This window comes from Macrotis lagotis, chromosome 4 (assembly GCF_037893015.1).
Source record: "Macrotis lagotis isolate mMagLag1 chromosome 4, bilby.v1.9.chrom.fasta, whole genome shotgun sequence".
In the NCBI taxonomy this organism is placed as follows: Eukaryota; Metazoa; Chordata; class Mammalia; order Peramelemorphia; family Peramelidae; genus Macrotis; species Macrotis lagotis.
Genome location: NC_133661.1, coordinates 24,730,911 through 24,875,089, shown reverse-complemented (window position 1 = coordinate 24,875,089; position 144,179 = coordinate 24,730,911). Strand labels below are relative to the sequence as shown.

General features: G+C 40.8%; 1 protein-coding gene, 1 long non-coding RNA gene and 1 pseudogene across 2 annotated transcripts; 1 reads left to right on the top strand and 2 right to left on the bottom strand.

Moving 5' to 3' along the window:
- Window positions 1-812: 812 nt before the first annotated feature.
- LOC141522998 (small ribosomal subunit protein uS14-like) lies at window positions 813-975 on the top strand (annotated as a pseudogene).
- Window positions 976-15,234: 14,259 nt separating this feature from the next.
- LOC141522997 (uncharacterized) lies at window positions 15,235-31,650 on the bottom strand. The gene is made up of 3 exons (XR_012478296.1): window positions 31,009-31,650; window positions 15,562-15,664; window positions 15,235-15,453 (listed from the first exon to the last, which is right to left on the bottom strand). It is a non-coding gene; the product is annotated as an uncharacterized LOC141522997 (long non-coding RNA).
- Window positions 31,651-47,444: 15,794 nt separating this feature from the next.
- Window positions 47,445-138,339, bottom strand: LOC141522616 (solute carrier family 22 member 15-like). Its single transcript, XM_074236162.1, is given in 14 exon segments — window positions 47,445-49,270; window positions 50,766-50,928; window positions 57,459-57,620; window positions 59,704-59,776; window positions 73,617-73,698; window positions 83,404-83,489; window positions 86,865-86,999; window positions 95,904-96,125; window positions 103,980-104,109; window positions 108,346-108,488; window positions 108,490-108,502; window positions 119,472-119,604; window positions 130,053-130,199; window positions 138,214-138,339. Coding segments are annotated over 12 exon segments (1,431 nt in total). The 3' UTR covers window positions 47,445-49,270; window positions 50,766-50,928; window positions 57,459-57,479.
- Window positions 138,340-144,179: the final 5,840 nt, after the last annotated feature.

Here is a 144,179-nt window from a genome sequence, read left to right as displayed (position 1 = left end):
GCAGAGTCATTCATTCCCAGGGCTTCCTTCTGAATTATCCTCTTCTAACCATTTACTATTCTCTGTTCCATATCCAGATAATATGAAATTGAGTCCCACCTTCACTTTGTCCTAACCTTCTTGTCAACACCCCATGATGTTTCCTATGAAATTGGCTTCTTCTAGGAAATTTCTTCAAGGGTCAGGAGGAAAAACCATAAGAAACTTGAGATCTCTGAGCAGAATCTGCCTGGTCCACACTGGTAATGATGCCGAGAAAAGTATGGATCGATATTTTACAACTTTGACTGAGAACTCTACTCAAGATTCAAATCAACCTCTAAAGTTGACTGGTTAAGAAAAATGTTTCACTGCAGCATGGAAGGATTTGCATGAACTGATGCTGAGTGAGATGAGCAGAACCAGAAAAACATTGGGTGCAGCAGCATGGGGTGATGATCAACCTTAATGGACTCGCTCATTCCATCAGTGCAATAATCAGGACAATTTTAGGCTATCTGTGATAGAGAATACCATCTGTGTCCAGAGAATGTGGAGTTTGAACAAACACCAAAGACTATTACCTTCAATTTTGGGGGGGAAAGTTATCTTATGCAATTTTGCTATTTCTTATACTTTATTTTTCTTCCTTAAGGATATGATTTCTCTCTCATCACATTCAACTTAGATCAATGTATATCAGGCAAACAATGTAAAGGCTAACAGACTGCCTTATGTGGGGGGGGGGAGCAAGAATGGGGGGAAATTTGTAAAACTAAAAATAAATAAAATCTTTGTTAAAAAATGTTTCACTGGTCTTTGCTAGTGGCGCCATGGATCACCAACAGCTCTACTGGAGCCACCCTCGTAAATTCAGCCAAGGGTCTTGGTCGTGCCACGAACCGCCACGGCCTGATCTGCAAATATGGCCTGAACATGTGCCGCCAGTGCCTCCAGCAGTATGCGAAAAACATCAGCTTCATCAAGTTGGACTAAATTGTATTTATGGACCTCCACTTCATTAGTTACTCTGACCATCAGTGGCCACCATTGGATTTCAGTCTGTACAACTATTTGATCTACCCACCTGTTGTGCCTGCTATGCTAATTTGTATATATAATTTTAAAAAGGTCATCTCAGTTATGACTAAAGTTTAGTGTGAACTTATTGACCCTTCAACGAATTATGTGAAAATTAAAAATAAGATATTAATCATAAAAAAAATGTTTCACTGGGGCAGCTAGGTGGCACAGTGTGGATAGAGTACTGGCTCAGGAGTCAGGAGTACCTGGGTTCAGATCCGGCCTCAGACACTTAATAATTACCTAGCTGTGTGGCCTTGGGCAAGTCACTTAACCCCATTTGCCTTGCAAAACCCCCCCAAAAAAAATGTTTCACTACTACTTGGAAAGATGAAACCTCTGAATTGAAAAGGACATCAGATCCTACCCTAAACAGGAATCCCCTTTTTGATATCCCTGATAAGTAGGCAATCAGCTTTGAATGAAAGGCATGATGGGTAGTGACTTGTACTGGCAGAATAAGGATGCATCCATCTCCGCCAAGGCCACCCCAGCACACTTTTGGATAGATCTAATTGCTGATATAAGGCGAGAAAGACACAGAGAGACAACACTTACAATGGGGCAGGCACTGTGTTAAGTATCAAGAATGTGAATGCAAGTAAATCAAAGTCTCCTCTCAAAGAACCTTCATTTTAATATAGGAAGACAATACATAAAGGAGGGATAGAAAAAAAGAATTGGGAAGGGTACACATCTAGGGGCAGAGAGATGCAGGAATTGGAAATAAAGTCCTAAGAGTTAGTTAAGGGAAGAGTGAAGGGACCCTGCCCGGATCCCCTTGGGAACTTCAGTCTGGGGGAGAGAGTCTGGGAAAATCAGGGCATGGGGTAGAAGTTTCTCCAGGGTGGGGAAGGAAGTGGAGAAGTACAGAGGGTGAGACCAGCCTAATAACACCAATGAACTATGCCTTACTATATATACTCTATATTGCTCCTCATCTTGTTCAGGGACCTGCACAAGATAAATCTAATTCCTCCTCTACCCAGCTCAAAAAGCTGACATCCTGACAGTGCTATTTGAAAGTACAACAAAGCAAAGGCATGGATTAGCCCCATCTGACCAAGTACCTCTCCCAACTTTTGCTCCCATGAGGTCACTCAGTAGCTCTCATAAAGAAGGCCATTAAGCCATCCAGAATCTGTATGAAGAAATCTAAGAAATTTGAAAAAAAACAGACATCCCAGTTTGACTTGGTAACCCTTCATCTACTCCTGGGCTGACCCTTCCCCTCAAGGTCATTGTCACTGCAGCCCAAGGAGACTGTACCAGAGTGTACCCAGATCCTTTGGTTTTGCTCTGGATCTTGAATGGACGGCCTAGAAGAAGCCGATAGGGCATTCCAAAAGAATGTCATGCAGCCCCAGGACTCCATTAAGTTTTTATTAATAACTTAGCCTCACCTAGATATGACAAAAGGAAAAAATAGTCTTCTGCCCTCAGCGAGCTAACATTCAAATGGGGAAAACAGCATGCAAACAGCTATGTATACACAAGATTCAGATACATGATAAATCGGTAATAAATAACAGAAGAAAGGCACTGGGGAATATAGGCCAACCAATGGCCTGTGCTCAACGGAAAAACAACAGGAAATATCAGAGAAAAGTAAACCCCTCTCACATCCCATTCACCCTCTCTCTCTCCCATCATTACTGACTCCAGAGGTAAAAAGCAAACAGAAAGCTAAAGAAAAATAAAGAAAAGCAAAGTAAGCAGTTTCTCCCTCTGTGACCTCATTAAGGAGTCAGTTCTAGGGTCTAGGTGTTCCCAGAAGATGAACTATTTATTTTTTCCTTAAATCCACACGATTGCTCAAGTTTCACACAAAAATTTATTAAGAATTCCTGGCATTACCAATGCGCTGTTGATGGAGCACTGACCTTGCCCTTTCATGCTGGAAAACAATTTGGTACTGAGCCAGAATAACTAAACTATACCCAGTGGTACTGCTAGAAAGGGGGTAAGGGTGTCAGGAGATAATGCAGTATAGGAATTAGACCTTTACTAGACCCTAAAGAGGACAAAGACAGGGAAAACTCACACAGCTATTAAGTGTCTGAGGCAGAATTTGAACTGAGGTCTTTCCAACTTCCAACTTTCCAATCCAGGACTTTTTACCTGCCATGGAGTTAAGTGACTTGCTCAAGGTCACACAGTTAGGCAATCATTATGTGTCTGAGGTCTGATTTGAATGCAGGTCCTCCTGACTCCAGGGCTGCCCCTAAATATCATACTTTCCTCTTCAGTTATGTCACTTCCTCCATCTAATTCTTTGAACCCTATACAATTCACCACTCACGTTCCCTGGGATGTCTATACATAAAAATTCAAGGGGAAGCCTAGTATCTGACCTTCCCCTCTCCAAAGGTCCTATGCTCACTAAAATAATAATAGTAGATTAATTAACTAAATTAAATTCATTTAAATGAATTTTTTGAAGTAGCAAAGAGCTAAAAAGCAAGTTAGTACCCTTTGAAGGGAGAACTGCTAAATAACTATAAAGCACATGAATGAAATAACATATTACATTTGGGGGGAAGGGACAGAAAAAAATATTTGCATGATAATTTTATTATATATTTAAGAGGAATAGTAAGTGGTATATAATAGACTGGCAATTTCATGTCTGATCATTTTCATTATATTATGTTATGGAAATTCATGTTTATTCCAGAAATTTAAAATAAATTAAATATTTTTAAAGAAAAACTGAATATGAAGCATATAGAAAAACTAGAAAAGTTCATAAGTTGATGGATGTTAAGCACTTATTATTTTCAAGGCACCATGCGAAGTGCTAGAAAGTCCTGTGTCAGTCTATGATTCTAGAATCTTTGGATTTGTGAGTGTGTCCTTTGCACGGGGAGAATGTAAACTCCCTGAGATCAAGGATTTCCATACATAAGTAAATAGAAGGTAATTTGAGAAGGCCATTTAACAAATCAGAGATGATGGCATTGCAGCTGAGCCTTGAAAGAACAGGAGGATTCTAAGAGACAGGGATGAGAAACAAGTCCGGCAGTCCAATGCATTGTTGATGGAGCACTGACCTTGCCCTTTCATGATGGAAAACAATTTGGTATTGAGCCATTGTTTGCAACAATTTGATATTGAGGCAGTCCGGCAATCAGCACAAAGGTACAGAGACTGGAAATGAAATCTCTAGATGGAGGATCACTCAACCAGGTGAACTGAAACACTGAGTGTGCAAAAGTGAGATGGAGGAAAAGGGAGTGGAGTTGCAATTCCTTTGATGTATGTAGAAAATTTCCAGAAAGGAATCTTCTACCTTTACAAGTCCATAGTTTAGGGGTAGCTGGGGGGGGGGCGGTAGAGTACCAGCCCTGGAGTCAGGAGGACCTGAGTTCATATCCAATCTCAGACACATAATAATTGCCTAGCTGTGTGACCTTGGGCAAGTCCCTTAACCCCAATGCCTTAAATTTAAAAAAAAAGTCAGTAGTTTATATTCTTGAGTTGCCTATAGTGCTGAGAGGTTGTGTCTTTCATGAACCTGAACCTGATCTTTCCAAGTATGAGTCCAAATTTTTATTCATTATGCTCTCCTTATCTCAGTACAAAGGGGAACAATGTGAAAGAAGACTGGAAAGTAGGGTTGGAAGCTGATTTTTTTTTTTTATGAAAGGCAATGAGAATCATTCAACGATTTTGAACCAGGGCTGGAAATCATCAAGAAAACAATATTTTGGAAAGACTAATCTGACCAGATTGAGAAGGGTGAAGTGTACAAAATCCTAGAAATAGGAAAATGGGGATATTGAATAATTCAGAAGTGAAGGCAAGTAATACATCCAAACACTGCCAACTTCTTTTAATTCCTGTTTATCATTCTTCTATTTTAATTGGTTCATTAGTCAGACCTGAATATCTGAAAGATAGGAAGCCACAGAATGATGAGGTGGGGGTGGAAAGACTGGAAAACAGTTGGAAAAAGCAATTGAGAAGATATCAATCACCATATGCCTCTTTTTCTCTCCTCTACAAAATCTTTATGAGAACATTCAAAACACATGATGAGGATGTCCTTGATAAAAAATAATATAGAATTCTCACAAAATAATATTCTAGAACTGACCAGATCCAACAATGCCACACAAAACTGAAAGGGGTAGAGAATGCAAGACTCCACTGGGCCTGATGTTTGTGGATTAAGGTTGGGGGTTTTTTGCCTTTAATTTGGTAAACCAAAAGGCTCTCTTGAAGGCCCTCCTCCCACAAAAGGTCTCCTTTAGATAGGGAGACCCTCAGAAAGCTGTCTGAATACCCAGAGGTTGTATCCACATAAGGACTGGAAGCATGTTTCTGGAATGGAGTTTTGGAAAGGAGTGCTAGGAGATAAATGGCAGGGAAAGAAACATGGCAGACGTAGGCTTCCCACTAAAGCTTGTAGATTTTTTGATTTCCCCTCCTGAACTAACTTCAAGATGTTTCATCATTCTTGCTGATCCCTGAATGAATGAATATTTGAATTAATTCATTAAAAACCATTTACTAAGCTAGGCCAGGAACAGAGCTAAATGTTAAGACAAATGCACAAGTGAAACAGTCTTTGGCCTCAAGTTTGTGCTATCCATGGATGAGGAAGAGGAGGAGGAAGAGAATAGTTAACATTTGCATAAAACTTTGTGGTTTGCAAAGTACTGCACATATTTGATCTCCGCAACAACCATGTGAGATAAGTCCTCTTATTATCCCCATTTTACAGATGAGGAAACAGTCTGGAAGGTTAAGTGACTTCCGGATTCATACAACTATCAAGTATCTGAGGCAGAATTTGAATTCAGGTCTTCCTGGTTTGAAACCAGTGCTCTTACCAACTTTACCACTCATGTTCCCATGGGGTATCTAAATGAAGAGACCGACAGAGTTCAAGGGAAGGCTTGGCTTCTTGCTCACCCCTCTCCCAGGGCACCTTTGATTACTGCCGGGGAAGCAGGAGAAAGGCCCACAAGATTGAGTTGTCTTCTCCTCTAAGAATGGGACCGAACTAAAATTAAATGTCTGGCTTCTTCATAAATATTGCTGGCCTCTGGCTTCCTTGGTCACTCTGCCTGAAAGGGGTGTTTATCCTAAACTTACACCTAATTTTTGGAGAGAAGGGACAAGAGTTTCACAAAACAAGAAAACATGAGTGGATTGGAATCTGTCCATTTGGAAATTCTACTGCTAGCAACAAGATTAAAGCTTCCCTAAGAAGCCTTAAAAAATTAACCAAATAGAAGTCAGTTCTCTCTCTCTCTCTCTCTCTCTCTCTCTCTCTCTGTGTGTGTGTGTGTGTATGTGTTTCTCTATCTCTATCTTTGTCTCTGTCTGTCTATCTGTCTCTCTCTCTCTGACTTCCTCTCTCTGTCTTTCCCTCTGTCTCGCATTGTGTGTCACTCTCTTCTCTATCTCTCTGTGTATCTCTCTGATTCTGTTTTTCTCTCTGTCCCTCTCTGTGTGCCTCTCTGTCTCACTCTCTGTGTGTCTCTCTGTGTTTCTGTTTTTCTGTATCTCTCTGTCTCTTTCTCTGTCTCCCTTTTTCTCTGTCTCCTTGTCATTGTCTATCTCTCAGCTTTTCTCTCTCTTCCTCTCCCCCACCCCTCTCATTTTCCAAGGTTTCAACCATGAAGTGCTTGCCTGAGACCAGAAATTGGAACCAAAATTCAATCCAAGGTGGGGCACATCCTGGTTCATAGAGGGGAAGAAGAGTGGAAATGAATGTCAGCTGAGGATTGAGCTTCTCATGACTTATCTCCTCCTAAGTCTAACTGCTGAACTGGGTCTGTTTTACCTGTTCATGTAGAACTGATGTCTTTATTAAGCTAGCACACCTATGCTGACCCTTTGGAGACACAACAAACACATGCTCACGTAACCTTGTTCTCTTAACCTTTGTCCAATTGACCATCTTCAGGTTTTAAAAGTTGACATTGGGCATGACCTTTGAGAGAGACCTGTTGGTCATCTGTTGCCTATTCGAAGGAAAATAGAAGCCTTTCTAGGTTTCTGAGAACCCAGGAATTCTTTTTTTCAAAGTGCCATCTTCTGATTTGCTCTGCTCAGGAAAAGATAGTACAGGCATTTATTTATATATGTATATGTGTGTGTGTGTGTGTGTGTGCATTTGATATTTTTGTATGTATGTTGTATGTATGTATTATGTGTATTTGATACATTATTTCCAAGTCAACTATATATTTTTTCAGGTTTTTTGCAAGGCAATGGGGTTAAGTGACTTGCCCAAGGTCACACAGCTAGGTCATTATTAAGTGTCTGAGGCCCAGTGCTCTATCCACTGCACCACCTAGCCACCCCCTTAAGTCATCTATATTTTTATGTCAATCAACTAACCCATGTTCTAAACAGTATGCAGAATACTGACAAGTAGGCAAACAGACAAAAAGGAATAATTAAACTTCTAGTATATGCTAGATACTGTCTACTGTCTTTGTCTTTTCTGTCTCTCTGTCTCTCTGTCTCTCTCGCTCTCTCTCTGTCTCTCTCTCTCTCTCTCTGTCTCTCTCTCTCTGTAAGATATCAATAAAAACCAAGAGAAAAACAGTTCCTGCTTTCACATAGAGTTTCTATTCTAATGAGAAAACACAGCACACACAAAAGGAAGAAGAAAACAGGGAAATTAAGCCTTACCTTCCTGAACTTAGCCTCAAAAGAGAGATGCCAATTTCTCAGTGGAAAAATTTGATGTGAAAAATACAGAAAAAAATAAGGGAAACATTAAAGACAAATTATAAGCCATTCATTAAAGTTAGACTATTTATTATCTATATGAAAATGTCATCATTGTTCTTTAAACTCTCATCATTACTAAGGAAGCTTGAAAGAAAAGCTGTGACTGAGTTCTATATTATGGATTCTAAAAAATTTGGTAGGAGCAATTATATTATAAAATGGGGCATGAAAGGAAGGACTAATACGGAGGAAGTAGGTGGAGGTGAAGGGTTGTTAATGTAAACTTCTCATTTGAATTCAAAAGGAAGTAATGTGTGTTAAGGGGTCCCATATGGAACTCACTAATGGAAGAAGGCAAGGTCAAGCATGTTCCAGCGTGAGAAGGCAATAGAATCACAGTGGTCAAGGCTGGACAATCTAGAGCAAGTCAGGAAGTGAATGAACCAAGGTAAATCTGCACTACAAAGATGAAAAAGAAACAGTTGTTATCCTTAAAGATCTTAGTTTCTATCGGGGAGAACAAGACGTAGGCACCTAAGTACATACAAAATATCTACAAAGCAAATACAAGATGATTTTCTTTATTTTCCTTTTGAAGTAGTTTTTTTTTTTCCCAATTATATGTAAAACAATTTTAACATTCTTTTTTTAAATTTTGAGTTCCAAATTCTCTCCCCTCTATCACCCCTCCCTCAGATGGCAAATAGTTTGCTGTAGATTATACTTGCAGGTATGCAAAAACCTATTTCTATATTAGTCATGTTGTAAAAGAAAAACACAGAAGGGGCAGCTAGGTTGCACAGTGGTTAGAGTGGCAGAGCAGTGGATAGAGTCAGGAGGGCCTGAGTTCAAATCTAACCTCAGACACTTAATAATGACCTTGCTGTGTGACCTTGGGCAAGTCACTTAACCCCATTGCCTTGCAAAAACCAAAAAGGAAAGAAAAAAGGAAACACAGACAAAAAAAGTCAAGAAAAATAAAGTTTTGTTAAGTATTCTTTGATCTTCATTCAGACTCTATTAGTTTACCTGTAAAGTGACCAAAACGTTTGCTCAATTGCACAATAATTTGATAGATTACAGGGTCAGCAGCCTCAGCCTGGGGTTTTTGAAAGCATTCCCATAGTTCAAGAATCCTAAAGTATTTCTTCTAGGCAGAGGAGGGGAATTTACTAGTTAATTTAATCTCAAAATCTAACTTTCTAGCCTTTCTAACCATTATCTTATGTAATTTTACTATCTCATACTTTATTTTTCCTTCCTTAAGGATATGATTTCTCTCTCATCACATTCAACTGCAATCAATGCATACCATGGAAACAAAACACAGTGGAAAGAATTCTTGAGCAACACTAGCCATGGACTTCACTTTGTCAATAAACCCAAGTTTAAGATTGTGAAGCTTCCCCCTTTTGCCAAAGAAGGGTAATTTCCCAAGTAGAATGCTGGAAGGAACAGAAACAAAGGACTATAGTCACAGCCTGGGGTGGGGGGGGAGAGACAAAAAATTGGGAACAAAAATCAAAGCCACCCCCTTGACACCCCTCCACCATGAGTGTAGGTGTGCATGCATACACATACATAAACACACACAGATTCACAGACACACTATTCCAAGATTGTCAACAATAGAAAAAATGCTAAAAGTAATCAGAAAGAATTCGAATATTGAGGAATGACAATCACAATCACACAAGATTTATTAGCTATCATTTTAAAGAACCAAAAAGCATGGAATGAGATGTTCCAAAAGACAAAGATCTATTATAGTACATTATGCAAACAATGTCTGAGGAGAAGGAAGGAAGACAGCTGCCTACCTAACAGCTCAAAACTACTTGCCTCTCTAGGAAAGTCCAAACAACCAGATAGCACCAGAAGTATATGGACTGTGACTATGCAGAATCTTGTGGGAAGGAAGGATTCCCCAGAGTACTGAGGCACTTACTGCCCTGCATACAACATTAAGTTCAACTTTTTTCAAAAGGATGTCAAAACCATGGGTAACATTCAGTCCAGGAGATACTAGATCCCTTGTGGACAGGGTTCCTACTGAAGAGGGAAATGGTCAGACATTAAATTTTTATTAAGCATCTTAGATATGCCAGATATTATGCTAAGGGCTAGAGATACCAAGAAAGGCAAATCATCCCTGCCCTAAAGGAGCTCACATTCTAATGGGGGAAACAGCATATGAATAACTATAGAAATAGTTATTTACAATAACCATAGAAGATATATATATATATACAAAGTAGATGAAAGTAGATGGAGTAGTAGTAGATGGAGGAGAAACGGGAGAGAAGCTTCCTAGAGGTAGTTTGGGGTTTTTTGTTTGTTTTTTGCTGAGTCTGGAAAGCTAAGGTGAAGGTGAAAAAGGAGAAAGAGAAAAAATGATATTGATTTCCAGGGAACTATTTTGAGTCACTTCTTGTGTTTTCCACATTTGTTTATGGACTCTTTCAAATTCTTTGTTTCCTCTGTGCAAGACAGCCTGACCTGTTCCCAATATCATTTGTTGATCACAACTGGTTATATAAGACCTCCATTATCCACATTTGGGGAAAAAACAAAAACAAAACACCAAGACAGGAATTATATTTAAGATCAAGAAACATTTATTATTAAGCGTCATCTCCTACAAGCTGTTAGATGGTGAGGATACATCATAGGAATTAGTCTTGCCCTCAAGAAACTTATATTCTATTGGGTGATGATTTTCTCAGAGTAAATGGTGGGGGCGGGGAGTAGTGATTCAAAAGAAAACTGACTTTTGGAGGTAGACTTCTAGTTAGATCTGGTCTATGTGAACATAAAACATAAGGGTACTGGTTTAAATATGCATAGAAGTAGGCCCTAAGTGACATACAGAACTGGTAGAAATGATAGTAATCCTTGAAAGATTAGGAACGTATTCATAGAAACATATCATTTAGAGCTGGATGGGACTTTTGAGATTATCTAGTCCAGTTCCATCTTTTTTACAGTAGAAACTGAGACCCAAAAGAAGAAAGTGACTTGCCCAGAATCATACAGGTAATTAGCAGCAGAACTTGGATAAAGAGTTTTGACTTTGAATCCTTCAGAATCCCAAAGATAGGAACTCTTAAAAGAGCATGGACCATGTCCAATTGACTTTTCATAGTGTCCATAACAGCAATTCACAATGGCAGATAGTCAAAACTTGTGGAACACACGAATGTTCTTTTAAAAGTGAATAAGGTGGGGCAGCTAGGTGGTGCAGTGGATAGAGCACCAGCCCTGGAGTCAGGAAAACCTGAGTTCAAATCCGGCCTCAAACACTTAATAATGACCTAGCTGTGTGGCCTTGGGCAAGCCACAACCCCATTTGTCTTGCAAAAACCTAAAAAACAAGTGGATAAGGGAAACCATTATCTTATGTAATTTTACTATCTCATACTTTATTTTTCCTTCCTTAAGGATATGATTTCTCTCTCATCACATTCAACTGCAATCAATGCATACCATGGAAACGAAAAACAGTGGATAAGGAAAAAAACAAATGGTATAATTTTCCCACATTTGTTATCTCTAGGCAATTTGGGTTTCTTCATAGCATAGTCTTGACATTTTTGACCTTAAAGACCACTTAAAACCTCTAAATCTTCTTTAGATTAACTGCTATCTAGTCATAACTACCACATTGGGTGCTTGTAAAGTTGCTTTTTAAATCCACATCTAAGATTTTATTCTTATCCTATTAAATTTCATTTTTTTTTAGATTCAGCCCGACATTTTACACTCTCAAGATCTTTTTAAATCCTGATTCTGTCATCTAAATTGTTCACTATCTGTGACATAATGCCTTTGGGAATAATTACTAGAAGCAGTCTCTATGACTGAACACTGTAGCTTGTTGCCAAATTGCTACAAGGGAATCAGTCCCTATGCATTCTAGATAGAAATCAGAGAGCAGCAGAGAAACCAGGAGTAGAATGGAAAATTTTTTGCTCATAGGACAGGGTTCCAAATTGAAACACATTCTAGAAGTCAAAAGGAAAAACCAGAGAGAGTTTGGGTGAACTGGAGTGTGTCTATCAATACATAATTCACTGTGACTTTCAAAACACCTTGTTTTCCAAAAGTAATGTATTCCATAATATCACAGTTAATTGGCCCTTCTATATCTTGTACCCTGCCTGGGGAAATTCATCCCCTTTCATGTTTTATGAATTAAAATATTATGAACCATCTCCGAGTGAATAATGAAAAATAGTTAATGATGGATTATAGGGGAAGGAAAAACATTGAACTTCCTATTTCTTGGCTTGATCCCTGCATCTTATTGTATCAAGGATCATTCTGTCCTGGAGAAAATGATTTTCCAAATGCAAATACATTATCATATGCATATGCTAAAAACTCCAGCGTTGGTTAATGACTCATAATTAGCTGGGTATTGTAAACCCAAAGTGGTTGGATTACGTTTAATTAGCTTCATTGCAAATGGAACCATCACTAGCCACATGGTGTCTTGTTAAACTGATGAAGAGCACCTGGAATTGCTAATTGTCTCCTCTGACAAGAAATTCACTTGGTTGATGGGTTGTCATCAATAACCTCCCTTCCCTTTCTGGTTTCAAAGTAAGACTCAGATCAGGACCCATAGTTGAGGAAAAGTCGATTTGACTTTCTAAAAGGGTGGGAAGGAGGAGGGACAAACTTCAGTATACATTTTTGGTAGCATGATTACCAGAGAGTTTAATTCATTGGTTCTCTAAGTATCTTCTGTGGGTCGGACACTATTTGAGATGCGGGGGGATACAAAATCATATGTGAAACAGATCTTGCCTTCACAAAGCTTATATTCTACCTGCAGTGCACAAAAGGAAGTAAATATAAAATGATTTGAAGAGGGCATCAACATAGAGGCTATCAGAAAAGTTGGTGCCTGAATAGGAAGGACTCGGGGATTCCAAAAAAATGGAGATGAAGAAAGTGAACATTTGAGATATGGTGAGCAGGAAAAGGCAATTTGTCTGAAATTCAGCATATAAAATGGAATTAAATTAAAAGAAGTCTAGAAATATAGTCTACAGGGGTGGCTAAGTGGCACAGCGAATTGAGCGCTAGCCTTGAGTCAGGAAGACCTGAGTTAAAATCTGACCTCAGACGTATAATACTAATTTAACTGTGTGATCTTGGGCAAGTCACTTAAGCCCACTGCCTTGGAGAGAGAGAGAGAGAGACAGACAGACAGACAGACAGACAGAGACAGAGACAGAAACAGAGACGGAGAGAGACAGAGAAATATTATGGTCAGATGGCAAAAGGCTTTACATGACCAATGGTTATCCACAGGAGACAGTCAAATCAGTAAGCATTTATTAATTACCCATTATGTACCAAATATAATACTAAAGTCTAAATTAGGTTTTTATCCTAGAAGCAATGGCAGACCAGCTTTTTTTTCTCAATCACAGATTTACAGCTGAAAGAGACTTTTGAGATCATCTAGTCCAATCCCTTCATTTTGTGGATGAGGAAACTAAGAATTTAAGAGACTTTACTCACAATCACATGGCCAGAAAGTGGCACCCCTGGCTTCCAGCCCTGTCCTTCTGAACTCCAACATCCCAGATTTTTCACAGCATCTCATCACCTTCCACATATTCCCAAGGAAAATGTTCTGTTTTTCTGATTTACTTAAGTTATTATCCAAAAAGCTGTCACCCCAAAAGGGAGGATGGCAGGAGTTTAAATAAACATTGAAGAGTTGATCAAAGAATAAAATAAATGACTAATGAGACTCCCTCCCTCCCTCAGCCCTCTAGCCCTGAGAGTCAGAGCTTTCCCCTCCTTTGATGAGGCTTCTCCAGACATGATTTTCAGGGCAAAATGAGGCCAAGGCTGTAGCTTCAGTTCTTTTTCCTTTACCATTTGGGAAATCCCAAAAGGAATGTATTAATCAGACTTCTGGTTTGAGGACATGTTAGCCATGGCAGTGATGTCAAACTCAAATTGAAAGAGAGCCCTGTGGGCCACATGTTGACTTAGTAAACCACAAATTAACATTATCTATTTCATATTCTACTTTTATTCATTTTGTTAAATATTTCCCAAAGATATTTTAATCTGGGTCAGGGACCACTCAAGTTTGATACCACTAATCATAGAACGTTCTTTCACTCCAAATCCCTGAAAACCCATGACTCTAAGAGGAGCTGAGCCTCAGAGCATTGCCAATTTTCCACCAATGGCAAACATCATAGTATTATATTTTTGCTCCCAAAGCTTTTGAAATCCTGCTAGCTGATTGGCTAGTTTCTTGATTCTTCCATCCACTAGAAACGTATCTTATGATTTAATTTTGCTGAGAAAAAAAGACTTAGGGAGGATTCTGAGTTTTGATCAATTATAACCTCTCTAGCAAGGTTAGGCACAATAAATCAACATTCATACTGGGGCTACAAATGTGACTTTTCTTTAAAGTCCCCTATCCAAAAACTCTCCATCAGAAAGATACCCTCAGTAAGTGCCTTTTGAGCAAGCTTGATAGCAATGAACAATTTCTAGAATGCTATTTTCTGATGATTTGGGAGGAGAGGTAGACAGAGACAAAGAGAAGCAGAGAAACGGGGGGGGGGGGGGGGGAGAGAGAGAGAGAGAGAGAGAAACCTTGATTTCTGTAGTATTCTCTGTCTTATGGGAGGGTAAATATCACTAAAGTCAGAAGGACTGATTGTAAGGCTATATAAAACTCTGTTGATCTGGGAAATTATAAAAACAGACTAGCTAAAATATAAAGTTTTACAACCATTTGGTGAAAACCTTGAGATAATTTTTTCATAACCTTTTTTCAAACCAATATTCAATTCAATTCAAGAAGGAAAGATGAAGTGTGGTATAATGAATAGCGTATTAGATTTGGAGTCAGGAAGACTTGGGTTCAAATCCAGCCTTATTAGTTGTGTGACTCTGCTAAAAATCATTTAACCCCTGTCTGCCACAGTTTTTTCAGTTGTAAAATGAGGGGGTCAGAATAGTACCTATTTTGAGGTTTATTGTGAAGAGAAAATGAGATAATATTTTTAAGGAACTTAACATAATCCCTGACTCTTAATAATTTTTTAAATTAGGGAGGTTGAAGAAGACAAGAATCAAGGATTACTTTGAAGTTGTAAAACTAAAAAGATGGTGGTACATTCAGCAGAAATTAGGGCCTTGGAGTAACAAAGTGTTTAGGATAAGTCCCATTTTGGGCATGTCAAATTTGAGACGATGATGATGATGATGGAACATCCAGAAGTGAGAGACATCCTATAGGCCATTAGTAGTGGGGTCTCACATTCAGCAGACAAGATATCATTGGGTCTGGAGATTTGGGGGTTATCTCTGCAGAGACAATAATTAAACTAGCAAGAGCTGCTGAATTTCCAGAGATGCCAGTGCTCAGGACTTGAAGACTAAATTAAAGTTCCTTTGTCTTTAAATATAAATCAGTGAAATATTTTTGATCTTGGGAAGAAGGAAATGAAAGGAAAGGGAGGAGAAGTCACAAGGTCAGAAGGGATGGATGCATAGAAGTGAGGGACAAGAAGGAAAGCCAAAAAAATCTGAGACAAGCAAGACAGGTTCTGAAATCACACGATGGATTTATTATATACCTAAAAATACAAGCAGACTCCAAATGACAGAGATGTAAAACTTCATGTTCAGTTTTCTCCTTTTGTCCTACAACAAAAGAAATGGAAATACTCATTTTATTTGGTGTTTGTGGAATTACAGAATAAAATTTTTATAGAACCTGGAGACATTAGCAAGTAGAGGATATGACCAAACCTTGTCTATGTCTTATCCCTTGTTTCTCTTGTCTCAACTAGACTGGAAGCTCCTTGAGGGTGGGACAACATTCTTAAAATTCCATTTAGTTTTATCTGGTGCCCTAAGGAGAAAAGGATAGGATAAGAGACTTTGCAGCTGAAGGGACCTCAGAGGTCATATAGTCTATTCCCCTCATTTTATAGAATAAAATTAATGGCCCAGAGCAACTCATATAGCTATTAAGTCATGGGTCAGCATCAGTCAGTTTAAAGCTTTGTAGTTCTCAAGCCAAAAACAAGTAGAAGGAAGGAAGGAAGGAAGGAAGGAAGGAAGGAAGGAAGGAAGGAAGGAAGGAAGGAAGGAAGGAAGGAAGGAAGGAAGGAAGGAAGGAAGGAAGGAAGACCGTCTATAGTTGATATTCTGGTTCTTTAACCACATGGTTAGGAAAAGTCTTTTAGATTTACTGGGTAGCAGGAACTGGGGGTTCCTTTAGAAGACCTCAGCTCCATCATTTTCTCTTTGGTTTCATGCTCATTATCCATTCCCCTCTTGGCTTAGCTCCTCCATTTACTGGAATCTAGTGAATGACCATGCTGCCAGAAAAGAAGCCTTGGGCCTCCACCTGATGAGGATAAGCCTAAACCCTTGGTCTCTATGCTCCCTCTCTTCCGTCCAGTATCCCAGCATCACTGGCAAACCTGCAAAGCAGTATTTCAGTATCTGGAATTTGCAGTTTGATAAATAAAATCCCTGAGAAGTAGTTTCCAGGAAACAAATAAGCAATGTTTTAATAAGGCTAGCTAATAATCAGTCAATAAATGGATGATCAGTAGTTTTGGTAAACAAAGTCACCAAAGAGAGATTCTGAAATGCCTTAAATCAGATGTGTATTTTTTGAAGGGAACTCCTCTGATAAATGAAACTCAACCCTGATAGCTGGGCATTTAAAGAGGAGGGGGGCTAAACCGCTTTAGCTCCTGCCTTTGAGAACATGGCTTGATCATGAGACTCAAAAACCTCCAGAAATCTGTCCAGGGAAAGTCATTTCTATCTAGGTTTCTCTAGCTAGTTTTCTCCTTTGATGAACTGTGTCATCCTAAACTCTACAGAGGAGGGGCAGCTATATGGCATAGTGGATAGAGCCCAGGCCATGGAGTTAGGAAGACCTGAGTTCAAATCTGACCTCAGATACTTTATACTTACTAGCTGTGTGACTTTGGGCAAGTCATTTAACCTCATTGCCTTGTAAAAACAAAGACAAAAATAAACTCTATGGGGGGAGACCAAGGACAGGTTAAGAGTGTGCCCAGACTAGATTCTCTTTATATTCTAAATAGAAATTAGGGTGGCATACTCCCTCACCTATTTCAGGACTTTGAGGTTAGGAGATTACTGTTACACACTTCTAAAATGTTTAACCTTTTCAGGAGCAGGATCTTAACCAAAATAAGAAAAAAGGATGGCTCACCTATTAATTGGATAATAGTCATTTCTCTCAACAGCCAGCTTAGTAGCTATACTTCAGTACCTTCAGGATCCAGCCTAGGAATAGCTTAGATAGGGACTCATCCTTCAGCCATGCCACATTTGGCTGTAAAGTTGAAGGAATGAGGATATATGGGAACAGAGCAAAGAGTTAACGCATTTTCCACAAAGACTAAGATAAGACAAGGAAGAGTATTCTCCAGAAATTTGTGATCCCTATATCTAAATATCCCTTTTAAAAAACTAATTGATGTGAAATTGTTCAGTGGAATTGGGGTGCTATTTATTGGTACCTAACAGTGGAGAAAGTACAATGCTGACAAGCGGACATTAGAGAAGAAACACCCCCCAACCCCCTTGGAAGTACCCTAGAAGCTTGAGGAAGGACTCACCCTAGAGAGAGGCTACTGGCTGCACTTGCTAGCTAATTTCTAAACTACTAGGGAAATGCAAATATCATATGTGTGTAACATGTGGATTATATGTGTAACAAATGTTTGGCTTTTATATTAGTAACATTTTTTAATTGCAGAAACTTTTGGAATTATTTTTAATTTTTTCACTTATAGAATTCTGGCAATGGTTGCCTTGACCTGGTTACATCTGTTTCACATTCATGCGTTCATTTCATTTTTTAATATTTTGTTGATTCCTTTTGTCTTTATGTCACTCATTCCCGATACCCTCTCCCCTTCTAACTGCATTCTGTCTTGTGAAAAAGAAAAACAAAAAAGCAAAAACTTCCAATACAGTGATTACACCCGACAAGGAATGTAAACTCCTCTCCTAGCACTTCTCTGCATGGAGGTGGATCATCTGTTCTCCAGAATCTTGCACAAAATCTAAAAAAAAAACCAAACAACTAAGTGGTCTGCATCATCTTCATTCCTTTGGAACTGTGCTTTATTGTTGCACTGATCATGGTTTTAAAGTCTTTCAAAGTTGTTTTTCTCTATAATATTGATATCAATGTATAAATTGTTCTAGTTCTGCTCATTTCACTCTGAATCAGTACAGGATTATCTTCCCTATTTTCTCCAAAGTTATCTATTTCATCATTAAAGTCTAATGTCTTCCCTGAGTTAATTATTTACTATCTTGTGGATAGCGTGTTTGTGTATATTCATGGTCATGTTATCTCCTCCATTAGACTGGAGCTCCTTGAGGGCAGGGATTGTCTTATCTCTCTTTTTTGTATTCTCTGTACTTAGGGCAATGTACAACACATAGTGGATGCTTAATAATGTTTATGACTGATTCTTATGGCACAATATTATTCCACTACATTTAGCCATTCCTCAATAAATGAACATTGTTTCCTTTTTTTTTTTTTGATTACTTCAAAAAGAGCTGATATAAAACTTTTTATATATGGAGATCTCTTCTCCCTTTCTTTGATCTCATTGGTGAATGGGCCTAGCCTTGGTACTGTTGGGTCAAAAGACATTGATATCTCATAGTTTCGAATTGCCTTCTAGAATGTTTGAACATTATGTTTGAATATACCTCAGTTATCCAGGGTACCAAAAATCTCTCCCAACTTTGTGGCACCCACAAACTCATATAAGACTTTATCTAAGTCATTAAGAAAATGGAATATTTTTGAGTCAAGGGCAGATCCCCAAAACATCTAAGTCAACATTTTCCCACTAATAACTACTCTGGGAATGACCATTCAACAAGTTCTGAATTCATTGAATTATATTATTGTTTAACCCTCCTTTCTCCAGCTTTTCCACAAGAAGAGTAAGCCCCAATTTGTCACAATTAGGGGTAAAATCTAAGGAAATTTTATCTATAGCAATCTAGGAAATGAGGTTCATCTAACATACCTTGAGGTCCCTAGTCCCTTTTCTAGTTTTATAAAAAGCTACAGAATAGAGACTGCATCCCTGTAAGGATACATCCTGGAATTTTGCTAGAATCAAAGTCAAGCTCACGGACCTATTGTTTCCTTTTGTGGAAAATCATCATATGCATTTCTGGTCCACCAAACCTTCAAGACCATAATTTTTGAATATCACTAAAAGTGATTCAGTAATCACATCTGCTAGCTTTTTTAGCTCCTGAAGTTGGGGTTCATCGGGTCCAGGTGATCTGTTGTTCATCAAAGACAGCTCTTGCTAGCTATCTGCCTGTGAGTTGACTTGTGGTGATCAGCTGTTGAAGAGTTAAACACCCCAAAGGGCAGGTAGGTGATGCAATGGATAGAGTGCCAGACCTGGAGTCAGGAAGATTCATCTTTCTACATGCAAATTTGGCCTCACACACTTTCTTAGCTGTGTAACCCTGGGTAAATCTCTTTAACCCTGTCTGCCTCAGTTTCCTTGTCTGTAGAAGGAAATTGAAAAACCACTCTGCTATCTGCCAAGAAAACTCCAAATGGGTGAAGAACCAGACATGCCTGAAAGACAGAGTAAGAACAGCACCACTAGCAGGAGTCCAAATTAAATCAACAGAAGGAATTTGTTTCCCAGGATCTTCCAATTTAAAAGAAAAGCCGATGTACTTTGGCTGAAGGGTCACTTGTGTTGGAAGGCAATCCCTATGCCTTCTGAGTAAATAAGCAAGACCAATTTGATTGGGGGTTGGGGGGGCATTTCCTCAAGGGGTAACTTTCCAAGTGAACTGCTGCTAACTCATCGGATAGAAAACCTGAGAGGTTTTCCTTACAGGCTCTGGTTTCAATGATCTTGTCACAGATGCCAAGGTTATTTGCCTCTGAGCTCCCTGGGAAGGAAATGTGAGTGGCAACACCATCTGGTTGGAGATGACAGTGTGAAAAGTTCTTAACTTTTTCTTCTGTTTCTTCACTTGGGAAGTTGTGAGATATCAGAACAGAAGGCCAGGGTTGGGAAGGTCAGCTGCAGCTTCCCCTGGTGAAAAAGGGAGGCTCAGAAGACGCACTTCTGTTTCGTTTCTTATTCCAGGAGATCAACCGTCTCTGTGGGTAGCAGAGTAGACGTGAGGACCAGGCTGTGGGGATTGAATAGACTGAGAGATTTAGCAAGTCAGAGTATTTGAGGCAACATATGTATGCATGTTGAAATCGTCTGGTATGAGGGTGGAAGGAAAAACTTCAAGTCATCCACTGAACTCCCTATGGAAGAAAGGAAAATGACCTTTTGGGGGGCCAGTAGCCAGTTAGTGTGATCAATTTGGTGTGGTGGAAGAGCTGGCTGCCTTGATCGCCCCTACTAATGAGCTAGTGATGAACACAAGTGAGGAAGAATGGCAGTTGGATACAGCCCAGACAATGAACAGCAATGCAAATAGTCAGAGAAAGGAGGGGACATTTCCCCACCCATTAAAACTGCAAGATCCTTGAGAAGTCTTTCTTTACATCACAGTTCCTGTGCTAAAGCATTAATAAATGCTTGCTATTGTGACCAAATAGCTTAGAAAGCTGGTTCCAGTACCTGAGATTCCCACAAACACATGCACATTCATCCAGACAAATCCCCCAGAAGTATTCGTAGCTGTTTTATTGCATAGACACCCTTGCTCCCTTCCTGGAAGGGAAATAGCAAATGATTGACCAAAACAACTGAACCTTATCTTTCCTAAAACTTCCATTGGGAGCAGTCAATGAAACCTTGGCAGCACCTAGAACCATATCTATCTATGGTTGGATGGCAACCAGAGTCTAGGAGAAGACAAGGCTATCTGAATAGTAAGATAATATTATAATGTTATATAATATATAAAAATATAAAATACTATTATAATGTTATATTATAATATTATAATTACTTTGATTGAGACTAAGCAAAAACTAGAAAGACAGGATGTCTATAAGTGTGGATGGTCAACTCATTCCAAAATAATGCAACTAAGCTCAGTGAACTATAGCAGGGCAAGGAGGAGGTAAGTGCAGTTGGTGAAGATTCAGAGCTAATGCAATTGGGCAAATCCACACTAATATCTCCTAGTCTGCTGAGACAGATTAAGCCACCATGGAGAGAGGGAACTGAGAGATTATTAGATTGTGAGCTTCTCAATTAGGCTGCAAATTCCTTGAGGGCAGGTACTGGTTTTTATCTCTTTTTCTTAGGACTTAGCATAGAGCCTGTAACATAGTAGGCATTTAATAAATATTTATTGATTGAGATTGTTTTTAAAAAGTCATCCAAACCCCAATAACTACAGTTCATTTGTCTCTTCTCTTACACTGGCCCCTCAATGGGGTAGGGTGTATAATCACAAGGGTGAGTATAGGACTTCACGGGGCAAATTACTTTTGATAAAAGGGATTAGGGGAGTGGTTGGCAGTGCCACCTTCTGTTTAAACAGTTGTATACATCCTTGATATATGTTGTCTTTTAGGTCACTTCTTCAAGCCCTCTTCATTTATTGAATTATACCATTAAGACGCAAAGCACCTAGACTATGTTATCTCCCCATGCTTCTGTTATCATTGGGTCATAATTTAATGTGATGCTTTCCATCTTTAGAGGATTGATAAAAGACTGAACAGTTGGGAATCTTCTTATAAAATTTTCAGTGGAGATATATCTGCCCTGCTGTCCAATGCCCTTGATACAAGGACTCATTTGATAAATTATTTTCTGAATTTAGTTACAGGAATTAGTTTTCTTCCACAGATAGCCCAGTATGCTTTTTCTTTTCTTTTTTTAAGACAAGTTACACTGTACATCCCAGCATATTCCTCTTAAGTTTGGAGTCAATTTAGTGACCAATGACAGGAATTAGCTCATCTCAAGGGCCTGCCAACTTGTACTCCCCTTGCTCATGGCAGCAAGTTTGTTCTGTTTTTATTCTTGTTGTATTTTACATTTATTTTTCTTTTTATGAGATACTCCAAAGGGCAATAGAGAGGTGCATGGTAAGCATAAGTACACTGCTGCATAGTCTAACCAATCATTTTCTTGAAAGAAGTAGTTCAAAGAAGATTATGGAGGAAATAGATGATGCTAAAAAGGAAATGGATTGGTCAGTAATGAGGTGCTGCACCTCACCTCAGGTGCCACACTGGCACCTGCAAAGAGTTCAAAGGCCTAGAGGACAACCTCTAGCAAATTGAGGAAATATTTCTAGAGAATTTCCAATTTAGTATGAACAAAAATCATCAAAGATAAGAATGGGTTTCAATATACAGGATTAGAACTAGCATCCACATCAATAAGATCATGAATCAATTGAAATAAGTCATCTCAAATATTTTTAGATAAAGAAGGAGGAAGGAAGGGAGGGAGGGAGGAAAAAAAGGATGAGGAAGGGAGGAAGGAAGGAAGGAAGGAAGGAAGGAAGGAAGGAAGGAAGGAAGGAAGGAAGGAAGGGAGGAAGGAAGGAAGGGAGGGAGGAAGGAAAGAAAGGATGAGGAAGGGAGGAAGGAAGGAAGGAAGGAAAGAAGGAAGGAAGGAAGGAAGGGAGGAAGGAAGGGAGGGAGGGGGAAGGGAGGAAGGAAGGAAAGGAGAGATGGAAGGAGATAAGGATATGGAGTAGTTTTGTTTTTAAAACTTCTAGAATTAACATATGAAATATAAGAAAAAGTGCACAAATAAAATTGAGTTTATATACTAAGGGAACACTGGATTTATAATTCACAATTGAATCTCCAGAGGGTAGCTGCCACCTTGTTAAAATCACTATATCAGGAAGCAATTTGGGGGAATGCTTGATTCCACCCTCCCCTTTTTTTTTTCCAGTTGGCAATTTGGAATCTTCCAAGAATGTAAGTGAAGCAACTAGGTGGAGCAGTGGATAGTTTTCTGAGTCTGAATTCAAGCAGACTAGAGTTCAAATCCAGTCCTAGACAGTTATTAGCTAATGTGACCATTTCACCTAACCTCTGTCTACCTCAGTTTCCTCCCTGTAAAATGAGACTCACGATAGTATCTATATCTCAGACTCATTAAGAGGATCAAATGATATAATATTTATGAAGTGTTGAGCCTAGTGCTTGGCCCAGAGTAGACACTTCATAAGTTTGTTGCATCTAAGCAAGAGAGCAAGTGGCTGGTTATCGCATTCTGAATAAACATATCATTTCATAGAGGAGCTAGCAAGCACATGAGCTCTTAAGGTGATTCCCAGCACAGTTCAGACATACTAAGCCATCAAAAACAACTTCTATAAATGAAGAGACTAATTCCGAACAATGAAGGGCAGCTTATATAGTGGTTAAAGAGCCAGTCTGGAAGTCTGGGAAAACTAAATCCAATTCAGGCTCCTAACACATGCTGACTGTAACCATGAAAAAGTGATTTAACCTCTCAGTGTCCCAGGCAGCTCTCTAAAAGGATGTTACAGAAGAGATGTCAATCTACGGGAGGGAATTGCTCTTACAGAAGTTCCCCCACCCTGACTAAATCATGGATTTAAACACCCACAAAATCTCTACTGTAAATGTAAAGATAAAAGTCACATATTAGATAATATAATATGATATGATATGATATGATATGATATAATATAATATAATATAAATAGAATATAATATAATATAATATAATATAATATAATATAATATAATATAAATACAATACAATACAATACAATACAATATAATATAATATAATATAATAATAAATTAAATAATATACATTCTTTTAAACAAGATGGAATGATATTAAATCTCCTAACCGCAGAGTGGATCGTACTGCAAAGCCACACAGAAGTTTCCATTACAAGCAGAAAGAGAAAAAAGGTGAGAGACAAAAGGACAGAGACAGAGACACAGAGGAAAAAAAAGAGACAAACAGAAGAAAGACAAAATAAGAAAGAGAGGGGGACAAAAGAAAGGTGGAGAGTCTAAGAATCTGTCCATCAAGGGGGAGAGAGAGAAAGACAGAGAGACAGAGAGAGACAGAGAGACAGAGAGAGAGAGAGAGAATTGACCCTTAGAAAACTGTGTATTTTAAAAGCCCTTCCGAGCCCTAGTCAAGTCCAGCTGACTCTAAGGTCTTTGTCCATCCCCCAGTTAGATGGCACCATGAATAGAGTGTCTGGTCTGGAGTCAGGAAGACTCATCAAATCCAGCCTCAGTCGCTTACTAGCTGTGTGATCCTAGACAAGTCATTTAATCCTTTTCCCCCTAGTATCCTCACCTATAAAATGAGCTGGAAAAGGAAATGGTAGACCAGTATCTATGACAAGAAAACTCCAAACGGGATCCCAAAGAACTGGACATGATTGAAAAACCTGAACAACACTGGAAGGCAAACTACATCTTCTATCTTCTAAACTCAGTAACAGATCAGAGGGGTGGCGAAGGCACCCTTGTCCCTTTTAAGGATTAATCAAATTTTGAATCTGGGCAGTCCTGACCTATTAACAGAAGCATCCTCCTAAAGCTAGTCATTTGTTGAGACTGACTTCCTCGAGATTTATCAAAGTAGTTCTATGAAAGAGGTCCTGCAAGCATTTGCAAATGATAAACTGGGGGCAGCTAGGTGGTACAGTGGATTGAGCCCCAGCCCTGGAGTCAGGAGGACCTGTGTTCAAATCCAGCCTCAGACACTTCATAATTGCCTAGCTGTGTGACCTTGGGCAAGCCACTTAACCCATTGCCCTAAATAATGTTTTTTAAAAAATACATATTTGTTATTTAAAAAAGGAAATGATAAACTGGAGAGAACTTCTTGAAGAAAGGGACTATCTTTGGGTTTTTGCTTTCATATCCTTAGTACACATAGTGCTTGGTACATAGTAAGGGCTTAATAAATGCTTTTTATCCATTCATTTTCTTTAAGAAGGAAAGTCAGAAGCACTGAATAGAGTATATATATATATATATATATATATATATATATATATATATATATGTATATATATATATATATACATATATATATATATATATATATATATGGCCTTAGGTATGTCACTTAACCCCATTGCCTTGCAAGAAACAAAAAAAAAAGAAATAAAATAAAATGCTACAAAAAAGGTCTCATATATAAATATATTCATAGAAGAACTTGGTGTTATTGACAAAAAAATTAAAAATAAAGTGGGATCCTGGTGGGGAATAACTAGATTATGGCATGTGAATAAATACAATATTATCATCAGCAAGAAATGACAAATTTTGTTTTGTTTTTTTTTTAACAAGGCAATGGGGTTAAGTGACTGGCCCAAGACCACACAGCTAGGTAATTAATAAGTGTCTGAGGCTGGATTGGAAATGACAAATATTGATAATTAATGAGAAAGCAGTTTTTAAGTGCTTACTACATTCCAAGCCTGGGTTAGATGTAGAGATATCAAAAAAAAAAAAAAAAAAGACAGTTCCTGCCCTCAAGGAGCTTTCACTCTACCATAAACAACCAATATAAGGTAGTGCTGTATATCAGGAGGGTTATTTTGGTTTGGAAGGTTACAAGGATAGTGAAAGGAGTCATAAGGGAATAAATTATCGCCTTCTTTCTAATAGTGGTAACAGTATTAATTGTTGTGAGACCATAGGAGATGACTGAGGTATAAAGTGGGATATAGACAGGGTCACCAAGATAGAGCGAGCTAAACTTCACTAATAGATCGTAATAATGATATTTCTCTCAATATTTTCAATTTTCAAAGTACTTGTCTCCCAATCACTCTCTGAAGTAGACAATGTAGCTATTATTATCCCATTTTACAAATGAGGAAACTGAGTCTCAGAAAGATGATGCGATTTATCCTTGCTCTCCTAGTTTATGGCAGGAATATGATTTGAATTTAAATTTTTCTAACTCCAAATCAAGTGTTTTTTTCTCTATTCACACAAACAGCTTCTCAGGACACCCATATAGAATCAAATAAAAAAAAAATTTACCCATTAGATACATGTCCAAAAAGATGAAGGCACTTCATTATTTTCCTACAGAGAAACACAAAATTTCCTCATTTAAGAGGAGAAACACTAGAAAGGACTCAGCCCTAAAAGAACTAAGTCAGTTCAAATCAAATTAACAGAATTATATTTTAGATGACTTTGAAAAACACCCTGAAGACAATAAAAATGCTGATTATGCACTTACTGGGATGACCATGGGATACAAGAGTTCTTTCTTCATTAACAAAGGACAACATATTGCAATCTTTTTTAAAATAAATTTATATTGATATCTTTTGAGGATTCACATCATCAAATTTTTCTCACATTCTCTTTCCTCCTCCCATCCCAAGGAGACAAATTATATTTTATAAATAAAATAAATAAGAGAAAATTGTCAGTAGAACCAATCAACACATTGGATATGCAATGTTCTACACTCATGGACCTCCATCTCTACCAAGGAGTAGAGACTCTCTTCTTGGAGTCATGTTTATTCTTGATCATTTTGAAATATTCCCTTTTGATTGTTTAATATATATTGTTCTAATCATTTTGTATATTGTTTTCTTGCCTCTACTCACTTTATTCAGCATTGGATCACATAAATCTTTCCATGTTTATCTATATTCCTCATATTTTATGACAGTAATATTCCATTACATTCAATTTGTTTAGCCAAATCACAGGACATCTTCATTGTTTCAGTTCCTTGCTGTATCAAAATTTACCAGCAGAAAAAAAATCTGGTGTATTTGGGGACTCTCTTCTTATGAGTGACTACCTTGGGGGTTAAATCTAGGAATAGAATCTCTGTGTCAAAAGGTAGGGACATTTTAGTCACTTTACTTGCCCAATACCAAATGACTTTACAAAACGACTACACTGGAAAAAAATAGTAAAGCCTGAAGGAAGGAAACCAGGAGAAAAAGCCCCCCCCCCCACTAAAATAAAGGCCCCTTCCCTCCTCTGGCTGGTGAGGCACCCCTTGATCCCTACCCCTCTTTCCTATGCTTTTCCGTTTTGCTTAGGAAGAAAAAAAGAGAGAGAGAAGTCTTGGACAGGATCTGGGATTAGACTGAAAAACCCAGTTCTCAAACCCATTTCCTGAGGCAGGGCAACTCCACACCTCCTTTGCTCCCCAGTACCCAACTGGCCTCAACAACACCTTCAAGAAGAGTAGTAATAAGATAAAATAGATAAGATTACAAAGGAAGTCAATTGTACAGAAATAATTATTAAAGCAGTTTTTAAAAACAAGCTAGTGGACTCCATATTAAGAACCCTCCATTCAACAAATGAGGAAATTGAGGCTTTGAAAGGCTAAATCACCTGTCCAAGCTGGGAGAATGGACATATAGTCCATCTGTCATGGAACCTGTGTTCAAATCCTTTCTAGTTTGGTATAGGAACTCTCTGAGTCTGAGGTCTGCGATGTCAGAGGTGGGATTTGAACTGAGAGTCTATAACTTTGGAACCAGCACCTTTCCACTGAGATCCCGTCTCTTCTCTTCTCTGGAACATCACTCATTTCTAAATGGAAGGCCATAGATATTCTCATATTAACTTTTTGTATGCAGGCTCTATTTTCAAGCCCTCTAAATATTCATTCTGAATCACCATGGATTCTGTGACTATAGAGGAGAGTGGAAAGAATATTAGATTTGGAAAAACAAACCTTAGATTTAAATCCCTTCTCTATTCCTTACTGGCTGTGTGGTCTTGAGTAACTTACTACATGATTTTGTGATCCTAGGACATCTCTGTGCCTCTGTTTCCTCATCTATAAAATAAAGAGGGAAGAAGGTAAAAGGATCTCTATGTACCCTGCAAGCTCTCATTTTTAAGGACAATGGAAATGATTGCATCCAAAAATGATGTAGGTACAACTTACCAGTTGTAAAGTATGAACAATTACCCCCAAATAAAACACACAGCGATATTTATTTGACTTAGTATATAGAGCCTTCAACCTACAATCCCCAACTTCAGCTCAAATCCTGCCCTAGTTACAAACTGTGTAACCCTAAATAAGTCACTTGATTTCTGCTTAGAAAACTGAAAACTAGATAGTGATCAACATCTCACACCATACACCGAGATAAAGTCAAAACCAGAACACGATTTAGACGTAAAGGGTGATATTATAAGCAAATTAGGGGAACGTGGAGTATTCTCCTAACAGATTTACAGATAATGGAAAAATTGATGACAAAAAAAGAGAGAACATTACAGGATGCAAAATGGATCATTTCAATTACATCAAATTTAAAAGATTTTACACCAACAAAACCAATGAAGCCAAGACTAGAAGGAAAACAGAAAAGGAGGAGGAAACGTTTATAGCAAGTTTCCCTGGAAAAACCTCATTTCTCAAATATATAGAAATCTGGGTTAAATTTATAAGAATACAAGTTATTCATTCTCCAGTTGATAAATGATCAAAAGACAGAAACAGATAAGTTTTCAGAAGAAGAAATCAAATTTATCTGAAGTCACATAAAAAAATGCTCTAAATCATCATTGATTAGAGAAATTCAAATTAAAACAAAGTGGAGGTACATTCCCCACACCTATCAGACTGATTAATATGACAGAAAAGGGAAGTAACATATGTTGAAGGGAAGACGGAAAAATTGGAACACAGATACCCTGTTGGTTGAACTGTGAACTGATCTAAGCATTCTTGAGAACTATTTGAAACTGCACCCAAAGAGCTAAAAAAAACTATTGTATATCATTTGAACCAGCAATACCACAACTAGAAATGTACCCCAAAGCAATTTTTAAAAATATAACAAAAAAAAGGAAAGGGCTTATTAAAAAGGTTTATTTAACTTTTTCAGGGTTTTTTGGTTCAAAAATTTTTATTTTTGTTCAAAAATTTTTATAGCAGTTCTTTTTGTGATGGCAAAGAATTAGACATTGAGGACATGCCCATCAAATGGGGAATTGGTTGAACGAAGTGACTGAATATTATTAAGAGCTAAAAGAAATGATAAGCAGGATGATTTCAGAAAAACCTAGGAAGACTTACATGAACGAATGCAAAGTGAAATGAGCAGAAGTAGGTGAACAATGTACACAGTAAGTGGACAAGTGATCTATGAGGATCAACTGTGAATGACTTAGTTTGTCTCAGCAATGCAGTGATCCAAGACAATTCTGAAGGACTTATAAAGAAAAATACTATTCACCTCCAGAGAAAGAACTGATGGTGTCTGTATACAGATTGAAGCATTTTTTTTAACTTTATTATTCTTGTGGGTTTTGGTTTGTTTTGTTTTGTTTGATCAGCATTTTCTTTTGCAATATGGCCAATATGGAAATGTTTTGCATGACAACACATATACAATCTATATCAAGTCATTCACCTTTCAGGGAGAGGAGAGGGAAGAAAATTTGGAACTCACAAATTTTAAAAACAAATGTTAAAAAATTTTGTTCACATAGAATTGAGAAAAATAAAATTAAGATATAATATCAAAAAGTCACAATCTCCTTCAGCCTCAGTTTCCTCATCAGCAAAATGTACTGCTTTGTGGTAAGAATTAAGTGAAATAACATTAAAATGTTTATAATCCTTAGAATTCTAAATAAATGCCAGCAATTATCATTATTGTGTCTCAAGTCTAAAATCCTTTATTTTTTTTAATGACTCACATGTATTTTTAAGTCTATACTTGTACTTTTCCTCCAAGGAAAATATGGGCAGGTGTAGCTGGCAGAAAACTGCTAAATGAATACATTTTCAGTCTCTTTTGTTCTTCTTTTGCTCTCAGCCTGTTAATCACCAAAATGTATTCGAGACAAGCTCTCAACCCAATTGAGAAACATTTCATTTTCCATGTAGTGTTTTATCCTTTGGGAAAACCTGGCTTCCATCTTATTCAGCCTGGAGACAATGGTATTGTTGAATATTTGAAACAGTAACAAAAAAATAACCCTGAAAAGTTCAATCAACCTTTTTAATAAACTCATTGCTCCTAACAGAGCTTGTTCAGTGATGTCCAGCCTGGGTAGGGTAGGGGGTGATTTTTTATGTGGGTAGGAGAGAGGATGCTCAGGGTCATTGAATCATACTATAATTGACTGAGAAACAGAAGGATCCTGAGAGGTCCCTTTATGGAGTAATCAGTAAGAAGCCATTTATTAAGCATCTGCTATGTCTAGGTACTGTTCTAAGTTCTGGAAATATAGAAAAAAGCATAAACAGCCCTGACCTACAGGAGCTTACATTCGAAGACAATATGTAAGAAGAGTACATCTCACATTTGGAACAAGGAGGAGAGAGGGGGACTCACAATTAGGAAAGGCTTCTTGTAAAAGACAGAATTGAGTGGAGATTGACTGGAAGGAAACCAAGACTCCTAGCAAGGGGGACCGCAACTTCAAAAAAATGGAATGTCCTATACAAAAGTTCTGGGTTCAAATTCCACGAGGAACTAGCTCTTTTTTTGCCTTACAGACATAGATCTTAACAAAGTGCCCTAGCATGCAGAAGGTGCTTAATAAAGACTTATTTTGGTACATAAATACTATGGAATAATACTGTTCTATGAGCAATTATAAAGGATCAGCCTCTAGAGCAGCATGAATTGACTTACAGGATCTGATGCTGAGTAAAGGGAGCAGCAGCACCAAGAGAATAATGTACACATTAACAATAACATTGTGCCGTGTGGCCTTGGGCAAGCCACTTAACCCCATTGCCTTGAAAAATCTAAAACACAAAACACAAAAACCAATAACATTGTGAGAGGATCAGCTTTAATGGCAGCGGCTCCTCTCAGCAGTACAGAGAACCTGGACAGCTGTATTCTACCAGCTATGGCCAATATTATCTCCATCCAGAGGACGAAAACCAAAACAAACCAAAGCAAAACAATAACAAAAATACCATTCAGAATCTGATGAACACTTTATAAAATATATTTCTGTATCTCTTTCCCTTAATTTCCCATTTTGAAACTAATTTGCAAACATTTAGCAAATATATACATATATATATATTATATATATATGTACAATATAACCTGACTTTGCCACTGAGTTGGAAGGGAGGGTGGAAGGAAATTTTGTAACTTAAAAATACACATGTACATATGATTGAAAAAATAAATAGAAATTTAAAAAATAAATAAACTCCATGGGAACACCAATCAATCAATCAACAAATAAATAAATAAAGACTTATTTACCTGAATCTTGTTGGTGTGATTTGTCCTTCAGTCTTGAAGAGAACCTTGACATTGGGAAGGTGATGTCATGACTGGCAAGGGAATGGGATTTAAGGGAGGCAGGGCTGGGCAGAATCAGTCTCTTCTGGAGTCATCTGGATCCAGTGGCCAGATCAGATCAGGTGCTGAGTGAAGTGAGTAGAACTGGAGAACATTGTTTATAGTAACAGCCACATTGGGAGATAATCAACCAGGGACACACTTGGCTCTTCTCACCAATGCAGTGATCAAAGACAGTTCTAAAAGACTTGTGATGGAAAATGTCATCTACATCCAGAGAAAAAACTATGGAGTTTGAATGCAGATCCAAGCAGACTATCTTCGCTTTTTAATTTTTTTTGTTTTTTTCTTCTTTCTTGTGGTTTTCCCTTTTGTTCTGATTCTTCTTTCACAATATGACTAATATGGAGATATGATTGAGAAGATTATACATATACAACCTATATCAGATGGATTGGGGAGAGAAGAGGGAAGGGAGAAAAATCTGGAACTCAAAATCTTACAAAAATTAATGTTAAAAACTATCTTTACATGTAATTTTAAAAATAAAATATAAAAAATTTAACCTTCTGCTATGTTTTTTCTTTTTTCTCATAGTCCCCCCCATTTAATTCTAGTTATTTTTTCACAACATGAGATATGGAAATATGTTAAAGATGATTATAAATGCAGAACCTATATCAGATTGTTTGCTTCCATGGGAAAGGGGGAGGGAAAGAAGGCAAGGGAGAGTGGTAGAAAAATGTGGAACTTAAAAACTTGTAAAAGGATGAATGTTGAAAGCACCTTTGTATACAATTGAAAAATTAATTAATTTTAATTATAAAGAATCCCCTTCCAAAACATTTTTAATTAAAAGATGAAAAAAAAAAAGACTGGAGAGGGTCTCAGATTCACTGGGAGACCTTAGTCTTTAAAAAACCGGTCTTTACCATTACCGGAGCCTAGGAGATCATGGATTACTAGAGTAATGATGAAACATGAGTAGGATTTCAACAGGCAAAGGGTGAGAAATTGGGCAAGAAGGGAGTATTCTGGATAGAGGAACCAAGATGTGGAGGCAGGAGACTAGAGTGTTTTTCTCCAATGGCAAGACGCCCAGTCTGGCAGGAGTATCAGACACAGAGAGCTGGGGGAGATCAAATTTAACCCAACACCAACCACACTGTTTTGCCAAACCAGAGTTTTTCCAAAAGACAATTCATGACCCACTTCGAACCAGAGCCAAATGTAAACATTTCCTAAAACTGTTGAACTGTAACAACACAGGATCCAAACAGTCTCTAAATCAAAGATGAGATTTCATGGAGTTTTTAGCTTCCTACCACAGACAAGAGGATTACAAGGCAGTCAGGTCATAGTCATAGCTGAGGCTGCCAACTTTCTCCTTTGGGTCTTTGACCTGCCTCTCCATTTGCCCTCTTTCATTGCTCTGGGGTTTTCTGTCTGCCCAGTGGGAGAGCTAGGCTCCCCAGAGCTTCAGTTCCACCCTTGTCTTCGATTCCTGAGGAACAATTCTATTTTTGGCTCCAGTATAAGGGGTTCTCCCTTTCAGGGGGAGGTTGAAGCTTTTTAGTCTCCAGAGTTCAACTATGAATTCGGTATGGAACAGGAAGTTGGATTCCACCCAGAAAAGAATAAAGACTCATATCCTGATTATAACCAGGGGAGAGGCCAGTCTCCAAAAACTCTACTGAGATACATACAAAATGACTGCTCGAGAGTTTGTTTATATTCCATTACCACCACCACTGTCCCCATGTAAACAACCTGATCAACACCAAATGGATTCTTTTCTTTCAAGTGGTTTCTCTCTCTCCCAGATTCCTGTGACATTTGCTGACTCCCCACTACACTACTCAGATGCTTAGGCAAAGGGGAAGACATCAACTGTCTCTCAAACTCTTCCAGGGTCTGCAGAAAAGGAAAAGAGGTCCAAACAGGAGGAAGTCCTATCCCAGATGCTCCATTACCAAGGAAGCTAAGGCACTATGGAGCCAGATCTGGTGGGAAGAACTCGGAGTTGGAGCAGAGAATGAAAGAAACCCTTGAGTTTATCATGTACAGTTCCATCATCAATTAAAAATATCATCATGGCCAATAGAAAACAGTCAAAGGATATCTGTGCCTCTGAAGTAGAGGCAGTATGTGAGGGACCCCTCCATTAGGTAATCCCAAGGAGAGGCTACACAAAGAATGTTTTATTGCAAAGCAAAGACTGGCAAGGGGAGGGAAGATAGGTTGGCATTGCCCACAGAAAGAAGGTCATTAGTCCCCTAGAGAGCGCTCCTCCAACATCAGAAGAGGAAGCACTGCTAGGTCTGAAGAGATTATGAAAAAGGGTAAAAACTTCACTTGTACAAAAATATTCATAGCAGCTCTGTGGTGGCAAAGAATTGGAAATCAAGTGATTGTCCATCACTTGGGGAATGGCTGAACAAACTGTGGTATATGTATGTCATGGACTATTGTTCGATTAGAAACCAGGAGGGATGGGAATTCAGAGAAGTCTGGAAGGATTTGTGTGAACTGAGGCTGAGCGAGATGAGCAGAACCAGAAAAACACTGTACACCCTAACAGCGTAGGGGTGATGATCAACCCTGATGGATTTGCTCATTCCATCAGTGCAACAACCAGGGACAATTTTGGGAGTATCTGTGATGGAGAATACCATCTGTATCCAGAGAAAGAATTGTGGAGTTTGAATAAAGATCAAAAAACTATTACCTTTAATTTAGGGAAAAAACTGTTATTAAGTAATTTTGCTATCCCTTATACTTTATTTTCCTTCCTTCCATGTATAGCATGGAAACAATGGAAAGCCTAACAGACTGCCTTCTGTGGGGGGTGGGGGAAGGAAGCGAGATGGGGGGGGATTGTAAAATTCAAAATTAATTAATTAATTTTAAAAAAAAAGAAGAGGAAGCTACAAATATGGAACCTCAAGGCTGGGAAAGGGAACAGCAAGACCCAAGGTGAGGGATATATAGGGACAGACAGTTAAAGACTCCCCATACTGAGGGCATACCCTACACTTATTTTGGTGAGTGGGATAAAGTTCTCCCCAAGTCTTTCCCTGATCCCCCAGTTATAACTCTGAATAATACTATAAAATTTAGAAGTGAAAGGAATCTTAAAGATCCAGCCCCCCCCATTTTTCAAACAAGACAACTGAGGTACATCCCTGATGCTTAAAGAAAAAAAATGCATTAGAACATATTTAAGAAAAATCATTGAAACAATCGACTAACAATTTCTGCCTTTTGAGCTTCTATGATTCATGTTTACAACATTTGAACCTGCCTCAACAGATTCAGAAAAGTTCCATGCCTCGGTCCCAAATGGAGCTTCTTTGGAGCTGTGAGAGAAATGAGTATATCAAGAGACCGCCTTAGCCTGGAGCTCCTGCAGGTTGTGGACATGGTGATGGTTTCGCTACAGGACATGAGGCTTCCTTAAACCATGCAACCAAGAAAAAAGATAAATCAGCAGAGACACAGAGAGAGAGACAGAGAGAGAGAGAGAAAGAGACAGAGACAGACAGAGACAGACAGAGAGACAGAGACAGAGAGAGGGAGAGACAGAGAGAGACAGAGACAGAGAGAGGAAGAAAGAGGGAAATCCTTCAAGGTTTCCTAGCACTCATTTTCTTCCTTTAGAAAGGGAGACAGGAAAATATAAACGATAACATCTGCAAAGGAGAATGAACTAAATATTGCTTTTGGTGTCAGAGGTAGTAATTCTTAATACTCCCTGTGCCACTCACTCCTTGATAAAACACGTACTCTCCCTGGCCTCAGTTTCCTCATCTGTAAATGATGGAGTTGTCTAGATAATTTCTAGGCTCCACAGTCCAAGGGGCAAACAAGCACCACAAATGGTACTTAAGGACAATCCATTTTCCTTCTGGTGGGAAGACTATTCCAAAGGGAGGAGAAAGAATGAGTAAGGTCTGGAGAAGGAAGCACTACTAGTATTCTAATAGAACCATCAATAAAGAACTCACCTGGAAGACTGAAAGACCTGAGTTCAAGCCTTGCCTCTGACACATACTGACTGTGTGACCCTACCCAAGTCACTAAACCTGTCCATTCCCTGGGCAACTCTCCATTACTACAAGTTACAGAACAGTTGCTAATCTGCATCAGCTCAGGGAGTTTCCTGGGTCTACGTCAAAGAAATTACCAACCAGATCAGCCCTCCCCTCCCCTGAAAACATTAACAACAAAATTCTTGCTTACTTGGGGCTAGGCTCAGTTATTTCTGGACTAGAAGTGCTGTCAACACATTCTAAATCTGGAAGGCTGGGTCAAACCCTCTGTTTCCCAGGCCTACTTAGAGCTCTGCTAAGAACTCTTACAATGCTGAATTCTAAAAGGATTAAATACAGGAACCCCCTCTCTTAAAGTCATGACTTTTCATATTGCAGATTGAAATCATCTTAGTACTGTATTAAGTACCTGGGATGGAAAGAAAGAGATAGAGAGATAGAGACAGGGAGAGAGAGAGAGAGAGAGAGAGAGAGAGAGAGAGAGAGAGAGAGAGAGAGAGAAGGAAGGATGAATGGATGGATGAAACAAAAAAAGAAAAAGGAAGGAAGGAAGGAAGGAAGGAAGGAAGGAAGGAAGGAAGGAAGGAAGGAAGGAAGGAAGGAAGGAAAGAAGGAAGGAAGGAAAAAAGTCCAAGAAATCTGCATTTTATACTATTTCACTTGATTTCATCACCTCCCATGAATTCAATTAATATCTCTAGGTCCATGATTCTCAGATCTATATATCCAGCCCTAAACTCTTAACCTCCAGCCTCATATTTCCAACTCTCTACTGGACATCTCCAAATGGACATGCCAAAGATACCTCAAACTTAACATGGAACATCTCTTTCACTCACCCAGGCTTGCCTTATCCTCAGCTCCTCTCTCTCTCTAGATATCATCTCTTGACTTCCCTTATCCAGGATGTTACCATGCCCTGTCCATTTTACCTTGTAACATCTCTAGAATATGTTTCCTTTTCCAGACTCTGCCCCCATCCTGGTTCAGGCCTTTATCACCCCTTCCTGAACTGTTGCTGTAACCTATTGGTTGTCTGGCCTCCCAAAAATCTCCCCCCCACTAGAGTCCATCCCTTATTATTCAGCTCTCAAAGTGACCTTTCTAAATTCCAATTTGACCACGTGTCTCCTTACTACCCCTTTCAATAAACTCTAAAAGCTTCCCACTGACACTGTGATATAAAATCTGACATTCAAAACCCTTCATGGCCTGTCCCCTGGCACTTAGTCACCTTTCCAGTCTTCTTATGCCTCCTCCACCCCCACATACTCTTTGACCCAGTGGTGCTAGTCTCTTTGTTGTCCTTGGCATATGAAGTCTGGGCACTTCAGCTGGTTATTCCCCAAGACTAGACATTCTCACTCCTCACCTCTCCTGCCTTCCTTGATTTCCTTTAAGTCCCAACTGAACATTGCACTTGATGAAACCTTTCCCAATTTCCATTAATGCTCTACTGATTTTCTCCAATTCATCTTTTATATAATTTGTGCATATTCGTTTGCAGGTAGCTGCTATCATTAAGCGCCTCAAGGACAGGGACTCTCTTTTGACTTTCTTTATATTCCCAACAATTAGCATCCTTAAATGTTTATTGACTAACTGATTAATGGAGTGGCAACCTAAATAAATCAGGGCACACAAGAGAACTACAGAGTGGATGGAAAGCAATTGTAAAAGGGATATCACCAGCATCTGGGGGAACCAGAGTATTAACTCCTATCAAATGGTGGCAATTGGGTTGAATTTTGAAATGAAATGAAATCCAAAAGTAGGAGGTTGGAAAAAACAACATTTTTGGAATAGCGAGTGAACCAGCATGATTGGATCATAGAGTCTATGGAGCAGAGAGCAATGCGAAAAGGTTGGAAAGGGACAAGGAGGCCAGGTTGAGAAGAATTTGAAGTGACAAACAAAAGATTTCATATTTGATCATGGAGGTACTAGGGAGCGATTGGAGTTTATTGAACAGGGGGAGTGGCATGCTTTAGGAACATCATTTTAGCAACTTTGACTGGAAGATAGATTAGACTTGGGATCGGAAGACCAATTGGGACATTGAAAAGTTCGAAGCAAGAGGAAAGAGCCAGAACAAGGATGGTAAAAGAAGAGAATGGAAGTTTCTGGATGATGTTAAAGAGAAAGACATGACAAGATCTGGCAACTGATTGAACTCCCATGGAGTGAGTGGGAGAGAAGAGTAAGGAGACTTATGAATCTGGAAGACTAGAAGGAGTCCTTAGCCATTAGAGGGCATCTTCCTAGGAATAGAGAAGTGAGAAGAGGGGAGGTTTTAGGGAAAAGATAATAGATTCTTTTTGGCCGTAATGAGTTCAAGATGCTTAGAGGACATCCAGTTCAAGATGGTCAAAAGAGAGATGGTGGTAAAGGTCCAGTATAAAGTTTTTAAAAAATGTACTTGGACTGAAGTACAGACTGAACAGAAGAGGGAGCAAGAAATTCACAGAAGCAGAAAAGAGAGGAGAAAATGTGTTCAGAATATCCACTGCTGTTTTTCCCTTCAGCACATTTTATAGCATGGCACAGTCCAGGGGTCAGCTCTGCAGACAAATCCACCTCACTGCCTTTTTTGTAACATCACTTATGAGCTAGGAATGGTTTTGTGCCTTTTTAAAGACAACCTTATAAAGTCCAAAGAGTTCTGGATCTCACCACAGAGGATTTATGTTCAAAGCCTGGTCCTGCCTTTGACTAGCTTTGTGACCTGGGCCTCAGTTTCCTTTTCTGTAAAATTAGGGCACTGGACTGGATGATCTCTGAGGTTCTAAATCCTTTGACTCATGTCAGTACATTTCCCAACAGTGTTGACTGATGATCTCCATTCAAGGTGGAGAGAAAATCAATCAATACAAATGCAATGCAAGTCCAGACACCTAAAATGGAGGAACTACATGGAAGATGCTGGGAGACCACACCATCGCAGATAGTCTAGGCATCCACCAAACTCCCATTACAGAAAAATTAAAGAATCTTGGTATTTTAGAGTGACTCTAAAAATAAATTAGGCCCAATCCTTTATTTTTTCCAAGGAGAAAACAGTCCCAGAGAGAAGAAATAATCACCAAAGACCTCACAGCAAGGCCAAGACAAGATCCCATATCTCTCACCTTTCCATCTAGTGTTTTTTGATGACACTGGGATGCCTCCTAGGCCCCTGACACCACTTTCAACCCTACTGACTTTCCTCCCATCCTCAGAAAGACCTCAGCTCAAACCCCACCTCTGATACATACTGGCCACGTGACTCTAGATAATCACTTATTCTTTCTTACAGGTAGCTCTCTAGTCTGTAAGATGCAGGAAAGTTACTCATGTGCACTGAGAGAGGAAATTTATCTCTTAGGAAGCTCCCCATACCACTAAAAGCATAGTTATGAACTAAAAGTCTAGCCTCCTTTAAAAGAATGTGAGGCCTATAGGCATTCCATTTAGTTTATTTTAAAGGAGGATAGACTTTTAGTCCATAACTATGGACTAAAAATACAAAACTGCTGCTCATTTTAGAAGAGGCAAAATCAGGTTAAAATGAGCAGCAGTTTTGTATTTTTAAAAAATCACAAAATTTGGCAGACAGAAGGGGAGAGCATAAAGGAGAAAGTAAAAGTATTACCTATCTACTTTGCCTTGATATTATGTGCAAATAAAAATATATATATGTAAATATATGTAATCTTGCAAGTCTTTTTCTTAGTAAGAATGGTGCATTCATTGGTAGATGTGGTTGCTGTATCTGGCAATTTTACTCAACTGGGCAGGGAGCAGGGAGGGATGACAGGAATGGGCTCAATCTTCAGTGTGGGTCATGGATCACCAATAAAAAATATTTGTAAAAGAATAACTTATAAAAGAAAATGGGAGAGTTAGACTTGTGGATTTCTCAACTTCAGCAACATCTGGACCAGCTGCTCCAATGGGAGCCCATCACCCAGGGCTTTTCACATTTGGCACTGTGTGGAACCTGATAAATGTCCTTTCCTATACATTGTTCCTCTAGTTAGCTGTTTCTCAGACACGACCTTCCACGTTCCATCTTTCGATGCCTGGAATGCATTTTCTCCTCTTAGAAATTTCTTAGGGGGTGGCTAGGTGGTGTACTGGATAAAGCACGGGCCCTGGAGTCAGGAGGACCTGAATTCAAATCCGGTCGCAGACACTTAATAATTACCTAGCTGTGTGGCCTTGGGCAAGCCACTTAACCCCATTTGCCTTACAAAAACCTAAAAAAAAATTTCTTAGAAATCCTAGTGTCTCTCAAAGCAAATACATGAATTTCAAAAGTAATGTTGATATGAGGCTAAAAGGCACCAACAGAGTCCCTCCTTTCATGATTCTTCTAAGATGCTAGTGGATTCTCATCAAAATTACCATGTATTCATTTTATGTATATCTTTACATACTGATGAATGAAAGACCTTTCTGGGGTAATTTTCCAACTCCAATTAGCACTAATAGATTTGGTTCCCAGAAGTCATATGATTACTTCTCCCCTCAGTTATAAGAATTAACCTGATAAGTTGAAGGTTCCCATCCAACGTGCTCTTCAATATCAATCAACCATTTCACAACAATTAGATTTTACAAAAGGACTATTAACTGAAAAGGAAGAACAAAAAATGACCATTACAAGTTATTCCCCCTAAATCAGAGGTTTACTCTCCTCTTGTATACACAAGGTTACTGAAAAGAATAGACGTAAATTTTGAAAGCACATATAGTCAAAGGGAAAACTCATTGTTCTTCTTAGAGTGCTCATGAAATTTTCCCTAAGTATAGCTTTCTGCTGGGTCCCAGAATGCTGAGCTACCTTTTCCAGGGGTGTCTAATTTGTGCTGGATGGGTCTCTCAGCTTCCAAAGTAATGCTATCAGCCATTGCAGTTCTAGGGTCTCTCCTATCAACACCAATGAAAACTCAAGATTTTTCTACATTTCAAAGTTGACAAAGTTATGATGATCTGATAAATGAGGAGGGGAAGGAAGAAGAAAAATTCAATATCCCTCAACCCAAGAAGAATTCCCTCAGTTAGCAATCAATAGTCCTGGTGTTGGAACAGTTGGATAGTCAAATTGGCTTACTGTTTTATCCATAACTCCATGGACTGTATCTGATTCTCTTCAACCAATCACAAAATATTTCCTATGTGTATCACCTGTTTGGAGACAATAATCAAAACCTTCTAAATCTGTCAAACTGATTAAGGAGTTTTTTGCATCTAATTAAATCTCTGATTGGACCTTCTGGATTTACATTAATTGAATTTAGTAGAAACTTCCATCTGTGTTGATAGAAAATAAGATCCTTGAAGGCAATGACTTTTTCATTTGCTCAGCATCTCACATAGTGTCTGGAATATAGTAGGTGCTTAATAAATGGCTGTTGGTTGACTTCTAAGAATGTTTTCATAGGATGGCAATTTCTCGTTGGCTTATTCATTCATTCAAAAACAAAGATAAAAACTAAGCAGTACTCACCCTCAGGAAGCTTACATTCTATTGAGGAGAAACAAACAACATGGAAAGAGGTAAACAAATAGTAATTATATACAAAGGAAATTGGGGAGGCGAAGGGCACTAGTAATTCAGGGAATCAGGAAAAGCTTCATATCAAAGAGGACAGACTAGCTGAAGAAACGTAAGATTTGTAAGGGGTAGAGATTCAAAGAAGGAGGAATTGGTAGGTCAGACATAGAGAACAAATCTTACAGAAAAGCATGGAAACCAAAAATGGAACAGCCATTAGGAAAAGGGAGAAAGGAAGGGAATGAGCATTTAAGTACCTACTATGTTCCAATCACTGAGTAAAGAGTTTTAGAGACAAAAAAAATTAAATTGAGCCCTTGACTTCAAGAGGGTTCCATTCTAATGGAAGGGACATGCAAATAAATAGGAACACATAAAATCTAAGGGAGTATATGGAAAGGAATCCCACTGGGGAAAGCATCAGCAGCTAAGAAACTAGGAAAGATCTCTCGTGAAAGTGGAATGGCAGAGGGAAAGGAAAGTCGGTGTCAAGACATGAAGAAGAAAATAATGTTGTGTATGAAGAAGAGTCAATAGGTCAGAGTGTATGGGGGAGAATTGTGTGTAGGAAGATCTGTGTGTGTGAGGGATGGATAGCAAACCTAGGAAGGTAGGCTGGGGTTTTATGCCATGCTGTGAAGGATTCTTGTTTATTCTTTGATAAGGCAATTGGGGTTAAGTGACTTGCTCGGGATCACACAGCTGGTAAGTGTCTGAGCAGGATTTGAACTCAGGTCCTCCTGACTCCAGGACCAACATTCTATCTACCTAGCTGAATCATGAAAGATTTTAGAGGAATTTGTGTTTTTTCCCCTAAGAGGCAAAAGGAAACACTGGAACATTGGAGCAAGATAGTCACTCACCCAAACCTTTCATTTCTGTCTTCCTTCCTAATTCTAATCATACCCTTAGCTGAGGTCCACTATTACAAGCCATTAACTTCCTTGGTGCAATGTGCTGTGGAGATTTCCTATCCACCAAGGATTATGGACTGTTATGTCTCATTCAGAACCAATTTTCTTAAGATAAATGATCTTTCACATTAAGCTACCTAAGCTGGTGTCCCTGCTTCTCTCCTGCACTCTGGGATATTTGCCAATCTTAAAGAGGAACATTTGATTGTGGTGACAAGGACACAAATAAATGACGTCATTGCCTTCAAAACATAAAGAATTGGATACCAAGATATGCCTCACACCTTCCACTTCGTGACTATGGAGTGAAGGAAAAGAAAATGTCCTTTGATGATTAGTGCAAATGGAAACCTAGACTCAGTCACCTCCCTAGAAGGCAAGGGCAAACCAGGGGATTTTGGATGTCATCTAATGCGATACTTGGGGGCTTTGCAGTTTTCTCATAACAACCCCTGAGGGGGGAGGTCAGTAAAGGCATTATGGTCCCCATTTGAAGATAAGGAAACTGAGGCTCAGAGAGTTAAATGAGTTGGCAAAATGTCACACAGCTAATAAGTTACACAGCCAGGATTCAAGCCCAGGCCAATTTTCCAACTTTCTATGAAAATTTAAATTAGGAATCGAAATAATTACTGCCTTCTTTCAAAGCACAGTTCAGAGACCTTTCCATATGAAGATTTTCTTGATCTCCCCTGCTATTAGAATGCTCACTTTATTAAAATTACTTTGCATAAATCTATAAATACTTGGGGTTTTCTCATCTGACCATATCTTCTCTCTCCCACAGAAAAAGTAAGTTCCTTAAAGAATTACATTCTACTTCCCAAAGGAACTTAGTTAACTAGTTCCTTAAGGAATGTATTATGTGCCTGCACCAGCATAGTCACTTATTAAGTGCCGATTGAAGGATTCATTGTAAGTGTTTGGAATGCAAATGCAAAGATAGGACCGTGCCTGCCCTCGAGGAGTTTATCTTCCATCATAAATGTCAATGTGCACACAGCAGACTCAATAAGTTCAGGAAGGAAGGAAGGGAGGAAGGGAGGGAGGAGGAAGGGAAGGGAAGGGAAGGGAAGGGAAGGGAAGGGAGGGAAGGGAGGGGAGGGGGGAGGGGAGGGGAGGGGGGAGGGGAGGGGGAGGGGAGGGGGGAGGGAAGGGAGGGGGGAGGGGAGGGGGGAAGGGAGGGGAGGGAAGGGAGGGAGGAGAGGGGGGAGGGAAGGGAGGAAGGGAAGGGAAGGGAAGGAGGGAAGGAAGAGGAGAGGGGAGAGGAGAGGGAAGAGGGAGGGGAGAGGAGAGGAGAGGAGAGGAGAGGAGAGGAGAGGAGAGGAAGGAAAGGAAAGGAAAGGAAAGGAAAGGAAAGGAAAGGAAAGGAAAGGAAAGGAAAGGAAAGGAAAGGAAAGGAAAGGAAAGGAAAGGAAAGGGAAGGGAAGGGAAGGGAAGGAAAGGGAGGGGAAGGAAAGGAAAGGGAAGGAAAGGGAAGGAAAGGAAAGGGAAGGAAAGGAAAGGGAAGGAAGGAAGGAAGGGAGGGAGGGAGTGAGGAGAGGAAGGGAGGAGAGGAAGAGAGGAAAGGAGGAAAGGAGGAAGAAAGGAAGTTACAAAACAAATGTGCCATGTGAGGTGGGGAGGAAGATTTTTACTGACCAGGATGGGGTAGATTAGAGAACTAAGTTGAGTCAACCTTTAAAGTCAATAGGCAAGGGACAACCAGGTGGCCCAGTGAATGGAGTCCAGGCCCTGGAGTCAGGAGGACTTGAGTTCAAATCTAACCTCAGACACAATACTTAGTGTATGACCTTGGGCAAGTCACTTAACCACATTGCCTTACAAAAAAATTTTTTTTAGATTTTTTTCAAGGCAATGGGGTTAAGTGGCTTGCCCAAGGCAAAAATTTTTTAAAATAAAGTCAACAGGAAAAGGGAGCTATCTGAGCAAAGACACAGAAGTAGAAGGGTGGATAATGAATCTGAGGGGCAGAAAATAGAAAACTTTGGCTGAAATATAGACTGTATGAAAGAGATTAATATAAATTAAGAGTGGAGAGTTGGGGTGGCACCCGATTATGGAGGACATTGAATACCAAGCAGAGGCTTGGCTTTGTGTCACCTCTCCCTTCAGAGTCATCACCACCAGGATACTAAGAACACTGTGTTCCAAAGCCAAGGACACCAAGGTTTTAAAAGTGCTTCCAAGGCTGAGTCAGGACACACTGAATAGCAGCTGTCAAGAGTGATGGCAGCCTCTGCTTTGCCAAACCAATTATGAAAGAGATTGGCTTCAAATATAATGAAAAGGAACTTAAATCAAGCAAGAAATAGAGCCATGAGGAAACATTCCAAGAAAATAAAGGCTAGATCTGAAGCAAGACGCAGGCAGAGAAGGAGGAGATTGGTGCTAACTGAAAGAAAAGAAGCCAGGCTTCAGAGGCCGTGGAGTCCCAAGAGCACAGAGTTCCAATGGAAAGGGACCAAAGAGACCAGTTTGTCCAACCCCCTCATTTTACAGATGAGGAAACTGAAGCCCAGGGAGGCTGAGCCCAGTGAGACCCAGCATCAGTGAGACCCAACCTTTGAGCTTGGCTCCAACCCAGATCCTTTCTCTCCAACGTCAGTGCTCCTTTCACTAGGGATTGACAGAATGAAGACTAAAACTAGTGGAAAATCACTGTCTGCTCGCCTCCCCAAGGAAGCAACTTGTCCCTGGGGGGAAGGGGGAGACCCTGAATCTTCCCAGCCCAAGCTGTTGTCAACCAGGGAATCTGAGAGCTGTTTACCAACTGGCTGAAGCCCATGAGGCTATTTCAAAACAGGAAAGGGGAAAGTCCAAAGCAAAGCTGGGAAAATGTTTTACAACCAAAGCAGAAGAAAAAAAACACATGTGCACAGACTTCAAAGTGCCCTTCAGTGGGTCTGGCCCACACCCACACCAGACACCAATGAAACCTGAGCTGGCAAAACTCGACTTTATGGTTGGTCCGGTCGCTCTGCGGAATTTGAAACTGTAATCAAACAGCTGAAGCAACACAAAGTAGCACTCACAGTGTGGAGGTTTAAAAGGACTTTGTTTTACTGGCAGAACAAAGAGTAGGGGGTTGTTTGACAAAATCAAGGGAAAATCTGACCTTTGCTATCCTCAATTAAGTGGGGAATGCTAGACATAGGAGCGTGAGACCTAGATTTAGGATCAGGAGACCTGGGTTCAAATCCCCCTCTGCTCCAAGGGAAATCGCCTCATTTTGGCCAAGCCATTCAGTATTTCTAAGCTCCAGTCTCTTCCTCCGACATCAAAATTCCAAGGCATTTTCATTTGACTTATCATAGGATCCCAGCGATGAGACGGAGCTATGCCAGGAGGGGGTTCCTGGAGCTTGGCCTCGTGTCTCTGAAATGTAGAAGATTTCTATTCCATCAGGAGGCAGCAACAATTGAGCATAGCGCCAAGATGCAAGAACACTGAATCCATGTGGGAAGCTACCGGATGCCATATTCTTTGGCCCAGTGGCTGGTGGCCATCTCCCCAAGTGAACTGGTCTTCCAGTAATAGCAACCTGATGTCCTCCGGTCTTTACTTAGAGATCAAGTATCCTGAAGTCACTGTCTCCCCCGCCCCCCAGCACTTTGTGGGGATCTGGATATTCTAATGTCTCCCCTACTCTCACATGAATTCTGGGTCTTTTCCTAGGTTTCCTCCATTTCCAAGTGGAATTTGCCTTATGATTTTGCCCAGTGTCGGTCTGTCTCCTTATGACTCTGCCCAAAGAGACTCTGGGGGATATAAAGAATTATATGGCATTCCCCCAACTCCAAGTTTGCCCTCCCTCCGGGGAGACAAGACATGCATACATGAAATTATAACAAAAGATAAAACCAATCTAAATAAGCCATAAATTGTTTGGTGGAGACTACAGATGTAGCAGATCTTCCATGAAAGGAAAGGCCAGATTAGTTTGATGGAAAAAAACGTGAACTTGGGCTGAGCCCTGAAATAAAAAAAAAATGAAAGATGAAAAGATTTTGAACAGGTAAAATGAATAAGGGAGAGAATCATTCCAGGACATGCTGTCCTACATATGTAGGAATGAATGTCATGTTCATGGGTAATAAGGAAACTGGCACTTATCAAGTAGGGCCCATTCATATCAACTCTTCCTATTACCAACTGGGGGGTCCTCCATTGTTCTAGCGTCTTAGCAAAAGCCAAGTTATAGAAATTATGCGTGATATTTCCAGAATGGAGATGAAGAAACATACTTAGAAAAGTTAATAGACTTGCCCACAGAAACATAGCTAGCAAGAGGCAAGAGACAGATCTACCAACTTCATATTATTTTGCCAGAGGTAGCTCAGCATAATAGATATTGATTTCGATTTGAACTCAGGGAAGTCTGACTATAACCTTGGAAAAGTAGCTAAGACGTAGCCCAACTCCAAGCAGCTAAAAATCAATATATAAGTATTTAATAAATAAGTATTATTCTTAGACTGGATCATTATAAGTTAATGAGTAATTCTTAGAGACGGTTGCTTAAGACTCAGAGGTCAATGGGCTTGCCCAAGATCCTGTCTTAACCCCAGGTAACTCTTGTTATCTTTCTCTGTTGCCTTGCCTGCAAAATAGAAATAATAATGGCACCAAATCTCATAAAATTATTAGGTAGTGTAAGTTTATGATTATAAGAAAAAACGATTTGCAAATCTTAAAGCATTCTAGAATTATCACCTATTATTATTACATTATACTGCTCCAAATAGGTAAGTAGCTCATGCTGCAGAGTTTAACTTTGCATTTTCAAAGAGATGCACCTGAAAAGTTCCATATGGAGCAACTATTTTTATACATAATCTTATTTTTGTTGGGTTTGCACTATAATTTTGGAGATGTGTTTCTTCAAAAAATGTCAGGCCTTGACATTTGGCCTGAAAATGACAAATTGGTCTGAAAATCACATTTGAGATGCCAACTATCCAGCTGAGGAAGCACTTTGCCTTTATCAAGGTAAGTCCCTGTGCATTTAATTCTCCTACAGTGTGGAAATGACCTCTTCAAGAATGGAGCCAGATGGAAAATCAATCCTCATGACCTCTCTCTACACTCAGCTAATCTGTCAAGGATCTGGGACTGTGATGATCTGGGAACTCTTTCCATCAAGTGAGGCTTCTACTACAAAGAAGCTAAAACTTAGATAATACTTAGATAAAAGTAGATATCCATCTACTTAGATAGAAATTAAGAGTTTCTTAAGGTTCAGGTAAGCTAAAGAACTAGTTCAAGATTAGATGGACACGGGGCAGCTAGGTGGCACTGTGGATAGAGCACTGGTCCTCGAGTCAGGAAGACCCGAGTTCAAATCCAGCCTCAGACGTTTAATAATTACCTAGCTGTGTGGCCTTGGGCAAGCCACTTAACCCCATTGCCATAAATAAAAATAGTAAAAAAAAAAAAAAAGATTAGATGGACAGCGTTAGAAGTATGGCAGAAAGATGGGGAGGGAAGGAGGGGAGGGAGGGAGGAAGGGGAGAAGGGGAAAGAAGGAGGGAGGAGGGAAGGGAGAAAACCATTTATTTAGCACCTACCATGTACCAGACCCTGGGCTAAGTATTAAATCTATGCTACTATAATTTTAAGTTGAAATCAAATTGAGTGATGACAATGGTGGAATCTGGAAAGGCTTCAACAAGGAAGTGGCACCTGAAAGGAATCTTTAACATATATACATACATATATATATATATATATATATATATATATATATATATATATGTATGTATATGAAGGAGATGGTTGCAAAGAAACCAGAGATGTAAAAGTGACAAAAAACCAAATTAATAATTTATTCAATTTTATAATGCTTTTGTAAAGTATAATATTATTGTAAAGACAATCCATTCTGAAAGACTTAGGAAGACTGATCACCACAATGACCAACCACAATTCCAGAGGATTCATGAAGAAACATATGGCCCACGTCCAGATAGAGATGATGGAGTTGGAAGAATGAAGCATTTGGGGGGACTTGAACAACCCAAGAATTTGTTTTGCTTGATTGCACATGTGTGTAACAAGATTTATTTTTCTTGTTTTCTCATTGGGGTGAGAGGAAGTACAAGGGAAAGAATGGAGAGCTGAAAATAAAACTGAAGTTTTTTTAAAAGGAGACTACAGTTTTGGAGTTAGAAAGGAGGGAGTGAATATTCAATGTGGGGAACAACTTCTGAGAATGCAAAGAGATGGGAGGTAAAATGTAGAGTTCAATCTACAGATAATAGTCCAATTTGGCTGGAACTTAGAGTACAGGAAGGAAGGAGAGCATTGTCCAATAAGATGAGAAAAATAGTCTGGAGCCAGATTCTGGAGTGGCTTAAAAGCCAGACTGAGGACTTTGTATTTTATCCTGTAGGCAATAAAATTATCACTGATAAATACTTCCTGGTTCCCTTAGAAACAGAGATCCTAAGTACCTTTTACCTTATGGGAGGAATGTCTTAAATACCAATTAACCCAGCAGGGAGGCAGCTTCAGCTGAATCTTTGCACCCCCTCCCATGCTGCCGCAGGCAGTAATCAAAGGCAGAATAAGAAATGCAAAAGTCTGGTTATATAGCCCTGACATGTTTTGCTAAATGAACAAATATGAATCTTTTTTTTTTTAACTAAGAAGGATAGGGGATAGAGATGAGACCCATGGTCCCTAATATAGTGAACTGCTAAATAAAAATGCAGATGGGCACCTTCGTTGCAACTCATAGTCTTAGAAAGGTCCTAGAATATTAGAAGTTAGATGGCTTACCTAGGTTGGCACAATCAGTATTCCTCAAGGACAGGACTTGAACCTAGGTTTTCTGGGCTCCAAATGCAGTATACTATACCATGAATACCTCTCTTCTCTAAATGAAATTGCATTAAACATCATTCAGCCCACACCATTTTTCTATCCCACACACCAGTGTTATTAAAGTGGGGGCTCATTCTTTCTTTTCTTCATTCATTCTGCAATCATTGAATAAATGAGGATTCCTAAAGAATGGAACTTTCTTTGAGGGGTAGGGAACCTACCTGGCACATACTTGATTGACTTTCTTTAAAGTCCATGGTAATCTAATTAGCATGGCACTTGATAGAACAAAACCAATATAAAAAAGTCTTTGGTCATAGCCATGAGGTATTCTGTTCATAAAAGGAAATAAAGAGAGAGTTGGGATTGGGGGAAGGAAGAATTCTTTGGACACACAATGAACCTGATGAGAAGTCTGAGAAGAGCAGTTGGGCAGTCACCCTCCAATGTTAGACCTTTGCATCCCTCTACCTTGGTCTGCTCATCAGATCAGGAGCAAGATTTCATTCTGCTGTTATACCCAACTTCATCTTGGTCTCTGGGTACATGCAATGGAATTCTAATGCCTCAAAAAATAGGGCTGTGCCAAAGTCCTGAACTTGTCTTTCATTAACTCTTTCCATGTGTACCAAGATGGTGGTCATTTTTCATTCTTCATTCGCTAGTTTGCTTCTCCTCTGCTTCAGAGATCCACAAATGTTTTAATTTACTTAATTACAAGTTCCACCCCATCCTGTCCATGGATCTCCAGAGTTCAGTTTCTTTCTCTCCTTGAGTATCACACGATGGCTTCCTGACTTAATTGCAGAAATTCCTTGACCAAAAAAATGTTCCATTGTTGATCAGAGTCACTGTCCTTTCGGAGAATTTCAAAAGATGATTTCCTTTCACTATGAAAAAAAAGGCAAAAAAGACAGGATTAAAATTTCTGAGTTACCCAAGTTTGGATATGTCTTTCTGCTTCTTCCCTTAACTCAACCTCTATGTATCATGTCAGAACAATGAATAAAAATAACAAATTCAAATTACAGTGTCGGTGACTCAGGTTGTATTCACATTTGTCATGTCATTCTCTCTAATCGGTCCTCTTGTCATTTTAGCTACCTCTTTGTAAAACAAAGATTTGCTTTCCTCTGAAGCAGTGATTCTCAAAAGTATATCTCAGAGACCCATGAAGTCAGAATTATTCTCATAATAATAAAATAAGATGTTTTCATTTATAATACAGTAACTATTGATTTAAAAAAATAAACACAGGAACTAAAGTTCTTTGGAAGGATATCCTTAGCAAATTTTAACAGTGTGACAAGTAGTCCTGAGACCAAAAAATTTGAGAACTGCTGCCCTAAGTGATATAAGTTTTGGATAGGAATATCTAGCACAAGAATTTAGACATAAAAGGTCATATATTATAAGCCAATTAGGAGAACAAGAAACAATTTACCTGTTTGAGCTATAGAAAGGGGAGCAGTTTATGGTCAAAGAAGAGATAGAGAACATTATTTAAAAAACTGGATAATTTTAATTACAGTAAATTAAAAAGGTTTTGCACAAACAAAACCATTGCAATCAAGATTAAAAAGAATATAGTAAGTTGGGAAACACTTTTTTTCAACTAGTGTTTCTGACAAAGGATTCATTTCTAAAATATATGGAGAACTGAGGCAAATTTTAAAAAAAGCCATTCCCCAATTGATAAATGATCAAAAGATATGGAAAGGCAATTCTTGGATGAAGAAATCAAAACTATCCATAGTCATATGAAAAATTGCTCTAAATCATTATTGATTAGAGAAATGCAAATGAAAACATCTCTGAAGTGCTACTTCATACTTCTCAGATTGGTCAATATGACCAGAAAGGACAATGTTGGAGGGGATGAGGGAAAGCAGGAACAATAATGTCTTGGAGGTGGAGTTGTGAACTGATCCAACCTTTTTAGAGAGCAATTGGAATCACATCCAAAGGGCAATAAAAATGTGCATACCCTTTTATTCAGTATTACCACTCCTGGGTCTATATTCTGAAAAAGTTGTGAAAAAAGGATAAAAATCCCACATGTTCAAAAATATTCATAGCAGTTCTGTTTGCGATGGCAAAGAATTGGAAATACCCATCAATTGGGGGATGACTGAACAAATTGTATTGTATGTGATGGACTATTTTTGATCTGTAGAAAATCATGAGAGGCGGGATTTCAGAGAAGCTTGGAAAGACTTGCATGAATTGATGTGGAGTGAAATGAGCAGAACCAGAAGAGCATTATTCACACTAAGAACAACATGGGGGTGATGATCAAGGACAATGGACTTGTTCATTTCAGCAGTACAATAATCAAAGACAATTTTTAAATTGTTTTTCAAAGACAAATTTAAAAGGCCATACCAAGAGAAGGAACTGCGGAGTTTAAATGAAGACCACATTTTCAAAAGTTGTTTTATGTATTATGTCATTTTTTTTCTCTCTAATGTTTTCTTTCTTCCGTTTGGATCTGATTCTTCTCTCCCGCTCAGCATGGTTAAATGTTGAGCCTATGTCAGATTATTTTCTATCCGGGAAAGGGGAAGGGAAGGGAGGAAGGGAGAAAAATGTAAAACTCAAAAACCTTGCAAAAGAATTGATTGCTAAAAACTACCATAGCATGTAGTTGGAAAAAACAAATAAATAAAATATATTTTTAAAAATGTTTAAAAGATGTTCTCCATTGAGACAAAAGGAGGGAGATTATGGGGTGGCATGATTACCCTACATGAGTCTGTATATCCTATCTAGGAAGAGTTCTATCTCTAATTTAGACAATGGGGTATTAGTAATAGTGGGAGGAGAATCTAGCTGACAGAAGTCAATGCCCAGTCTTGTGGTGTGGCTGACTGGACTTGGGAGCCAGCCCCCTGAGTCCAGCCTAGATTCTCAGTCCCTGGATAGGGGTGCACTGTGGTACAGGAGTCTGATCCAGAGGAGAGAAGCACCAGTGGCATATGACTGAGTCAGTTCAGGGTGACTATTGTTTACACCAGTCTGGCAAGGGTATTCTCCTGGGGAGTAGCAAATGTCTGGACGTGTCCAGAAGCAGGGTACACATATTCTGGGCAGTACAACTTAAAGAAAGAGGGGACTGAGACTCATATGAGATGTAATGATGGTACCTGGATCCCTTGGAAAGATGCACAAACTGGGGGACTTGTTAAGGGAAATTGATTATGAGCTAGTTTAGACTTGCAAGGAAAGCACAGAAATGGCAATTTGTAAGAAAAATAATTTAAGGAACATCACTAGATACATTAGCTATTCTTGGGGTTGGTCCAATGGCACAAAAATCAGGGATTTATTTTGATCAATTTTGGAGCCAGGAACATCTATCTGAAGACATTTGTATAAAAACTTGCCAGCAGAAGGAGGTACAGCAACTTTGGAAATGTAACATGATTCTATGGCTTATTTAGGAGGGGCCCCTTGGAAATAAGGAGGAATAATATTATTTACTTGTTGGAAACCAGGAAACTATATTCCTGGAAGACCAACCAGCACTAAAGGGACATGATTGGATTTGTAGGACTCCTGCCTGCACCCATTCCAAAGGTCAGGGAGTTGTTATCTAGATTTAAGGGCCTGGATGGGAGTTGAGGCTATAGAACCCCAATTTATGTCCTGATTAGATTCTAAGCCAGAGTGGAAAAATTATCAATTAGACAGCTAGGGACTTGCCTTGCTAGCTGGCTAAGTCATGCAAACAAATCTGTTGATTGGAGAAGAAGGAGTCTGTGGTAAATTGAATCTATCAAGATAGATGTCAACAGGCAAGTAGTGAAAGACATCAGAAAGTTGACATGTGCTCCCGTACACACCTGGAAAATAGCACGGGCCCATGTCTCTGATAATGAGGACATAAAAATCTTGGTAGGAGAAAAAGTCAATAGTTATGTGACTGTGATTCAAGCAAGAAATCACTAATAATAATAAATCACCAAATTCTTAGCATAAAAGAAAAGGGGGAAATTGTGAGGAAAACGTGGGTATTTGGGTTCCACAAGTGTGTCAAGGGAGGATTGTAAGTTTACACTCCAAAGACTGGGCTCTGCCTATATTGTTGCCTATGGGCAGGTACTGAGTTAAGAGAAAAAATTTAGCCTCATTTGATCAAAAACTGTCCCAACTGTTTAAGTTAACCTAGTCTTGACCTTCTCCTTTGCCCATGCTCAAGGACATCTGGCTGTTCTTGCCCATTAGTGTGACGACGGGTGGGTGGCAGGGGAATGTATAGGAACCAATGTGTCAATTAGATTTGTAACCAACCCCAGCCTATGATTGGCATGAGGGGGCAGTGCATAAAAGAGCTTATATTTGGGGATTTCCCTTTCCCTCTCTCCCACCTTGAGAGAGGTGGGCCACTTTGTTAAGATATCTTAATAAAAACTATATATATATACATATATATATATATATGTATATGTATTTGAGTTTTATAAAGAAATTTGTAAATATCTCATTTCATCCTCACAAGAAGCCAAGGGGGTACATGCTAATATTATGCCCATTTTAAAGACAAAGAAACTGAGGAAAAGAAAGATGAAATATCTTGCCAGAGTCACACAGTAAGTGTCTAAGGCCCTGTTGGTGCTGAGGTCTTTCTGTCTCCAATTCAGGTTCAGAACTCTATCCACTGCATCACCCACTGGCTTTTTTTAAAAATTGGTTTTTTGGGGCGGCTAGGTGGCGTAGTGGCCTTGGAGTCAGGAGCACCTGGGTTCAAATCTGGTCTCAGACACTTAATAATTACTTAGCTGTATGGTCTTGAGCAAGCCACTTAACCCCATTTGCCTTGTAAAAAGCTAAAAAAAATTGGTCTTTTTACCTTTGTCTCCAGGTCCTTAGGCAATAGAATACATAGAACTGAGTTATAAATAAGCTCCTTAGAATAGGGATTGCTTCATTCATTGCACACGCAATACAAATATTTATTGATGAACTGAGGTAAGATTTTAGCTAAACATAAACTAGCTAGACAAAATCAATGACTATAACACCTCAAAACTTGAAAAAAAAAATCAGTTACTGGGACAGCTAGGCGGCACAGTAGATTGAGCGCCAGTCTGGGGTCAGGAGGACCTGAGTTCAAATGTGACCTCAGACACATGATGCTAACTGTCTGATCTTGGCCAAAAGTCATTGCCTTCTAAAAACCAAAGTTTTTTTTTTAAAAAAAATCAATTACTTTATTATTTTTGATGTAGGTTCTCCTCCCAATGACCTAGATCAAAATCCTTCTAGGTTTAGGGGCTATGGTCTAAATTCATGCTACTGAGGACATGGTAGGGATGAACTCCTTTGATCTTGGCCAAGCTGTAACTAAAGCAAGTTGTTACCTGAGACACGTATGGCCCTAGGGGCTTGTGTAGCAATCCATAGCCGGCCTTAGAGCTCTCAGCTGTCCTTCCCTTCCTCCCCTTCCCCACATCAGCCCCAGAGATCAAAGGGGAAGAAAATCTAACATTCTTATGAATGGATGATTAAATGGATGGATGGATGGGTGGATGGGTAGATGAGTGGAAAAACGGATGGAGGGATGGATGGGTGGATGGATGATTGGACTTGACAGAGCTTATGTTCTCCTAGCAGTCTGTTTAAGAACCCACTCTCCCTTCCAGGTCATAAGCAGACATAGAAGAAGGAATTTATTGGAGACATGACTCTAACAACCCAGGCAGGCACAACTCCCAGAGGTACTGGGACATCCACTAACCTCATTCACGGTACTTGTCATCTTATGTAGACAAATGCAAGGTTGACAGGAGCGTCTTGAGTTCAATGATATCATCTCATCATTCGATGGTTAAATACATTTCCAATTGTTATGAAAGCCCGCCTCCCGGCTCTCCTGACTACAATCATTTTAGTTCATAGACAAAACATGGGTCACCCGTGACTGGAAGTCCTCAGGTGTTGACAATGCAATGTCAGTCCCTAGATCACAAGCTGCAATCTGGGAGGAATCTAGAGGCATCTTATCCAGATTTTTCATTCTAAAGGTGAGGAAAGAGAGGTTCAGAGAAATTCTTGGCCTTGCAGAAGATCACACAGATGAGGAACAGAACAGGAGGGATCATGGATCCAGAGCCGGGAAGCTCCTCAAAGATATCTCCTCCAACCTCCTTGTTTTCCTGATGGGAAAACTAAGACCCAGGGAGATCAAGAAAGTTGGGATTTGAACCCCTATCTTCTGACTCCAAGGTTCCTCTCCAATGCTGCTTCTCAAATCAGAAAAAAAAAATGTAAACAGCACAGGTCAAATTAATCGGACTTCATTCGATTGGGGGGGGGGTATTCATGGAGGATTCTTGTAACTCAAAAGGGGGGCTCATGTCCTCTATCCGGGCTGTCTGTTATCACTAAAGCCAATTACAATCAGGTTTTTTGGAGATATCATTTCAGTTCTTGGCAGTTTTGCCTGATGAATTTTCTTCAAAACCTCTTTGTCCTGCCAGAAAACCCCCAGTTAATTTGCTCTTGCAGAAGTACATGTAGAAAACATTTGCCACAAGTAAATGTTCCAGATGGTTTCTGACACGTAGTAATAGGACGTATTTTTACATATTAAAAATAAACTCACTTTTAGACTTACCAAGTGCTTTTCTCAAAACAAGATACAAGAACTATAATCATCCCCATTTCACAGATGAGGCCCCAGAGGTTCTGAAGGAACTTTTCTTAAAAGGCTCTAGAATTAGTGGAGGCAAAGCTAGGATGGGAATCCAGGTCTCCAGAGGACAGACCCAGTTCTTTTGCCTTTTTATCATTCAGTCTCCCTCTTTCTAATAAAAAAGATGTGGTTTTAAGAAAGGTTATTTCATGAGCAGAAGGGAAGAACATTATACACATTAGCAGCAACATGGGGTGATCATCATCAACTATGATGGATTTGTTCACTTCAGCAGTGCAGTAATCAAAGATAATTTTAAATGACATGTGATGGAAAATAACAGCCATTTCTCCAGAGAAGGAACCGTGGAGTTTAAATGAAAACCAAAGCTTACTATCTTCAATTTTTAAAAGTTGTCTTATGCATTATATAATTTTTTTCTCTCTAATGGTTTTTCCTCCATTTGGATTTGATTCTTCTTTCACAATATGATCAATTTGAATCTATGCTTAGCATGTTTATTCATGTAGAACCTCTATGAGATTGCCTTCTGTCGGGAGGAGGGGGGAGGGAAAGGAGGGAGGAAGAAAAATGTCAAACTCAAAATCTTGCCAAAAAAAGGACTGGTAAAAACTACTGTTGCATGGAGTTGGAAAAACAAACAAATAAGATATCTCAAATTTAAAAAAGAAAGGTCATTTCACACAAGATAAATTGGGACATGTTTAATCTAATGTTACTTCCAGGAACATGTTCACTGATTAACTATTAATATCAGTTAGATCTTGTAAGGTAGAGAATTCCTCATCCTTGGAGGTGTTTAAGCAAAGACTGGATACTCATTTGTTGGGGGATAGTATAGAAAGGGCTTTTAGTCTGGATTCAGTGGCTTCTGAGATCCCTTCTGACTCTCAGATTCTGGGAGTCAGAATTAATATGGCAGAAAAGGCAACATTATGTAATTGAAACAGCAAAGACCATGGAGTCAAGGGCACTGGGTTCAAATCTTACTTCTGATACTCACAAACTGTGGAATCATGCAAAAAAATCAGTTCACCCTCTAAGCCTTATTCCCTTATCTGTAAAATGGGGCTAGGTACACTTGTCCTATCTATTTCATATAGTTCTTAGGAGGGGAAACAGTTTGTAAACCTTAAAATTTGAAAGAAATGTGAGTTATTGTTATGATTATTATTATCATCTGAGAGGCAGCCAAGTGGAGCAGTCATATTGTGTTGCCCTTAGAGTCTGGAAGACATTCATCCTGCCTCAGACACTTTGTAGCTGAGGGACCTTGAACGCCTTTGAACCTCAATCTCTTCATCTTTTACAATGGGGAAGCTGGACTCAGTGGCCCCTAAGTTTCCTTATAGTCACAAATTGCTATCCCTATGGCCCAATGATCAGAAAGTTCTTTCAGGGAGCCCAAAATGGGCTTGATACTGGGTCCATCAGTGAAAAGGGTGCAAAAAAAATAGGATGCTACAATAAAAACCTAGATCTTTCAGGAGTTTATAACATAATTAAAGATCCAATATTAGCATGCATAGAAGACATAAAGGGCAAAGGCAAGAATGATCCACTTTTTTAAATTGCAGATGGCAGAAGGTTGGGGAGGGGACATAAGTAACACAGTAGATGACAGGATAGGAAAGTGTCCAAAATGATCGTGAAAGATTAGGACATTGGGATAAATAAAAAATTTACTTGGCAGGTATAAATGCAAAGTTACATTTGCGATTCAAAAAAATCAATTTTATAGTGCAATATGGGAAGTGTGAAAAAGATCTGGGGTCTACAAACTCAATATAGGTCAACAGGATCATATGAAAATCCACAAAGCTAATGTGATGGCCAGAAGGAAAAGCAGAAGTGTGGCTCTCAGAAATGAGGAGGATAGTTCCATCATGCAGACCTCAAGCTAAGCATATCCAGGAAATCATATTGGGTTCCAGGAATCCCAGTTGAGGAAAGACACTGGCATGGCAAACATCCAGAGGAGGACAGCCAGGATGGTGGAGGGTCTTAAACTTATGTCTGATAAGAGTTGGTTGAAGGAACTGAGGACATTTAGCCTGAGTAATGGAAGAGTGATTCATTCCTCTGTTGGGACCTCCCAGCTATAGAGCTATGACCCTGTGGCCTGGATTCCAATGTGACCTCTGATGCTGACTAGCTGGGTGACCTTGGGAAAGTCCCTCAAACCTTGGCTTCTTCATCTGTAAAATGAGTCCATTAGGATAGTTATCATGACCCATTATATGAATGACAGCATCATTATCAAAATAATGAACCAATACAGCCCACCCTGAAAAATACAGCTCACTCTCCCATAGAGATAAAATACTTCTCCCCAATAATAATTATATATTCCCTCCCACATCTAGAAAAAAGAAAAGAGAAGGAAAACATTAAAAAAGGAAAGAAAAAAGAAAGCCAACCTTACGATTTCTTTTTAGCTGTTAAGTTTCTGAGGCCTGCAGATCCTGAAGGTTCTCTATTATGGGCCGATTTAGAGTTTCTGGAAGAAGTAGATCCAAGAATCCCGCTGACAGCCCACTGATGCCAAACACCACAAAGGGGACAGATGGGCTGAGAGATTTCTGGAATTGTAAATGTCAGCGGTTGAAATGACCAATTTTTTTTCACACCCTTCAGACTGTTCTCTCAAGACACTCAAGTTCATTTTCAACCTCACTGAGTCATGTACCATAAATAAAAGCAGTCCTCTCAAATGTTCCACAAAATCAATACACAGAAAATTGTATTTTATAAATAAGCTCATATTTCAACCCAAAACCAAACTTTCCTGACATACGAGTACAAGAAAGTACCAACCCCACCCAGCAAAAGAGAATATAAGAGGTCTCACAAGGACCTGAGTTCGAATCAACATGGCCAATGGAGACCTCTATTGCCCCATCAGTAAAATAAGGAAGCTGGCCTAAATTGCCACCGAAATAGATGCTTTCTAGGTCTAAGATTCCATTGACAGACAAAGGATCATAAATAGTTGCCAGTTCCTTAGTACTATAGACTTTGAAAGATACTCTACATACATTATATAATTTGAACCTCACAACCAATCTGTGAGATAGGCATTCATTTCTATATCTTTCAAACGAGGAACCAAAGGGGCAGGAAGCTTGTCCAAGGTCTCACAACTGAGACTATCAGAGGTGGGTTTCAATGCAGGCCTCTCCCAGCTCCAAATCCAACCTTCTTGCAACCTTATCATGAAGGCCACTCCGTCAGAAGGCTGATTTTTATAAGATATTCTTTGGGATTTGGACAGAAGCTTGTCTTGGAGGTGGATGATTCATCTTTTTAAAATGTTCTTTTTTCCAATGAAACATTTTTAAAATATATAAATGAGACCAGCAGAACAGGTAAACAGAACAAAGATAAAAATACCATTTTTAATATACTATATACTTTTTAAAAAATACAAGCTATATGAAACAGAGGTTCACAGTCTGACATGCAATCCTTTTTCTGCACTCTGTACCTGATCTGTTCATGTGTGTTAAAGCTTGTCAAATTCATTATAATAATGAAGACTGTTTTTAAAGTGCTATCTTTCAACATGGGGTGATGATCAACCTTAATAGATTTGCTCATTCCATCAGTACAATAAACAGGGACGATTGTAGAGGACCTGCAAAGCTGGTACTGTAGCCAAAGAAAGAATTGGAAGTTCAGAAAAGACCAAATTCTATTTCCTTCCATTTTTTTAAAAAAGTGTCTCATGTACTACATAAGTTTGCTGTCTCTAATATTTCTTTTCTCCTCAAGGATACAATTTCTCTTGCAATACATTCAATTTGGATCAATGTATACCATGGAAACAATGTAAAGATGATCGGATTGCCTTCTCTGGGGTCTTGGGGGGAGGGAAGGGAGGTGGGAATAGTAAAATTCAAAACCTTACAAAAATGATAGAAATTACTATTGTATATAATTGGAAACTAATAAAATATTTTTTTTAAAGTACTGTCTTTTATAAGACAATAGTCAGAGACTAAACATTGACAGTAATAGCTAGTGTTTGATGCTGGTGACCACCCTGGGAAGTATTCTTGTTATATTATATATACATAGATATCATCATCATCATCATCATCATCATCATTATATTATTATTATAACCATTTTGCCACCAAAGAGGCTGAGATAAAGTGATCTGCTCATGGTCACATAGCTAATAAAATGCAATGAGGCTACATTTGAATTCAGATCTTCCTGACTTTTGGTAACCGTGTTTACCAAACTACTTAAGAAAATATGTGAAGGGGCAGCTAGGTGGTTCAATGAATAGAATACACAGGAAGACCTGTGTTCAAATCCAGCATAAGATATTTGATACTGTGTGACCTTGGGCAGATACTTAACCCCATTGCCACACACACACATACACACACACACACGGTAAGATCTTAAAATCAATTTGTGCAAGAGAACTCATATTCTTCCCATATTTATCTTAAACTTGTAGGGAGTTTCTTGAGGTTCAGAGAAAGGTTAGACACTTTGCTTATGATCACACAGCTAACAAGCACCAGAGACAGAACTGGAACCCATATTTATTCCAAACCCTGAACTGTCTCCCCTAAGACAAGTCATCATCCTTACAAATATCTCAGCTACTCTCTCCAAAATAAAAACAAAAACAAAAATCTAACTTACCATGGCAGGAACAAAGGGAGCCAATATACCACCAAATCTGCAAATCATTGAACAGACCCCCAGGCCAGCATTCCTTTAAAGATAAAATCAGGGAAGTGATGCTAAGTCATAAATAAGACACTCAAAAGGCAATCCCAGAATCTAACATGTTGGCCAGAGATCCAACACAGGGGGGTTAATGTGGAGCAGGGGGTCTTAATCTTTGTTGTATCATGGATCCCCCTTTGGCAGCCTGGTAAAGGCTGTGAACCCTACAGAGAGTTGCCCACATTAATCATTCAAAGAAATGCTTAGAGAACATAAAGATGCATTTTTTTTCCCCATCCAAGTTCATGAACTCCTTGAAATTAATCCATGGATCAGGCCCCCAGAATTAGAACCTCTGATCAAAGGTACTAGAATCCTGGGAATCCAGGGCCATTGGGGGTAGGGAAAGAGGGGACATGGCAACTAGAAAGATCCCAGAATTTTAGAATTAGAGAAACCTCATTTGGCTGAAGAGAAAATTGAACTAAAAAAATTAAGTGACTTCACCTTAATCACAGTTTGTGTAAAGTCAGAATTTGAACTCGGATCTTTTGACACCAACCAATTCCTACCCAATTTTGTTCCTCACTTGCTTATGGGTTGGTTTGTTGGTTTGTTGGAAAAGGGAATAGTGAAAAAGGGTTTGGACTGCTGATTTCATCCACATGGAAATTCTCTCACCTAATAATTGAATTTTAAAGAATAAGTGAATGTCCACACTTCAAAGCTTCAGAGTCTAGAACCCACTGTGGAAATCAGAGCCCCTGGGCTTTCTCCTTTCATCAGTTTCCTCACTGATTCTCATGTGCCTTATACTGTCAGAAGCAGAAAGCATAGTACCTTGGTTAAGTGACTTGCCCAGCCAGTAGGAATCTGAGACTGGATTCGAAGTCAGCCTAACTCCAGATCCACTTCTTTGCTGTTGTTCAGTCTTTCTAGTCATGCCTGCCTCTTGGTGCGCCCATTAAGGGCTTTCTTGGCAAAGATACTGAAGTGGTTTGCCATTTCCATCTCTAATGTACTCTATCCACTGGTATTTTCAAAGTAATATAAGAATTGCTAGTGATTACATAGCTCCTTATGTAGGTTATTCCATTTGGGCCTCACAATAACCCTGCAGGTAGATGGCATTATTATCCTCATCTTACAAATGAAGAAGCTGGGCTAAGGAGAGGTCATTTGCCATGGGTTACAAAGCCTGGAAGAGGCTGAGGATGGATTTGAAAGCCCCCAGTCTCTCCCATGCACCATCTAACAATGGCTCACCCAAGAGCCAGTCTGATGAAGAAGTCCGATTCTCATTGTGGGGAGATAAAAAGATACATGGACATAATCAGCGCTGGCTGTGGTGGCATGAGGAAGAAGGAAGATGGGTAGGATGAAGTTACCTCTCAAAAAATATGGGAGATCTATTCAGAAAAAGATGAAAACTCAGAAAGACCCTACTGGAAGGGGACTGTATGGGTCATTGCCATTAGCATGTAAGCTCTTTGAGGGCAAGGACTGTCCCATTTTGTCTTTCTTTTATGCTCAGTGTAGAGGAAGTAGGAAACATTTAATAAGTGCTTACTGAATTGAATAGCCTCCTTCACCCCATTCTCTAATAAATTTAGTTCATACCCAGAGTCACATTCCTGGTGAAAGATTCATAATGGATTAGGTGAGGGGCAGCTAGGTGGCACAATGGATAGAGCACCGGCCCTGGAGTCAGGAGGACCTGAGTTCAAATCTGGCCTCAGACACTTAAAAATTGTCTAGCTGTGTGACCTTGGGCAAGTCACTAGACCCCATTGCCTTAAATAAATAAATAAATAAAAGTAATGGATTAGGTAAAATTCAAAAGTTTGGGTAATGTCCCTAACCCATTAAGAGTGACAGATGGGAATTCAATTCAATCCAACAAGTATTTGTGAAGAATCTTGTGTTCCAGATACTGTGTTAGATACCAGAAAGACAAAGAAGGACAGCTAGGCGGCACAGTGGATGGAGCACCGGCCCTAGAGTCAGGAGAACCTGAGTTCAAATCCAGCCTCAGACACTTAATAATGACCTAGCTGTGTGGCCTTGGGCAAGTCACTTAACCCCACTGCCATGCAAAAATCAAAAACCAAACAAACAAACAGACCAGAAACACAAAGAAGAAACTTTCTGGTCTTGAGGAGTTTCCTGAAAGACCCTCTGAAATCCTGAGTCCATTTGAAAAAGGATCAGAAAAGGCCTGGGGAGGAGCTGGTCAAAGACAAAGGGACTCCGGGGATGAGAGATGCTCCCACTAAGGCTTTCCAGAAACTATCCTGGAGCACCAGAGACAGAACCCTGGGCTGATGGACCCTGGGTCTGGTTCCATGTGCCAACTTGGCTTTGGTTGGTTTCTTAATTTCTTTATCCAGAGCTTTTCCCTGAGCCTGAAGTGGAACTAAGACCCTGGGTCATAGCGGGAGTAAGCCTGAAACCAAAATAATACCCTTTGTATGGTCAAAGTTGAAAGAGAACCTGGGCCTTTTCATATGGAGCTATGCTCCAAAAATCAATGACACTGCAAAGCTCCAGACAGACACTAGATGGCGACGAGGCCTTGTGGTCTCATTAACCTGCACTTCAGTCCAAGGTCATTGTCAAGGTCTTTTAGCATTCAGGGCCTGTTTAGGCCTCCTGGAGCATTATTCAGATTTTTTTGGTCTCGAGACCCTTTTACATCATAAAAAAAAAAAAGATTGAGAACTGCTCCCAAGAGGTTTTGTTTCTGTGTGTTCTATCTATAGATATTTAACACTATTAGAAATTAAAACTTAGGAGTATCACAAAAATCATTTTGACCTTGGGGATCCCCAATCACACTTTGAGAATTACTTTTCCAGGTCAATTGTTCTCATTTTACAAATGAGGAAAACGGGGTCCTCCTAAGTGGAAATGGCATGCCCAAGGTCAAACGGCCTCTTAGTGGGAGAGCTAGGATTTGAACCCAGACTCAGGAAAGCGAGGTGATGCAATGGATTGGAGTTCGAATTCCATCTCCACCACTTCCTACCTGTGTCTTAGTTTCTTCAGGACTCATTTTGCCTGATTTTCCAAGTCCGATACATACTTTCCAGCTTCGAGCTATGATCCTATGATTTCAGATTTGGATATTTTTTCAAATGATTTTAAAATACACCGTCCAGAGAAAGCTAAGGAATCCTTTTGCTCATGAAATGCCATTGGGGGATGGTTTCTAAATGGTTCAGTGCCCTGCCCAAGATCACAAGTGCCATACATGGACTTGAGATCCTCAGCCTAAGTCCAATGCTTTGTCCTGCAAGCTAGGCTGTTCCAGGTCAGGGTGGGGAGGGCAGAGCGGGACTCCTGGAATCTAGGGCAAACAAACCAGAACCAGGGGAGCCAAGGCCTGAAGGCAACCTTGCTAAATGCTAGAACAATAGGCAAGAATGCTATCTATTATTTCATCTTCTAGCTGCTGGGAAGGGCTGCCATCTGGGAGGTTCTGAGAGTTCAGCCAGACCGGATCCACTACATGTTTCCTGGGGATTCATGATCTTTAACTGGGTTTTTAGGCTTCAGGGAATGGGAGGCAACCAGGGTCACCTCCAGCTATCACAAGTTGTCTCTTGTTGACACTGAGATGGAAAGCTTGTGTTGAGTTCAAAATGGAGGATGAGAACTCCAGTCTAAGGAGAAATCTGGAGGAGATGATGAGGGCTAGGAAGGCCGTCGATAAGCTGGAGAACCTCTGGGAGATGGCAACCAGGATGACCTAGATCTCATCCAGGATATGTCCCAAAGCTGCATATTTCTGCAGATGCACTGGGGCTTGCAGAGGTGCCTGGGTAAGTGGGAGAATGAGCCTATTTTCATGATCGGGCATCTGTTTACGGATATCAACAGCCTAGGATAGATACTATGGTCTTATCCGATCTGATATTTATCCTTTGTCCTCAAAGAGAACCATAACATCAGAGAGGTGATGCCAGAATAAGCACACAAATTGGATTTGAGGGAGGGGGAGCTGTGCTAAGTCACCAGCCTCACTTTCTCCTCCAGCATCACCTGGGTCCAGTGGCCAGATATGCATCAGGACTCTGGATGCGAGGCAATCAGGGATAGGTGACTTGTCCAGGGTCATACACTAATAAGTGTCAAGTGACTGAGGTCAGATTAGAACTCCCATCTTCCGGACTCCAAGGCTGGTGCCCTATCCACTCTACCACTTACCTGGAGAAAAGAAGCCCAAGGCTTGAAATTGCAAACATGTTGGAAGTGATTGTCCCTGATTTTATTTTTTTTTTTTAATTTTACTCAACTACAAGGAAGTGATTATGATGGCATCATGGATCCAATGCTGTCTGCTCAGACAATAGCTCCTTCTCCTAAATGTACAGCTTTTCTCAGCTAAGGATAATTCTATAAAAAAAAATATGAACAGGGCCAAAGAACTTTGAAGATGAGATCAACTGGGAAGAAGAGAGCTCCCACTGTCACAGATGATCAAGGGATTTTGTGAGTTTATAAGGACTGGGCCATGGAAACCAACCTTTTCATTCAATTCCCTGAAAGCCATTTGAGAAGCAGTGGCCCAAGAAGATACCTTGCTATTTCCAGGAAATATCAAAGGACTTTGGGGCTTGTAGGTAGCCTCTACTCAATCAGATGCATCTGAACTCCCTCTCACAAACTGTCCTATGTGCCAGGAACCCCAGTTCTCTCTTGTGTTATAAACTCATAACTATGAACAGGCTGCCACCATGGAGTTTTTTGTTCCCATACTTGGCCCCACCTATACTCTAAAGAATCAATCAGGACAATCTCTTGATCTTGGGATTTGATGAAGGCATGGCTGGGCAAACCAGCCCTTGGGTGGGGAGTATAGAGTGGGGGAGGAGCATAGATGGAGAGAATATTTGTTCTAAGAGTCTGCGAAGAGATAAAAATGACTCAAGAAAAATAGAGGAAGTTCAGGAAAGGTTGGCAGAATACCTGGCACAGATCCTTGGAAGCCTGTGGGTGACTGTGAATTCCCAGAGGGCTGGGTTTGGCTCCTGAGTAAACCTGGAATTAGGGGGATGAGTAAACTGAGAATCATTGGCCACCAGTAGAGATGGGGACTCCTAGTCTGTGTGACAAGCAGGTAATGAGAGCACAACAAGTCCCTAGAACCCTTCCAGTATCTGGGCCAATGACGAAAAAACCTGGATAAACATCACACTTGAGTGGCCCACTTCCAAGTCCACAATAGCACTAACATGGAGAGAGTGTCTGGCTGGAGAAAGGGAAGTTCGCAAGCAGATCTGGAGATTGGAAAATGATTGAGAAAAGGGGAACCAAGAGCCTAAAGCTACAAGGAAGCTTGGAGATCCTCTACTCACGGGCTTCTTAACATTTTTGGAGTGTGTCCTGACCCTCGTTGAAAGTTTGGGGAAATCTATGAACCCTTTCTCAAAATCATATTTTAAATACATGAATTATATTGCAAGGCAATTAACAAAAAAAAATTAAACAAAATCATGAACCCCAGGTTAATAACCCTTGATCTGGTCCAATCTTGTCATTTAATAGATAAGGAAACTGAGACCCAAAGAGAAAAATGACCTGGCCAGGATTCAAATCAAGTCCCATGACTGCAGGTCCAAAGTTCTCCCTGCTGTATCACCTTATTTCTCTTAGTGGGGAATTGTAACTACAGAAGGTGGGAGCAAGAGTTTTTCTTGAGGTGCCAAACCAGCTGAGACCCCATCCACAGGGGTCAGAATAGAATCTATGAAGCCTGTCCTGCTATTCTCCATCTCCTCACCACAAATACAGCAGATTAAAAAACTGAGTTCATAAAATCCTGAAATATAATAGGGGCATTGCCCAATCTGATTGGTAAGACCCTCAACTTGAATTTTAGGGAGACTAACAGTCCCCTGTCAGAACTGAATGATATTATAGACCCTGAAAGGATCCTGGATGACCAGTGGCTTAGCAGGATCCTCAATGACCAGTAGCCAGAGGATCCTGGAGGAGAAAGAGGTTCCTTATTCAACTGTAAAGGAATCAAAGGTCTAATCAACCAGAACCTTAGCTCCTGACTCCACTTCCCAACCAATGCTAATTGGTCATAAAATCCAAACATCTCAGGTCTGGAGGGAATCCTAGAAGCCAACCTCTACCTAACCAGGGATCCCCTCTGCAACACTGACAGCAGCCCACTCTGGAGGGAGAACCTGCTGCCTCTCCAAGCAGTCCACTTCTAGTTGGCAGCAATGCTAGTTAGAAAACTTTGTCCTGACTGAAATTTGCTTATTTGTCCCTTCCATCCTTGGTTCCCTTTGAGAGCACCCAAATTTGAACATTTCCCCATGTCATTGTAAGGCAAGGACAAGAATGTGATTTGAAGTTTAAAAAATCTGGGTTCATACGCCAAAGGACTAGCATCAAAAGATGCTAGGTCTATATCCCAAAGACATCAAAAAAGGGGAGAAGAACCCCTATGTACAAAAGTAGTTCTATCAGCCCTTTTGTGGTGGTAAAGAATTAGAAAGGGAAGGGATGCCTATAAATTGAAGAATGGCAGAACAAGCTGTGGCATATGATGGCAATGGAATATTACTGAGCTGTAAGAAACACAAGCAGGATGATTTCAGAAAAACCTGCAAAGATTAACATGAACTGATACAAAGTGAGTGCACAGAACCAGGAGAGCGTAGGACACAATAACAGCAAGACTTTAATACAGAACAGTGAATCACTTAGCTGTTCTCAGCAATATAAATGATCCAAGACAATCCTACAGAACTATCCCCTCCCAAGGAAAGGACTGATGCTATCTGAATACAGACTGAAGCATGTTGTTGTCTTGTTACTTTCATTCTTTTTTATTCAAAATATACAAAATGACTAATATAGAAATGGATTACACATGTATATCCTCTCTGATTGCTTATTGACTCAGGAAGGGAGAAGGAGAGGAAAGGATAGGATTTGGAACTCTAAACTTTGAAAGAAAATAAATGGTAAAGAATTATTTTAATATGTAATGGCAGTATATATATATATATATATTTATATATATATATATATATATATATATAAAATATATTTTTAAAAGATTGGTGTTCAAAAAAAAAAATATCTGAGTTCATATCCTGCCTCTGGCACTTACTACCTCTAAGACCTTTGGCCCCAAAAGTCATAATCCATAAAATGAAAGGTTTAGACCAGCTGGTCTCTTAGATCCTTGCCAGCTAAGAGCCCTCTTAGGGTGGCAGTCTTTCAAATTATTTAAATAGCTAGCGTGTTTCCTCCAGAATGGAGCAACTGAAGTCGATGTCCTGGCCTCCACCAGGAAGGCTGTCACTGAGAGCAAAACTCCCAAGGATTAAGGTCAAACTTTCATTTCACATGGGTACAAGATGCTTACCTCCCGCCCCCAGCAGAACAGCCCTGGGAACCCTTGCCAATGAGAGCCAGAGTCAGCTCTGTAGCCAGCCAGGCACTGTGTTTAATCAGGGCGTCTCTGCCCTAGCTCAAAGTCTTATCTTCCACACGGTCATATGTGCCGCATGGTGGTGTCCTGGGGCTGTACTTCTGCCAGATGCTGGGGGAGGGACCGCCACAGCGGCCGGTGCCCCCAAGTGCCAGGTAAAGGGGCCTCACCAGGACCTGGACAAGATGATACTGGTGCACTCGATCCTCCGCCCTGGGTGGGACCTGGGCCAGATCCAGGGGGCTGAGTGAACCCTCCCCTACTTGGAGAGCAGAGTGAATGTGAGGCAATCCCAACAGAGACAGAAGCCAGGAATGTGGCGGAACAAGACACCGTTCAGGAGCCAGGCAGACATGGCGAGGAGCTGGAAAGGGCCAGAGGCGGTGTCACCCACGGAAGCCAAACCCAAAATTCCCAAGGAAGTCAGGGAGGGGTGGTGGCGGGATTATACACAGTCTGAGATTCAAGATTCCAGGCTTTGAAAATACCAGGTAACACAAGAGCAACTAAACCAGCCCAAAGGAGTGTGCTGATTCATCTGCCTTCCTCATAGCAGGCTCGAGAACTCCCTAAACCATCATCCCAAGAATCCACAGCACTGGGATAGCTGCCCTCTCTGGTCTCCGTGGGATCTGGCAGCTCATCAGCCATGCCCAGAAGGCACTGTCTCCATTTCCAGCTCCCTCTTCAAAGCCTAGCCCAGCTCCTACCCTCTTCCCTGAATCCTTCCTCTCTCCTCCCAGATTAAAGAGATGTCTGCCCCCTTGTATCCGTTAGAGCTTTTTGTCTGGAGCCCTCCCCCCCTTGCCCTTCCAGCATTACAGCTGGATCACACTCATCGGCATTCATGCCTGTGCGTCTTCCCACCACCAGCAGATTATAACACAGAGACTGTGTTGTCTCTCATCTTTGTGTCTATCCCTAGTCTTCTTCACTGGGACATAGAAGATGCTTAGTGAGATGTGACAGGGGCGGCCTGGCATAATGGGAAAAGAATCCAGACCATGGAATCGGGGATTCAGAAGGGGCCATAGAGGCCTCCCCTTACAGATGAGGAAACTGAAGCAAAAAGACATGAAAAAACTTCTTTAGTTGGGAGGCCCACCAGTAGGAAGTATCCAAGGTGGGATTGGAACCATTAGTACAAAGTCCTGTCTTCTCCATCAGGGTATAAGGCCGACTTGCTAGCCAAGAGACCCTCTCAGGATCTTAACCTCTCAAGATAACATGGTGGGAACAGATCCCAATTTACGAAAAGAGAAGCCACATTCTCCAGCTAATCAATGGTCAAAGGATTTGATATGATAGTTTTCAAAAAAGGAAATCCAAGCTATTAAGAGCCGCATTATTTTTCCAGTGTTTGAAAGAATAAATCATTAAAAATAAATTTAAAAAATCGTAAAAAAGAAAGAAACAATTCAGTACCCTGAGTCAATGCTCTAGAACCAGAGATCACAAAGTGAGACCTGAAGTGAAAATGGAGGCAGTGATAGTTTGATAAATAAACTGACAGTGATTAATGGACATCAGTTTGGGAATTCTAAATAGCTCAGAGAATTCTGCCAGGTTTCTCTGTTCTCCTTTACCTCAAAGCCAAAAATGCCAGTCTCCTAGGTAACCGATTCCTCCAATAAACATCTTTGGGGACTTTTGCCGAAGAGAAAGGACAGTGAGCATAAAGTCAGAAGATATTCCAGGGAGGAGGGGCAGGAGAACAAGGAAGTCAAAAACAAAAAATAACAGCCCAGGATTCACAAGACCAAATACCTAGCCTCTTTGTAAGAGTTAGGATGCTCATTACTAGGGAAAAACTGAAACCTACCCAAAACCCCCAAATCTCTGATATGAACGTCATAGAATATTATTATACAGTAAGAAATAAGGACAATGAGGGTTTGTGAGAAACCTGGGGAAGCTCCCTATGACTTGGTAAATGAGCCCCCAAATTTCAATGTAAGTAAAGACAATGACATCAAGGAAAGATTACTATAAGGAAGCCAAACTGAGCAACTGAATAACCAAGAACGATCCTGAAGAACAGATGGGGAAATATACCTCTCTTCTCTTGAACAAGAGGTGGGGGACTACCAGAGCAGAATGTTTTATACATTCTCAGACACAACCACCATATGGAATAGTTGCTTAATTGTGTGTGTGTGTGTGTGTGTGTATGTGTTTATTAGAGAGGATCCAGTTTTAGGAGTGGAGGAAGGGAAGGGTAAAAACAAAAGCCATCAAAATAAATTATTTTTAATAATATTATACAAGGGATAGGACTAGGGCCCATTCAATTAATAATTTGACAAATTTATTAAATGCTTTTGTTCAAATACCTCACTATTTGTTGACTCAGTTCCCTTATGGGTACATTTTGTATTTACTTATACGTGAATAGGGTGGCACCACAGAGCATAGAGTACCAGATTAGAGTCAAAAAGACTCTTTGTGACGGCTCAAATCTGGCTTCAGGCACTTACTATCTATGTGATCCTGGTCAAGTTATATAATTCTATTTGCCTCAGTTTCCTCATCTATAAAACAAGCTGGAGAACGAAACAGCAAACCACTTCATTATCTTTGCCAAGAAAATCCCAACTAAAAATGAATGAACAAGGACAGCTAGGTGGCGCAATGGAGAAAGCACCAGTCCTGGAGTCAGGAGGACCTGAGTTCAAATCCTGCTTCAGACATTTAACAATGACCTAGCTGTGTGGGGGGAAAGAAATGAATGAGCAACCACCACCACCACCACCTCCTTGAGGGTAGGGATGGTTGAATTTTTATATTTGCATCCCAAAAGTCTAGCACCATGCACTTGGGGCTGATAGGTGCTTGTGAATTATTATTTCCTTAACTGTCTAAAACTCCAAGATAGAGGCTTTTGGTCTTTTTTGGGGGGTCCCAGACCCTTTGAGCAATCTGGGCAAGTTAGGCCCCTTTCTCAGAAAAATGTTTTTAAATATATAAATACATAGAATTACAAAGGATGCCAATTATATTCAAATAGAGTTATCAAACATTTAAATTCACAGATCCCAGATTTGTATTAAAGGAAGAAAATTAAATGAAATTATTTTCCAGCAAATAAACTGCACCTTGGAAGCTAGAAGTCTTTTCTTTTGAGCATTGGTTCCATCCATAAGTCATGACTTATTAGATAAAGACATTTGACCTACATGACTGGGCAGGAGGTGGAGACCAAAATGGGGATCTGGAGGCACTCTGGCATCCATCTGACTTTCTGAATACCTGCTTCCTTTGCTCATGGGGCCTTCCAGGTTGGTTTTCCCAAAGCCTGTGGTTTATTTGAATGGACTCCATTGTTTCATTGGATAATCTTTGAAGGAGAAACCTGTGAACTCCATATAGACTCCTTTTCCCAGGGCTTAGAACAATGATGCCCAAAGCCCTTGCACCGAGCAACTTAGACTGACAATGTATTTGTTCTCACAACACCCCCTTGCAAGGCAGGTAATGCGTAGGCCGCATTATTATAATCATTTTCCAGATAAGGAAACTCCCTTGAAATGGTTTGTTTCCTGGTCACCGGGCTAGGAGAGCACGGAGGCAGAGTCACAACTGCCAGTCTCTTGCTCCTACCACATCAGCTAGCTCCCTTAGTCTTCTGGTTTATCAGCTCACTGGCCCTCCTCCCTCCTCCTCCCATACTTCCCTACCACCTGGCATCCCTGAACGGGAGCCACCAACTGCTGGAGCCAACAGAAGGGGTGGGGGTGGGGGCTGAAGCAATGGATAAAAGTTGCAAAAAGACAGGCTTTGGAAGGAAACACTTTTTAATCCTGCGAACTTTTAAAAATGGAATGGGTTGCCTGGGAAGGACCAGGTTTCTTCTCAGTGGAGATCTGGAAGCCGAGGATGGATAACTTCTCTCGAGGCAGGATGGGGAAGGGATTACTAATCTAGTCATTATTCAGCACTTACTGTTTATATGTAATAAGGTAAGGATTGATTTTAATGACTTCAGAGTTCACTTCCAGCATCAAGATGCTAGGATTACTTTCGAGCATTTTGCCAAAACACAAGACAAATTTGCCATAAAAATCTTGAGGGAAGAATGGGAAGACTGGAGAGTTATATGTAGGGTCAGAAGACCTGGGTTCACATTCAAGCTCTGCTAATCATAGAATCATAGATCTAGGCATTTTATCCAACCTCCTCTTTTTACAGATAAGGAAACTGAGGCCCAGGGAGTTTAAGTGCTTTGCCCAAGGTCATCCAGTTAGGATAATAAAACACAGAGCTAGAGGTGCAAAGGACCTCAGAGGGTATCTTATCCATTTTAGAGATGAGGAAACTGAGGCCCGGGGAAGTTTAAGTGCTTTGCCCAGTTAGGATAATAAATCATAGATCTAGAGATGGAAGAGAGCTCAAAGGGCATCTCATCCATTTTAGAGATGAGGAAACTGGGGCACAGGAAGGATAAGTGATTTGCCCTTGTTTAAACAGGTTTGATATTGTTGAATCACTTCCATCACGTCCAACTCTAAGTGACCTCATTGGGGTTTTCTTGGCAAATATACTGGAGCAGTTTGCCATTTCCTTCTCCAGTTCATTTTAAAGATGAGGAAACTGAGACAAACAGGGTGAAGTGACTTACCCACGGAAACCAGGTTTGAACTGAGGAAGATGAATTTTCCTGGTTTTAAGTCCAGGGCTCAACTTACTGTACCTCTCAGTGTCAGAAGCAGGATTTGAACCCTGATCTAACTAATCAACAAACATTTATTAAGGTGTCTAGCAATGTCACCAGCTATAGCCCATATGCAGGTGACTTCTTGAGTCATCCTTTATTTTCTCATCTGCTGGTAGTGCCCAATGCACAGGGGCTCAATGTGCTTAAAGGCTTTTGTAAACTGCATAGCAGCGTAGAAATGTCTGCCGTGACTTAGCCAGTTGGTCCAGTGGTTAGTGTGCTGGACTGGGATCTGAGCTCCTTTATTAAGACATTAGTTGCATGATGCTGGGCCTCCTTGTCTATCATCTGATGGGGTTGGAGTCTGGTGTCTCTGATCTCTAAATCTAGGATCCTCTCTAAGTTTAGCATGGTTATAGATGGGAGGGAGGGAGGGGAGGGAAGGAGGGAGAAAAATGTAAAACAATGCTGCAGCCTACACCTGTAACTGGAAAAATAAATACATTTTTTAGGAAATAGATCAATCTAGAACCCTTGGATTGTTGTCATTATTAAGACAATGCCAACAATAATTGCAGAATGCTGCTCACTTGGGGAACAGTAATTGCTACCTAAATGGCAGTTATTATTATTACTTTCGTTTTTCAGTTGATTTTTTTCCTTTTTTTCCCTTGATTTTAAGTTTATCTCCCTAAGGTGAAGGATAAGGCTGACCCCTAACCATCCTGAAATCAGGGGGGAAATCCAATTTCTGTTATCCCATATTAAAGCCTGTTTTGGCAAATATATTTAAGTGTTCTGGATGAAGAAGTTCCTTGTTTCCAAAGTCTTACAGCCTATTCATTACCATCATGCATTTCTCCATGGCTCTCGGAAAAATATTCATTTTCAATTTTGAAGAAGCAAAAAAAAAAAAAAGAAATAAGCATTTATTAAACACCTACTACATAAGCGGCACAGTGCTAAGTACTTTATAAATATTATTTCATCTGATTCTCAAACCATTCCTTGGAGGTAAATACTATTATGGTCCCCATTTTACTATTGAGGTAACTGAGGCAGAGAACAGTTAAGTGACTTGTCCAGATTCTAGTCACAAACTCTCTGTTCATTCTACTGTGAAGCTATCTCTTAATTCTTAGGATACAGTAGGGGTCCACATCTCACAGCCATGCTATAATGCCAATCAAATATAGTATTTTTAAAATGAGCCTTTATGAAGGAGAAACCTAGTAAAGAAAGTTATCAGAGGCTTGTCATGTGTCCAGAAGAAGAGATAATATGTGCACACAACATCAGGAGATACCACAAAAGGCTTCCAACACATTGGGCAGATCCCTAGTGGTGAATTCACGGTGGGACACAGTCAAGAGTCAGACTGGAATGGGTTGACATCTGCACTCTTGGAGGGAATATCCACATCAAAGATATCACAGATCAAGAAAAATTACTGAGCACAACATTGAAAAAACAATCTGGGGAAGCTAGGTGGGGTCAGGAGGAACTGAGATACTTAATAATTGCCTAGCTGTGTGACCTTGGGCAAGTCACTTAACTCCATTGCCTTACAAAAAGACCAAAAAAAAATCACAATCCGATTCTCCAAGAGAAGACTACAGGCCATAGATAATGTATCACGCTTATGAACATTATAAATGGCGATCAATCTTTCACATTTAATTATCACACAATAAAATTATGGTACGGTTTTAATATACTAATTATGATATTAAGCATGACTACCTTATTACTGTAGGGTAGAGTTCTTACGTGTAGATGTAGACTGTGTTGAAGGCGGCACTTATGGCCAGCTTTCCACTCAAAGCCAGTAGCATGGGTTTCCAAATCAAACCTATGGCAAGATTAAAGGAAGGATGACTTCGGTCAGGACTGAAATGGGTGGTCCTTTCATTGGAGAGTTCAATTGGGCTGAAGTTCTTATTCTCAGGAGATTAAAAGAAATGACCTAGAGCCAACTTCAATGGCTCCGATTGCTCAACTGTCAGTGAAAGCATCAACCCCTTGGAAATGAGCCAAAGCGACAGATCAGGGCTTGCTTTATTGTTTTGTTGATTGCCTAGTGTTAAGTGGGACCCTAGGCAAGTCACCTAACCTCTCTTTGCCTTAATCCACTCCAGTATCTTTGCCAAGATATCCCCATGGACAGTATGATTCACAGGTCATAAGGAGTGGGATATGAGGGAACGACTGAACCACAGTAACTTCTGGATTCCAGATTCCAAACTCCAAATAGCCACTGTGCCGCCCACATGGCCAGAGTTGAAGCTATTGGAAGGATCGAAGGGCCACAACTGTTACCGCTGTTACCATAGTAATGACTAGTCATGTCTTCTAAAGCTCCACCGCCCGCAGCAGCAGCTGACTCTTACTGAGAACCTTCAAGTTTGCACAGTTCTTTTTTAATCAAAGACTGATAGCGAATCTCTTGGAAGATACAACTATCATTGTTTATTGTGAAACATTGCATCCTCCTTCTTTCTCAATGTCTTTTAATTTATCAATGGATTCATGAGCTCAGTGATGTCACCACTCCTTTCAACAGTACAAATGACGACCCATCTTGCCTCTACTCCTCTCCCAAAGATCTATTCTTAAGGAGATGCCTCAAATGCTACCAGTCTCCCCCCCCCCAATCTTCTTCCATTTTATGGGTATAAGTGATGAATTCAGACTGCCTACCTAGAATCCCTTACTCTTGCCATGTGCCCAGTCCATGTGTTTTCCCACTCATATCTTTCCACCCTGATACCTCCTAGGACACATCTCACATATAGGTCATCATTGACAATACAATGGAGCAGGCCTATGCCCAGCATGTACCTCTTTGTTGCCCTCTCTGTTGGATTCCTTGGAGACCAGGTATTCTAAGATCCTCAATCATACATATCCCGAGACTTGCCATATTTAAAAGACAGCTCTGAATACTGAGGGATGACTTGGGATCCTTGAAAGGGCTGCAGTTGCCTAAATACAGATACTGCAATTCAATGAAATCATTCTATCTAGATTTATTCAGCTCCTGCTATGTGAACAGCCCTGTAATTAGCATTGTAGATGGCATGTTAGAAATAGCCAAGCCAACCCACATCTTACTCTCGATGAGCCTACAATACAATGGGGAAGCCAAGAATTAAACCGTCAACAGTGTTCTAGGGTTTCAGTTCCACCGGATCATAGACTCATTGATTTGAAGCTGGAAGAGATACGGAGGTCATCCATTCCAACCCCTTCACTTCATCAATGAGGAAACTGAAGCTCCAATGGGTAAGATGATTTACCCAAGGTCACACAGATAATGACTGTCAAAGTAGGATTTGAAGCATTGGCTTCAAATCTAGTTTTTTCTTTTCCTTGGAAGCTTCTCAAGTTCATGATATTCTGGGTGAAATGCCACTGGCAATGAGCTTTCAGAGTAGGACACTGTAGGCGGGGTCCCCAAACCCAAAGCCTGAGGATCAAAGCCAAATACATGGAGGGAGATCATATCACATAATTTTCTAGGATTTATGATTTCATAAGTGTGCTAGCTTCTCCCACTTGTACAGATTATAACCTGCTCCACAACTCAGGAGAGGGCTCAATGAATTTCTCTGCTCGAAGATATCCCTTCCCTGGTGGAGTCTTCTATGCACAACAGGGCTAAGGACATAGGGTCTGGATCTATGGTTTCAGGGTGAGGAAATTCCCTCTCCCAATTCAGGGCAGCATTTTCTCTTCAATTTACAGTGGGATTATAAAGTTAAGTGACTTGCCCAGGGTCATACAGCAAGAAAGTGGCAGAGGCAGATCTTGAACCCAGATGTTTCTAGTCCTTAGGCATATGCCATATTTTTTTCAGATCCCCCTCCACCTCCAATCACCAAAATTTATACTCCCAAATTGGGAGAGTTTGGCAGATGTGTAAGCAGATGGGCTCAAGTCTACCCTTGGATCAGAACAAAAAGGTTTCAATCATTGCTCGGAGTTGTGAAGATTTAGGATGTTTCAGTCTGTTGGGTTTGCTTTTTTTTTTAAAAGAGGAAAGAAACAGGGGAAAGTGCAAGCCTCCCTCTGCAAGGTGACATTGCCACAGAGGGTTTCCTTTCCAGTTTCAGTCTTTGTCATTTTGGCCCCAGGGTGAGAAGAAGCCAGCAGCTGCTACAGCCTCCAAAGGGGATGAAGGGACTTTGTTCCTTGGTCAGGCCAGTGGCAGTTACCAGAATTTACTGCTAGCCAAAAGCTCTGGGAAACTTCCCAAGGGAGATGAGAGGGAGACAGATAAGAAGGAAGGGTGGAGATCAGCAGCTGGGCAAGAGTAAATGAGGGAGTGTTGATTCATTCTCCTCTCCTTCTGTCTCAGGCCATGGCAACTAGCCAGTTGCTGCTTGCTACATATTTAATTTAAACCTTTGTCTGCCCTAGCAAATAAATATTGAATGGGTGAAGGACAAACCACATTCTACTTTGTACAGAAGCTGTTTCCTAAGGAAAGCCTTTGCCTCTTGCTGAGAAAAGATCTGATGGCCTTAGATCTCCCAGAAACCCAGCCTCTAGTACAAAGGAGAGGTTTGAAGAGGGTGGGAGGAAGCCTTCAGGGTGGAGAGGAAGAATTAGGAAAATATTTTTCTTGATCGCTTTTTTCCCCGGGGGAAGCCTGAGATGAGCTGGGAAGAGAAATATGTGGGTAAATACTCTTTAAAAACGAAAATGATTTTAAATGAATTTCCTTTAAGTATTAGACACAAGTGGGGCAACTAGTTGGCACAGTGGATAGAGCACTGGTCCTGGAGTCAGGAGGGCCCGAGTTCAAATTCTGTCTCAGACACACGGGATACTTACTAGCTATGTGACCTTGGGCAAGTCACTTAACTCTACTGTCTTGCCAAAAATAAAAAAACCGGAAAGAATTAGATATAGTTGATTATAAAAGATGCCTCAAGGCTCAACAGCTCCAAATTGGAATTTTTAGTACTTGGAAGATGTAATTCTAATCCACAAATCTTTCCTAAACCCAGTTTGGTGTCAGGAGTGCTCTCAAAGAGCTTACATTCTAGTCTACTAATTAGTAAAGACAAAATGTAAACAAAGTTATTTCATTAGCAAGAGGGAATGCTAGTAACTGGGGCAAGAAGGAAAGACAGTGGGTACAAGGTGGCCACGGAGATATCTCCAAGGGATATCCAAATGGGCAGATCAGTCTCATTTACCTAGTGCCTACTCTCTCACCTATGGGTCTTCTGCACAAGAGTAGGCCTTTGTGGGCATTGTTGGAAACACTGAAAGGCTTCAGGTTTATAAGAAGAAGAATATATACCTAGCTTAGGCAATTAAGTGGCACTATAGGACATTGGGGACCAGACCTGGGCTCAGGAAGAGCTGAGTTCAAATCCAATCTTAGTCATTTACTAGCTGTGTGACCCTGGGCAAATCATTTAACCCTATTTGCCTTAGTTTCTTCATCTGTAATATGAGTTGGAGAAGAAAATGGCAATCCACACCACTATCTTTGCCAACAAAACCCCCAAAGAGGTCGTAAAGTGTCTGATGTCACTGAAAATGACTGACTAACAGCAACAAATTTATATAGGACATTCTATGCAACAAGCATGGTGCTAAGCACATCATTTGCTCTTCACAACACCCCTGTGATACAGGTGTTACCATTGTCCCCACTTTACAGCCAAGAAAACGGAGGAAAACAAAAGCTAAGCAACTTGCCCCAGATTACAAAATTCACAAGTCTCTGAGGCTCAATTTGAACTCATGTTTTCTTGGTCCGGTATTTCTGCAAAAAGAAAATTTTTTTTAGAAGTTCAGAAGTTTGTCGCCTTAGTATTAGAGGGCCCAGCTTCCCTCATTCACCTGGGCAGAACCACAAAGGCGCTGTTGCCATTACATCCAAACTTCTTCCCAGTGTACACCAAGAGGTGGAGACAAATCCCAGGATGGCCACCATCTTAGTATTTTGTCTCGGGCTAATTTCAGGTTCCCTCACCTTTAAACTTTAGTGGTGATAATCTTGGGGCAAAGAGTGGGAGGATCAGAAGGACATCCCTCCAAGATGGTGCTAAAGATAGAGTGGTGACCAACAAATAATTTCTTCAACTGAAAAATTAGAAGAATTGGGCTGAAGATCATTAAGGTCCCTTCTGGCTTTAGAAATATGATCTCCTATCATCGGCTTCTTTAAGAATATCCAGTTTCAGGGTGACTAGGTGGTGGAGCGGATAGAGCACCTGCCCTGGAGTCAGGAGGACCTGAGTTCAAATCCAGTCTCAGACACTTAATAATGACCTAGCTGTGTGGCCTTGGGCAAGCCACTTAACCCCATCGCTTTGCTAAAGAAAAAAGAAAAAAAAAACCTAAAAAAAAAAAGAATACCCAGTTTCTGGGGCAGCTAGTGGATAGAGTACCAGTCCTGGAGTCGGGAGGACCTGAGTTCAAATCTGACCTCAGACACTTGCTATTTTACTAGCTATGTGATTTTAGGCAAGCCATTTTACCCCATTGCCTCACAAAAAAAAAGAAAGAAAAAAACCAAGAATACCCAGTCTCTGCTCCAGCTTGTTCTCAAATGACAGTTCTAGCCCCAAACCCTCATTCCAGCCTTGCCTTGTTCAGCATATTTTCTAAGATCAGCCAATCAACAAGCATTTATGAACTCTACTTACCCTAGGTGCAATCTGAGGTGCTGCAAAACAAAACTGAATCAAAACCACTTAGCATCATACCTCAAAAGCGGAAAAGAAGCCTAGTGGTCATCTAATCTTGATTCCCTCATTGTAGAGGCTGACATTCATAGAGCTTCAGAACCTTCCCCAAGGTCCCACAGGTCATAAGTGGCCAAACCAAGATTCACACAAGGCTTCTGACTCCTAGACCAGCACATTTCCCTGTACCTGGGCTGCCCAGCTCTGACGTACAAACACAGACACATCACAAGATTAAGAAAATGGGGGTAGCTAGTGGATAGAGTACTGAGTTCAAATCCACTTAATATTCACTTAGCTGTGTGACCTTGGGTAAGTCACTTAACCCTGTTGTCTTGCAAAAATAAAAAAATAATAAAGATTAAGAAAAATGGAAATTCACTTACATTTAACCAGTAATTAGGTCATGGGTAAAAGAGGGACTTTGTTTTTGTTTTAGAAATTCTTCACACTGTGAAAACAAGTGATTTTCTAACTAAATGTTGTATTTCTTTACTTGAAAGGATGGACCTTGAAAGCAACTTCAAACCTTAAACCGTTTGCTGCCACCTCTGTGGCTATAGGGCTACTTCTTAACTAATGGAACTTTCTCCAGTGCTCAGGATACCCATTTTGCTTCTGTTCCATATCAAAACTTGGGCCGCTTGGAAATGAGGAAACCTCAGAAATGGGAATGACAGGACATACCTTTCAAATCTGCCATTCATTCTAGTCCTTTTTTTGTTTGTTTAAATCCTTCTCATCCTACATTCCTGGGAAGATTTTGAGATTATTCTACAAAAGTGTCTTTTTCTTCTTAGAAAAATCAACACACACACACACACACACACACACACACGCACACACGAACAAGCCGGAGGTCAACCATACAAGGAACAAGCACTGGATCATGGAGGGAAGTGAGTCACGGGGCACCATGCTGAGAACTGAGTCAGTTCCAGGCTGACTCACATCTTTCTGGGCCAAGGAACAATTCCAGTCCTGGTCTGATGGAAAATGACTCACATGTCACCTCGGCGAGGTCTGCACCACAGGCAGGCCACCGAGAATCGGCCCAGCTCCCCGGCCTGCCTGGCAGCTCGGCCCGGCGGCCCGGCCCCGGCTCTCAGCCTCTGCTGGCAGCCGCTGCGGCAGGAGCTTCTCTGATCATGAGGGGGCTTTGATTCAAGTTCAGGCATGGACCATGCACTGAGTCAATCTGTCAGGCGTGAAGCCTGCCTCCAGGAGCTCGCATTTAGAGATCATCTAAGGTTGGCAGGTGAAGAAAATGAGACCAAAGAGGAGATATAACTTCTCCAAGAACTCAATGGTAACCAGGAGCAGAGCTGGGGACTGAACCCAGGTCTATAAATTCATCATTTTTTCACTATTCTAAGACTCGTACCCTTAAACACTCAATATTTAGTTATTTTTTCAGTCATGTTTAATTCTTTGTGACCCTATTTAGGGTTTTCTTGGCAAGGACATGGAGTGGTTTGCCCCTTCCTTCTCCAGACCATTTTATAGATGAGGAAACTGTGTTTAACAGGGTGAAATGACTGAACTAGGATCACACAGCTAGTAAGTATCTGAGGTCAAATTTGAACTGGAGACTGCCTGACTCTAGATCCAGCACTCTAGGCCGTAGCGCCTCCATTCTCATTATAGTGGTGCCGATGAACAAATTGGTTCTGATATTAAATGTACACAATCTGTCGGGTGACCGCACAGTCTTATCTGTAAATAGCACCCACCTTGCAAGGTTGCTATGAGAGTCGGTCGAGATGATGTCTATTAGTCCAGCTCTTCCTTCAAGTCAATCTACAAGTGCTAAATTAATGTCAGTTATTGATCAGCTCCCAGGAGGGCTTTGCTTATGAACAGATACTCAATGAGCTATTTGTTGGCTATCTCTGATCTTTTAAAGGCTTTAATAATGGAACCTCAAAGTCAGTTCTGAGCTATCGTTGCCATGACAACAGAAAATTAGGCTGTTTCAGGAAAGCCATCTACCAAGGCACCTACCCAAAAAGAATCAAAGCTAAAAGAAAAAGATGCCTCACAAACATGAGCAAAAAGCCATAGGTGGCAGGGAATAAGATCGGTTTGTCAATCATGGATCAGGTTCACCTCCAGATTCTACACTGAAGTTACCTTATATGACCTTTGGCAAGTCACTTCTACTCCATTTACTCACCTGGACAATGAGTGAGTTGGACTAATGACAGGATCATAAATTTAGAAGAAGGGACTGAGAGGTTGTCTAGTTCTCTACTTTTATCTTATTGATCAGGAACCAGCAATTAGTGACAAAGGCTGAAGCCTTTTTTCCTTCTACTCCTCTGACTCCAAAAGCAGAATTTCCCTCTCATATACATATGGGTTCCTCTGAAAATGTTGCTCTTGGTAAGACTAATGGGGACTCCAAAAGCATCAGGAACTTCTTAAATGAACACCTCTCAATAAAGTTAGCATTTGAGAATCAGTTTTCTAAAAAGGTGATTCACTCTATTAATTCAACATCATTTATTATGAGTCTATCATATACAATATGGTGCTATAGATAGAGCACCAACTGGAGTTAAGAGGACCTGAATTCAAATTTGATCTCTGATTCTTGACACATAATTGTGTGACCTTGGGCAAGTCACTTATCTCTGAATGCCTCACAACCAGGGCCCTCACCAGTCATCCATATGATTCATATCTAGCCACTGGACCCAGATGGCTCTGGAGGAGAAAGTGAGACAAACTTATCACAGTCCCCCCCTCACTCAAATCCAAATGCTGTGTTTATCATGGCATCACCTCCCTGATGTCATGGTCTTCTTCAAGAATGAAAGGAAAAGAAGGGGGTAGCTAGGTGTTGCAGTGGATAGAGCACCAGCCCTGGAGTCAGGAGTACGTGAGTTCAAGTCCTGCCTCGGACACTTAATAATTACCTAACTGTATGGCTTTGGGTAAGCTACTTAACCCCATTTACCTTGCAAAAGAAGAAGAAGAAGAAGAAGAAGAAGAAGAAGAAGAAGAAGAAGAAGAAGAATGAAAGGAAAGATATCATCATCATCATCGCTAGGCTAGGCACTGAGGAAGATGCAAAGCTTCATAAGACACATAATTCACTCTTCTGCAGATTCCAACATTTTTTCAGTGGACTAAAATACCTCAAAATTCCACATAGGACAGATTATTCACCCTAAAGGTTTATCCAGGACAAGTCTTCTTTTAAATTTCACAGGGATATCATCATTCTTTCACCCACTATCTAGTGGTCCCTTCCTATGAAAGAAAGCCTCTTTTCAAGAACTCAGTACAGCTGGGAAAGAGGGCAGAGACTAGAGTCAGAGCACCTGCTTCTAATTCTCCATCTAACACTTGACCCTGGGCAAGTCACTTCAGCCCTGTGGGCCTCAGTTTTCTTTTCTGAAAAATGAAGGGGGATGGATTAGACAGCCTTTGAGATAAGTTGTATCTGCTTCCGGTTCCATGGTCCTATGATCCTAGCTGGGGGAGATGAGATTAGTCCCAGCAACTGATGTTGCCCCAGAACAGATTCTGATTGGATAAGCACAGAATAGTTGGAAGTGAGCGGATACAAGGGAAAAGGTAGAAGATGGACACAGGAAGAAGCTTGCTCATGGGAAGTCATACCTTGTCAACCTTGAGGAAAGTTCTGCTCTCCCTCCCCACCCAAGGCTAACAGAGAACTCAATCTATAGCCTAGACCAGGCAAGAATATGACTGGAGGGCTCCTTGGAGGGCTCCCTTCTTCCATCCCCCACAGGGTCTAGCTCAGTGGCCACAAGGCAGTCTCTACAAATGTTTATTGTTCTGAAATGAATTGAGATGGGAGAGAGAAAAGAGGAGAAAGAAAGGAATTGGGAAAGTGAGGAAGATAAATGGTGAGAAATTAATTAGGAAGGAGAAGAGGAAGAAATATTTGAAGGCATCGAGTAATAGTTAGTTGCCACACAGGGAACTACAAAGCATAAGGCAAGGAAGGACTAGATTCAAAAAAGAAATGACTACTTAGCTTCTCTTGAATCAGGTAGTGAGATACCATCATTTAATAGAAAATGCCATGAATTTCCATTCAAATATTAATGTGGAAATTAATCTATCAACAAGCATTTATTTATTTTTCTTTGCAAGGCAAATGGGGTTAAGTGGCTAGGTAATTACTAAGTGTCTGAGATCGGATTTGAATTCAGGTCCTCCTGACTCCAGGGCTGGTGCTCTATCCACTGCGCCACCTAGCCGCCCCCAACAAGCATTTATTAAGTGACTACTACATACCCAGGCAAATTATTTGGATTTTTATCTCCCACTTGATTACTCTTATTCACAGCTCTCCTCTGTTAACATGAATGATTAAGAGGTTAATAAAGGGCATAGCTTAGTGGACTGAGTTGGCACCAGAATAAGGAAATCCTGGGTTCAAATCCTGCCTCAGACTTGTATTGTCTGTGTCAACAAATAACTTAATTTCTCAGCATCCCAGCCAGCCTCAGAGATTATCTGTTGCTGATTAGGTGTTAATCTTCATTAGCTGAGAGAATTTCCTCATCAGAATTTTGCTTTATCAATGAAATCAAAGGTCTAATTAAGAAAAAAATAAAGATGAAAAGATTGACCTGTGAATGTAATAAGGACTTAAAAAATGCTTGGTGACTGACCCACTGGTCTGTTTCAAAGGATTATAAAAACACTTATAAATTTTGAAATCATTAAGTCAGTGAATATCACTGATATTTTTTGCCTCTCCCCCGCCATGTTCCTAGATGATTTTTTTTTTGGAATCCTGAGAATTTATTGGAGAAATTCCCTCATAGCTACAGGTTCTGATCCATCTGATCATTTGTACTTACCTGAAGGTTCACTGAAGAACATGGCTAAGATGCAGGCAAATCCTGCAAAAATGAGAAAAGCAGAGGTGGTTTTCCGTCTCCCTGCCCTAGAAGAAAAAGCACACAAGGTCAGACGTGGCAGATGGCACCCTTCACATGGCGGCTGCCTTCATTTCCACAAGTAAATAACATCAGTGAATTCTTGGCCAAGCTTGGTGTGCTTGACTGAGCCAAGGAAAGCCGTCCATCAAGCTCATGGGCTCCTACTGTGTACCACCTGGGCAAGATGCAAATAACTTAGCCCGGCAGAGAATTAAAAATCAAGCCCCGAAAGAATTGGGGAGAGATGCTCACAGCAAATTGGCCAGGGCTTCAACTTCTCAGCTCTCTCGGTAAAATATGAAACCTGCTTCCCAGTAGCTCCTATCAAGTTTAAAATGTCATTATCCAGGGACAAAAAAGAAGGCTGGTGCCATGGAGAACTGGCTTCAGAATAGGAAGATCAGGGCACAGATCTAGTCTGTATCACTTATGTGACCTTGGTCAACTCAATTATGCCTCAGTTTCCTCATCTGTAACATCCTTAACTTGCTTCTCCTTTCATTTCCTCCTCATCAAATCAAGAAACTGAACTAAATGATCTTTGGGATCCTTCTAGTTATAAATTCTCTGAGAACTTTTAAAAGACAATGGGGAGTAGTGGAAAGAGTCTGGAATCTAGAATCTTCTTGGTCCTGTAAAGATCTCAGGGGGTGGGGGTGAGGTCTCACTGCAAAGACCCAGATTGGGATAGGAGGACCTTGGCTTTATCCTGGCCTTTCTACTTCTAGTCTGTTTGCCCTTAAATAAATCCCATGACTCCTTTGGCTCTGGTTTCCTTTGTTTGTAAAAGAAGGGGGTTGGGCTGGAAGAAGAAAGGACAGCCAAAAATCAGGAAAAAGAAGGAAGACAATCTTTTCAAAGATCAGAACGCTTTCACCAAATGGCAATCAGATCTCATTGAGGTTTGGGTCTGAAAACAATGTTTCTTCCCCATCATTTCACCCCGGACAGTTCAAATGCTGTCAGTAGAAAGAGTGGCCAATTTCCAAGAAGCTTAATTTTACTAATTCTCAGAATTAACAAATATACTGTGAGTCTGGCACTTTCAGAACAATCAAGAAAGACTATCCTGGAAACAGTTTATCTTCTATGAGAGAAAAATATAGATGGATCTATAGATATAACCATGTGGATAACCATATAGATAGGTGGAGACATTTCTACTTTTTTTTTCCTATTTGATAATAGGAAGGCAAAACTTACAAATAATGATAATAAACAAAGAGCCTGTCAAATGCTTTATTTCTCTCTAATACCCCAAATTATTATTAAATCTTGTACTGTTACATTAGGAGCAATTCGACTTTTTCTTGCTTCTCACACAAAACTCTCCATCTCCCAGCTCACTACCTATGCCCTTTCAGTCCCCATGCCTGGAATGCCCTCCCTCTCACTGCAATCTCTTTGGACAATCTCTGTTTTTCCTTAAAGTAATGATTTTTCTGTGATACCGCAAAGATTCTTCCAGCTGCTAGTGCTTTCCATGCCCCCCTCCCATTATCCTGTATCTATTTTGCATGTGTTTATTATATGTGTATACATCAAGTTCCCTGGGAGAAAATAAACTCCTTTAGGACTGACTTTCATTTTTTTTTCTTTGTATCCCTATTTCTAGCAGAGGATCTAAAACACCTTAGTGTTGCTTAATAAATATTTACCAAGCCATCAGCATCTAGAAAAAGAACTATGAAGTCTGAATGCAGAGCCAAACATATTATTGTCACTTTGGGAGATTTTTTGGTGCTTTCTCCCTTTTGTTCTGTTTTTTTTCCTCCCCCACAACATGACCAAACTAGACATATGCCATAACATGATTGTGCACATATAACCTATATCAGATTGTTTGATGTCTTAGGGAAAAGTGAGGGAAGGAAGGGAGGAGAAATTTTTACAAAAATGAATGTTGAAAACTATCTCTACTGTAATTGAAAAAAATTAAAACACTAGTAAGGAAAAATAAATACTTTTTGGTTGACTAATACTTAATAAAGTATCCAAGGATCTGCAAACCTCTCAGCAAGTTCAGTGATCAAGGACAATCTTGAGAGACCTGTTGAAGAAAATGCCATCCACATTTAGGGGGAAAAAAAGATATAAAAAACTATGGAGTCTGAGAATGCAGAGCCAAACATACTATATTCACTCTTCCAAATCTGTTGTATGTGCTTTTCTTTCTTTCTAATGATTTCCCCCTTCGTTCTAGTTCTTCTTTCACAACCTGTCTAATATGGAAATATGTTGAAGACTGAAGATGTATAACTGACATCAGAGTGTTCCCTGCCATGGGGAGGGGGAGGGAAGGGAGGGTGGCAGAAAAATGTGGAACTCAAAAGTTTGCAAAAGGATAAATGTTGAAACTACCTTTGCGTGTAATTGGGAAGAAAGAAAATAACAAAGAAAAAAAAAGATCTGCAAAGTCCTGCACGTACAATTATTGAATTCAAGTCCCACAACCACACTGCGAGTGTTGTAGTTATGATCACCCTTTTAGAGATGAGGTACATGAGCCTGAGAGGGCGTGAGTGATTTGACGAAGGTCCCATAGTATCTAATTGAAGTTCACAGAGAATTGCAGAGAATAAGAGTCCGAAGGCCTGTAGAAGATTCTCTATTCTGACACTTAAAACTTTGGCAAAAACCACTTGATGAAAGAAGATTGAATTTGGAGGACCTGGTTTAAATCTGGACCTTTTTTCACTCATTACCTGTGAGACCTTGGACAAGTCATGTGATTCATACAGTGTCTTCATCTCTAAAATGGAGAGATTGGACTAGATGCTGTTTTCTACCTCCAAATTTGAACTCCTGGAGACTTTCCCTAAATCTACTGCCAACCACAAGCTCACTTCATTTCACTACTTACTATCATAAGAACTTGTTAGCTCTAAGTCTTGTATATAAAAAGCTTTGCAAATGACTCATTTTCTAAGTGGGCTAACTCTTTTAGAGTCTTCCAGGCCTCCATATGCACAAGTAAGTTTGTAATATTCTCTTTTTTGGTCAAAATCAAGTTAGTTTACTGTCGATTGACGTGTCTTACATGAAGTCTTCCCTGATTCTTCCAGTTGTTAATGAACTCTCAGCCTTTTCAAACTCCTTATCTGTGGACGAGGTGATTTTCTCCCTCTTAGAATGGCATCCATGGGCAAGGTGTCTGTGACTTTGTATTCTCTATATTTCAGTACCTTCCCTGCATGCACATAGTAGGTCTTTGTTCTATGTGTCTTGAGACAAACCAATTTAAAGCTTCCTGGGAACTGGGGAATGGGTTACTTTGGAATAGTAAAATGCTCCAAGGTTCTCCAAAAGAAGGGGATTACAAACAATTTTGCATTTTGTTAAACTATGAGAGGAAATCAGTGACTCAAAATAATACATACCAGGGCTTCTCGATGAAGCACAGAGGGCATGCTGGGACTTCCACCAGACCATACAAAGCTATATTCAGGTACATATTTCCTTTGAGCTCACCAGCATTCAAAGTAAGGCCATAGTATACCAGGCTACACACAAACCTGAAAACATCCATTAATTTTCATTTCATTTTAGTGTTAGTTTAATATCAATTTAGTATTCGTATTGAATCAGAAAGACATTCTCTTTCTTTTTTGTTAGTCTATTACCCTTCAGGTTCATACTGGCTCCCAATCCACTAAGCCATCCTGATCTTTTTTAGATAAATGATTGCTTAGCCACATCTTGCATTTGTGAAATTGGCTTTTTTATATCCTAGAATGTGTCCCAGAGAATTTTATCTTAACCGTGACAGCCCAACATTCTAGCCCACTGAGGTCTTTTGAATCCTGATGCTATTATCCAATGTCTCAGCCAGCCCTCCCAGCGTCTAGTCTGAAAACTTGGTAAGAAGACAACTAATGTGCTCATCCGGGTCAAGACAAAAACACCAGACAGTACCAGACCAGAAGCGGAAGTCACTGCAGCTCTCCCTCCAAGATGACATGGAACTATTCTTTGGGCACGATCATTCAACCAGTTCCAAGTCTTAGACATCCTTCCTCAAGCATGAAAGACTTTGTCAAATACTTTAATTATTTCTACATCTGATCTCCTGGGTTAGTAACACTATCAAAAAAGGAAACAAGATTAGTCTGGCACGATTTTTTCTTGATGAAGCCATACCAATTCTTTGTGATTGTTGTTTCCTTTTCATGATTAATGTTCCCCAACTGTAACAATACTCTAGAATTTTCCCAGGAAGAGAAGTTAAGCTCATTTGGCCTGTCATCTGCTGAGTCTAATTTCTACTTTTTGGTTGAAAATCAAGGGGTAACTAGGTGGCACAGTGGATAGAGCACCAAGTCCTGAAGGCAGGAAGACCTGAATTCAAATCCAACTTCAGACACAATATTTACCTAGCTGTGTGACTTTGGGCAAGTCACTTAATCTCCCATTGCCTTGCAAAAAAAAAAAGAAAAGAAAAAGAAAATCAGGGCCATTGCCCTTCCCTAAGATCTTCCACAGACCATTGCCATTTTCTCAACAATCACATTTCCAGTTCTATCAGTACTCAAGGATGAAGTCCATCTGGGGCAAGTGACTTGAATGCATCAACTTTAACTCCCTTGTGTTCATCACATAATAGGTATTTAATAAATATTGACAAGATGTATGATTGATCAAGGGCAGGAAGTTGTTCCCTTACTTATGTACCATCTCCCACTAGCCACTTTGGTTCTAGTCTTTCTAGACCAAAGTTCTTTGTACTTGACTGAGAAGATGGAAGAAGAATCAGAGTTAAGCATCTCTTATCAAATACTATCATCCCCTCCATCCCAAGCAACAAGAGTTGTTTTCTCTTTGATTTTCTTCTTTCCCCCATTGCTTTCAACCTTTTTTCCCCTTGGATTTCGACACTTATTAACCACATGACCCAGAGTAAGTTAGTAAACCTCTCATAGCCTCAATTTCCACATCTAGAAAGTGTGAATGTGGGTATGATAATAGCACCTCCTTCCTATGGTTCTTATCAAGATTAAATGTGATAATATTTGTAAAATATTTTATAAATCTTAAAGGACCATAAAATATTAACTATTATTATTATTATTATTATCATGCCATGTCATACTCAACCTTCGGGAAACTCAGTTTCCATTTCTGTAAAAGGAGAATAATGAATAATGATGATGTTGATGACAAAACACTATCTACCTCAAAAGCTTTTATTGAAGAAACTTCTTTGAAAACTTTGAAGTGCAATAAGAATATGAGTTGTTTTCATCTTCCCCCTTCCCCTTAATCTAGCGTGAATCATGATGCCTGGAGTATTCCAGACACTGAAAGGAAGAGACAATAAGAGAAAGGACGGTGATTAGCACTTAGAATGAATTAATAGCACAAAGAAATAGGACAGTAATGCCCTACTTCGCCAGAGCTCATCTCTCAGCCTTTCAAATCATGATTAGAAAAAAACGTGGGAAGCGAAGAAACTTCTAAGAGGCCTAAATGCATACTGCAAAATACAAGAAACATAGTGGATGACAAAGGAACGCTGGGTTAGGAACAAGAACAAGAACAACAAAAACCCAGTTTCTAATCCTGATTCTCCCATTTGCTTACTTATGAGACTTTGGGCAATTTACTTCACGTATCCCTCTACTCAAGCCTCGGTTTCCTCATATGAAAAATGAGGAAGTAGGACTAGATGATTTCTAAGGTCTCATGCAACTCTAAATTCTATAAAAAGTCCATACATTTTACTTTGAAAAGAGAACCTCATTCAGAGTCTATTAACTCTTATATTATATACAAAGCCAAGAAGTTTGATAACGTTTTCTCATCTTATAGGATATTCAAAGTGGCCAATAGAAGAGTTCAGAAGGATGCTGTTGGAGACTGGAACTTTGAAGACTGTAAGAAATGACAAGTAAGAGGGCAGCATAATGGATAGAGCACTGGCCCTGAAGTCAGAAGGACCTGAGTTCAAATCCGGCCTCAGACACTTAATAATTGCCTAGCTGTGTGACCTTAGGCAAGTCACTTAACCCCATTGCCCTGCCCCCCCAAAAAAGATATATACAAGGGTGCAGATGTAATAAAGATGGCAAGGTCAGGATCCTTAAGAAAGAGGAAGATGTCGAGGTTCAGGGGTCTTTAGGGGATATCAGTGGGTCAGATAGCAGTGCCTAAGGGTCTGGAGGGCATATCACTGGCATAGCACATGGTGCTGGGCCCAGAGTCAAGAAGATGTGAGTTCATATCTCATCTCAAACACTAGCTGTGTGATCCTGGGCAAGTCATTTGCCTCTATTTGCCTCAGTTTGCTCAACTGGAAATTAATGACAATAATAACACCCACCTTGTAGGGTTGTTGTGAGGATCAAATTAGATAATATTTATGAAAAGTGCTTAAGACAGAGCCTTGCTTGGAACAGACAATAAACAAATACTTATTCCCTTCCTTATTCCCATGTCAGTAGGGCAAATGGCCTTAGAATGTAGTGGCAGGTCAGATGAGAAGTTGAGACAGCAAAATTAAGTGATTCGCTCACAGCCACACAGGTAGTAAGGAGTTAAATCAGGATCCAATCCCAACCCAAAACTCTCTCTCCTATACCATATCAGTACTCAGAATCCTCATTATAAACATCAATCTGGTTTATCAAGGTAGCTGGGTGGATTGTCTACGGGCATGCCCTCCCCCTTTGTCTTCTCTTCTTATGTATTCCTATTTCCCTATTATCTAGATAGAGTCCAGGCTATTAGGTGGGAAGAACAACATGGTAACTCATACCATGGGAAGGAGCCATGGTTATACATGTGTAGTTTGTATTAAATTGCTTTCCTATCAGTGGAAGGAGGGAAGGGAAGCAGGGGAAAAAATGTAAAACTCAAAACCTTGCAAAAAATGATTGATGAAAATTACCATTGCATATAGCTGATAAAATAAATAACCATTCAATAAAAATAATTTTTTAAAAAAGAGTTTATACCAGAAAAACTAGACATCATTGCATTTTCCAGATAGGAATAATCTGCTAGACACACACACACACACACACACACACACACACACACACGCACACAGCACCAAACAAATCTCATCCCTTTAGTCACAGAAATTATATCTTCAAAATCATTGAATCACTTAGACAACATCTTCCAAGGGTGGCTGGGGATGAGAAGAAGGGAGATGGGGAATCACCAAATAGACCAAATAACTATTCAAGGCTGGGAGAAGAGGTTGTTTTACAAAGTTGGTCAGTTAACACTCCAAGTGGGCAGAGTCATTATTTCAATTAGCAGCTATTTATTTTTAAGATAACTCACAAATCCAAAAATATACATGAAAATCCTCATGGATTTAGGTTAAGAGAAAGATTTGAAACAGGCTGAAATTGATCCTAAGAAAAGTTAAGCCCCGTGTCTATCCCTATGGGATAAATCATTTCCTTCAACTCTTGAAACTTTTAATTCATCAAGTCAAATTTACACCCTCCTTTTTATGCCTACAAGCCCATTGAAAGGGCAATTAGACAGTGAAGTGGTTAGAGTGCTGGGCCTGGAGTCAGGAAGACTTGAATTCAAATTTGACCTCAGGCATTTATTAACTGCCTGACCCTGGGTAAGTCATTTCATCATTAGTTTTCTCATCTGTAAAATGAGCTGGAGAAAGAAATAACTACTCATTTTATTATCTTTGCCAAGAAAATCCCAAATGTAGTCACACAACTGAACAACGGCAATAGGTAACAATGCAAATAAAATGAAGGAATCATAGTTAGCCAGGAACTTTCTAAGAATCTCTATCAAACTAGATATCATAAAGAGGAAATCACAGAATGAGACGGAGAGGAATTGAAGCATTAGATGAGTGACTTGGCAAGACATCTTGAGGTATTCTCTCCCTTTCCTTCTCCCTCCCTCTCTTCGTCCTTTCCCACCTTCATTAGGGTTCTGAATTATTTCCATAATGACTTTCCCCATCCTCCATATCCTTCAGTTCACTCCATACTACAATGCTTTGTGCAAAGCACTGTGGTAGGCAATGATGAGGATATAAAGAAGGTTCCTCCCTACAGGAACTTATAATCTAAGAGTCCTTGCTGGCAAAGAATTTGTATAACTCAAGGGCACAGTGGCACAGTGAACAGAGAATTGATCTGGGAATCAGGAGGACCTGAGTTCAAATTTGACTTTAAACACTTGATACTTTTTTAACTGTGTGACCTTGGGCAAGTCACTTAACCCATTGCTTTGTAAAAGAAAATAAAGAATTTGTGTAACTGAGGATCAACTAGGACCTGAGTTCAAATCCGACCTGTGGTATGTACTAACTGTATGACCCTGAGCAAGTCATTTAACCCTGATCAACTCAAAAAAATTTCTACAACTATATTGAAATCCCAGGGGATCATGGACTTTAGAAATAAAATCAAACTGTTTACATTTTACAAAAAAGGAAACTGAAACTTAGGAAAAAGACATGATTTGCTCAAGATCACATAAACGATAAATGGTAGAACTGGGATCTAAAGTCAAGTCCTTTGACTCCCAATCCTTTTGCTTCCTTTTCATTTATCCTAATAAGCAACTTTTATATTTCACAAATTGAATAGGAAGAATCCATTCTCAAAAACTTTTTTTTTCAGTATTAGCACTTTAAATCTAGGAACAAAAGCTGGCTTAAGCTCAGAGATTATTATTCTGCACTACTTAGTGAATGAATGAATGAATGAATGAATGAATGAAATATTCACTTCATGGTTCCTAGGCCCAGAGAACTATAGAACCTCCGGCAAGAAAAGTCCTCGAAGGACTGTTTTAATGAACCCACTAATTGTTATTTTCCATTTGGACTTCAGCCCCTGTTCCAGCTTTAACTATAGTGATGCTTTTTTTTAGTTTTTGCAAGGCAATGGGGTTCAGTGGCTTGCCCAAGGCCACAATGCTAGGGAATTATTAAGTGTCTGAGGCTGGATTTGAACTCAGGTCCTCCTGACTCCAGGGCCAGTGCTCCATCCACTGCATCACCCAGCCACCTTTATAGTGATGCTTTGTACATGGGAGGCACTTAATGAATATTTTTTAACCATCCAATCCACAAACCTCGAATTAAATTCCTCAACAATATATAATGCCCTATGAAAGGGGCCCAGAGACGGTGACAAAAATAAGCCCTCAAGGCGCTTACAATCTATAGGGGTAGGAGTAAAAGGGGAAGGTGGGACAAGGGTTATATACATAGGAAAGCAGACACAACCTTTAGCCAAAACAATTCCAAGGACAAAATGCTAATAATTGCAAGGATTGGGGAAAATTTAGCACCTTTCATTTACTTCTGAGTTGGAGGGTCCTCAGAGTCTGTGTAGTCCAACTCATACTTGAACAAGAACCCCTTCTATGTAGCATTCCCCAATAATAACGACAGCAATAGTAATAATAATCATAATCATAACTAGCATGAGACAGCACTTCCTGCTATTCAAAGCTCTGTGTAACTATTATATCATCTGATCATCATAACAACCTTGAAAGGAAAATGAGATTGTTATCCCCATTTTAGCAAATGAGGAAGCTGAGGCAGTTCAAAGTTATATGACTTTGCCCAGGGTTACACAACTAAGGTCTGAAGCTGGATTTGAATTCAAATCTTCCTGATTCCAGTTCCAGAACTCTAATCACTGAGCTATCAGCTGCCTCTAGATAGATAATCTTGGCTTCAAAGATTTATAGTGAGAGAGAATCCACTAGAATTGAGACTTAATGCTATCAGTCAACAATTATTTGTATTTAATAATACTTTTAATTACATTCTATCTTGTCCCAAAGGAAGTCATGAATATAGTAATAAATGAGATTTCATGAGTCATCATTTAACTCAGTGCCTTAGTAGGCCCTATGAAAAGGTTTTTTGACTGACTCAAAGGAATAGCAAGGAGTATATCCCCACCAGTATGAGGAGACCTGGGTTTTCCAGTTTCCAGCTTAGTTATGTATTTGCTGTGTGACCTTGGGCAAGTCATTTAACTTCTATGTACCTCAGTGGGGCTAATGACCCTTGCAGTATGGTGTATCAAATAGGGAACCTTGAAATGAGGAAGACCCGAACCCAACTTTCCCTTCTGACATATTCTGGCGATGTGATTCAGTCTTACATTCATCCTCTCAGATCTCTAGGCAGTGTTCTGGGATTAGAAGTTGCAGAACAGGTGCTGACCTACATTAGTGGAGGGGATTTCCTTACCCTCAATTTTCCTTTATCAATGAAATCAAAGGAAAAGAACTACAGTCATGCTGCATCTCAGGCATCTCAAATTCCAATGATCCAAAACAAAACTCATTATCTTTTTCTCCCAAACTCTCTCCCTTCCTAATATTGCTTATTACTTGCCTATGACAAGGGTCCCTTGATGTCATCCTCGACTCCTCCCTTTTTTTCACATATCCAATCTATGACCAAACAGTGTCTCCTTTCCCAGCATCCCTTGTATGCATCCCCTTCTCTCTAATCACCCACCACAATGCTAGCCCAGGTCCACATCACCTCCTTTTGTTAAGAACCTTCTTACTGGTCTTCCTACCTCAAAATGCTTCCCACTCCAGTCCATTCACCACTTAGTTACCATAGTGATTTTCCCAAAGCACAGATCTTACCACCCAACTCCACTGCTGCATAAGCTCCACTGGTTCCCCATTGCCTCCAGCTCCTCCTCCCATTCCAGGACTTTGTCTTGACTGGACCCCATGCCAAGATTGTTTTTCCCATATCCCTTCTGCCTCTTTATTTCCCCTGGATTCTTTCAAATCTTAGCTGAAAGTCCACCTGCAATTGGAGGTCTTTCCCAGATGCAAAAGATTACCTCTAATCAACCTGGTACATACTTGCTTTTATCCAATTATTTACATGTTCTATGTTCCATTAGACTGCATTACAGGCTACTGGAATGCAAGGGCGGGGGGGGGGGGGTTGTTTTGCTTTGCCTTTTTCTGTAGTTCAGGACTTGGCACAGCTGGCTGATTGACTATTCCAGTGTGTCCCTCACAAGATTGCTATTAGGAAAGCATTTGTAAACCTCTGAGAACTTAATGGATGGGAGTTAGGAAATGGGCAGTATGTTCAAGAACCCCAAATCACTCTGTAGTGCCAGAGACTACTTTTTTAATATTATATTCTCAAGGGTGTTATATGGCTAGGAATAAAGAAATATCATAAGCTGAGGGTCTTTATAGACCTCTAGATCAAAAATCTTACAAAACCTGTAAAAGTAAACTATCCTCTTTCTGTGTGTGTTTGTGTGTGTGTGTGTGTGTTGTAAGTAAAACAATTAACCACAGGACCTTGATTCATGATGATATTGGGATCCAAAAGATATCGGTCATTAACACACTGCTTATCACATTGCAAATGTCTAATAAATACTTATTAATTGATTGATTGGATGATACCTACGGGAATTTCTTATGGGGAGGTATATCTTCACTGGTGTCGGTGACCTAGCTCGACATCTTTGCTAGATAAGGTAAGCCAATGAATGTGTCTTACGCTACATACCCTTTGCTTCAAAGTGAGCAAAAAACATCAAGGCCAAGCATTCTTTATGTCTCTACTCAAAATAGTCACAGCCTTGAAAGAAGGCCAGAGGCTGTAAGGCTTGTTTACGTCCCTAAAGAGACCAGTGAAAAATCTCTGAGCAAAGCAGGTTACTATAAAAAGTATGGAAAAAAAGAGATGGGCCCTCTGTGAGAAACTGGGACAAAGCTAGCAGTTTCTTCTCTAAACCTATCTGTCTGACAAAGGAAATGTTCATAGATGTCAGCAGAATGTAAACTCCCTGAGGGCAAGGCAATACTGGGTCATGGCTAAAAGGAGGGCCTGGGTTCAAGTCCTGTTTCTAAAGTAAGCTAGTTATGTGCCTTTGGATGGATCACATCACCTCTTAGTGTCCTACACAAATCTTCAAGAATATCAGTTTTAGGGCAGTGGATAGAGCACTGGCCCTGGAGTCAGGAGGACCTGAGTTCAAATCCGGCCTCAGACACTTAATAATGACCTAGCTGTGTGGCCTTGGGCAAGCCATTAAACCCCCACTGCCTTGCAAAAAATAAAAATAAAAAAAGAATGTCCATTTTAGAGTTGTTCCTAAATTACATCAATGGAGAAAGTCCCTACACTACCAGTTTCCGATGGTGATGAAATCATCGAACTGGGGGAGAAAATTATGATTTATTCCAGAAACAATGAACCAATGGAATCACTTTTCATTGAAAGTCCTCTTTCTAAAGGCAGGCTGTTGGCCCATTTTCCAAACTTGACCAAGCCAGTGTCTCTCAGTTGAACCCATGACGTTCATCCTCCTACTCACCAGCCTTGACTCCATAATCTTGGTTCCCCCACGACCCCTACCCTTCCTTCCTCTCTCTCCCCCATCCATCCCCCTCTTCTCCTCCCGACTTACCAAACATACATCAGTATGACTGTCTGCCAGCACAGGATTGGGTGTGTCACAAGATTGAGAACACCAGGTGCTGAGTCTTGGATTTTCCCCGACCCTCCAAGTGGCTTCAATTTTATCCTTAGTCTCTCTTTTCCATTACCACAAGCTATGTAGTGCATTATGGCCTCGGCTTTTTCCACAGCCCCTTGGGAATGCAGCCACCTTGGTGATTCAGGGAGCAGGCTGCCAAATTAAAAAAAAAATGAAAGGGGCAAGACCATGAAAACTCATTCCAGCCAGACACAATATCCTCCCAGCCTCCCTTTGCTCCTTCGAGAATCCATTCGAGGCATAAGCTTATAAGGTCATCATGCCTGCATTTTCGGGCTTAGAGAACAGAGGGAGGGCTCAGCTGGGTTCCCAGAGCCAGGAGAATAATCAACTATTTCCGATTTCAAGACAGTGCTAAGCAACAGCGGTAGCCTGTCTGTCCCACTGTTTCCAAATCTGGTTGATCTTCAAGGATGCTTCATCTTTCTACGCTATCATGGGAAACTGAACTAGCCTCCATAACCATTTGAGGTCACTGCCAGATCTGGAAACCCAGCAACAAGATACAAAGAGGACCCTGCCTGGTAACCCAGGAAGTTTCCATTGCTGAGATTCTATCCTGAATTATCCCCTCCAGGGCCATCCCGAAACAAGGCTTCTCTTGTTCCAGTCATGTAAAAGGGTCTTAGTCAGTATGGTATTTGAGCTTCTGGATCCTGGGATAAGAGCTCTAAAGCAGGAAGAAACTTCAGAGTCATCCAGTCAATCAATCAGCATTTAATAAGCCAGACACTGGGCCAACCCTTTCACTTGACCGAGGAGGAAATTGAGGCCCAAGGTCACACAAGCGGGAGGCAAGACTCACCCTTTGAAGCCAGGTTCTCTGATGCTAGCGTTGGCATGCTTTCCTCCGTCCTTTAATGTCCAGGGCAAGGGCCCTGTCCTATCTTATTTTTGTATCCTACAGTAAGAAGCTAAATAATAGATTCATCAGCCAGAAGATCTGGGATGACTTCCAAAATGGAATTCCAAGTAAGAAAGGTATTATGGCAAATGGATAGATGGATGGCTGCCCTTGGAGATAGGAAAACCTGGGTTCAAATCCTCCCTCCACCCCAGGCTATGGGACCTTAGCAAAGTCACTTAACCTTTTAGTGCCCAAGACAACTTTCTAAGACTATCAACTGCAAAGACACTAATAGGAGTCTACCTACAAGAATTTCTCAACATCAATTATATTGGAGGTTCAGTTGAAAAAAAAATGGAGTGGCTCTCCCTTTAGTCTCATCGAATGACTTCCAGGGAGACTGCACACTTTGTATAAGAGGAATGGAGTTCAGATCTATCTCTGTGACTTCCTACATTGGGTTAGTCACTTAACTTCTATGCCTCAGTTTCCTCATCTATAAAATGAAAAGGTTGAGCTAGATGACTCAGAAATCACTTCTCAGATCCTTAAGCTTCTTGAGGGCAGGGACTATCTTTTGTCTCTTTGTATCCCCAGCACTAGATTCTTTTTTTTTTTAGGTTTTTTTTTGCAAGGCAATGGGATTAAGTGACTTGCCCAAGGCCACACAGCTAGGTCATTATTAAGTGTCTAAGGCCGGATGATTTGAGCTCCAGTAGTCCTGACTCCAGGGCCAGTGCTCTATCCATTGTGCCACCTAGCTGCCCCCATTCCAGCACTAGATTCTTGTTTGTTGTGTGTTTTTTTTGTTTTTGTTTTTTTGCTTTTTTTTTTTTTTTAGATTTTTCAAGGCAATGGGGTTAAGTGGCTTGCCCAAGGCCACACAGCTGGGTAATTATTAAGTGTCTGAGACCAGATTTGAACCCAGGTACTCCTGACTGCAAGGCCAGTGCTCTATCCACTACGCCACCTAGCCACCCCAAGCAGGACTAGATTCTTAATAAACATTCATTGACTAACTGTGATCCTGTGACTTTGGAGGAACAGTCATTTATTGATGGTTAATTCAGTTTCCCAGAGTGGGAGAGGAGAGAACATTTTTAAAAAATGGAGTTTGAAGGCCTGGGTTCAAATCCTGCCTCTACTACCTATGAGTCCAAGAGCAAATTACTTAACTTCTCTGACCCTTCATTTCTTCCTTTATAAAATGAGGGAGGTAGGACAACTAGTCTTTCAGATGCTTTCCAAATGTAAACCCACAACCCTATAATTCTAAGAAAAGAAAGAGACAAAGGAGCTATACATATGGAATTGGTCTACCATTTCCATCCTTACCTTAAACCCATGGCCTCCTAAGAAAAGACTAGGAATGACACCAGTAAAAGAAATTCTATTAAAAGGTTCTGAAATTCTCTAGGATCTTTAAAGTAGACATTCTCATTGATTGTCTAGAAGGAATTTTAAAATGATTTAGTATAAATTATACTTTATTTGGTGCCCAGTTAAAGCAACCCTTTGCAATTCTGCCTTATCAGTAGTGATCTCAGGTGCTCACCTTTGGGGCAGAGGAATGCTTTAACTAGCTAAGGAGCAAGGGCAAGGAGATAGCTGAGCTCAGGTGCAAAATAGGGAGAGGAAAAAGGAATTTATCATTACTGTCTGAAATTGGTGATTGCTATGGCATCTTTATCATGTTCTCTGGGAGGGTGGTAATGAAGACATATTCTTTTCCAATAAAACCAAAAGAAAATTATTTGTGAATCTTTAGCCCTCACTGAGGAGAATATAGAAGACATACCATTGTAAAGAATATATAAACCCATCCCTTTGTCATTTTACTGTACAAATCTCTGCCTTAAAACTCCAAGTCCTATTGGGTTTTTTTTTGTTTTGTTTTGTTTTTTTGTTTTTGCAAGGCAATGCAATGGGGTTAAGTGACTTGCCCAAGGCTGCACAGCTAGGTAATTATTAAGTGTCTGAGCCTGGATTTGAACTCAGGTACACCTGACTCCAGGGTCAGTGCTCTATCCACTGCACCACCTAGCTGCCCCACCAAGCCCCATTCTTTATTGTCATTGTGAACTCCCATCCCTTCACCCCTCAGTTCTTTACTAGCTACACTCTCCTCCCTTCCCCATCTTGACCAATTGGTGAATTATTTCAACTCTTCATTGTCTTCTTTCAAAACCCTTGTCCTCTTGTCCTGTCAAAAATCCTGTCCTTCCCAGCTTCAGCCTTGGATTACTCCCATCATCCCCTGCCTTCATTCCTACTCAAATGCTGCAGAATGAAGCTGAGAAAAATCCTGAAATGATGCACCTTGGATTCACTAAAATTTTATGTTATATATAATCTCAACTAGGCCCTCACCAAAATAAGGCAATCTTTTTATAATCCCCTAATCAGTTCTGTATCACATTCACCACAGTACCCTGGCCAAACCCTTCCCATCACCCCTTACAATGAGAACTTTGTCACAAAATGGAGGCTATTTTCCAAGAGATCCTCTTATCCATGCTTCTTTATCCCATATCTCTTAGGTGCCTTCTACCACTATGTCCTCCTTCACTTCTGTCTCTCCTGAAGAAGTGACCTTTCTAGGGGTCAATTCTAATTCCTCTACATGTCCAAGTAATCCCATCTTCTCTAGCAGATGTCATCCTTACTCTCTCACTAATTTTCAGTTTCTTCCTATTGACTCATTGCTTCCCTCCTACTCACAAGCATGCCCATGATCCCCCAACCTCAAAAACCTCTCACTTGATCCACTCATCCCTGTTAACTATCATCTTCTATCTCTTCTCCCTATTGTGACTAAATTCCTTGAGAAAATTTTCTATATTATTGCCTCTCTCACTCTCTTTTTAACTCTGCAATCCCAATATTATATGGAAATTGTTGTCTTAGTACAGCTGGTAATGGGGCCAAGATGTCAGTGTGAAGGCAGCATTTCCCACTCCTTCCCTCCAAAACTCCAAAAGCCATCAAATTATGATTCTAGTCAAAATTTAGAGGGGCAGAACCCACAGAAAGACTGAGTGATACATTTTCCCAGTCCAAGATAACTTAGAAGTTCCACAGGAAAGGTGTGTCTCACAAGAACCAGGAGTTGGAAAAAGCCCCAGTCACAGCCCGGGAACAGTTTGAAGGGGCAGGGAGAGAATTCTGCTACACCATAATGAGTGTGGAGTGAGGGAGCACTGGTCTCAGAACCTCTGGGGAAACCAGCCTGTACCTCCAAAATACAGTCCACAGACAGTAAGGGGGTCAGGGGAGACTACAAAAATTTCTCTGCTCTCCCTGGGGCAGGACTCTGCTGTTTGCCCACACTCAGATCCAGGTTGCAGTTTGGCCTTCCATACTAAGATAGCTGAGCAGGGCTCCTCCTTACAGCTCCAGGGCAGAGGGGAGTGCTGTGGTCATCTACATATCAAAGCACAGGCAAGATTGCATAAGACCTTGGAGGAATAAAGGTCCCAGTGGGGTGTCCCCCCAAAAAAACCCTAAAGCCTTGGAAGTGCTGTATGTAAATTAGTCTTGGGCTGAGGAAATGAGTAAACAACAGAAAAAGAAGAATCTGACCATAGAGAATTAATTTAGTCCCATGGAAGATGAAAACACATACTCAGATGACAACAAAATCGAAGCTTTTGCATCCAAAGCCTCCAAGAGAAATAGAAAATGGGCTCAGACTATAGATGAGCTCAAAAAAAGACTTTGAAAAGCAATTAAGGGAGGTGGAGGAAAAATTGGAGGAGAAATGATATCGATGCAGAAAAATCATGAAAACCAAATCAACAGCTTGGTGAAAGAAATACAAAAAAATTACTGAGGAAAATAATATGTGAAAAACCAGTTTAGACCTAATGGAAAAGCAAAACAAAAAGGCAAATGAGGAGAAGAATGCCTTAAAAAGAAGAATTGGCCAGCTGGAAAAGGAGATTAAAAAAAAAGCTCTCTGAAGAAAATAACTCCTTCAAATGCAGAATGGAACTAAAGGAAGCTGATGACTTTGCAAGAAATCAAGAAGAAACAAAACTTCCAAAAAAGCCAAAAAATAGAAGAAAATGTGAAATATCTCATTGGAAAAACAAAATCCAGAAAAACAGATCCAGAAGAAATAATTTAAAAATTATTGGGCTATCTAAAAGTCACAACCAGGAAAATAGCCTAGACTTCATTTTTCAAGAAATAATACAGCAAAATTGCCCTGAGATCCTAGAAGCAAAGGGTAAAATAGAAATTGAGGGAATTCACTGGTCACCCCCTGAAAGGGATCCCAAAAGAAAAACTTCCAGGAATATTATAGCCAAATTCCAAAATTCCCAAATCAAAGAGAAAATTCTAAAAGCTGCCAGAAATAAACAATTTAACTACTGAGGCTCCATAGTCAAGATTACACAGGATCTGGCAGCATCTACATTAAGGACTCATAGGGATTGGAATATGATATTCCGGAAGGCAAAAGATCTTGGTTTACAAGCGAGAATCAACTACCCAGCAAAACTGAACATCCTCTTTCAGGGGAAAAGATGGACTTTCAATGAAACAGGGGACTTTCAAACTTTCCTATTGAAACAATCAGAGCTGAGCAAAAAGTTTGATCTCCAAGTACAAGACTCTGGTGAACCAGAGAGGGGGGTGGAAGAGAAGGACTAACTATGAGGAATTAATGATATGTAACTATTTGTATTCCTGTATGGGAAGAAGATATTGATAACTCATATGAACTTTCTCATTTATAAGAACTGTCAGAAGGATTATATATAGAAAGGCCACAGGAAGGAGTGGAATATAATGGTATAATATAGTAAAAAGATGGAGTCAATGGTTTTTAAAGGAAAGTACTAGGAGGAAGGGAAAGGAGATAAAGAAGAAGCTAAGAAACTTCACATGAGTCAAGAAAAAGCTTTTTCAATGGAGTGGAAAGGGGGAAGGGAAGGGGGAATGAGTGAGCCTTCATTCTCATCAGAAATGGCTCAGAGAGGAAATAACATACACATTTAATAGGGTGAGGAAATCTATCTTACCCTAGAGAAAAATGAGAAGAAAAGGATGGAATAAGGGGGGGATGGGGAGGGAAGCAAGAAATAGGTGATAGAAGAGAGGGAAGATTGAGGGAGATGGTACTCAGATAAAAATACTTTTGGACAGGGCCAGGATGAAAGGAGAGAGAGAGAATAGAATAAATGAGAGTGGGGAGGAATAGAGTGGAGGTCCAGCTGGTAATAGCAACTGTGGGGAAAATATTGAAGCAACTGCTGTGGTGGACTTATAAGAAGGCAACTCATCCCAGTGAAAGAGCTATTGGAATCTGAGCACAGACTGAAGTACATTTTTTTTCTCTCTCTCTCTCTATTCTTGAGGTTTCTCATCTTCTGGGGGGGTGTAGAGAGAGAGGTTTATGTTTACTCTTAAAACAAAATTATTGTAATAATATAAAATAAATCTAGATCCTTAAAAAAATTTTAAGAAAAGAAATTGTTGTCTCCAAAGTTCTCAAATCACCTCTTAATTAAAAAAATCTACTAGCCCTCTTTCAATCTTTATTCTTCTTGAGCTCTATGCAGCCTTTGAGACTTGCTACTCTTTTCTTTTTAGGTTTTCTCTCCAGGCTCTCAGACTTGTCAGACCTCCCCTCGATTTCCTTAACTTCATCCATGTCTTGTCCTTTTCCTGTGGGTATGCACTGTGCCAGACACTATTCTCTCTTCCCTCTGTACTATTTGGTAATCTCTTCAGCTCCCACAGATTCAATTATTATCTCTCTGATCATCTCTACTTATACAATTCTATCTGTATCTTCAATCTCTTAGCTCCAACTGCCTCTTAGTCTAAGACATCTAGAACTGGATAGCACATAGACAGCTTAATCTCAACATGTCCAAAATGGAACTCATTCTATTTTCCATGAAGTTATCATCTCTTCCTAATTTTCCTATCACTATCAAAAGGCACTATCCACCATCCTCCTAGTCCCCAGACCCAAAACCTAGGTATCATCCTTGACCCCTCCTTGTCTTTTACTTCCTATATCCAATCTGTTTCTTAGGATGCTTGCTTCTATCTTTGTAACATTCCTCTCCACAACCATTGTGCTGTTCCAGGTCCTTATCACCTGATACTTGGAGTATTGCAATAGCTTACCAATTGGTCTCCCTGCCTCAAGTTTCTCTCTACATTTTCCTTCCAATTGATCTTCCTAAAGTTTAGGTCTGACCATGTCATTCCCTAGCTAACACATTTCAGTGGCTTCCTAGTGATCTAGGATCAAATATAAAATCCTCTTTCTAATAACTTGCACCCCATTTTCCAGTGTTTTGTGCCTCATTGATTCCTACATATTATTCGATATGGTGACACTGGCCTCCTTAATGCTCCATATCCCCACAACTTCCTGGCTCCCAGAAAGTCCATTGGTTAAACACATACTGAGATGTCTCTCCATCCTCATCCCCACCTGCTGTCTTCCCTGGCTTGCTTCAAGCCCCAGTTAAAATCTCAGCCTTGAGGCAGCTAGGTGCACAGTGGATCGAGCACTAGCCCTGGAGTCAGAAGGACCTGAATTCAAATCTAGCTTCAGACACTGTGTGACCTTGAGCAAGTCACTTAATCCATTGCCTTGCAAAACCAAAAAAAAAAAGGATCCTCTAAGATTCCCCTTAATATTAGTTCTTTCCCTCTCTTGTTTATTTATAATTTATCCCATTTAGAGTTTCTTTGCACATTGCTCTTTACATGTTGTCTCATTCTGTGAACTCCCTGAGGGCAGGGACGGGTTCTTGCCTTTAACCTAGAATTTGGCACATGTAGAAGAAGGGAACAAATTTTTATTGTGTACCTACTATGTGCTAAGCACAGTATTAATATCTCATTTGATACTAAAAGGTGCTTAATAAATGCATGTCAACTGATTGAATCTTGTCTTTTTGTTCCTAGTGTACACAGCAGACATAATAATGTTTGCTGAGCTGAAATGAGCTGTCACCTTGAATCTTTTGCTTCTAAAGGAATCAAAAACTGGACATTGTGTCATTCCAGCCCTATACTGTTCATATACTTTCCATTTGGAAAACAAACAAAACCAAGAATCAGAGGGTAATACTTTGGCTTCTGCCATGAAAAGCCTTCCAACATACTAGGAGAGGAGAAAGAAGAAGGCCCCAGGAGAATTGGAGATAAACGCCAAAGAGCGCCAGTCCCTGATGCAGTAGCCTAGCATGGCATAGAAAGCGATGCCAACTGCAAACGTCATGTTGATCAGTGAACCTGAAAATGAAATGAAATGAAAACAATGAGCCCCAAAGTCATCTCACAATCCTGGAGAAAAGCTACATGAGGAGGCAGGAAGGCCTTTATGTGAAAACAAAAAGCTAGAAACAAAGCGGACGCCTATCGATTGAAAAATGGCTAAGCAAATTTTGGTTCATGGATGTAATGGAATAGAAGTCTGGCCCATTGAGAGTCAGACAACATAAAACATTGAGCTGGGTAGACTTTTCTGTCCCTTCCAGCTCAAAATCTATGATCCTCTGAATTCAGACAACCGCGGGGAGACCTCCATGAACTGATATAGAACAAAGTAAACAGAGCCAGGAGAACAACATACATGACTACCATAGCATCCAGCTCCCATGATGATGTCCTTTGTTCTCATAGAAGACATCAGACATGATATCATGACAAACACATGAATTGTATTTGAATGAGGAGTTGCTGTGCAAGTCCCCAGTCTCACTTTCTCCTCCAGAGCCAGCTGGGTCCAATGGCCAGACAGGGATCAGGACAACTGGAGATGGTTCTGGATTCAAGGCAGTCAGGAGTAAATGACTTGCCCAAGGTCACACAGCTAGGCAGTATCTGAGGCCTAATTTGATCCTCCTAACTTTGGGGTTGGTGCTCTACCCACTGTGCCACCTGGCTACCCTACCATAACAACAACAACAAAGACCACCATAAATGAATGCAATTGCTGCCAAATTCTGCCAAATTGTAAGGATTAATCTCAGCCCGTGGAAAGAAACGCCCCTTCCTTCCTTCTTCTCATCCATAGTGGCTGGGTTACCCCCAGGCTAGACATCCAATTTCTCAGCATCACCAGGAGGACCATAAGACTAAGAATATAAATGTTGACTTGAGTCTATGAAGCAAGATTCTTCACCAGGGTTTTGCTAGACCAAGGAATCAGAGATCTGATGTCAAGAGCATCAGGAATTGGCTTCATACTAATGAAATCCTAATGAGAGTTTTTGGCCAGGAGTCAGAGGCAGCAGAGAGCAGAAGAAAGGGCGGGGAGGAGAGAGGGGGGAGAGACAGAGACAGAGACAGAGAGAATAAAGAGAATTTATTAAGCCGTTATAATATAACGCTATCAAAAACAACAGCCATATTGGTTACATCACTTTAACTATTATTTTCTGTGTTATGAGGAAGGTTCCATGGGTGAGGAGGAGGGAATAATAGGAAGGAATAGGATACTTATGGGGAGTGGAGGGAAGCAGACCAAGAAATCAGAGATCTGATTAAAAAGCATCAAAAATTGGCTTCTTACTAATGAAATTATAATGAGAGTTTTTGGCCAGGAGTCAGAGGCATCAGAGAGCAGAATGAGAGAGAGAGAGAGAGAGAGAGAGAGAGAGAGAGAGAGAGAGAGAGAGAATAAAGAGAATTTATTAAGCAGTTATACTGTAACAAACACTATCAGACACAGTAGCTTAATTATTTTTTCGGTATTATGAGGAAGCTTCCATGGGTGAGGAGGAGGGTGTAATAGGAAGAGGATATGATGCTTACAAAGGGCAGCAAAAAAAATGGAAAAAGAAAATAGAATTAAATATAATCAGAAATAGACGAGTCTTTTAAAACTGTGCATGATTATCTGGGCAGGAATAGATTTAGAGGATCTTAGCTGCAAGGGTCCTTCGGGATGATCTCATACAACTCCTTCACTTTGCAGATGAGGAAACGGAGGCCTAGGGACGTTAAGTGGCCGGCTCATGCTCACAGTTGGTTCCTGTCACAGTCACACAGCCTATGTCCTTGGATGAAAGTGCCCAGGGTCCAGCCCAGGACTAGCACACAGCAGGGGCTTAATCAATGTTCACTGAACTAAATTGCTTCAAGGCCGCAACTAAAAAGTCCACTTCTGGCCCCTGACAAGTGGCTTCCCCTGTAAGATGGGGATTGTAACGAATGTCTGCTTTGACCTCATGGGGATCCAGGGAGAATAAATGTCTGCATCCTTGCTCTGAAGCCATTCATCAGCCCTCAGGATGATTTATTCTTTGAACACAAAACCCAGAAACCAACCCTGCCCTCCAGCTTTTCTTAGGGGAAGCCATGAGGATTTGATTTTGTGCTTTCATTGTTCTAGATTTTATGAGCTTCATGGGATATTAATTTGCTGCTCTGTGGGAGGTTTGGGCAGAGAGAAGGGCAAAGAACTCAGGGAGAGGACTCAGAGCAGGAAGCATCACATGAGCAGAAGAGGCAGAAGAGGAGAGAAGAAAGGACACCTCAATTACCTCACAAGGTTATTAGCCCGGCCAGAAGCATTAACTGAACGGAAGGAGGCTTTAAATTAACTGCTGAAGACAGGAGATCCACTGAAAAAAAGTTCCCTTCCCAGGTCAGAGCAAGCCAAGGCTTTGTAGAGAGGGATGAAGCAAAAGAAACCAATCATGTGCATCATTAAAAAAAAATGAAGCCTCTGCTATCCCAGAGAGTGAAATGGTCCCATGATTGGAAAGGAAGAGGATGTATTATTAGCTCAGCGGGTAAGAGCTCATTGTCAGGGAAGGAGATATGGGGCTCTCGGAGGGACAAGACTTTTTTATTCCCCTTCTTAATGCTAGCATGTATATAGTTCTTCAGATATTTGGATCCTTACAGTGACCCAAGGAGATAGATTCTCCATTTGACAGATGAGGAAACTGAGGTTAAGAATGCGTAAGTGAGGGAATTATAAGTGTTGGGATTCAAACTAGGTCTTCCTGATTCCAAGTCCTGCTGACTATTGATGGCACCACCCATAAAAAAGGTGCAGAGCCTGAGGATCCTGAGTCCTCATCCCAGGCTTCAGGCAGACCACCTCCTGACAAACTCCAGGCCCAGCATCTGTGACAGAGGGATGGCTCTATCCTATGACATGGACGATCCATCTTGTTAGGCTGAAATTAAATGTGGTGCCTCTCCATAGCTATGTTTTGGGGGCGACCTTTAGATCTCCAAGGCAAAGATTGCCAAGTGCACACTGTTCTGGGTGATCCCCAAACACTGAGTCACAAATAGAAGGACCATTATCCAAGGACCAGTTCAGGTACATGCACAGGCTCATCTGTAGGGGACTGGTGATCTTTGGAGAATAAATTTTATCAGCTTCATCACCTCCCACAGCCCATTGACTAAGGTGATGAAGATGAATCTGTATCAGTGGGGTGGGTAAAATCATTCCACTCTAACCAGAAAGAATAGATTAAATGCCTATTGGAAAGTGGTTTCAGGTTCTGGCCCCTTTATTCATTCTCCTAAGACTTTCTTTTCCTCCCTCTTGCTCCATCTTTCTCCATTTTTTTTTGTCCTCCCAATGTGGCCTCTTAAATCAACCTCCTAGTGCTTTTATTCACATAGTGGAGAGCATGCTAGGCTTGAAGGGAAGGGTTAAATCCTTACTCGGGTACTTACTAGCCTTGAGGCCTTGGTCAAGTCCCCTAACTTCTCTGACTTTCCTCTATGGGTTTATATGATGAGAATAAAGATCCCACAGATTGGTTGTAAGGGTCACATGAGATTATCCATGTGGAGAGCTCTATCAGTATTAACTAATTATCAACTACTCTGCAAAATCTCCTACCTCTGACTTGAACCTACTAGTTGAAATCCTGGGAGTGAGGAGGGATGCACCACTAAGAAGTTTCTCTTTCCAGGCTTCCATATGCTCAGCAATGGGGTTTTTTTTTTAGGTTTTTGCAAGGCAAATGGGGTTAAGTGGCTTGTCCAAGGCCACACAGCTAGGTCATTATTAAGTGTCTGAGACCATATTTGAACCCAGACTCCTGACTCCAAGGCTGGTGCTTTATCCACTACACCACCTAGCCACCCCAGCAATGGTCTTTTCTACCATTTCTTTGTGTGCAAATCTCCTTGTGTCCTGGATTTAGAAGCACCCCTGAGGAAATCATCTTGATTTGGAAATTTGAATTAAAATCCATCTATAGCTTCTTTCCATGATTGATTGAATGAATGAATGAACTAATGAATGAATGAATAAATAAATGAAAAAACATTCATTGAGTATTTACAATGTTCCAAGTCCTCTACTAAGGACTTGGGATGAAAACAAAAAAGGAAACTAGTCCTTGACCTACAACATGTAGAGGGAAGCATTGGCCAAGGAGATGTGGTTTGGCCAGAGAGGTCACAAGATCCATAAAAAGAGTCACGGAACATTTCTTATTGCCTGGCTGATCAATAAAGATTACACTGACTCTCCTTTACTCTTCTTACCTGTTAGTGCCCCAAATGATTTCCCGACATATTCCTGTGTCAAGACAAATGACACTAAAACTGTTCCACCATTCATAACCCCAACGCCAAGGCGTGACATCGCGAAGACCTGGTAACTTGGGGCAAATGCAGAGATATAGCCCATCAAAAAAGAGACCTGCAAAGATAGAGAATGAAATTCATGAAGTCTGGCTAGAACAGCATTGCCCCAAAATCAAATATAACGTAGTTGGGCAAATCTTTCCACCTAATCAGACCAATATCTATATTACAGTGTTAGAAAGGGGCCAGTGACTTGCCCAGGGTCTCTCACACACACACACACACACAGAGTCAGGAGATGTCAGAGGTAAAATGGAAACCCAAGTCTTCCTGGCTCTAAGGCTAGTTTTCTATCCACTATAATATGCTGTCTCTAAATATAACTTCAAATCCTATTAATTATTTAGTCCAGAAGCTCCCACAATTATCCATACCTGCCTTGACTGGGCCTTCTATTATATAATAACAATAATGAAATAATCTATGTATCCCTTGAAAGTTTATAAAGAGTTTTCCACTCAATAACCTACTAGTCTCCAGAATGTATTATCATCCGCCATTTTACAGATGACAAAATCAAAGGCGAAAAGTTGAGCAATTTGCCCGTGCTCACACAGCTACCAAGTCTAACATTTACTAGTCTTGTGTTCCCGTGGGGAAGTCCCATAAGCTTCTTAGGCCCCAGTTTCCTCAATGATAAAAGGAAAGGGTTGATTTGGATGGCAGATGAGTTTCCTTTCCAGTTCTTGATCTAAGATTCTTTAAGTATCAGCATCAGAATCTGAACCCAGATCTTTCTGATGCCATCTCTACTACTTTATCCTCATACCAGGATTGCCAAACTCAGATAAAATAGGGGGGGGGGCCTACATTGCACATCAGAATCCCAAAGGGCTTTATACTGATTTTAGGAAGAAAACCACAAGTTAATATTATCTGTATTTGGTTGTATTTTTATTTATTTTATTAAATATTTTTTCCACATTGCCTATAAGCAAGAGTTCAATATTCCTTCCCCCTTCCTGCACTTCACTTGGAGCCTTCTCCTCTTCCTCTTGCATCTTGGCCTTCACTGGCCTATACTGACCTGATCACCAGAAGGACGAATGGTCTGATCAAATGTTCCTTCTGGCTTCAGCCTCCTAATACCAGGAACAAGAACCTGCTACAAGCAAGATGCTAGGAGAAGGCTGAGGATATGAAGTAAACAAACTATACCTTCCCTTAAGGAACTTAGACACTACAGAAAATTGTCAGTCCTATCCTCTTAATTTGTTACATGGTGCTATCACCTAGGTAGGATGACAGTCTAAAAAGAAAACATAGATTTGAGTTCAAAAAGGTTTTAAAGGCCATCCAACCCAACCCTCTAACTTTCCAAGTGAGGAAACTGAGACAGAGAAGCAAATTGACTTTGCCTAGACAGCACGGGCAGATGTCATGGTTGTGATTTGAACCCAGGGCCTCTAGCTCTAGATTATTAGCATTCTACCTCTTCCCTCTCAGATTCCTTTTAAGGTCCTTCAGGCTCCCTTTTGATCTTCTGATTCTTGTTCAATTAGTCCAGAAAATCTCCTCTCCTCCCCTCTCCATTCTAGAAACAAGTCCCCCAAAACTACCCTAATTGTGTCTGAGAAAAAAAATTGCACCAGCCACACATGTGCATCAAGGAAAAGGAAAAGCAGAAATTTTCAAGCAAATCCCCAGAGCTCTCCATTTCCAAAGCCAAGACGGGCATTCAAAGTCCTCTTCAGTATCTCCACTAGTCTCCATCTACCTCCTGATCATCCTCTATTTAGACCTGCCCCATCCCCTCAATGTAGAAAGTTCATCCTGTTTTGCGAGCCCTATGATCAGTTCTGGGGAATGCAAAGAAAAAAATGAAAACAGCCTGCCCTCAAGGAGCTTACACTCTATTTTTGTACTGACACAAAGAAATAATGCAAAAGAGATAACAAACTAGTTCAAAGAGATAAGGGAAGAAGGGTGTGTGGTGCTAATGCCAGAGAGACTCAGAAAGGGCCTCTAGAAGAGAAGGAAATATCATCAAAAATAATTTAAATGGAACCAGAGCTTCTAAGAGGCACAGGAAAGGAAACAGGGCATCCTAACCATGAAGCACAGTCTGTACCCAGGTCACAGAAGTGGAAGATCAAATGCCACAGAACATATTGTAAATGACAGAGAATAAGAGGAAATCAAGCCAGAAAGGACTGCAGCCAGATGGTTAAGAGTTTTAAATGCCAGACAAAAGAGTCTATATGGAGCCACCAATGTTGGCCATTCAGTCAGAGAACTAGGATTTCTGAAGTGCCTACAATGTGGTCGGGTGTAAGGAATGACAAAAACCTTCCCAGCTGTTGAGGGACTTGAGCTTCCATTCTAAGGGGGGAGGGCATATTCATTACTAGGTGTACACCAGATATACAGAGATAAGGAGGGAGGGAGGATGCTAGAAACTGAGGAGAGTACTACCTCAGAAGATGGACTTTTAGTCAAATTTTGAAGGAAGCCAAAGAAGCAAAAAAGATGGCAGCAATGAGGAAGAGCATTCCAGGCATGGAAGCTGGTCACTGAAAAGACACAAACACCTAAGTTAGACCCACAAGGAGACCATTGTAGGTAGACTGCAGAATGTATGGAGGGAGGAAGGGCAAGAATTGACAGTTTTAAATTTTAAGGGCTTTAAATACCAAACAGAGAATTTCATAGTTGACCCCAGCTGTAATTGAGAACCAATGAACTTTCTGAGTAGGGAGAGTGACATGATCCAACCTATACCTTAAGAAAATAACTTGGGGCAGCTAGGTGGCTCAGTGGATAGAGCCTGGAGCTCAAATCTGGCCTCAGACACTTAACAATGACCTAGCTGTGTGACCTTGGGCAAGTCACTTAACCCCATGACCTTAAATAAATAAAATAATTTTAATTTTGCCAACTAAGTGGAGAATAAATTGGGTAGAAGGAGTTTCACTTGAGGGAGAAAACTAAGCAGAAGCTCCAGGAGCTGGGGAGTGACCTGGTCAGATGGACAGAAGGAAAGGGAGACTGGAGGCAGGGAGAACAAGTAGAAACTCAATGCAATAGTTCATGTCAGATAATGAGAGCCTGAGCTAAGTCAATGAGTGGAGAAAAGAGAATAAGTACATTTAAAAGAAGAAGAAAACTCTTTCTTACCCCCTTAGCTTTGTTTTCTCTAATTACTGATATGGGTCTCCATTAAATGAATGAGCTGGCCCTAGATGACCTTGAATGTATATTCCATTTTGGAATCTCTGATTTTGTTGCAACAATTATTTTTGCTCAGTAGGGAGTTTGGACTTTGAGCATTTGATGCTGTTGACAGATGGTGGACTCCTGACCAAAGAAAGCAATGCCCTTTAATCTCTTACTGGGAAATCAATGTTCTCCACACCCAAGCAGACCAATGAAGTCTCTGGGTGGCCTTGTTGGTATGTTATCCACAGCGGGACAGACCTCTGACCTCCTTTGGGAATACATCAGCATTAGGCCTAATTATAGTGCCAACTGACATGATTCCATACTAAGGCCTGCTGCCTGTTCCCCTGGACACCCTTTGACCAGTTGGCCTGACTTTCCCAGTCCTCTAAGACCCACTTATGTTTCCCCTTGACCACCCAGTATAGAGTCTAGAATCTGTACTTCTGCTCACCCAGTGTATAGAGGGACATAGATACAATAGCAAAATACTAAAATAAAGGTACTTTATAGAGAGTGGGGGGGGGGGTGGAAAGAACAGTGTTGACATCAAAGCACATTAAGTGAAGTCAGGAGAACCCAGGTTCAAGTCCTACCTCAGTCAGTAAAGAAGAGAAGGGCAATAAATGGTATAGCAGATACTCATTCGCTCTGTGACCATGGGTAAGCCACTTATCTTATTTGTCTCAGTTTCACCATTTGTAAAATGTGGTATGTGTTATGAGGCTAAAATAACAATACTTGCAAATTGTTTTGCAAACTTTCAAGAAATATAGAAAGTCTATGATATTTATGTTTATATGATTATTTTCTCATTTTTCTTCTCATAGAGATTAAGCTGAATGAGGCCAGGGACTGAATTTCCTTTTTTCCATTTCCAAAATTAGTGGAGGATCTTTCATGAAGTAAGCACTTAATAAATAGTTATAGGAATGATTCGAATCTACTACCTATACTTTTCATTGCAAATAGAGAGTCAATAAGTTCCACCATGGGTCTAATCGGTTATAGAACCCTAACCATAATTGTAATCAAGTTTCTATAGGAAATGTGCGATTCCCAGTGCCATTTAGCTATCTTCGCAAACCACTTCTAGAACACAAGCTATTTCTTCTTCAAATGACAAAATCATGAGCTATGGAGTAGCATGATAGTATTAAAACGCACCCCCCTCTTTTTTAGATTGTAAAAAAAAGATATTATTAAATATCTTTTTCAAGAAAAGATTCAATTATTTTCATAGGAAATTAAATGATGCTAGGAAATCAGGTTGACGTACCTTTTATGTCATTCATTTCAATTCAAGGAAGCAGCATTCCAAGGTTACTACTCAATGTTTTTAATTATAACTATCTCTTTGTGCTATACTCATATGTAAAGCAGTAATGCTGTATGAACCCCAAGTGTCTCAGTCACCCCATATACTTTATGCATTCATGGACCCATGGTTTTATTGGTCTGGGCATTCTCTTTATTGGAATCATTAATGGAAAGATGACAGCCAGGAAAAAGGAAGCAATGGTCCTGCAGTCCTTACTCTTCTCACATTAGACTTGGAATATTATATTCGTTTTGATAATTGACAAGTTTACCAATGGTCAAGGTTGGGCAAACGGAATGGTGAAGCGTTGGAGTGCCCACTATATGAACAAATGGAAAGGCGTCGATTGAGTGCTTACTCTAAATGAGAGAGTTTCTGCCTCAGGGAGTGCATGCTTTAGTAGAAGGAGACAACACATAAGGGGAAATGGTGACCAAGCACAAGAATGTCATAGATGTCACAGGGGAGGTGAGTGGATCCAGAGGGCAGTCAACAGACATACCCTTCCAGGAGCAATTGATATGTTTACTATGCCTAGAGCCAAAGGTTGAAAGGAGTATGTAGGGATGGGGAGAGAGGGGAGGATTGATTAACAGATCTAGGAAGGTTTGGCTGGTAGAAGAAAAGGTAGAGAAAGAAAAAACAAAGGATGACCATCTTCAAGTATTTAAAGGGTTCCCATTTGGGGGCCTTAGTCTCATTGGGCAGAATCAGAAGCAAACAGTAGAAATTTCACAGAGGCCAATTTAGGGTTGATTGAACAATTCGAGTTATTCAAAAGGGAGACCCATGACCTGTCCCTGATCCTGTATGGCACCCTGAAGCAGTCCAACACCCAGCCTAGCTGTCATGTGTACCTGCCAATACCAGAAGTCATTCGGGAGTAAACCACAGAGCCTCATCCGCTTCTCTTGGGCTCTCGGCAAGTTTTCTGTCCCACACTTCTTGCTCCAACTCCTATAGCAATGCTATTCTTTCCTTAGTTTGAGGATTGGTGTAGATTATCCAGTCGGATCAAGAATTAATGCTCCCATCTTTTTTAGATTCCTCCCTTTCATCTTCTTTTCCACTGTTTCGATTTACTCAAATTCCCACTTTTGTAAGGGAAAAAATATTTAACTATATTAATAGAAGCATAATAAAACAGCAGTGTTAACTGAGATTAACTTGAACCCATTGAAATACAACCCCAGGATTTCATCTCTAGACCCAAATCCTTTTGGTCTGTCCGATTCCCCAAGCATGGGTTGGAAAGTGTGAAGAGGTTCCTAATGTTGGAAAATCACTTGCTTTCCACCCACTCACCACAGAAGACATGGCACCCACACTGTCTGGGAATCCCTTTATTTTAAGTATAAGAGCCCTGCTTTCTATAGCTTCTGACCTAGTTCTGCTCTTGGAAGAACCTGCTTTGCTCACTAATATGACTGCTGCCTCCAGGGATGGCTTACTATGGGAACTCAGTTTCAAAACTAGCTCTCCATCCATTATACTTCACTGCCTTTCATATTGAAAAAGAAAATGGATTTGGGATAGGAGAAATAGTCTTTCCTATAAATTCTACTACCTGCTTCTCAGCAGTATCAGTACCAAACTGAAATATCAAAAACAATCTAAAAAAATGAACAAGTTTTACTCCCTTAAGTACTCTGTTATCTTAAGTTATTCATACTGTGAGCTAGATGGTGAAGAGGCTAGAGGATTGAACCTGGAGTAAAAAAAGACCTGAATTCAAATTTAACTTCAGATGTTTACTAGCTAGGTGACCCTGGGCAAGTCAATTAACCTCTGTTTCTGTTTCCCCAAGTGTAAAATGGGGACATCAGCCCTGCCTCCCAGGATTGCTGTGAGGGTCAAATGAGATAATATTTGCAAAGTGCTTTGAAATCTTCAAGGATTATATAAGCCCTGGCTATTATTCAGACATTTTAAGTGCCTATTCTAATCAACTGTATCCTATTTGCTGGGAAGAAGGCAAAGGAAAATGATGCTCTCTGGGAATTTACAGTCTAGCCATACGTTGTCTCTGAGGTTACAAATGAGCCAGAAATTAAGGAGGCGGTGGGGGAAGGGGAAATGTTAGCTAGTTGGGGAGGGAAGAGGGAATGTTTAAAGCCAAAGCTGACAAAGGGGCTGAATGCGTGGGGTAGAATGATTGAAAAATATAATTATGTTCAAAAATAGATAAAATGGAAAAGAAATGTTTTTTATGGGAAAAGGATTAGGAGCTTGGTGAGAAGAGAGCTGCAGAAGCTGAGAATGAGAGAAATATGGAAATAGTTTGGGCCAGATGACACTTGGAGAGGGCACCCCCAAATCAGAATGTTCTTAAAGTCATCCATTTCAAAAGAAGATTCTGAGACCCAGTAAACAAAGTTAAGATCAGCTGGATCAAAGCCCAGGAAGTCAGTCAAACAACAAATGTGCACAACTAACTAAAAAATGTTGAAAAGAACCTCTTTCAAAAGAGGATAACCATTGGGGCAGTGAAGGGATCATTAAAAACAAAGAAAGAATTATTAGTTTGAGTCTTGCCTTGGGCCATGAACCAGACAGCAATCATTTAGTGGAGTGTAGGATTCAAATATTGAATTGTAGAGTTTAGAGTGCACACCCAACCATCTTCCCCAAAGGGAAAAAAAAAGATAATAATTTCTGTTGGTTGCCTCAGAGCATCTCTGGTTGCAGACAGGAAATAGGAGAAAGAAAGAAAGAAAGAAAGAAAGAAAGAAAGAGAGAGAGAGAGAGAGAGAGAGAGAGAGAGAGAGAGAGAGAGAGAGAGAGGAAGGAAGGAAGGAAGGAAGGAAGGAAGAAAGAAAGAAAGAAAGAAAGAAAGAAAGAAAGAAAGAAAGAAAGAAAGAAAGGTGTGTGAAAAATATTAAACCACAAGATATTTCAACCCATGCCCCCCACTTCTAAAAGACCCCAAAAACAAGAAACTTGGGTATATCTGGCATTTTTACATCTAGTATCTGGCAGTCAACAGTGGGACACAGCAGTCAAGAAGGTTAACATGACCTTGGGCTTCCTCAAGAGCTGTTTCATGTCCAGAATTTGGGAAGAAATAATTTCTCAACCTTCTGGTATGGTCCAACCAAAGATAATGAAGAGATGCATGATGGGCTTCCGTTGGTGATATGTTTAGAAACAAACATAAGAGGCCTAACTAAAGAGATATAGAATTGAAAAGGAGAAGAATTGGCCTTGGGACAAGAGTGAGGAATCTTAAATGGACAGCCCAAGGACTCCATAAAAGAGAAAAAGCACTAAGGAAGGCTTCTAGCATGTTGGGTGGCTTCTCCATGGAGAATCTAGGGGCGAACATGGGTAATAACTGGTCAGGACTGCTATCAGCACTGGTGATCAGCACACATTGATGAGACCAAAGAACCACTCAAGAACTGAAGAAGACATTTGTATGTATATATCAGCACCAACCAAGGGTTCCTATTTTCCATAAGATTTAATTTTTGTGGCACCTAGTACAACTTCCATGGACATGTGATAAGTAAAGATAATAAGGCTATATCTATTGGGGCACTGTGAAATTTGGGATTTAAACTAATTCATGTAATTTCCACTCAAGAAGTCCAGTCCCTGTTTCTTCCCAGTTGGGAACGGAAGCAACTGCATCAGTTGTCATTCTCAACCCAGAGATGGAGATGCTTTTCAATGACATTTTGAGTATTGGTGGGAAGTGACTTACAGTTTAAACGAATATAAATCCACATTTTATTACTGTCCTTTCCAGTGATGAGCTAATGAAAATCCCCATGTCCCAATTCCCTTGGTTTATGAAGGTGCCAACACTTAACAGTCATTAAAGGTTTGGAAGTGAGGACAACAAAGAGCCAAATTACATCATGGTATAAATGTATTATAAATAGACATTTCAAAACAAGCCAAACTATTAGGATTTCAGGAGAAAGCCCTGAATTTTTTAAAAGCCATTCTGTACAAATTCTTTCAGACAGCAAGATTTTGTCCCTTCTCTCCCTCACCTTCTCATCCCTCAAAAATAATGATTGAGTGCACTGGGAGGGAGTTGGTTCTCCGAATATCATGATAGGAAATCAAATGATGACAGCTGCTATGACTGTCTGTAGCAGCTAACTTGTAACACCTAATTAAACATTCAAAGGTCCTATCAATTCCTTCAGACAGAAGTAACATGATTACTGTACTAGAACAAGGGAATGTTGCCTGCTAATTAGCAATTGATGATGAACTGGATATTCTATTCACTGATTAAGGTGGTCTAGTCAGCCTCTGTCCAATAACCTCATTGCATTAGAGAAAGGTCACATCTAATTGTGTGAGACAGGGTCCCCAAAACTCTCAACAGACTAGGTTTTTGGGGTCTGACCTAATACAATGAAATTTAGTAAAAAAAAATAAATAAATAGAATATTGTTGCTTTTGTTGGTCTTCTTTATATCTGACCCTTCATGAACCCATCTGGGGTTTTCTTGGCAAAGATACTGGAATGGATTTGCCATTTCCTTCAGCTAAACTTTTACTCTTAGATTTGTATTTATATTCCATTTTAAATAGTATTTTTCCAATTACATACAAAGACAATTTTCAAAATCCATTTTAAAAAGAATTTGAGTTTCAAATTTTCTCCCTCTCTCCCTTCTCTCCCTCCTCCCTAAAATGGCAAGCAACTTGATTTGATTATATATGTGCAGTCATGTAAAACATATTTCCATCTTGCTTTTTTTTGTCCTTCATTCTTGAAGAAGACCACAACATCAGGGAGGTGATGCCATGACAAACACATGAATCAGATTTGCTAAGTTACCAGTCTCACTCTCTCCTCCAGAGACATCTGGGTCCAGTGGTCAGATATGAATCAGGGTGACTGAAGATGGCCTTAGATGTGAGGTAGTCAGGGTGAAATGACTTGCCCAAGCTAGTAAGAGTCAAGAGTCAAGAATCTGAGGCTGCATTCCAACTCCTGTCCTCCTGACTCCAAGAATAGTGCTCTATCCACTGTACCACCAATCTGCCCTTATTTCCATATTAGTCATGTGATGAAAGAAGAAAAAGGAAACAAGTACAAAAAAAAGTGAAAATAGCGTACTTTGATCAGCATTCAGTCTCCATTGGTTCTTTCTTTGGACGTGGGTAGCATTTTCTATCATGAATCTTTTGGAATTCATTTAGATTTTTTAAAAATCAGCTTCAAAAGTATAAGATAGACAAGTCATCACTAGCTAGTGACTGATCTGAAAAGGATCTGGGTATTGCAGAGGACCACAAGTTTAACATGAATCCGCTCCCTAGTCATCCCTGTGTCTTGTTGCTGTACCAGTGTACCCTTCTTCTACTTCCAACTCCAGCTCCGACAGGAATAAAGAAATAAACAGTGTTCAGTCTTGGAAATGATGTGTCAATCATTTGTCCTATGTCTGACCCTGTTCAAAACTAGTCACTACTTCCTTATATGAGCCATCTTCTTCCATTAGAATATAAGCTCTTGAGGGCAGACTGTCTTGCTTGCTTGTATTTTGTAGTGATCTTTGGCCTAGCTACACTGGGGTGCACTATGCAGCAGTTCTAACAAGCCAGTCCCTTCACAGTTGGGGTTCTTCCCCACCATTTTAGGCTTGCATAAATAGCCTATCAGGACCAGAGCTCCAATTCTTCATTATCATCAACCAAAGGACCTCCCATTTGCCCAGGAACAAGTGAGATCCCTTGATTAGGTGAAAGAGACCACTCTTTGCCTCATTTCTTACCTAGCCTTAATCATTGAGTGGGCACTGCCTTCCAGGGCCATCTCCAGTCATTCTGATCTATATCTTGCCACTGGACCCAGATGACTAAAGAGGTGAGAGTAAGACTGATGACTATACAGCCCTCCCTCACTTAAATCCAATTACTTGCAAGTCATAGCATCGCCTCCCTGGTGTCATGGTTCATTTTGAGAACAAAGAACAAATAATAACCCTCTGATGAAGGGTTGAGAAAAGAGGGGACCCCCCCAACCCTATTTTCCCTCAGTATTCATTTCTGGTGATACCACTTTCCTCCCAAGGATGAAAGAATTGCATCTCTTCTCTTGATTTGATCTGCTTCCTGTTTCCATGGTTCCCAAAGCAGCAGACCTAGAGTATCTCATAGGAATTCCTCTTGACATGCCCAACCTCTGGCAATATGTCAAGATGCCCTGATTTTATAAATCTAAGAGGGAGCCCTAAAAGTCCTAGTGGCTGCACCAACCTCTCCAGATTCATTTTCAGAAATGCAGAAAATAAGGGTGGGGTATCCCGAGGAGGCCCCCTCACTGTTTCCCCTCACTAATTCCCCGATTGGACCGAGGGGCTTCCCATGAATCTCATGTCCTGTGGTTCCCCTCCCCATGACTTCAGGAGTATTATTAGGGGTATGGCAGTGTGTATGGATCTCCAGTTCTTAGCATACAGTTAGGAGCTAATAAATGGCCTTTTCAATCACTGGTTTCTTCAGTCCTGTATACAGTTCCTCTCAAATTGTCAACTTGTTGGTCCCTGAAGGGACATTTCTTTGAGTCTCTTACCTGTCAAATACACTGGCTTCCTGCCCAATTTATCTGACAATGGGCCAAAGGTGATATTTCCAACGAGCAGACCGGCGAAGAACAAGGATGACGCCAGGCTCACTTTATAGGCTTCCTGTTTGATTAAGCACCACTGTTGAGAAGAGGAACATGGTATTTAGCCTCTTTTTCTTTCACAGATGACGTCATGCATCTAATCAGAGAGCAGCCTGGAACAGGATGCTACAGCACCAGGGCTGGAGCTGGAAAAGCCCCCCCCCCCAAGAGTTGATGGGAGCACTCGTCCTTAGCCCAAATGAGCTGCTTTTTGCACTGCAAAATGGATGGCTCGTTCCAAACACGTTGCAGCAATTCTAATGTCAATGGTTCCCATTGCCAACCCTTTTCCTCTTATGATAAATGAATCATTAAAAAACAAAAACAATTCAAGCTTATGGATTTCATCTCTCTCCATCTGTCTCTCTCTCTCTCTCTCTCTCTCTCTCTCTCTCTCTCTCTCTCTGTGTGTGTGTGTGTGTGTGTGTGTGTGTGTTTCTCTGACTCTCTCTCTCTCCCTTTTCCTCTCCCCCCCTTCTCTGTCTCTCTCTGTCTTCTCTTCCTCCCCCCTCTCTTTTTCCCTCCTCTTTTCCTTTCTCCTCCCTCCCCTCTCTCCTTCCCCCCCTCCAACCTCATACACAAAAACATAAATATTGCTTTTTTCTATCAATCTATCTATGGTAAGAAAGAGAAAGAGAGAAGGGGGGGAATCAGAAAAAGAGCAGAAGAGATCAAATGCCAAGAGAGATAGAGACAGAGAAACATGCAGAGACAGAAAGAGAGCATAGATAGAGAGAGAAGAAAGAGAGAGAGGAGAGAAAGAAAAAAGAGAAGGGAGAGGGAGAGAGAGAGAGAGAGAGAGAGAGAGAGAGAGAGAGAGAGAGAGAGAGAGAGAGAGCTAAACCCTTCAATTTCTCTACACATTTGAGTGGCTTCCAGAAATCTATCAGTCCTAAGTCAGCTTATGATTTAAGTGAAGTTAAATCTTATCCCCCTTGATAGTCTCTCCTGGTATCTATTTCCCTCCCAAGTTAGGCACACAGGAACGTAGATGTGAGTATTTGCAGATGAGGAATTTGAAAGGTAGCAGAGAGGCTGCCAAGCCTATAATAATTTTGCCAAAGCATCTGGGAACTGCCAGAGGCCAAGAGCCTCCCTGACTTGTCAGGGAATTGGGCCTGGGAAGTACTGGGTGAGAATGGATCTGGTCTAATGTAGCCTTCTCTGCAAAGCCTGGGATGGCTCCAGAACCATTGACTCTAAACCCTTCTTGTGGCTTCTTGGAAACCCTCAGGCTTGTGACTGGAGATGGGGGTGAAGGAGGAGCAAGTCAGCTGCAAAGAGTGAGATATACACTTGATGTTAGAGCTATCCTGACAGGGATGCTTCTGAAAACAGGGATGCCCCTTCTTAGAGGACTTCAAACATGGGTGGATTATTTATTGGGAAGGTAGCTAGGGGTTGTAGTGGATAAGAAACAGGCCTGGAAAAAATAGTCTCAGGAAGCCCAGAGTTAAAATCTGGCCTCAAACATCTACTAGCTGAATGACGCTGGTTAAGTCACTTAACCTCTGCCTTCCTCAGTTTCCTCCTGTGTAAAATATAGATCATAATCATATCTACCTCCCAGGATTGTTGTGAAAATCACAACAGATGATATTTGTAGAGCCTTTAGCATAGTGGCTGACTCAGTAGGTACAATCTAAAAGCTAGATGTTATTATGATGTCAAATCCATTTTTCAGGTCTGGGTTGGCCCAGTACTCCCTCACCTTCCTTCCAGCTCTCACATTCTCTGACTCCCCTGAGACATAATCATCATCATCATCATCATCATCATCATCATCATCATCATCATCATCATCATCATAATACAGTCTCCTGGGTGCTTTCCTGAATAGGTCTCTGAAACCAAGAACTATGGTGACTACAGAGGAGCTTATTTTCTCCCACTAGGGTCACGTTTATCCCAAGAGGAACATGGGGATATGGCAAAGGAGGTCCAAGGAGCTGCTGTTGTGAAGCCCCCAATTTGTTCAAAGCACAGTTGCCTGGATACTTGGTACAAAGCAAAGACAGACTTTCCCTTGCAATATGCTCTGCTCAATTACCTCTAAGTTGTTATATAATCTTGGCTTGTTTGGTTTTGGGGGGAGGGGAGGTATTTTATTTTTTTTCACGGACAAAATTAAGAATTGGAAAGAGGGAATGAAAATGAAACATTTAAATTCTAGCTACTGTAAGTTTGAGATCTTTGCCATCATATCTTTTTTTAAAACTAGAGAAGAGGCCAGCTAGGTGGCACAGTGGATAGAGCACCAGCCCCGGAGCCAGGAGGACCTGAGTTCAAATTTGACCTCAGACACTTAATACTTACTAGCTGTATGACTTTGGCCAAGTCACTTAATCCCATTGCCTTGAAAAAAAAACAAACAAAAAAATTTGAGAGACAGGCTACCTAATCCCGGCCTCCGTGTCAAAAAAAACCTTGGTTCTTCATCCACACTGGAGGCTAGCCATCTGACTCTGGACAAGTCAAAAATCGCTCTGTGTTCTGCCACCTCCGGTTCCTATTGTCTTCCCCTATCAGCCAGCCTTCTAGCTACTCTACCTTGTATGTTCTACAGCTGTTGTCATGCTGTCTCTTCCATCAGACTGGGAGCTCCTCAAAGGCAGGGACGCTATTTGCCCTTCTCTATATCTTCAGCATTTTGCCCAATAACTACCTAGTAGATATTTAACAAACTCTTGTTGACTTATTGATTCCACCCTCTGGACCTCAGTTTCTTCATCTGTAGTATGGGGACAAGATGAACTCAGAGAATACTTTTGGCTCTAAATCTGTCATCTCTACACCACAATGAGTCATCAAAAGACTTTTGTGGAAGCCATCTCACCATAGGGGGAAAAAGACGGACTTTGGTCTCAGAGGGCCCGACTACAAATTTTTGTTTTATCACTTGTGACCTATTATGACCTTGGGCAAGCCATTTCCCTTATTAGGTCTCAGTTTTCTTAGTTTAAAAAAAAGATGGGGAAGTAGAACACACAGTCTGGAAGTGCTATCCATCTCTCTCCATCTGTGATCTTGCAATATCCCAAATCCAAACACAGCCCTCTCAAACAAAGGAATTGTCTTACATGATAGCTATAATCATTTCTGCCTCTGCTGGACCTGTGCTTTTCATCTTTGGAGGGTGCCCAGACTCTCAGTTCCAGCCAGACAACACCATTTACTAAATTAGCCATCATTTTTCCACTGTGACTATGTGAAATAGGCAATGGGGGAGGCGGCCCTCAAATCCTAGAAAACCATTTCCCAGGGACAATGGTCTCCCTGTCCAACAGCCCAGACACTCGGTTTCTCCCCTCATTTCCTGGAGGCAGCAGCATCTCTTGGGTGAGCTTTGGGGTGTCTGTGGAAGGACTGCCCACAGCAGGAACACCTCCAAAGCAACAATCGTTTCCACACAGACCCTCTGAGAGGAATGTGTGGGCAGAGAGTAGATGGCAAAGCAGATTTTCCCAAACAGCTGCAATGCCAGCTGACACAGATGTGTGGGTGGCAAGTGGGGGACCTGAAACGACCTTCTAAAGTCATGCCAAGGCACCGGTTTAAATAACAGGGTAGAATTCAGGGACAATAGAAATGTTGGCTACTCAGTCATTTATTGGGCACTTACTGTGTCCCATAATTAAATATCCACTGTATATGGGCACTGTGCTAAGATAGGGATAAGAGAACAGCAAAACATGTAGAACCAATATCAAATTACTTGTTGTCTTGGGGAGGAGGGAGGGGTGAAATTTGGAATTAAATTTTTTTAAATGAATATTAAAATTTGATTTTACATAATACATGTATGTATGTATGTATGTTTAAAGCAAAAGCAGTCCATTCCCTAAAGAAGCTCACATTCTAATTGGGAAACGATATCCAGCTAAGAAAACATAAGATCTCCGTAGTATAAATGAAATGTAACCTAAGGGGAAAGATGCTAAAGAGACAGGAACAGGAAAAGCCTCTTGCAAGCATATTTGACCTGAATCTTGAAGGAAGCCAGAAAGTTGAGATGAGGAAGACATGCCAAGCATAGGGGGATGGAGTTGTGTGAGGAAGGTCAAGATGAGTCATGGAATCACAGAATTTGTGGAGGGGAAGAAAGTATAGGACTAGAAATGTTGAAAAGACCAGGGGATTAAAGATTTTCAGCGTTAAATGGAGGACTCATATGTGATCCCAGAAATAATAGGGAGCCACTGGAGTTTACTGAGTAGCGGGGAGGGTGGCCTGCATTTTAGAAAAATCAATTTGACAGTTGAGTCAGAGTATTGCAAGAGTCCGAGTGTGAACTAGAGATCATGAAGGTAAACTCAGTAGTCCTGGAAAGTAGACTGGATCCATAGGGTGAATGAGAGGAAGGAGTCAAGGGAAACGCCAACGTCCTAAGTCTGGTGCCAGAACAATGCTAAGGAGGTCTGGGAGAGGGAAGGTTTGGGGCAAAGATAATAAATTCTGTGTTGAATGTATGATTCTTTAACCTGGAAGCAAGAATTGACCCATATTCAATAAGGGGGGGGGGGGAACTACAAAGAGCAACAATCCTTTCTGGGGTGGGGGGAGAGACTTGATGTTCCATTTGTGTTTCTAAATAATTTATTTTAAAAAATAATCTATTCTTTCACAACATGATTAATATGGATCTATATGGGGGGAGGGGAGGGAAGGGAGGAGAGAGGGAGGAAAAATGTAAAACTCAAAACTTTACCCAAAAAAAATGATTGTGGAAAACTGCTTCTGCATGTGATTGGGAAAATAAATGAATAAAATATTGAAATTTTTTTAAAAAATCAATCAGTAACCATTTACAAAACTCCTAATCTATGCTAGGCCCTATCTTCTATGTTGAGGATATTAAAAAAGTGAAAAGATAGTCCCTGCCCTCAAGGTGCTTACAGTCTAATAGGGGAGACGACATGCAAACCTATACATACAAAGTAAGCTACAGATGAGATAAAGAGGAAATCAATTTACAAGAATAAGCAATAGAATGAAGAGGGGTTAGGGAAGACCTCTTGTAGAAGGTGGGATCTTAGCTGGGATTTAAGGAAGCCAGAAAGACAGACAGAGATGGGTGGGAGACATAGAGAGAAAGAGACTCTGACTGAGATAGAGAGAGACAGAGAGAGGAAGGAGAGAGAAGGAGATGGGGGGGAGAGGAAAGAGAGAGACAGAGACAGAAAAAGGCTCTAGAACCCAGAGATGAAGTGTCTTGTTCATGGAAAGGTCAGGAGGCCAGGGTCCCTGGACAGAGAGTAAGGTTGGACTGGGCCAGGTTAGCAAGGGCTTTGAATGCCAAAAAGAGCATTATTGTATTTTTTCCAGAAGTAAAAAGGAGCCCTTGAAGTTTATTGAGCAAGAACACAGCACAATCAGATCTACATTTAGGCAAATAACTTATGTGTATTTTTTGGTGCACAAGTGTCCTCTTGGAAGAACATAAGCTCATTGAGGGCAGAATTGCATCCCTTTTACACTTATCTCTAGTGGCTAGCACAATTTCTGGCCTGTGGTGGGTATCTGTTGGATGAAACAATATCAGCTAAAGGTGACTGTGTGCCAAAAGGACTGTGAAAAGAGGCAGCCCTATGTCTCCAGTTTTAAACAATTTGCTCTGGCATTCTGTCTCCCCACATTTAAATTAACCTGAAATGACATTTTTCACAATTTGCCAAATTACTCAGCTGTCCAGAGCATGCCAAGGGCTAATTTTCTCTTTGCCATTTCCGAGAATCGATTTAATCACCAATGCTAATAGTTTTTGTACAGAGAGCCGGCATAGCACAAGGACTAAAGGGTCGGTGTCTCGGAGCCAGGAAGAATTGGGTTTGTGTCCCGCCTCTGACACAATTTAGTTATGTGACTTTGGTGAAATCACTGAAGTCAATCAGGATCCCAGGAACTCTGGGAGACCAAGCGTCTTGCCAACTCTGTGTTGAGTGGAAGGAAGTTTCTAGGCCACAAGATTCCCACACAGATAAAACTACAACAGAGGGTTTTAAAAAAAAGTTATACATTGGATTTATCAGGACCACCTAGGTTCAGGTACTATCTCTGATCCATATTGATTGTGTGATCCTGGATAAATCACTTGATTTCTCAATGACTCTTAAACATCAATCTTTTTTTAAAAAGTGCTAGACTAATAAAGGAAGCTTCTTTGTTTTTTTTTTATGGTTATAAACCATGCTACTTTTTTCCATACCATGATTTTTTTTTCTGTTATGTTTATACTGAGGGCAAAGATTTACCAATCCACATTACAAAACCACTATTCAAAAGAAGTATTTATACATGAGAAAGTTAAATTTCTCAGGGCTTTTGCTCTTTCTCACATTTTACCTTCATCTTCCATCTTCATGCTTTTGGACCTACTGACCTTCATCCCTCCTCACCTCCATCTTTTGGGATTCCTGACTTCCTTCAGCTCTCAGTTCAAAGGCCATATTCTGAATGAGGTTTATTCCTGCCAAACCTGGGGCTGGCACCTTCCCGGCCACTGTTACCTAGTAGCTATTCTGCAGGCATCTTAGATGCACCTACTCATGTGCATCTCGTCTTCCTCATTAGAATGGAAACTCCCTGAAGGAAGAGACATTTTTCACTTTTTTCCTTTGTATTCTTAGCATTTTGAGTGCCCAGAATATAAGCATTTAATAAATGTTTCTCAATTAGTTAATGGGAACATTTCTTATTACTTTCCCATGCTGGCACATGTTAGGTACTTCAAGAAATAAAACTTGATATTTTATCCTGGATATGAAGTATCCAAGTACTCAGGATTATCAGAAAATGGCTCCTTTTTATTTTATGAAGGGGTGCATCTTCAAGAATAATGGAAATATTTGTAATTTTTCCCAACCCTTCATGTAAAACATCATTTATATATTTTTGGTTTTTGTGAGACAGTGGGATTAAGTATCTGGGCTCAGATTTGAACTCAGGTTATCCTGATGCCAGGGCTGGTGCTCTAACTACTGTACCATCTAGTTGCCCCTAAAATGTGATTTATTAAATACCTATAATGTACAAAGACTACTGCATACAGACTTAGTTTCTTGGAGGAGAAAGTGAGGCTGGTGACTTAATACAGCACCCCTTCACTCAAATCTAACTAACTTGCTTGGCATGTGATGCCATGGTATGTGATGTCATGGTCTTTGAAAATGAAGAAGAAAAAAAAATTATTATATTATTGTGATCTTGATTCCCAGGTTTTTTAGGGTCTTAATATTCTATAGTTACTCTATAAGTATTCTATATCTTATATATCTATATGCATATTCTAAAGAAATTATTACACAAAGAAAAACCTGCTAACACTTAGAGTTGTCTATTAATGAATTGGGGAGAGATGATGGGAGGTGCCCATCCCTAGAGATCTTCAAGTTGAAGCTGAGCAACTACTTCCTGGGATATTCCGATAAGGGAAGGCAAGTTTCAAGTTTGGCTTGGGCTGGATGACCTTGGCCTTCGGGAGGCAGCACAGTATTTGAAGAGCTCCAGACTTGGGGTCAAGATATTTTGGGGGGGTTTTCCAAGGCAATGGGGCTAAGTAGCTTGCCCAAGGTCACACGGCTAGGTCATTATTAAGTGTCTGAGGTCGGATTTGAACTCGGGTACTCCTGACTCCAGGGCTGGTGCTCTGTCCACGCACCACCTAGCTGCCCCGGAGCAAGATATTTTGTCAAAATTCTATCTCTACTACTTCTCACTTGTGTGACCTTGGGCAAATCATTTCACTTCTCTGGGTCTCAGGATGAGTAAAATGGTGGGATTGGATTCAGTGGTCTCTAAGATATGACTCAATAGTTGATCCAAGATCGAACAGGCCCTTCCCAGTCTTCTTGAAAGTTTAATAGGTCATAAATACACTTGAGAGAATATTCATTTCATTACTGAGGGTGATGACAATGATATTTGTCCTTTGTTCTCAAAGAAGACTATAACATCAATGAGGTGATGCCATGAGAAATAAGTGAATTGGATTTGAGTGATGGGATGCTATATGAAGTCATCAGTCTCCCTGTCTCCTCCAGAGCCACCTGGGTCCAGTGGCCAGATGATGGATCTGGACATCTGGCTTTGGATGTGAGGCGAACAGGGTTAAGTGACTTGCCCAAGGTCACACAGTTAGTAAGTGTCTGAGGTCAAATTTGAACTCAGATCCTTTTGACTTCAGGGACTGAGCTCTATATCCTGTGCCACCTAGCTGCCCAATTAATCAATCAACATAGAACTCATCACCCTAATAGTGGAGTAGTCATGAGTTGCAGTGGAACTAATAACCAGATTGCCAAACTTTGCCTCTGAACTTAGCTAGGATGGACAAAACTCCAAACCTTTCCTTCCCATCCCATTTTTCTTCCTACCTACCCAGTTTTTATATATGGGGCATATTTTATAAACCCTACATATGATAATATTTGCTATACCATTCCTCTACTCAAAAATCTTCAGTGGGGCAGTTAGGTGGTGACACTTAAAAAAATACCTAGCTGTGTGGCCTTGGGAAAGTCACTTAACCCCATTTGCCTTGCAAAAACCTAAGAAAAAAAAAATCTTCAGCGGTTCCTTCCTGTCCACTCAGCAAATCTCAAACTTCCCAACCTGAGTCTCCACAATCTGGTGCCACTCCTACTCTCCTGTATGTACTCTCCAGTCAAACTGCCACCTCAAATATGCCCTGACCTTTCCAGCCTCCAAACCTTTGCTCATAGTGTTTACTGCATCTGGAGTACTTTTCCCTCCCCCTTTCCATGGGTTGAATTTTAACTTGTCCTTTAAAGCCAAATTTAAACTGATTCCACTCAGGGCTGACCTTTCTCCTTGGACTTCACATAACACTGTTTTGTACCTCTCTAAAGCCCTGATCATATATAACCTTGTGTATTATAATCCTCTATGTTTGTCTATCATACATTTCTAAGACCATAAGATTCCCCAAGGAAATAGATCAAGTCTTATATGTTTCTTGAACTCTCCCTAGAAGGGAAGGAAAGAAAGGGCAGGGGTGGGGAGGGGAGGGAAGGCGGAGGGGCTGGGGAAGAGAACTGGGTGACCTTTGAAAAAATCAGCAAATTTCTCTGGGACTCTGTAAAATGAGGGGATCAGATGAGATGGTTTCTATTCTCAAATGTCTGCTAGACACCAAGGAAAGAGACCTGGATGAAGGTTCACATCCTTCTTCTGTCACTCCCTCCTTGAGTTGGAGCAAGTCACTTTTTGATTTGATGCTCTATGATCTATGAAATCAAGTTTGGCAAACACCACCTTAGCATATTTCCTCCTTTCTACTCTCCCGGAAACCCTGACGTCCTCTGCCATAATCACAGCATGATAAATGGCTCCCACTCCCCCAAATCTCCAAAGGGTGATTAGCATCATGAAAGGTCTGACTCAGACCTGGATCCTTGCACAGGACTCTATTAGCAGCAGCTCCTGTCTTTGCTCACAGCAGAATGTGCATTAGGAAGTAAGCGTTTTGACAAAGCATCTCACCGGAGAGACTTCCATCTAGGCCAGGGGATAAATATAGCCAGAGAGACAGACCACAGACAGGGACAAAGATTTTTTTTGGGAAGCCTTGAATCATGCTCTGGCTTAGACAAGTATGCTTTGTGAAATCTGCTTAATAACCCCTCTTGCCTGGCAGCCAGCTGTTCTCTGTGGCAAGGAATTCGAAATTCAGAGAGATTGATTTAAAGGGGCCATAGGAAAGATTTATTAAGAAATTTAACCCAAATTATGTGAGAGAGAAGCTTCACTCTCTATATACGAAGCAGAGCTAACATGTATTTCATAAGATCATATATTCAGAATCGGAAGGGCCTTCAGAAACAAAATCCTTCCCCAAAAATGTATCTAGTCAAGCAAAATGAATTCCCCCACTGATCATGTCCAAAAACAAATGTATGTCTCATTCAGCATCTTGACTCTATCACCTCTCTGGTAGGAGGTAGGATGTCTATATTATATTGATGATAGTCCTTAAACCTTTCAGAAATATTGTCTTTGTTCCACTTTTGTCTTTATCAATGATCCATTCCCCCCACCAATTTTACAGATGGAAAAACCAAGGTCCAGAAGGGTGATGTGTTTTGGTTAAGGTGGTACAAGGAGTCAGAGGTGATATCTGAACCTGGGACATAGAATCACAGATTTAGAGCTGGAAGGAATCTTGGAGGTCACGTGTTCCTACCCTTCATTTCATAAATGAAGAGAGGTTCAGATCTGCCCAACATGGCACAGGGACTATTGAACCCAGACCCTCTGACCAGATCTAACATTCATTCCTCTCTGGGGCTTATGCTGATTTCTGTTCCCAAGTCTTTCTGTATTCATTTCTAGGGAGAACACCATCTATATCTGTACCCGCAATCCCTGCCTAGGCAATCCGAACAGGCTTATCATTTTTAAAAATAGAGCCCCAAGAGAAAGAAACAAAGAAATATAGGGCTTACAACGGGTTGCTTTGCTACTTGCCTCTGTCACTATGGATGTAAAGTTATCTGCAAAATGCATGTGGCAGGCCAGCTCCTCGGGGTTCTTGGAAAGCTCTTCCTGGTCGATCCGATATTCTGGTACGGCTCCCACCAACACGATGAGCATGGACTGGCAGGCCACATAGACCTGGAACAAGCACATGGATATGCTACCATCAGAGTGAGAATCCACCGAGGCAGGTGTGTTTGCTGGCTCCTTTTCCTAAATGCACACATCTCCAGAGAGAACTGGTCTACCTTTCATTCATTCCATCAGCAAGAAATTAATTAAGAGCTGGTGAGACAAAGAGAAAAACAACCTAGGTCCAGAAATATCATTCAGGCCTGGGTCAGTCCTAGTTGACACCAAGGCCGGGAGGATGGAAATCTAATTTGTTCTATCTGAGGTCCTCAGGTCATGAAGGGAAGAACACTGAATTTGGAGCCATAACCATGTTGGGGTGACCAAGGCTTTGACTATCTCCCCTCTCTCTTTCTCACAGAATGATATATCTATACCTAAAAAGGACCTTAATTAGAGATCATCTAATCCAATCCGAAATCTTCATTTTACAGATGAAGAAACAGAGGCTGAGAGGAGGCTGACTTGCCCAAGGTTTTACAGAGAGTAAGTGTCAGAGACAAAACTTGGAACCTGGTCCCCACTCCAAAGTTAGTACTCTTTCCACTGGACTATCCTATATAGATCAGCTATGATTATAGCACCTATAAATAAAAGAGTATATTTCCAGCTGTTCAGCCTGGCTCCAAACAGAATTAGGGACCTTAAGACACTTGGACTGATTTCATTACATTCTTTATCTTCTCTCTCTCTCTCTCTCTCTCTCTCTCTCTCTCTCTCTCTCTCTGTCTGTCTCTCTCTGTCTCTGTCTCTCTGTCTCTCTCTCTCTCTGTCTCTCTCTCTCTCTCTCTCTCTCTCTCTCTCTCTCTCTCTCTTCTCTAGCCATATACATACACACATATGTGTATGTTCCTATGCATGTTCTGGAATGTTGGATTGGCTTCATTCAGCCTATGAGTCCCATACTTCTAATCTAGACACGTACTTGCTTTGTGATCCTAGGTGACTCGTTTAACCTGTTTGTGAGTCATCCAATAGGACCTTCCTCACCTAGCAGTTGTGAGTTAACCTATGTAAAGCACTCTGCTAACATTAAAGTGAGATGTAAAGACTAGCTATTGCTATGGTGGCTGAAATCTGATGATGGAAGGATCCTTGATTCAAAATTTACTTCTCTTTTGAAGGGGAAGTGGGAGGATAAAGAACACCCCCCCCCCCCAGTTCTGACCTAGAACTGATGACCTGGCCTCCCTTCAGTCCTCCAGTGAAGAACTGAGAAGGTTTAGAGACTCTGGCATATGAGTCATGAAGACTGGGCATAACAGGAGAATTGTCTTTGGAGAGTTCCTATCTCTCCCTCCTCTTTCTCACAGAGGAATACTTCTTGGCTCTTCTTCACTAGTTATTTCTTGAGGAAGCCCTACTGAACTAGGTTATCTCTTGGCTTGCCATTTTATCTTCCTTTCAGGAAGGCCTATGTGTCTTATATCTTGAAAGTTAAGTTCAGGATTATATTATCAAAGCAGAGAAGTCATTCTGAAGTCACCAAGAGGCAGTGTGCCAAAGTGGACAGAGGATTGAAGCTTGAGTCTGAATTCCTGGTTTCAATGTCTGACTCAAACATTTAGTAGCTGTGTGAGCCTGGGAAGGTCTTTCTGAGCCTCAGTTTCCAGACAGTATTAATCCCTTGGGAGTCACACTTGCCCTACCTCTCTCCTTTTACAGGGACGTTTTAAGGAAAGCACTTTGAAAACCTTAGAAAAATTATACAAACATTAGTTACTATCACTTTAATGGGGTTGCATGTTTCCTTATCGATCTAGAAATTTCTCAAGAGCTTTTGAGTACAAAAAGGGCACTTCTCAAATCGTTCTCTCTCTCTCTCTCTTTCTCTCTCTCTCTCTCTTCCTCTCTCTCTCTCTCTCTCTCTCTCTCTCTCTCTCTCTCTCTCTCTCTCTCTCTCTCTCTCTCTCTCTCTCTCCTCCCTCCCCTCCCAGTACTGGCTGTTTATTTGGTCACCTTGCCAAGCTTCCCATTGTCCATTGCCCCACAAAAACCTCCCAATGGTACAGAATGCACTGACCCTTAAGAATGTCAGAATTTGTCTTTCAACAAAAACCTTTCTCTAAATTCAATCCATTTCACAAGCATCTATTAAAATGCCTCAGACAATCTGATAGGACTTAAAGGGTTCGTTACACCTCTGGATAAAATCTTTGTGCACCCACAACAAAGTTTGAAAATGGGATTGTGTCACAATCTCCTAAAAGGTTTCTAGCCCAAATGGTAACATATAGGACCTGTCATCACAAAACGAACAGCCACATTGAATAGAAATCAGGACTTTTGAGGTCATAAAATATTAATATATAAAACTACCCCAGTACTTCAAGAATATGGATGGCACCTTCACTGATGCAGATTGCAAACCTTAGAACTTTAATGAAAAGGTTTCAAGAGCTTCCATGAATGGATAGTTCGTCACCCTGCAAATTGGGTTGATAGCTCATAAATTCATTTAAAAGGAGCCTTCCTTTTACTCACAAAGGCTGAGTAAACCCTAGGTGGTTGTCCTCACCAGACTTACTCCTATTCCAGTTCTGTCTTGTGACTATTTTCATTTTAACAGGGCTTACAGAAATAAAGTCTGCCAGGGTCATACAGTAGACAGAGATCATCTCATGGCAGCCAGGTAGCACCATAGAGAAAGCAGTGCCATTGGAGTCAGGAAGTCCTGAGTTCAAAACTAGTCTCAGAGGCTTACTAGCTTGTGATTCTAGGCAAGACATTTGACTCCTATCTGCTTCAATTTCCTCATTTTTAAAATGCTATGAGGATCAAATGATTTACTCATTTGTAAAATGTTATGAGGGTTGCTATGGGGACCAAATGAGATCATATTTGCAAAGCATTTTGCAAATCTCAAAGTATTACAAAATATTTTTCACACAAATAAGTCAGATCTAAACTACTGGAAAAATGACAATTGCTCATGGTTAGGTTGAGCTAATTATAATAAAAATGACAATTTTACCCAAGTTAAATTACTTATTTAAGTGCCGTACCAAACTACTAAATAATTGAGCTAAAAAAATAAAAACAACATTCATCTGCAGCAACAAAAAGTCAAGAATATCAAGAGAACTGATGGAAAAAATGTAGAGAAAGGTGGCCCAGACCCATACTAGATCTAAAATTTCCTTATAAAGTGGCAATCTTCAAAACAGTTTGATACTGGTTAAGGAATAGAGTAATGGACTAGTGGATTCGCATAGATAAAAAACAGTAGTAAATGACTATAATAATATACTATTTGACTAACCCGAAGACATTAGTTTCTAGGATAAGAACTCAAAAAATAAGAACTCAAAAAACTGTTGAACAAACTGGAAAATAGTATGGCAAAAACTAGGCATAGTCCAACATCTCATACCCTCTACCAAAATAAGGTCAAAATGGACACAGGATTTAGTCATAGACGATACCATAAACCAATGAACAGATCAAGAAATACCCTGTCAGATCTGTGGAAAGGGGAGAAATTTATGACAAGAAATAGAGTAAATTATAAATTGCAAAATAGATGATTTTGACACTATTAAGTTAAAAAGTTTTTGCACTAGTAAAACCAATGAGAAGGAAAACAGAAATTTGGGAAACAATTTTCACAGCTTAGGGTTCTGATAAAGGTCTCATTTCTAAAATATAGAAAGAATTGAATCAAATTTATAAGGCTACAAGTCATTCCCCAATTGATACATGCTCAAAGGATATGAATAGGTAGTTTTCTTTCTTTTTTCTTTTATTTATATAAGGCAAAGAGGTTAGATGACTTGCCCAAGGTCATACAACTAGGCAATTAAGTGCCTGAGGTCAGATTTGAACTCAAGTCCTCCTGACTCCAGGGCCCATGTTCTATCCAATGTGCCAACTAGCTGCTCCCAATAGGCAGTTTTCAAATAAAGAAATTAAAGCTATATTTAATCATATAACAAAATGCTCCAAATTATGACTGAGTAGAGAAAAGCAAATTAAAACAACTATGAAGTACCACCATATACCTATCAGATTGACCAAGATGAAAAAAGGGGAAAATAATCAATGTCGGAGAGGTTATGGGAAGATTGAGACATGATGCACTGCTGATGGAGTTGTGAACTGATCCAACCAATCTGGAGAGTAAAATGGAACTACGCCTAAAGGGTAATAAAACTGATCAAACCCTTTGACCCAGCAATATCAATACTAGACCTATATTCAGGAGAAATCATAAAAAATGGGAAATGTCCCACATGCTCCAAAATATTCATAGCAGCTCTTTTTGTAACGGCAAAGGATTAGAAACTGAGGGGATACCCATCAATCGGGAAATGGCTAAACAAGTGGTGGTATATGAATGTTATGGAATACTGATGTTCTAGATGAAACCAGGAACTCTAGAAAAGCATGCTGAGCAAAGGGAGCAGAACCAAGAGAACACTGTACACAATGATAGCAACACTGTGATGGATACAGCTCTTCTGAGAAGCTCAGAGAGCCAGGACAACCCTGGGAGACCTGTTATGGATAATACTATCCACATCCAGATGAAGAGAAAAACAAAACAAACACAGAATCTGAATGATCACTATGTTTACTTTTTTTAAAATTTCTCTTATTTTTCCTTCCTATCCCATAGTTTTCTTTCTTTTCTCTTAGTCCTAATGCCTCATACATATATAAACGTGCTAAACCAAATTTATATGTACAATGTTCACTAGAACATTAGAGAGTAGGAAGGGAGGGTGGAAGAAAATTATATAACATATAAACATGCATATGGATGAACTTCTGTGGATAGACCATCGGCCCTAGAGTCAGGAGGATCTGAGACACTTCAAATCAGACCTCAGACACTTAGTAATTACCTTGCTGTGTGACCTTGGGCAAGTCACTTAACCCCACTGCCTTAAATAAATAAAATTAAATTTAAAAAATGATTCTAAAAAAAGAAAAAATTTTCATAACTTGTAATTGAAAAATTTTTTTTAAATAAAGTAATGAGGGGGTGGCTAGGTGGCGCAGTGAATGGAGCCCCAGCCTTGGAGTCAGGAGTACCTGGGTTCAAATCCAACCTCAGACAATAATTACCTAGGTGTGGCCTTGGGCAAGCCACTTAACCCCATTGCCTTGAAAACTCTAAAAAATAAAAAATAAAAATAAAGTAATGAAAAAAATCTCACACAATAAATCAAAGTACTAAGACAATAAACATTTATTAAGTGCCTACTACCATCAGGCACAGGAATAAGTGCTGGGGGGTGGGGGGGAGGGATACAAAAAGAGGCAAAAGACAGGCTCAAGGAGCTCACAATCTGATAGAAGAGAGAAGTAAATAAATATGTAGAAACAAGTTATGTACAAGATAATTAAAGGAGAGAAAATACTAAACTTAATAGAGGTAGTGATAGCATTCCTGTAGAAATGGGATTTAGTTGGGACAGAGACAAGGATAATAAAATGGTATTGTTGTCATAGTTGTTCCAATAATTAATATTGGTTTATTGATACCTAGTTTAATACTCCCTTCACAGATGAGTAAACTGAGGTTCAGAGAAGCAAAAGTGATTTTATCAGCACAGGTAACAGCAAGCCAAGTCATTCATTCATGCATTTAACAAGCAGGAGCAACTAGGTAGTGCAGTGGATAGAGCACTGACCGGTAAGACTGAGTTCAAATCTAACCTCAGAAATTTGACACTTACTAGCTAGGTGATTTGGACAAGTTATTTAACCCTGAGTGCCTCACATCCAGGGCCACCTACAGTCACTTTGATTCATATCTGGCCAATGGATACAGCCCCACCTCACTAAAATCCAATTTACTTATTTGTTATGGCATCACTTCCCAGATGTGAATGAAGGACCAAAAAAAAAAAAAAACCCAAAACAATTTAGTAATTACTATATGCAGAATACTTATGGATAAGATAAAAATGAAATAGTCCCTTCTTTCAAGAAATTAATGGTCTTATTGGAAGGAAAGTTTCTTTTCTAGTACCATCCTACTGGGAGGAGAGATTTTTAAGAAAGTGGTACTTAGAATGTCCCTTATATCAGACTGGAGGGGAGCTGGCCTTGCTCATCTAGCCATGACCATGAATGTAGATGGGCTAAATCTAATAAAATTGAACCAGACTTTTAGGGATCACAACTTTCAAATATGAGATTAATGCCAACGGCTAGCATTAAGCCACAGACTGGATTTAGAGGGCTTGCCATGGACTTGTTGACTAGGAAATTGGTGGTGCCAACTCAGAGATCAGGGGTCTTGAAGGTGAAAATCTCATGACTGGCCCCAGAGTTGTTTAAAAAAAAAAATTCAGATCTTTATTTACAGACCTGTAAAGTTCATCACAGGTCTGCAAAGGACAAGTGGTTGGTTCACAGAAACAACATAGACCCTAAGAAGGAATTTAGTTATAAGCCTGGAAACATCATAGGAAAGAACTTAGAGGAAAGAAGGGAAAAGGAAATGATTGGGGGGGGGGGAGAGAAAAGCTTAAATCAGCATAAATCTGGTTGCGTGGAGCTGGGGCAACATTGCTGCACAGAGCACATGGTCCTAGCTTAGAGAGAGAAAGTGGCCATTCTAGTGGGAAATGCAAAGAAGAAAAGAGAGGAGAAAGAGACCTCTGCTCCAGAGGACCTAGCTTAAATGCATTTCCATGGGGGTAGGTCAAGGGTGGTGCTTGGGGAGCAGTTCAACTCCTGGCTCCAGGTATTCTCCCATACCTCTGCCACAGGGGTGGTCCCCCCAAGGAGTGGCTGTGACAGCACTCATTGCATTCTACATATTAGTCTTTCCAGGGGCATGGCCAAGTCCAGTGTGGCATTTCCCTGTGCCCTGCTTCAGCGTCATGGCAAGGATAAGACCACAAGACAGAGAAGAAGGGAGTCCTGAGGGCATCCAGTGCTACCCCCATCGGAGGGAGGAAGGCTCCCCACAGCAACCTCACCCACCAAGTGATCATCCAGCCACTCCTTGAACACTTCTTCTCTTCAAAGCCTTGAAAGTTGACTAGGGGCCAATCACCTCAGGACCAGTGTTCAGGACACAGAAAATCTAACAGCAGGTCGACACGTGTGTAAACATTCTAGCCCTGGAGATCAGTGACTTCTCACAGTTAATAACAGGAGATTCAGCAGCTGGTGAATGTCGAATGGAGTCCAATGTCCTTCAGCAGAGCCAAAGGGTCAGGCTAAGAGTTCTGTGGAAAAGGGACTCAAGGAAAGACTATCCCCTGGCAACGGTGACAACTGCAGGGGGAGTTTGGGTGGCCAGGCCTGTATTTTGAGTATCGCCCTGCTCTGGCAAGCCCTTCCACTCTAACCTGAGTCTACCAACCAAAGAGGGTTGGCCATAGTGGATAGAGCACCGGTCCTGGACTCAGAAGGACCTGAGTTCAAATCCAGCTCAGATGCTTCATAGACCCCATTGCCTTGCAAAAAAAAAATGGCTAAAGGAGCCTTCTTTAAACATTCAGGAATTTCCAGTTAAGACTCTCATCTCCTCATTCTCTGGCCATTGGGAGGGATACGCTTTTCCTTCACCCCAGAAAGAGTCATTAAGCCTCCGTGGCTAGACGAGGCCCCGCCCCGGGGGCCAGAGCTATCTCTTAGGTAGGGCATGTCTGTAGGCCTATTGAAGTAGGAGACCTCTACATCAGTTAACACGTTTTTATTATTTTATTGTTATTCTCTACCCCCAAGCACTGGGGAACAGAGACAAAACCTAAGTGCCCACTGTCCTCGGGGAGCTTACATTCTGTCAGGGAAGACTACTTGAAGATCTATGGCTATATACACACTGAAGCTTGGACCAGCTAGTTGAGTGGCCACAAGCAACAGCTGAGGACCTTGAAATGACCCATTTAGAAAGGGGCTCTTGAGGTACTCTTTAAACTTTTCTTTTTTTTAATTTAAGGCCACGGAGTTAAAAGCGACTTGCCTAAGGTCACACAGGCAATTATGAAGTGCCTGAGGCTGGATTTGAACTCAGGCCCTCCTGACCCCGGGCTCTATCCACTGCGTACCTAACTGCCCTTCCTGAGGTACTCTTGGCAGGAAACAGGATTGCAGCACACAGTTGATGGAGCGGGGAGGTCCGGGCAGCGGGGCACGGGCAGCCTGGGCAAAGGCACCGAGACGGGAGGCGGAACGTCATCTCGGAGCGGAAACGTGGCTGGGGCGGGGGGCGGGCGAGGCCGGCGGGGGAGGGGAGCGCGGGGAGCCGCGCGGGAATGGGGCGGAGGGAGGGTCCAGGCGAAGCTCGTCAAGCAGCAAGATCAGAGCCTTGCTCTGGGGGAACGCCTTGGTAGCTGGGCTGAGGACGCATAAAAATAACAGAATCGCGATTGCTTACAATTCCCTAAAATTGTTGCTGATACGTTTGTTTCCACGTCCAAAGCACCTTCCCGCAAACAAGCCCCGAGGCAGGCAGCGCGCGTTTGTAACCTGGAGCTGCTCACTCAGGCTCCGGGGCTGGGCTCCCTCCCCTGGAGATAGCGGCCGCGGAGCCCGCTCAGAATGTAAGGGTGTGCGAAACAGCGTTCTCCTCACGGTGGGCCGGGGGGGGACAGTGCGGAGAGGATGACGGGCCCGCTGTGCAGATAAGGAAACCCAGGGCCGAACTCTAGGGGAGTCGGACGCAGGGTTCTACAAGCATTCACTAGATACTGGGCATAAAGTTAAGCATCAAAACAAGCAAACAAAAAAGATAGTCATTGCCTTCAGGGGAAAGGGCAATGCACAAAAAGAAACTAAAGCCGTGGGGCAGAGGTGGACGTGAGACATTCCAGAAGGCCCGGAGGAACTCCCTGAGAGAGGCAAAGGTAAGGTGGTGGGAGGGGATTGCTGATGGCACAGGAGGCCCAAGAGCTGGCCCTGAGGCCGGGAGCGCGGTGGCCTTCGGATTCCCAGGCCGGCTCCCTTGCTTCAGTGACGAAATACACACTTTTCTATTTGGGAGGCAAAGCCCCTCAAGGGCTGGCTCCAGTCTTCACCCAGCCCCTCTCCTCTCCTCCAGGCCCCACCCAGACCAGGCCACTCTCCCTGTCCTCCAGCCTGTTCTTCTCTCCCTTCTTAGGGTCCCTAGTGTCCTGTGGAGTTATTTTGTATAGATTTACTCATCTGGACAAATGGGCCATCCCTAGTAGAATGTAAGCAAATAGAAGGCAAGCGGGGAGGGAGGGGGGGAGGGAGGGAGGGAGGAAGGGAGGGAGGGAGGGAGGGAGCGAGGAAGGGAGGGAGGGGGGGAGGGAGGGAGGGGGGGAGGGAGGGAGGGAGGAAGGAAGGGAGGGAGGGAGGGAGCGAGGAAGGGAGGGAGGGAGGAAGGAAGGAAGGGAGGGAGGGAGGGGGGGAGGGAGGGGGGGAGGGAGCGAGGGAGGGAGGGAGCGAGGAAGGAAGGAAGGAAGGAAGGAAGGGAGGGAGGGAGGGAGGGGGGGAGGGAGGGAGGAAGGAAGGGAGCAAGGAAGGGAGGGAGGGAGCAAGGAAGGAAGGGAGGGAGGGAGGGAGGAAGGAAGGAAGGGAGGGAGGGAGCAAGGAAGGGAGGGAGGGGGGAGGGAGGAAGGGAGGGAGGGGGGGAGGGAGGGAGCGAGGAAGGAAGGAAGGAAGGAAGGAAAGAGGGGAGGAAGGAAGGAGGGAAGGAAAGAGGGGAGGAAGGAGGGAGGGAGGAAGGAAGGAAGGAAGGAAGGAAGGAAGGAAGGAAGGAAGGAAGGAAGGGAGGAAGGAAGGGAGGGAGGGAGGGGAGGGAGGAAGGAAGGAAGGAAGGAAGGGAGGGAGGGAGGAAGGAAGGAAGGAAGGGAGGAAGGGAGGGAGAGAGGGAGGGAGCGAGGGAGCAAGGAAGGAAGGTGCTTTTACTTTCCCAAGCACTTGATCAGGGGTAGATAAGGCAGATGTCTCCATTTATTAAAGAAGTTAAACAACTGGTCCAATGAGGTCAAGTTCATGGGAAAGGCAAGGCTGGCCCAGAGCTGGAGGCTTCGGATTTCCAGTCCTTTGGCTCTGCCTCTCACCAAGAGGAGAACTTCGCCAGGATCCAAAGGCTCATTTGACTTGCTAACTGTTAATTGCTTCTCCTAATGGGGACATCAGGCTTCAATTAAAGAAAGGATTAAGTTCAAGTGTCCCTGGGAGAGCACGTCCTCCCTCCCGTCAGGCCTCTGAGTCATCTTTGACTTCTCCTTCTCTCTCCTCCACCCCTCCCCAGAGCCAATCAGAGGCACTCCACAGCGGATTCGAGTAGGAGCCATCCCCTCTCTCCTGGATGACTTCATAGCCTTCTAATTTGCCTGTTTCCTCTAGTCTCTGTCCTCTGCAGTCCATTCTTTAAACGGAAATAATCGTTTTAATAACAATAATCTCCCTGCACAAGCCTGATCATGTCTTTCCATGTTCTGCAGTCTTTGGTGGCTTCCAGTTGCCTCCAGGTTAAATGCATCTTCCTTAATCTGGCACTAAAAGTACGGCTCCGCCTGAACATTCCAGTCTTATTTCACCTTGCTCCCATGTTCTGCCAAATTAGAATGAGATGTTTCTGGAATTCAGGATTCCATTGACCACCTCCTTGCCTTTGCCCAAGGGTGTCCTCAGGCCTGGAATGACTTTTCTTTCTCTTAGGATCCTTGGTCAGCTTCTTTCTAATCTCAGTACAGGAGCTCCTTCTATGAAATCTCTGATTCCCACTCAACACTGTTTCCTTCATCAAATCCCCTTATATTTTTGCTCCTATACTATGTTCCCTAAATCCTCTGATAGCAGAGACTGTTGGCTTTTGTCTTTGTGTCTCCAGAGAGCAAAGGGGCACCTTACAAGTTTCCAGTGGGTGGGTGGGGGGGTTCTGGGAAGTGTTTTCAGTGTGTTTAAATGATTACATCTCCCCATGGGAGGGGCTGTGGGAGCCTGTTTCTACAAAATGATGATGTGCAAAGGAAGGGTCCTGCTCCCTAATTTGGAGCATTTGCAGACATTCTGTAGCTGGTTCTAATCTTCTAAGCACATGATGAAATGACATACTGTGGGGGGCTCCGCATTGGGAGCTGGGGTGTATTTGAAAGGCATGAACTGGTCCTCCCTCCTGCCTGGCCAAAGGTTTTGATGGAGACAAAGCCTCAGGTCTGTCTACTCCTCTTAGGGGTGGCTATACTGAATAAAGCTTTGAGAGATCAGAATAGTGATCCACCGGAGGTCCGGGGTCTGGAGTCCATGCATAATAGGCTGGAAGCCTGGCAGTCAGAAGAGAAGTACCGAGCAGCCAGTTGAACCCAGTCCAGAGGGAGCCCAGACCCTTCCCATCCAACAGCCATGTGTCACTTGGAAGGGAATGCCGCTGGCAGAAATTGCTTTAAGTTTGAGCCCAATCTCCCCAGGGACTTGGGCTATTTAGGAGAGTGTGCCCCAGGGGTTGAGTGAAAATGTTTATATTAGTTATATCTTCAGAGTAAATTTCCCTTTTGTAAAAACTAATTGATGCTAATTGGTTGAATGGAACTGGAACTCTAATCATTAGCTGTTAACCTTGGGAGAAGCAGAGAAACACATCAAAGCAAGGGTCAATCTTATCACATTAAAGAAGAGACTCCTAAACCCCTCAGGGGTTGTAGCCAGCCAAATTTGAGGAGCCCCACCAGGATGGGGTACACATATTGGGAGTTACTTAACAAAGCAGACTGAACGTGATAAGAAGGCAACCAGGTACCCCTCCCTCCTGAGTGAGCCTAAAAAAGTCGGGAAGGTTTTAGAAGCCAGTGAGGATGGCCTTGTGACATGGATTTATCTCCTGCTCATTCTTTGATCTCTTGAGTTGAACACTTTAAGCACTTACATATGAACTTGGCCTAGTTGCTTAACCTATGAACCACATAAAACCTCACACAAGGGAAGTCATATTTATCTAGCTACCACAAAACATTTACCAAAGCCTCTCATGTCATCTTTTTTTTGGGGGGGGGGCAAGGCGGTTAAGTGACTTGCCCAAGGTCACACAGTTAGGTAATTATTGTCTGAAGCCACATTTGAACTCAGGTCCTCCTGACTCCAGGGCCGGTGCTCTATCCACTGCACCATCTAGCTACTCCCCTCATGTCATCTTTACAGTCAAGAGAAAAAGGAATGGATGAATTTCGAATCACTCAACAAGCATTTATTTAACAGTACTTCTGTACCAAATATCAAACCAAGTGCGTGGATACAATTGTTCCCTGTCCTCAAGAAGTTTACATTCAGTGGTGGCAAAGAAGTGGAAATCAAGTGAATGTCCTTCAATTGGGGGATGGCTTTAACAAACTATAGTATATGTATGTGATGGAACACTATTGTTCTATTAGAAACCAGGAGGGATGGGGATTCAGGGAAACCTGGAAGGATTTGCATGAACTGATGCTGAGTGAGATGAGCAGAACCAGAAAAACACTGTACACCCTAACAGCAACATGGGGGTGATGTTCAACCTCGATGGACTCGCTCATTCCATCAGGGCAACAAGGGACAATTTGGGGCTCTCTGCAATGGAGAACGCCATCTGTATCCAGAGAAAGAACTGTGGAGTTTGAACAAAGACCAAAGACTATATTACCTTTAATTAAAAAAAAAAAACTTTATCTTATGTCATTTTGCTATTTCTTATACTTTATTTTTTTCCCTTAAGGATATGATTTCCCTCTCATCACATTCAACTGAGATCAATGCATACCATGGAAACAATGTAAAGACTAACAGACTGCCTTCTGTGGGGGTTGGGGGGAGGGAAGCAAGATTAGGGGGAAAATTTTAAAACTCAAAAGCAATAAAATCTTTCTTAGAAAAAGTTTACATTCAAATGAGGAAAAACAATATATTCACATAAGAATGAATTGCTTGAATGGGCCCAAAGAAAAGTAATGAAAAACTTGGCATCAACTGGGAAGGCAGTCTTGGATACAATTCCCCAGGAATTCTTCCTTGGCTTTGGACTGTCTGACATTTATATCCATGTAAATCCCAGGAGCCTGTCATCAGGAGAGACTTGGGTTCAATTCTTACTCCCAAACCTTGCTTAGCTATTTGAACAAAGATCAAGACTCAAGCTTTCAGGGCCTCAGTTTCTATGTGTGTAATAGAGGGATAATAATAGCTATAGACCTACTCATGAGGGTTATTAGAAAAGTCAAATAAGATAATGTACAAAGAATGCTTTGCAAACAGTAATCAGTGTTATATAAACAGCATTTATTATGGCCATGAATCATCAGACGACACAATCGCTAAAGAATCAAAAATTAGGGATGACCCAAAGGGCAGTGGTCAAACTAAATAGGTCACAACACATTATAACTGATGACTTACATACGAGAAATAAATGCTCTCTTCTGGGCCATATATGATCAGCAAAGGAGGTAGGCTTTTCTATTATTAGGGAGAATCAACAACGGCTAGCAGGCGGAGTGCTGTCTTGGCTCCCATGGGCCTAGGTAGGGGTGTCCAACTCTAGCTCTTCTGGGTTTCATGCTCAACACAGAGTCTTCAAGGGCCTCATACAGAACTCAATGACCATTCAGGAATGCAATATCATATATAGCTATTATATACTACAAGCATTACCAAGGACCACAACAACCAGTGAGATATGGGCTACTTGAATGGGCCCCGAGGGCCCTCCTCAGAGAGGAAGGCCTCTAGAGCACTGGATAGATCCTTTATTCTTCTCCTAACTTCCCAAAGGACTTTCATGCCATTGAAACCTCATCATTCTGGAATCTCAATCTACCAAGACTGAGGGAGGTGCCATGTGCCCTTGTGGCTTCTCCCTTCAATTGCCTTGTTCCTCCCAGGGCCTCCACTTTAAGAAGAGGGCCCAGTCAACCCACGTCTTCATTCCTCTCCTGGCTGCCCTCCTGAATCTCTGATCTTTCTTCATCATACTCTAGCATTGGGCATCTTCATATCTCCCTCCCCTCTATTCCATCTTTTGGTTTGCAGCTTCTTTTTATGTGTTGTCTTTTCCCATTAGAATGTAAGCTCCTTGAGGGC